Here is a 101,674-nt window from a genome sequence, read left to right as displayed (position 1 = left end):
CTCCTAGCGGGATGGGGGTCCAGTGAGAGCTGCTATGCGAGGATGGGCTTGTTCTTTCCTCTCTTTTTTTTTTTTATCAACAAAAAAAGAAGAAAAAAAAAGGAAAAAAAAAAAAGAGAGAGGAAGGTGAATCCAATTGAGTACATGGTAGCATACAAATCACAGAATTTCGGTGTGTACTCCGAAGGTTCCGTGAACGAAGCAATTACTAAAATTATATATTGTGCAGTGATTGCTTTCATTTTTTTGCTAGCAAGTACCTGCAGCACTGGGCCTATTCTTGGGGGACGAACTCGTCTGTCCTTCTCCTGCCGTACCATCAGAACTGACGGGACCGCCTAATTACCAGGTGGACCCACCTCTTACCAACCGTCCGGATTCTGCCACGCGTTCGATCCAGAATGCTCCGCATCCCTTGGACGAAATCAGCCGTATCTCCGGTTCATGAAACTTGGCGCGCGGCACGACAGGCTGTGGGGTCTCCGGTCACATGGGTTCCCGATGGGCTCCTCTCGAAATCACACACGTAAATCTGGTCCGTTCGCTTGCGTGTTGTCGCTTCTCTGCGGTGGTCCCTTTTTGTGGACCCCTCGGTGCCCCCTCGGTTCCAGCTGGGAGACGCGCTGCTTGTTCCATCAAAGCTTGGTTCTTCCGTCCGAGCTGTCCGATTGATGGACCATCGATGGTGGAATTTTAGCCGTCCATTTGTCCGGATTCTAAGGACCCATATTCTGAGCCGACGACTGCTTAGGACTGGACTTAAGTGAAAATACCCAATAGACTTCTGCCACGTAGGCAGTTTATTTTGTTGTGCATTGCATCACGTGCCAAGGACGCCGCTAAAGGGGAAGCCCATGACAGCGGGATCATGCTGTTAGATTTTTTGTATTTTTCATATAATCACGCTGTGAGATTTTGCACGATAACATGTGCTGCAAGAGAAACGGCACTGGAATAGTATTATTAGTTTTTGCTACTACAAGGAAACTAAAGACTACTGGATTTGTCTGTCGGATTTTTCTTTTAGAATAGTATTTTCGCGTTTATCTACTATAAGAAAATAAAGCATTATATATTATAGTTACAGATTATCATAATATTGTCCATCAATATTTGATAATTAATTAATTAATTATTTTTGTCAATAAAAGTAGTCAAAGAAAATAATGGATCTTTTCATTTCTCTCTAGGAGGGCCCTTTATAGATGATTTATTTATTACTGTATAAAAGTTTGTTTGAGTTTCTCTTGCAAAATATCTCTCATTATATTTAATGAGAACTATAGCAATGATCGTTGGTTCCATCTACCATGACAGTCATAGGTAGAGTAGGAAAGGATTAATTCTATCACCAGATTTTTTTTCATTCGGATAACATTCATTTAAAATCCCAAAATACTTCAGATATCGCTATGATTTTTTTCTAGCTCTTTTATTTTATTTTCACACAAGTGCCATTGGAATTAGAAACATCAGTTGCACATGTAAGAGAAGATTGCCTCATTTGCTTAAGATTTCTTGGAGATATAAATTTATGATCATAGCCATCTATTATGGAAAAATCTTCCATGTACTTATTAAGAAAATTCTAAGTGTTCATAAAGTGATAACAAAACAAAGATAAAAGTCATAACTAGTTACACAAGCATCTATGTTGTGCCCATGTGCATGATATTCATAGGAAAAACATTAACCGCTGGTCATTAGGAAAAAAGAAAGAGAGTCTCCACATCATTCTTACATGCACGGCATCTATGAAAAACATAGCTATAGAAGAAGTGGAGAGAAAACTAACATGAATGTCTTATCTTTTTAGAAATAATTCTATTCTATCGTTTTTACTGCACGTGTCAACATCTAGTAGACTAGTATAAAGTATAAAGTTTATATGCATTATCGTATTGCAATATCTCAATACTTATTTTAGTTACACTTCATTGTGACCAAGATCTAGTACAAAGTAAAAAGTTTATATGAATTACCGTATTGCAATATCTCAATAATTATTTTAATTGCACTTCATTGTGACCAAGATCTAGTATAGAGTAAAAAGTTTATATAAATTATGATATTACAATATCTTAATAGTTATTTTAGTTGCACTTTATTGTCACAGCTCATAATTATAATAACTTCATAATTTAAATTTTAAAATTATCACTCTTTTTAGGGCATGACTATTTGGAATATGGAACCATACTCCAAGTTCCCATTTGCTAATAATATTATTAGAATCATGGTTTTAGACTAAGCTAATACAGCTACTGCCATGTGGAGTATAGATACCAATCGAGCAGAGCATCACTCGTTTGACTGAGAAAGAGAAGATTCAAAGCCTATAAACAACGGGACTTATCTGACCAATCCTCTAAACGCCCGGAGAAGTTACCAGGAGAAAAGATACCCTCATCCAAGCGAATGTGTTAAAAAGTATACAAACCCAAATATAAATTGTCATCTAAGATGATGACCTAAATCTTAGCAAAAAAAAAAAAAAAAACCTAAATATTTTTAATTTAATAATAATATTGTTTTAAAAAGAGGTTTTTCCGTGATTTATGGGACTTGTTTCCCGATAGCTATAGAAGTCTTTTTGGGATCTCTGCTCCTTTTGGAGGCTCATAAAAAGGCAGCTCCTCGAAAGAAAGCAAGAAGACTTTAGGGGGGAAAAAAAAGGCAAGAAGAGGAAAAAAATCAAAAATAAATTAAAATCCATGATAAAACGTGATTTCCTCACATGCCGAAGGCCCCCAATGCGGCCAGCCGCTGTCATCATTCACGCGTCTTGACGCTCTCGCCTTGCTCTCCTAAACCAAGCCCAAAGCACTCGGAGATCTCTTGAATTTTCTCAGGTCTTTGAGGCTGCTTTTGCGAGCTGAGATCTCTCGTTTATCACTTTCGGTCCATTTTTTCACAAGGTTTGTGATCCTAGTCTCAGAACCAATGCTCTTGTAAGTTGTTTGAGCTTGCCTTGTGAGTGACTGCTTTTCTTAATCCTTCTCGGTTTAAATTCCAGAGTTTGTTATTCAAGTAGAAGGGAAGCTATGGTTGGACCTGTCATGGCTCTTGGTAGTGCGGGGTTGAAGGCCAATGCATATCTGGGTCAAGTGAAGAAAGGTGGCGTTGGCAGTGGAGAAAGTGGGATTTGGGGGGAAGAGTTGTGCAGCCGGTTAGCGACGAAGTGTGTGTGGAATAGGAGTTTGGAAGGTAGGCGAAAGGCAGGAGTTACATTCTCTATTCTCACTACAGATGTTAGCAAGGAAAGCATGGTAAGTCATCAAGTAAGCGATATTGATGATACCTTTAAATTTACTATAAATATATCCGATCCACCGTAAGGAATATTCTTCCAGTTTGCTAGGTTGTTGATCTCCCTTAATGCGATGGAAGTTTTCAAGTTTATATTGACTGAAGTGATTCTTCTCTGTTTTTTTTTTTTTTTTGTCTTTCCTTTTGATATGTTTGATCTGTTTCTGCTTTTGATTTATGAATGGTATTGCTTGCAAGTTCAGGTCTTTCAGACGCCGATGTTTGGGACTCAGAAGGCAGACCCCAAGAGTGTTGCTTCTATTATACTGGGAGGAGGTGCTGGGACGCAGCTATTCCCGCTCACTAGTACGAGAGCCACACCCGCTGTAAGAACATACATGCTTCTCTTCTTGAAGACTTATTTTAGTAATAAGCTTTTATGGTTGTAAATTTTTTATGGGCTCTAAGCTCCTAGAGGAAAAGCTACAGTTTGATGCTTGTCGTCTTTAACGTTTTACTTGATTGCAAGCCAAGTTGGCATGTATTTTCTATTTGGGATATATCTCTAACATTTGGTTCTTCTATGATCCATCAGGTGGATCTTGATTTCAGAAAGCATGATCTTGATTCATATTGAAATTTGAGATTAGGTTCATCCTAGAGTCTGGTGGAAGCTTGGAACCTAGCATGAACATTTCTATGAATGTCTGATGCAGAGTATAATGCTTGTTAGTGATGGTCCAAATGAGAATTTTGATTTATTTATCACTGTATCTTGATAAATATGTCCTCTCTGGTTTGATTCCGATGCGAGAAGTTTTTATCATGGTCATTTATGGTACAATATACCATGTGGGTCGGTCGAGTTTGATTTTCCCTGCATCAGCCAGCAAATTATCCTGAACTCATCTTACATAATGTGTTCTCTGTTTCTTTTTTTATTTTTTTTTAAGTATGGTTGTCTGTAGTCCCCTATATCCCACCTTTGTATATGGTCGACCTTTTGTATTCTTTGTCTCTAAATTCTTTGTGCACTATCATTTACATGTTTCTTTTTTGTAATTAACTTTTTCTATCACAAATCTAAGTAACATAGTTTTGTCTCTTTCTTTGATGTAGAATATTTTTTGTGTGTATTTCGTTCTCCATATTATTTTGTTAATTGATAAATAATACTTTCAAATTTTTGAGCAGAATGGGGACACAAGGTCACCACCATTTCATAGATAAAATGAAATAATGTGATAAATAATATTTTTAAAACACTTAATGTTCATATCTACTCTTTATGATCAGTAATTAGATCAATAAAAATCTATGGCAATTGCAAGTTTGTTGCTGATAAGCGATTAGGATAGTCATTTTCATATTTCCTAACATTTATTGAAGTGAAACATGATTCCTTTTTATGTTTTAGAATGAAATTGACAACATGATTTCACATCATATAGGTGCCTGTTGGAGGATGCTACAGGCTTATCGATATTCCAATGAGCAATTGCATCAACAGTGGCATAAACAAGATATTTATTACAACTCAGTTCAATTCAGCTTCTCTCAATCGGCACATTCATCGTACATATAATCTTGGGAGTGGCATCAACTTCGGTGATGGATTTATTGAGGTAAAGTTTCTTAACTATTAAGCTAATTCAAAGTTTCTATTTCATTCTAATGAATAATATCAAGCCCAATCAAGAAGATCATCAGATTAATTGTCTCATACCTCTTGATGGTAATGGTGAAGTAGCTAATAAAGAACTATATAGCTGGCTGTAAACCACTACATATCATTACCTAAACCTGCCCCAGAATAAGGATTCCAATTTTTGTTGTATTTATGATACATCGCTCTTATTGATGTATGGGAATTTTTTCACTTGATGTTTTAAAGCAACTCTGCTTCGATTGCCAATGAAAAGTTGATTTCGTTCCATAAGCAGGTTCTGGCAGCTACACAAACACCAGGAGAAGCTGGAATGAACTGGTTTCAGGGTACAGCAGATGCTGTTAGACAATTCATTTGGGTGTTTGAGGTTAGCAATTGTTGGACAAGGAAAAGACCCACTAAGCCATATGATGAGATTTCATGTTACATCTTAGTTTCCTTGTGCGTTCACAGGATAACAGGAATAAGAATATTGAGCACATTCTTATTTTGTCTGGAGATCACCTATATCGTATGGACTACATGGAGTTCATGCAGGTAAGCTGGAACATAGTCAATCAATTGCTTTTGTTGTTTTCATTGCCATGCTTGCTTACTTACATAGTTATATCGTACATCATATATGCAGAAGCATATTGATACAGGTGCTGATATTACAGTCTCATGTGTTCCTGTGGGTGACAGGTATGTTAGATGTGCATAATTATCTTGTATTTTCGACTTCATGGGCACTGGAGCCTATAGGTTGTAATTAACTCAGGGCAAAAATTTCAGACCATTTATGATAAAAAAAGAAGATGCACATAATTACTTTTTCTCAAAATGAAATGTTTGTAAAATTCTTGCATGTATTCTGTCTGCGATATATATTACTTAAATTTGATATGACTACGAGTTCCTGAAAAAACTCCAAAAGTGTATACTTTGTGCGTGTTCAGCTACAGTACATCCTTATGTCCCTCTAAAGTCTAAAACACTTTGCTTCTTTCATCCCTAGTCGTGAGTTACTTGTTATATTTCATAATCTAGTCATAAGATTCTCCAAAATATTGAAAATTAACCATATTTTCATTGAGTTCTTATTGAGAAAAATCTCATAACATTCTGGTGACTATATGAAAGAATATGGCATGACCAAGCAAATTATTAGTGAAAAAATAAGGTTAATGAATTAATCAGAAATATTATGAACTTTAGTAAATTCTGCCTTTCATTAAAGAAATTATTCTTTAACTAATCTCTTTTTTTCTCTGAACGTGAAACTTTAAATCTTTTCTGAATTTTTTGCTCGAGTTGCTGAAATAGTGTAATCTTGGCACCTTAATGACTATAATCACTTTCAGCTTAGTATAATCTCAACAAACAATGACAACATGCAAAAGTTGCTCTTAACGCCAGTAAGGGAGAATGATGTTTGAAATTAGGAGAGTATGTGGTTAGGTTTCTAAGGTGCAAAGGGTCTACATGCAGGGACTGTTGACCACATTAACATCACCTATTAGCTTCAGACTTCTGTCCCTTCTTTTTAACTATGTGCAGGTGATATGAGATTAATCGGTTCTTATTACCCATTTTACAGTTATGAGGACAAGCTAAAAATGACATATGGACATGCCAACATAGTATTTACATTCAGGATAATGCCACATAGTATTTACAACTATGTGTTTTATGGACTGCAGCAGTGTGAATACATCCATATGTCATTTTCAGTTCCTAACACAGTATAAATCTACTATAGATCAATTACACGAAACACAGTGCCTGTAATTAACAATAAATTACTAATTCTCCATAACTATTTAAGCAGACTCAATCATGAAGTCTCTATGTAAGATTCCTATGCATCATTGTTATTATAATTTTTCCTTAGCTTGTCGATCATCTTCTTATCATTATTTTTTTGCTTCTTGAAACTCAGAGATCTTTCCTTTGTCGCATCCTTTTTTTTTGGGAAATTTGGAACCGGCCAACAGTACTGGTCGGTACTGGCTCAAACCGGCCAATCATACCGGCTCGTATCGGTTCTAAATTTTTTTCGAGCTTTTGGATGCGTGAACCAGGCCAACCAGTGATACTGGTTTGGTACCGGTCTGTACCAGTACGAACCGGTACCGGTTCGGCGATCCTTGCTTCAGCCTCATCTTTATGTCAAAATTCTTTTCCTTTACACACACATGATTCCTTGAGCCATCTATGTTTGTGGTTAGTTTCATAATCATATAATTGTTTGTTTAAATCCTTAAGAAGCAGGGAGATTATTAAGGCCCCGTTTGGGGGAGCTGTTGGCAATAAAGCTTTTGGAAGTAGAGCTTTTATAAAAAGCTGTTTGCTGTTTGGTAACTACATTTCTAAAGTGTTGTGGCACTTTAACATGTGTTTGGTAAACAAACCGAGAAAATATATTTGTATGATAAAATTACCATAAAGGACATTGCATAGTATTATACAACAAATCATAATAAAATATAAAATATATTAATACATAAATATATGATATAGTATAATATTAATGCAATGTAATATAATGTTATTATAATATAATAATATAACATTGTATACTATAGCATAATAATTTAATATAATATTAAATTATTTAATATAACATATCAATGTGTTATGATATAATGTAATATAATATTATATTTATAGTATAATACAATAATAAAGGTATAAAATATTATAATTATTAGTGTACATTAATTTTTCATAATATAACATAATATTAAATTATTTAACATAACATATTAATGTATTATGATATAATATAATATAATATAATATTACATTTATAGTATAATACAATAGTAAAGGTATAAAATATTATAATTATTAGTGTAAATTAATTTTTCATAATATAACATAATACTAAATTATTTAACATAACATATTAATGTATTATGATATAATGAAATATAATATTATATTTATAGTATAATATAGTAATAAAAGTATAAAATATTAATAATACATTTTGGAAGGAATGGAGAAAGAAATTAAAATTTTTTTCTTCTAAAACATGATTCAAAAGTTGCGTACAAAAATAGGAAACAAGAATATCTTTTTTTGCACGGAAGGAAGTCTGATCAACGGCTAGGGTTCTTTGTTAGGGCTTCAAGCAGATTTTTAGGTATATAAAGGGACAAAGTATGTAATTGTTATATTTTGTTATGAGTATTTTGGTAAAAAAAATAGCTTTCTGACAAAGCTCAAAACAACTTTTTCGGAAAGCTCCAAAATTGAGCTTCTTCTAAAAAGTTGTTTGTACCTTTCTGAAAAAGCTAAAACAGTTTTCCGAAATTTTTACCGCCCTTTTTCATCCAAAAGTGCTTTTGGAGGGCTAGAAAGTGCTTTTTGGCCATTCAAAAGCTCCCCGAAACGGGGCCTAATTCCAAGTTACTTATTCAAACATTGTTCTCTTCACGTTGTACTAGATTATGTACATCTAGTCATCTTCTCTGTTCACTCCCAATTTTCTAATCCATCTCTTGAGCTAAAATGATATGGAAAGGATGGTCTCCGACACAAGCTCATTTTCTGTATGCTTGAATTCATTTGTTGCAACTGTGCCCTGTCTAATAATTTACAGAAATAAGTGGTGGTTTTCTGCTTTTTTTTATATATTTTTATACATGTATTTTTTTGTTTTCACTGACTTGATATATATTATCTGAAAGCCGTGCATCTGACTATGGATTGATGAAGATCGATAAGACAGGCCGCATTATCCAATTCTCTGAGAAACCCAAGGGTGCTGATTTGGAAGCTATGGTTAGAAAATATCCTCTCAATCCCCTCTTCTGTTGTGATTTAACTCTGATATATGGAATATAATCTCTGCTGCTACACTGTTCCCCTCTGTCATAAAGTGATGAACAATTCTAATTAGAAAGTCTGTTGGTGGTATGCAGAAAGTTGACACCACTTTTCTCAGACTATCCCATCAAGATGCTAAGAGATATCCCTATATTGCATCAATGGGAGTTTATGTCTTTCGACGAGATGTTCTTCTAAAGCTTCTAAGGTAATTTCACCCTTCTTGAGGAGACTGTTTTTTCAGTGTTCATTTTTGATACTTCTTATCATCTTTAGGTGGAGGTATCCAAAATCCAATGACTTTGGTTCAGAGATCCTTCCATCATCTGTGAAGGATTATAATGTTCAGGTGAGAGAGTACTTTAAGCCTGAATTTAGCTTATCTATTTGCTCCACCTCCTCTTCAGCTAGTGGATGAGTTATATCTGGTAATAAGCTCAAAGTGGGGTCTGAAGTGATATCCGAATGCAACTATAGGCCCACATATCTTGTTTCCTTATCATGCTATAAAAATTGATGAGTTATTGATGATTCCTGTCTTGGCAGGCATATTTATTCAACGACTACTGGGAGGATATTGGAACAATCAAGCCATTCTTCGATGCTAATTTGGCACTCACAGACCAGGTTACAATTGCTTATTGAGAAATAGTAGGAAGTAGGAACTAACATAGTATTTGTTGTTCGCAATTATGAGGTCATGTATTTAGCAAATTTTTATTAGCATCATTTTATAGTGTTACAAAAATCAAAATCATGTTCGAAATTAGAATGCGCATAATTTGCCATTATCATTAGAATTTCTTTATTCCTGAAAATATGAAATGGAAGTTGATTTCATGTCCATGTTTTTGTCTTTGTGCAGCCTCCAAAATTTCAGTTTTATGATCCAAAGACACCCTTCTTCACATCACCTCGATTTTTACCCCCAACCAAAATAGAAAAATGCAGGGTATATGGAAATAATTTATGAGATTCTCGTCTCTATTATAATCTTTTGTCATCTCATAGTGAAATCGACCATGCAGGTCTTGGATGCAATTATTTCACATGGATGCTTCTTGCGGGAATGTAGTGTTCAACATTCTATAGTAGGAGTGCGCTCACGTTTGGATTATGGTGCAGAATTGAAGGTATATAACTAAGATTTGACTTCATTATCAAGAGTTTAGTCCTTTCTATTTGAAAATCTTTTGAAGTTGTTAAGAATCAACTCAGAGCTCTAACCAAGTCTAACAAGGGAGTCTAAGTTTCCTGTAAAATTGTAAGATAAATGTTTGTGCTTGCACGCATGCGCAACCCTGTCCCTTTTATTTTGGACTAAGTTGTTCTTATTCGGAATATTGTTCTGGTAAATGTAAGTATTAGTGAAAGTAAGCCATCTAAAACCTCTATTTATTTTAAAGATTGGCAGTATTAGAAAGATTAACAGGGTTAAATGTTACATATATAAAATTTCCATAGATTCCAGGAAAACTACTGAGATGAAGTGTTTCCAAATAAAGACATTGCTTTTACTTCATGAGCAAGGGATATCTTAGGATTTAGAATAAAGGAGCTCCTCCCCCTTGATATATATCCCACATGTTTATCAAAGGCAGCAAGCTTCCACGCCTGCTTGGAAGGTAAGAAAACCTTACTTTAATGCCTTTCCACTTGAAGGGGCGAAATACTTTCTTCCAATTTTCTCTCAGCCCACCCATGCTTTTTCCTCTTCACCATCACAGAAAAAGCTATATTCTCTTGCTACATGGGCTTCTATTCTTTTGTTTCTCATTTTGCATGCCCATACCATCCCATTGGTCTTGATGACTTTATTCTAGCTTTCCTCATCTTCCGGCAAATGTTGGTTAAATTGCTTTTGCTTATTTCTAACCCATCTTTATTTGCTTTGCATCCTTATTTATTTGAATGTACAATCCAACCTTTACAATGTTTCCAATATTACTTATCCCTTCTACCTTTTCTCTCAGTCTCACCTCATTGATCACTCCAGAAATACATTTCTTTTGATCCGTCCTGCTCCAATGATCTGTTCCTTGGCGGTTTTCATTAGTATATAAGAGAACAATTATAACAACACTAGGGTATCTCTTGTCCTTAGACTTGGTTTAAAGTCTCCTACTGTGTTTTTTTACCCTAAAGTGGTGTTTTTTATACTTGGCTTGGCTTCCACATTTCTAAATCATGATTTTATTAGTAAGACTTTAGTCCATACTTTTTTTCATTAATTTAGTTTAAACTTGTATCATCCATAGATAGCTCACTACAAGAGGCATCGAACACACTCACAAACAACTTGCAACATGACAAATTTTCTCTTGAAACTTCAAATGTCTTGCAGATGCTCCAGAGTTCCAGTAAAAAACTGAAGCTATCATGTTTTTATTGCCTGTGTAATGGGTATCTGATCTGAAGACACTAACTAAGAATTAAATAATGTACATCTATTGAAAATTACAATGTCATTGTTCTTTTTATCAGGTAATATTGCTCGTGAATACTAATTATAATGCCAGAAACATCATGAGTGCTAATGTTAGAAAAAATTGACAGCAAAAAAGATTGAAGGATAGGCTAACATTTCAAAACCATTGGGAGACTTTCAGATCTTGTACCGGAACTTGGCTAATGTTGATTTTTTCACTCTCTCCTGAGCATCTCAGGATACTGTGATGATGGGCGCTGACAACTATGAAACTGAAGCTGAAATTGCTTCTCTACTGGCAGAGGGTAAGGTTCCAATTGGTGTGGGACGAAATACCAAAATCAGGTGAGACTTAGATCGGTACCTTCTATGAATATATGCAAGCTTAACTTAAAAGTTTGTATGCTGGAAGCTCTAAGGGTTTTCTCTATTATTCCAGTAATTGCATCATCGACATGAATGTCAGGATTGGAAAAAATATCGTCATTGCAAACAAAGATGTATGTGCTACTTTTCATATTTGTTCATCCTTGCCAGAAATTTTGGTATCTATGTTGACTTGCAGACTGTGCCCTTTCTTCATAACAGGGTGTTCAGGAAGCTGATAGGCCGCATGAAGGGTTCTATATAAGATCTGGGATCACAATAATCCTGAAGAATGCAACCATCAAAGACGGAACAATCATATAAAGCACCCTTTTGCCGGATGCTTCGTATTGGGTGTATTTTGAGGCCATGGAGCCCGATGAGCTAGGAAGAAGGATGGATGAGCTAGGGCATAACCTTATGCTGTAAAGATCAAGTATGTAAGCTGGTGTTTAGTTCTTTATGGTTTATATCTTGCTAATAATAAGATTCAGAAGGCTTCCTGCAACCTCCAGACCTCCAGACGACAAGCAACAGGGTGGCAGCTGCATCCTTGTATTTAAGTTCATTCATGTTTCAGAGTGCTGCTAGTATCAATAAATCAAGAGGCATGTTGCTTCTTTTTCTTATGTAAATAAATTTAGCTGTGGTGAGTCTTCAAGTCTTTTGTAATATGAACGTTATCCCATAATGGAACTCTAGTTGTTTGCTCTTATGGAGGTATGATGCATGGATGGCGAAGCAGAAATCTTTCATTCTTGCTATAACCTTCTCGCAAGGAGCACAGAACTGTTATTATTGAATTAATGTGGTTCAGAGATAACACTTCTTCACCACTATGCTGCATCAGAATCTTCATCGGTTGATTAAGAAAGAATGCAGAGAATTTTGATGAAGCTGTATCAATTAATTACCACAAGCTTGATTTGGTGATGTTCAAGCATTCGGTATCAATAAACATTGTATTTGTTTATATACAGGATACCAAGCAGTAATAATTCTTTTGCTCTTTCAATTATTGCATGGAAGAACATGCATAAGATTCATGGTCAAGGTAATTTATTTATATCAATATCAGTAACAGTTAATGTTTGATTTCATGCTGGACAAGACAGTTTAAAGGACAAATGCTTAGTTAACTTGTATCGTCCGAATGCCTGCACATCTTCTCCGCCTTCCAAATAAAATCAGCAAAGCCATTCTCTTGGATGAAGGAAAATCATCTCAAGTGACAGCAAACTTCCTTAAGCTTTCGCTCATCTAGGTATCTTCATGTCAAGTATCTGCAGTTTTCATAACTACTATCATCTAGCTTAATTTCCTCCATTCTTTCCTTTGTTTGCATCGTGCTGCTGCTTCCTTCTCATAGCCTTTGCCTTCTCCAGTTGCTCGATGTCTCGCATTCTAGCGTACAGCTTCACCAAATAGTGAAGTCTACGGCAGTGGGCGGCGATCATTTTGGCTGTGGAAGGTGTTTCATTTAGAATAATTTCGTAACCATCTCTGAATGAGTCCATTCCTTCAGTCAGGAGCTGCCAGAAAAGGCCACCTGCAGTCGCACCCCCTGTTCTCGCTGACCAATAGATTTTAGAAAACACTGTATTAAACAATGCATCCCTCTGGGAGCTGCTGAAGCCAGGATCCTTCCAGGATTTTCCGAACTCGGTTAGGAGCAATGGCTTTCTGAGGATATTGCGTGCATCTTGGATGTGGGAGTCAAGCCATGTGTTCAGGAAAGCAAGTTGCGCTTGATCATTCGAATTAGACAACCTGCGTCCAATCAAGGAAGCGATAACATTGATTAATACTTTTGGGAAAGCAAGTTGCATTTGATCATTTGAATTGGACAACCTGCGCCCGATCAAGGAAACAAAAAAATGGATCAATACTTGGAACATTTGTGATGCGAAGCATGAGAAGTTGTGTAATAATGCAAAGCATTCTTAGGCGACTCCATGATTAGAAATGAGAAAACTAGTAATTATTTGGGTGCAAATCTGTGAATCCACTGTGTATGATTACCATTGGTCGGGATAGGAATGAACGGTGGCGAAATCGATGCCAGGAATCTGATTGTTGGATATGAAATCTGTTCCCACTTGAAAACCTGTATTGAATTGCTGCTGTTTTGATGATGCTCCATAAAATCCCTCGAGACCAACTTCCAGCAAGTGGTTACTGTCTGTGGACTTCACAAAGGCAGCCATCTCCATGATCCATGCCTGTATAATAAGAAGCAATGAAGATGGCTTGACAAGAACCCACAATAAGGAACGATAGCACAAATTATTCCCTACATCTAACTGCCCTTGGAAATACCAAAGTCTGCTGTCAGTAGATAATAACATAAATGTCAGATTGAGGTTTCAGCTCTGCACTTTAAAAGCACTCATATCCATGACCGACTACGATAGACATCGATCCCTGTGAATTCACCTCGGTAAAGACCCGCAGATAACTTGCCGGCTCTGAGGATATCTTCCTGAACCTAAATTATCTCTTCATTTTATTCTAAAGAATGGCCGGAATGTCACATCAGGAAACGGTATGAAGAATGCTTTTGAGAGGTTGATGAATAAGCCAGGCTTGTTTCTTGAGTTATCAAAGGAGGAAATTGCAAATAATACTCTAATTTCATCAGGAAACAAGGTAAGATTACCTCAAGAAAAAAGAATTTTTCTATGGAAATCCTGAAAATAATCGAAGTCACAGGAAAGGACAAAAAGAGTGAACCATAAAAGAACCTGAATGGTCCTTCCTGATGGATCTGATTGGCATCTTGGCTCATTCATAAGCTCCCATGCAAAGATTGTTGGGTCATTCTTGTAAGCAACTCCAGTAATGGTGTTAACTCTTGTGAGCACAGTCTTCACAATAAGAAAATAAAAAGAAAATAAAAGTCAGAACAGTGGTGATCAACCTTTAAAATTAAAAGAAAAGGAAAAAAAAAAGATATCATTATAAAATGGTAAAGGAAATGATAATCAGTTGCCTAAAGTTCTTTAAGAATATATAGGTGGTTAAAGTCCAAAACCTTCAAGATAATTATTAGAAAGCAACAGATTTCATCCAATAAGAAGCCTATTGCAGAGGCAAGAAAAGAGCTATTAATACAAAATATTCATTCACAAACAACCGCAAGTAGCATTGAGCCAAATAAAGAATTAAATGAGATATTTCACTAATATACGTCAACGAAAATAAAAAACATAAAAGAGGAGAAGAACATGAAACATCATTTTCTTGGATAGACTACCAGGGAATTTACTAGTTCAGACTTCAAATATTCTGTCATTCAGACAAAAATGAAAGCCCAAACTTTCATAGGATAAGATTATAAGGACATTTGTTAGGCATTCATATCCATGATTAATCTTTAAGACAAGGTGGGGGAATATTACTGCAGAGATTTTTGTTTGCTCTAGTATTAATATTCTGGGATTTTTCATGTAAATCGTTAGTCTTCACCCAAGTATGCGTGGAGAATCAATGGTTTCCAATAGTTAAATTTATACGACTATCTGACAACATTTGCTCCCTAAATCATCATTCAAAAACTCAGTCTAGGTCAAATATCTCGTTCCCACAACAAAAAAAAGGGGAGAAACAAGTCAGTAAATAAAAACAAATTATATACTGTCCTAAAATAAACAGATCATCATCAAATTGCATATAAATATCCTCCTTTTTTTTAACTTTTCTTCATGGACTCGTTGCTCATTCAACAAAATTTTTTGTAAACGTTGCTACAGAGAGAACACCCACCACAACAAAAAATAAGCCAGAAGTTTAGAAAGGAAAAAGGAAAAAAAATGGAGGAATCATATGTTACACTTCCACCTTCTTCCTACCTTGACATGATTTTTGTAGAATCCTTTAACCGTAGGGTTGGTGAAGAACCCATCATCAGATGCAATGTTCTGACCTTGATTCCTGGCCCATTGCACATACTGCTTCTTCCCTCCAAAGCTGTCGTAGTTGTTCACCAAGCTCAATATTAGCCGGATCTTGTACTTTCTGGCCTCAGATACAACAAAATCCAACCCCTAGGCATAACAAATGGATAAATAAATTCATATAAATATATAAAAAATTATAAAAACTCGAGGAAAAAATTTAGGAGATCAAGAAAAGAAAGCAAAAAAAAAAAAAAAGGGTGGGGGAATGGATTTGTGAGACCTTGAACATTTGCTCATTGTAAGAACCAGGGGAGTACTGCAACGCTGTGCTCCCCCCATCATTGAAGGCCCAAGTTCTAGCCACAGAGAGCCCATGGCTGGAGGCTTCTCTGAAGGCATTGGAGACCTTGTACCTCTGAGAAGGATCCGAGGCTACGTAGGTGAGCCAGTAGGCATTGAACCCATTGGCGAAGAATGGGTTCCCATGCAGAACAAAATGCAGCCCCTTTGTCCTTACGAAACCCCCCTTGGCCTCGACATGACGCTGTGGACTCAGCAACAAGACCAAAAGCAGCGCTGAAAGGCTCAGTTTCTTCATCTTTTTCCTCTCTTTGAGATGGGTTTCTGAGAAGGAATGCAGGAGAAGGAAGCCTTGTAGGATTTAATGGCGTGTCTTCCCTTCCGCCTCTGGTGTACAGAGATTCCAAGGATGAGCTTATATAGGCCTGCGAGATGATGCTTGTGACCTACCGGTGGACCTGCTCTCGAAATAAGAAACAGGAGCAAGCATGTGATGACGACATAAAATTCTTCTGGCTCTCCCTCCATGTGGAAGGAATTGTTGCTTTTTATCGATATGGGGAAAGTTGAGAAGGTATTGTTTGGTGTTTGTTGTCATGGTATTAATCTAAATATAGTTTAATGGTTGTTAATGGTTATGTTCAGTAAGATTTACTGGGTCAGCTAATCAGCATGAGCCAAACAAAATTATCAATCAAATTCCTGTAATCAAGGGATCACTATTTGGGGGGCTAATGTGGGTGATCATATGTATATATGTGTACACACACATATGTGTATATATATATACACACATATCTATATATATACACACACATATACATATACATATATACATATATGGGTGTAATGAGCCAATTAGGGTAGTAGTAATTTTTGTCAAAGGTGCATGTTTGAGGAATAAAGCCAATTCTAATATTGATCAATCATAAACCTTTCTTTTTTAATGGAAAACATGTCGATGAAGCTAATGTAGAAGCTTCCATTGGATGTTAATGGTTTTGGATCTTTTGGTCACAAGATCACCATCAAAATCTAAATCAACCGGGATTCTCTTACGTGCGTGTGAGGCCCAATAGTCCCACATCGGAAAGACTCGTTCCAGAGCCTGGGCATATGAGGCGGGTGTCTCCAAATCCTGCAGACGCGTTTTGGGTGGAAAACAAAACCGGGGAGGGGTGAAGGACGCTTGCGTGAAGCCCCAGAACCGGACAATATCTGGCAGGGGAGCCCCGTGTTCCCCCCTCATATGGCCCCCACGTGGGCACTAGGTGCCTCACATGCCTCGCAGAGGCGGGGGCGTGACATTTGGTATCAGAGCCGAGGACGGCTCTTGTCCGATGGTGGGAAGGGTGTGAGGCTCAATAGTCCCACATCGGAAAGACTCGTTCCAGAGCCTTGTCTATCAGAAGATAAACACTCATCAAATAATGCACGTTGTATATGACATGGTATGCATTTGTAGACTTTCTTATTTGATGCCTATCCATCTGTTAATGGTAGCTATTCATGGTTGTGCAACACTTTGCGGTGATGCATGCATGCCATAGAGGATCTGTGCTCGATCTAAATAATGCTTGTATGTGAATGATGCTTAGTTTTCCTCTCCATGCGATATCTACGAGTTCTGGACGAGTACTTTTTTTTGACCCATTTTTTGTGATTTTTTTTTTTGGCGCTACAAAGCCTTGGCAATGTTGACTGTGTGTATTTCTTCAAAATCTCTTTTTGAGCAATATGGTCTGTTTAAAAAAGCATCCATCAAAGGAGAGACAGGATCCGCTAGTTGTTTGTTTTGGTTGATCAACGAGACAAGCTAGAATTGATGGGTCTAAGAATAAATAAACGTATGACCGCAAGAGAGATGATTTCTTGCCTCCTAGTGATAGAAACATTTTATTACGCAGGAACCACTTTTTTAAAGCTTAAGTGCGGCACTCTGCTTTCCTGGATTTCTCGATGAAATCAGATGCTCATGCTCTTTTCGTGTGAGAAAAGAGTACCTTATGCTGTGAATGACCACACTTTATTGGTACAGGTAATATTGCTGTAGCTGGGCACAGATGGGTGTAGATTTTAAATCCAATAAAATATAGGTTTTTACGCAGAAAAATTCTCAACACACAAAGAGACAAACTTGATTGCTATATTAATAAGAGGGAATGATGGAGGACTATGGCCAAATGCATGAATCAAACAACATTATAATAGTTCTTAGGGCACTGACATGCTCTTGTAGTACATTAGATTTGAAAACTTTTGACAAGCTCCTACCACTCCCTCATTCTACTTCGCAAATGGATCACAACTATGGAAATCACACGTTTCAATGGTTTCATGCAACCGAGTATTTTACCCAAGTTCCATTTGAGAAGTAGGTTTGATTGGTTCAACCATAATAGTCTTGGCTTTTGAAAAAACAATAAAAAGAACTTCAAAGTATATGTAGAGATGAAATATATATTAAAGAGCTTTTATTTTTTTGTCTTTTAAGAAAGGGGAAGATACACCAACTGTAATATAATTAAGGCAATCAAGAATATTTTTTTTGGTGCAAGCAATCAAGAATAATTGTTTGCTAAGCAGAACAGTAGAATCAAAAAAAGATGTTGCAATTAACGAAGGATGAACGAAAAGGGATCAATATTTGCCATAGACATTGAAACGGGTTTCTTTTCGTCCCTTCCTAACCAATTTCGTTTCATCTAAAATAGCAAGGGGATGACTTGCCCAACATATTTTGTTCAAAGGAAATTCAAATCATGAAGCTGGAAATTAAAGCAACAAATAAAGGAATCACTTAAAAGTTGAGAATAATCTCTAAACAAAATGTAAAAATTAATAAGATAAAGCAAGCTGCCATACCCGTACATGAGAGTCCACATAATGGTGAAATAACTAACCGTGACAAATGGCATCATGATCCATAATCTATTGATATTTTATAGTTTAGTTCCAGAATGCTTGAATAGTTTGTTTGTGGAGCCAATTGTTCATGAATGATTCTGCAAATTGCATGATCAACTTGCTTGAATTCAGTTAGATGATGTCCCCAAGATTCATGATTTGAAACCTGGTAGTGAAATCTCGACCATTTTTTTCCTAATTCTTTCCCTCAAGGAAAGATATGCTTATCAACTCAAGCCATGTATCTATGCTATGGTCCACTTAATTCGAGCATAGTTGGTTGGATTGGATTTTTCTAAATGCCAACCGGCTCTACAAATGGGTCAAGTGGGTTTTGGACCCAAACCTGGCTCTGCTAGACTCGCTAGTTTGCCCTTAGGTCTAATTTTTGCTATTAGGTGCTAGAGGAGCTGTTATTATAATGGGACCGTGGAATATTTTATGACCAAAATACCCTGAATTAGTGAAGAAAATATCCTTTGTATTCAAATTTAATGACATTTCAACCGACATTAACTAGGTTTCTTTAGTGAAATTATATTCTACACCTAGTGCACCGGCTCATCATTACACCAGATCAATTCATTTCCGACATATGGACTACCTCATTCCAAAACCCTAGCCTCTTGCCCTCCAGCCCTAACTCCCCGCCCCCCTGCCTCGTGGTCTCTGCCATAGCTATCGTGCGCCATCTCGTCACCTCCAACCCCTTGAGGGTGACATGGCCACCAATGGATCCAACTCCATTATCCGCTTCATTCATGTGAACCTCTTAAAGAACCATTGCTAGCCCTAAGCTATCTCCAAGCGCACCGGCCATCAGACCTTCGGGGTAGCATTGTTGGCAAGTGCCCTTCTCATCTCCAGTTTTGTCCAACTATACCTTTCTCTATTCCTCCACCTACTCCTTCTCACATTCAACAGAGCTTGTGGTGGCGCTCCTCCACTACACCACCACCAACATCATACCCTAGTATTCTTGTGCTGAGATCTGCATCTCCTTCAGCATCCTCTATGGCTGTCCCCTGCAACTTTCCCATTTTCGGCCTCATGCATGACTCCCTCATGTGGTCTACCCTCAATGTTGGTGGCACCATCGTCTCTCTCAAAGAAGGCCATGCATGGTTTTGATCCATCACCGAGGACTCCCCTGCTCTTCGCGCCCACATCGTTTGCTACCACACATGCCTCGTTGATGCTAATGATCTCCTCAAATCCTATCGATTCGAGCCCTACCACCTCCCACCGGCGGCAATGCCTCGCAAGACCAACCGTCGCTGCCTTTTAGTGGCAACGCGGGATGCAGGTGACAAAACCAAGAGGGGGGCGGAGTAGGAATAGCAATGGATTGGGTATAGGTTGGGTCGGTCAATACCCATACCCCTTCCGCAGTTAAGAACCTTGAACCCATACCCACCCCATACTCGTCTCAAGTTAGATTGAGTACTGTGGTCGTACCAGGTATTGAAAAAAAAATTCTAATTTTCAATCGGTGGGAACTTTCCATATTGCTCATAAATTTTTCTTTTTTAAAAAATATAAAAATCTTATTTTTATAAAATATTTTTTTATTCTTTTTATTTGAAAACTCTAACTAAATAATTTATTATTACTATTATTATTATTGTTATTTGCCGCACTTTTTTTTATTTCCATAAATCAGAGGAGTTCCTGTTGGGGTGACTTACAAATACGGAAGGGGTGAACTGTTTGTGGTACATAAGTTCGACGCAGCATGATATGTAAAAAAGGCCGGTAAAAAAATAGCCCGGGACTCCACTCTTTTACCTGCCACGTGGCAACATGGGCGGCCTCCTCCCCGCGCTGGGCCTTTGGGGAGCACGTGATGTGTCGGCCAACGATAGCAACAATCAAACTAAATGGGTCGGTGGGAATTAAGGCTGCAAATGGGTCGGGTCGACCCGTGACCCGACCCGACCCGACCCACGTAGACCCGACCCGATCCGAATTTTAGGACCCGCGGGTCCGGGTCGGGTCCTAAAATTGGACCCGAATCATTTTCTGGGTCGGGTCTGGGTTTACCAAACGGACCCGACCCGACCCGAATGGACCCGAAGAGAGAGAGAGGAAAAGCAAAAGAAAGTCTTTTCTTTTTTTTTTTCCTTTTTTTTTGGCGTGGGTTGTGGTATTGTTGGTCAGTGTGGGAGGATAGCAAGTTAGCAACAAGCATAGGTTCACAGAATCCAAAGGAACGTCGGCCCGTCAGGATTCTCTCTCGATCTATTACACTGTTGAGACCTCTGGTGTCTCGGTAGCTGCCTTTTTTTTTTTTTCCTTCTGTTTTTTGGTTTTTGTTTCTTTTAACTTTTGAAGGGAGAGAGTGAGGGAACACTGCAACTGAATATGGGTCATGTGCCAGTTTTCTGTAATGGAATTGGATTTTGGAAGAAGGTCTGGGATTTTTTTTGTCCTCGTGAGAGGGGAGCTGGGAGACACCGAGTTCCGTCCAAATCAGTCATATAGATAAAAAATAGTGTGATATGAAATTTGGCTTGTAGACCGACTTAGTTAGTAAGTCATGGGTCATCTATTCTGACTGGAGCTCAATTGCAAAGTCTTTCAAGTCATGGGTCACCCAGCACCTCATAATTATGATATGACCAAATTAGATTTGCCCAAATTTTTTCCCAAAAGCATAAAAAAATTGGACCCGATCGGATCCGGACCCGACCCGAATCAGACCCGGACCCGACCCGAACCCGACTCGGACCCGACCCGACCCAACCCGATCTTCAACCGGGTCGGGTCCGGGTCCAAAATTGGGACCCGAACAAAAAACCGGGTCGGATCGGGGTCACCTAGGACCCGACCCGACCCGACCCATTTGCACCCCTAGTGGGAATCGTCGCGGTGCGACCTTTCCAACAGCCTGGTGACCACGAAGGATTGGGCACGAAAGTGGTGGCGTTAAATTCGGGGCGTCTGAGAGAGAGGGTGGAGCAGCTCACGGCGTCCGTCCAACTAAAGTGGGCATGCCAATCGCCATCACTAACTTTGGCAGTTCCCAACCCGTAACTCTGCACCTGCAAAAGTATTCGACATCTAATAATTTTGTCTACAACTCTTTTATGTTACATATATCAATTTTTTCCTGAGCGACAGGGGGCACTATCCTCCGAACTAAATTCATGACTCTTATGGTTCCGGTAGATGCTGCTTAAACACATCAAATTAATCATGGACCAGTATGTGTTGGAAGTCTTCTTCCTTCTAATAGTTTGTAATGTTAAGAGAAATTTTAGTCTCACATTCCTTGTGTAGAATTTTTTATATAGCTTTATAAATATTCATATCCTACATATGTTCAAGTAACGTTTTGATAGAAATTTGTGGAGAAAAAACCAATATTATATTAATCAAAGATTGACATTTGGCATTAGCACATGCACATGTAAAATTCAAATCGGCTATAAATTTATTTATTTAATTATTTTTATTAGACTAATACAGTTTTGTACAATATAACTGTCAAAGGCAGTTTTTATCCGTTTTATACAAAAAAAAATAAAAAAATCTGCATAAGCAGTTATGTTTTGAACGGACATTGTTCCAATAGTTATGTTGGTCCAAGATTTAGTTAAGGGTTATAAATAGCCAATGTCCTTCACAGATTAAAGGTAACTTCTTTTTCTAAACTTTTCATTCAATTGTTCTCGAAAATTCTAGTTTTGCTGGCTAGGATTCTATTTCGGTTTTATTGTATCCTGAAACGAATTTGCTGGATCACCAACAATAATATAGTGGGGGCAAAATTCGCTTAAGGACAGTGTTAATTCACGCTTGCTCTATCTATAAAGAGCAAGGGTAGGATGATTATGCTATAAATGAAACATATATATATACACACATACATACATATACACACATATATACATATACATACATACATACATATATACATACATATATATATATACACACACACACACACACATACATACATATAAATAATCTTATAAATAAGCCAAAGAAACTTGAGTGGCGGCGAAGTGGAGCAATTGGGCCGGGCCCATGATGAGCTTTAAGCAAGAGGGTCCTCCAGACATTAGAAGCCACACTCACCTAGGAGTAGGTATGTTTCATCATAAGAAGTTCTCAGGAGAAATCTCCTCTAATAATTTGATCTTGAAACTGTCGAAAATCAAGTGCATAACTTTTAATGCAACTTTCATTGTTCAATATCATGCATCAGGTGGTACGAAAGCAATTATACAGTCACTGAATTATAGATGTAGCTTTCAGAATTCATTTTCTTGAAGTCCTTGCGAACTCCTTTTTCATGAGATCGAACTACTTATCACTATAGCAAAATTGAAATAGAAGGTTGGTAGGATAGCACTTGTACTGGCAGTTTCTCAATACAGTGCGTGCATTAGTTGGAGTTTCCTCTATATTAAAGAAGCCACACCTACCTATGAGTAGGCACATTTCATCATGAGCAGTTCTACCTAGGAATAAGTCCCATCTAATAATTTGATCTCAAACTTGTAAAGGATAAAGAGAGTAAGCATATTTCATCTTGAGAAGTTCTATCTAGGATTAATTCCCATCTAATAATTTGGTCTGAAACTTGTAGAGAATGAAGAGCATGAACTTTAATTTAACCTTCCCCTCAAATCCTTGCAGACTTTGTTGATGAGATATATAGCTTAGAGAAAGCAGAGAACAAGTAATGGAAGTACTAACATGAAAATTCCTTTGTTAATCATTTTTACTAAATTAACATATGCTTCCTCGGTTCAAAAATCCATCACTGAATTTGATTAGTGTCCGAAGTATAATGGGGATTTATGTACAAATCTGGCACCCATAGATTGCAGTTAGAAAGAAACAAGAAAAAATTGGCTTACCTTTTCTTTATTTCTGAAGGACTTGTTAACTCTTTGTTTACACACCACTAGCATGCATTATCCAAGATTTCAAGCCTAACAATTTGCAAACAAAGTATTCAAATATTCAAAAAAAAGAATGTTTTCTATAGCGATGATGAAAAATACTTTGTATAATGAAGAACTAGGGATAGTTATAATTTACGTGTTTTCTCTTTTGCGTCGTAAAAATATTTTATATTATAATATCAATGGCTAAGAGTTAAAAAATAAAAATATATGCATCACAACTCGTATTGATATTATTGATCAACCTAATAATATTTTTAGTTCCAGCATTCCTAATATTCATTAGCTACAAACAACACACAAAAATATAAGTTTAAGACCGACCTATCAGAAGGGTAGTGCAAATCTTCACCAGTGTTCTGTGTGAAAAATAAGTTTAAGAACATTAATTATAAATCTTTTCAACCCCCCCCAAGGATGACCCTAGCGCCACTCTTCTTCCGATGCACTTAAACACATCACATGCATTCTCATTTAATTCCCATGGTATCAATTAAAGACTGACCTCGTCGATAGGGAACCCGAGCCAGAGCCCAAGGTAAGATTGAGTTGAGGCCAGTGCAAGAACCTCTATTGCAAGGATAGTGTTAATACGATCCTAACAAAATGGCTGTAAGATATGCACGGCAATACTGTATTACATCATATATATACGATTTTGTTCGGAAGTTGTGTCGCATGTCTATCGAATTCTAGGCATTGTATGATTGTATCCTACTACTCCCAAACGCCATCCAAACCTGCTTGAAATTGTCTAACTAAAACAATCAAAAGCACGTCAGAGAACAGGACTTTATTTAGCATAAACACGGCTTGAAATTGACCCCACTGCTTCTATTATAATACCTCTGGAGGATTCTTCAAGTGCAAACTTTTAGCTCACTAGCCGAAGTCATTTCCGGCATTTTCGAGCCTAATTTCTCTTGGCATGGGAAGTGATTTCAGACCATTCCGAGACAGAAACTTCTTTAGGACTTGGGTTGTCTTTAACCCAAAGCCAATCAAAGCCCAAACCGAAGTGGGCCTAACATGGACCGCACAAGCAGTGAACTAGAGACGGACCAAATCGCCTTGTAGCGACTGACGCAGGTCACCGTTGAATCGGCTTCCTAAGATACGGTCTGTCATAGCACACGTGGGGAAAGATCTGCATGCCTCTACTTCTCCTGGCGTTTTACATGTGGCACGTGTCATGGGCAGTTGGAGCGCCACCTGCTTGGAAGAATTGAAGAGCCAAGAAGGGTGTAGAGAGAGAGAGAGAGAGAGAGGAAGCTAAGAGAGGGGTGAATGGACCTGAGGAAGGTGGAGGAGAACGAGGGAGTCGTCACCTCAACCTTGGGAGGAGATGGCGGCAAGTGCGAAGTTGATTCGAGCCGCGCACTCCAGTCTTTTCTGGATCACATTCCCATCGATACAATCCCTGGCATCCGTAACTCGTCTCCTGGTACGTATTCTTTCGGTCCTTCTTCAATATGAGAGGAAGCTTGTTTGCCAATATATGGTTTTTCTTAGGATGGAGGAATGCTAGCTCCTTTTCTCATATTAAGAATGCGATAGGTGTTCATGCTGTTGGTTGCTGATGTTAGCTGACTACTAAGCAGGGATGGGGAAGGAAAAAAAAACATGAAAGGGCTGATGTTACATAAGACAACATGAAAAAAAGGGACTCGAGAGATGAAATGAATCTAGTATGGCTGGTGTTGTTCATGATTTTACTAGAAAGTTGACAGTTTTAAATTTTATTTTCGAAGTAATATTCGGATACTGCCACACCAACATCGGCTTCTTAATGAAATTTGTTTGCTCATTTGTCTGTTTGTTAATTCTTATTCATACAGAACTTGAAACTCTGCTTCAGCTCTGTGGTCGTACAAGGTCGAGAATGTGAGGCCTGACTTCAGACTAATAATAAAATCGAAAGTCCAAATGCGAACAAGTCTTTTAGAATATAGAATGTGATCTTTTAGTTTTATTGCCGTACTTTAAGTTTTGCCCGTCTGTATTGGCTAAGCTTTGCAGATCAACATATGTTTCATTGAGGTTTGAGATTATTTTTCAGGTGACTCTTAAAAGATGCCAACTTTCTAAAATGATTTTGACATTCTAGTCATTATCATGCAAGTTAATTAAATGCCATTGATCTAGCTGAGCAAGGCTTGTTGGCTATTGGAATTTAAGCTCATTTTACTGACTAGTATTCGTCTGAAATCCTCTTACACCTGACAGAATTTTGGTTCGGAACTGCATTCGTCTGACGCACAAATTTCGTACTGGATTCAACTTAAAATGCAACCACATGCCAACGTCGTCATAAAAAAAAAAAAGATCGTTAAATAAATTGCTGGTCTCCTACCAGCATGATGGCCTGTTTTCCGTTATAGCAATGCCTCAATGATGTGGCTTATTTTCTCTTTTGCTAAGAAAAAGAGATGTTTTTATTTTTTAAGTGCCCTTTTCAAATATATGACTTTAGATAGGAAATAATTATGCTGTAGATTTAGAAATCGAACTTAGATGGAGTTACATGATTTGGTCTGTTCTTATTTATGTAGTTCTGCTTGAATGGACTTTTTTGTATTGTAAGTTGAAATTGTTCGGGGGAATCATTCAATGTGTCATCAATTCTGTACAGTTCTGGAGATAAAATCTGACGACTGTGTACAAGATGCAATCAGTTTGTTGTATGATAAAAATGTATCTGGTGCACCGATTGTGGGTAATGTGAATTCTGATTTAAAGGAATTTGTTGATCGGGATATAGGCTTCATTGAATTTTCAAGCATGGTCTTGTGGTGCCTCGAGGTAAATGATCTTCACTTCATTTCTTTCATGTGCAAGTATTATGACTAAGAACAAGTCATTATGGTACTTTTCTCAAAGGAAAAATTGATGTTTCAGATGTTGTTGTTGTTGTTTTTTTCCTCTTTATTTGGTTCAGATGCAGCTTCATTCAATTATAAGCTCATAAATAACTTCAAATATTTTGAGTCATGCTGAGTTTTCCTCTTCATGGTCATACTCAAGTGCCTTTTGACATCATGGTTTGTGTTTATCGACTTTAATCAAGGATCAATGTATTTTATCCAGTTTCATGATACTTTGTTTATTCTTCACTAGGAATTTGACAAAGTGAAAGTTGAATCGAAAAACAACTACCTGGGGTTTCTCTCGGTGCTAGAACAAACATCTAAAATTGGACGAACCAAGGTAAGCCTTGCGAAATTCTTGACATTTATTGACTTAATCCTATGACTTCCTGACATCTTAGTTCCACAAGTCCAAGCAAACGTTAGATTGCTCTAATGCACGAAATGATCCTGCTGAAATCAGAAGCCTTGATTTTATGCACACATATAGTTCCCTGAGTCTACAATGTCACTTACATAATTTTAATCCACTGGACTCACCACAGTGTGCTTGCATGTTGACTCAATCTCGATAAACATGGCATAGCAACATGATAGTGTTTGTTCCATAAATAATAACACTAACATTCTTCTTTGGAACGATATTAGCTATACTACTAGACGTTGAGCGAGTTGCTTGAGCATAATGCTTTTTCTTTAAAGACAATGCACTCTCTTGTTCATCCATGTTTACTAAATTCAGGACTATCTTAAACAGATAGGGGAGCTAGCAAAATCATTCTTATGGGAACCCTTCTTCCCTGTTCAAGCAGCTGACTCACTTTTTCATGTGCTGATGCTCTTCTCGAAACACCACAGATTGAAAGTAGTACCAGTTGTTGAGTCATCCAATTCTTGTGTCATTGGTTTCATTACTCAGGTAACTATATCTATATATCTAATTTACTCTAATACATGTTCTCAAACAGGGATAGTTATTTGTGATATATTTGTTTTGGAAAAAGCATAAGATGCTTTTGTTGTCTTAGAGTGCAGTGGTTCAGCTGCTCCTCCAGTCTAGTGGACTAGAATGGTTCGACCAAATTGCAGAGAAGGCCCTCAGGGAATTTGGGTAAGTCAGAAGAAGTGAAATAAAACTTCTTCTTTTTTTCTTTTTTCATATAAACATAATGAAAAAGGAGGAGAGCAAATATGTTTGAAGTGGAAAGCATGGGCTTATTTGTGCAAAGACAAAAAAGATGTGTTGAAAAGTATTCGATCACTCACTGACACTTAAGAATGGCATCTGCCATCTATACTGGGATCAAATATGTTAAATTGTCCAAAGCTATAAAGTCTGTAATTTAGACATTAATATGATCGATCTACCTGACTGCAATGAGGAAAGAAGCAGAGCCTAGAAAGCTAAAATGTTAGGATAAATTGGATGCGAGGTTATATTAGGTATATGATCAACTATAAACCAAATCAAGTTGTATTTTAGAAAAGGTCTGCTAAACTAATTTATATATGTTCTGCGTAGGTTCATGAATGCTGGTGGGTTTGTTCATGTATTCGCTGATCAAAGCTTGGCAGATGCATTGCACGTACTGTGGGAGAAACAAATTGATAGAGTTGCAGTGGTCGAACGGAAAACTGCAACCCTGATGGGGTGTGTGAGGTGCAGTGAGGTTTATCTTCTTCTGGAGGATGAGTCCATATTCAACAGCAGGAAGTAAGTTTTTGATCACCATCTTTGTTAACTGTGGCAGTAACACTGTTTGTAAGGATGGGGCAACAACCTGAAGGTGGCTTCCTTCAGAAGAAAAATAAAAATAAATGCACAGAAAAAAACAAGAAAAAAAAATAAAGGTGAAGATATAACCATCCTGGAACCACCAATACTGTTTGATTTAATGAGTTTAATTTATTTTGTTGCTTAATCCAACATCGAAGTAACAACTGTGACTTGATTGATTGAATATCTGAGCTTTAGTTCAGTTTATGTTTCATGATAATATTTTTGCTTAAAGAAATTGTTGCTAGGATTATAAATATCCCATGCAGCATTACAGTTTCGAAATCATTGTTTTTGCTGATTAAAAGAGGATTCATGCTATCGATCATTTAGCTTGGATGGTTTTCTTATTTGAATTTCTTTTTTCCTGGAAGAACGGTAAAAAAATGACCTTTCTGAGTTTCAACCGATGATCGCGTCCTTGTGTGGGAGCTAAGAAGAGGTTTGAACTTGCACACCAAGTCCCAGTGGCTTTTGTTATGAGCAATGGCTGCGCATAAGGTCAGACGTTTCAATATACAATGGTCATCTGATGTCAACAAAGCTCCATAAACTACTTCTCTACAAGGTGCCGTCGTCACTTAACATAGACATTATGAACAGTCACTGAAGCTTATTACTTGTTATAATCTTGAACATAAATTATAATAGCCTTCACACATATTGAAAAATTATCAATGAACAAAGTTGCTCTTGTTAGCCTGTTGTCAATGAACAACCTTGCTCTCATCGCTTATTGTTAACAGCTTTCATAAATACGAGAGCTGATGGGAAACACTTGCAATTTCAGGTGCCTCACCATTGACGAATTCATCAAAAAATCCAACGCTGTCAGAAGCGATCCGGGCACCAATTCATCAGCAGAGAAAGCACGTGCTTCTATTGGGGCTCTCTGCCTAAAGAATGAGTTCCTTCCTCAAATGGGCACCCCGACAACCAACCGGAAGACTGATACCCTCAAACAAGCCATGGAGAATCTGGTGGCATCCGGGAGTGATTGCACTTTCTTAGTCAATCAATCAGGACAGCTCGAGGGTGTCGTCACGCTCGGAGATATCATCTCGGAGTTCTCTCCACCCTGCATGGATTCAAGAATTGATGGGGGTGGATTCTTCAAGTCAGCTCTAGAGCAGGCCGGGTGCCATGTGGAGGACGGAATGATGATCCGAAAACATTAAAGTCTTGGTCTCGCTCTCTCGTATTTACAGAAATTCTGATGCCGATTTCAGCAATGGATGTAAGAAGTTGCTGTAATTGTAACTAGCAACCTTGCCTATCATGAATCAGCGTGTCACATGATTTGCCTCTGTGTCCGTAATTTCTTTCTCGGTAGCATCGTGGACTTTCATTGATGCCTCTGAAAGATTTCCCCGTTTCCTTTTGCTAGGAGTAGTCTGAAGGGAATCTCCCTGTTTTGCGTGAAAAGATTAAGATGAATGGATTGTGTAGATTAATTATCCGGCCTTCGTTGCTGGAATTTTTGCATTGTCCTGGAAGCCAAGTACTGTGTAAATGAGGCCATGCAATTCAGTAAAGGTGGAACATGCAGTTTAACTTGCCACTGTGCCACTGCTGCACTGCACAGTCTCATGATCGAGCGAAGTCTCCACACTGTATGAGACTCCCGTAGAAGCAGAATGTCCAAGTTGGAAGGCTGATGGCTAATTTCCCAGGTAACCCAAGGGAAGTAGTAGCGGACTAGCGGTAATAGCTGATGGCAGCCGAGAGAACCGAAGCAAGTTGGCACACTGATTTATTAACTGTTTCCTGAACGCTTCTGACTTCTATTAGATATGCCTCTGTTCATTTTTGCCACATCCAATATATTCATCTGGCAAATGCTTTTATCTATGAAGTCCATTACTGTTACCCGCAATGTGGTTGTCTCTGAAGATTCTTTGTTGTGTTGTTGGTTTCGGCCATCAATGTGGTAGTGCTGGGGTTAATCTTGCCTTCCTTGGTCGTGGATTGAACAACATAAGGTTTGATTTCCTTGCTCGATATGCAGAAACTTTGAAGACTTTCAAGAGAGAGATTCTTCGTGGTCCAGCCTGCTAGCTGAAAAGGCTCTACTTCCACATGTCACAAGGTAATTGGTGCCCTATACAACCCCGCTGTGTATTGCACCAAACCCATGAATCATAAAACTCTCCATCATAAGACTCTTTTCACAAGCTACCAGCCTTGGAAAGGAATCAGCAACACAAGCAAAACCACCTAACAACATCCATTGAGGCAAAACATGCTGAAAATAATATAAAGGACAATGATGGAAAATAGACACTCCTTTGTTTCTCAACGTCAACAAACCATGTCAAGGTTCACATTTCAATGACGGTGTCTGGTCAAAACTTTCAAAGACAGTTAACAAAGAAAAGCTGATAACATGATCGGCTGTACCTGCAAGCTTCAAAATTCGAGCATAACTTGTGCATACCATGCCAAATATTTGCTCTGTAAATCAAGCGAAACATAAAACGCGTCATTCTCCAGGTAAGGGGAAAGAAATAATTCAAAAAATATCATCACCGCTCATATTATAGAGGCGAACTAGCAGTGTGCACACTATACCTCAAGATTTTCATGCAATTACATTTGAAACTCGGTTTCTGGAGCCTGCAAATCACTTTGAGGGGCAGAAAACAAAAAACTTCTGACCATGAGCTTAGAGATTCAACTCCAATGGTCCTTAAGTGATTTGTAAATAAAATTGGATTGATGGAAATGTGTCCTAAGTTCCAAGGAGAACTATAGACTGGGAGCAACGGGATTATGAGTACAATTCCAAAATAGAGAGAAATTTACTAGGAGCAACTCGATTGATGGACATGTGGCCTAAGTTCCAAAGAGAACAGTAGACTAGGAGCAACTGGATTATGAGTACAATTCCAGAATAGAGCGAAATTTACTAGGCATTTGCATTGCTATTCTAAGTTCCACTGGAACCATGATCTAAACAACTGCAGATCATAACTGGTGCTGGTGTAACAGCTCCGAGAAAGCTTTACAAAACTTTTATTTAACTTTCAAAATTTTTTTAGGATCTAATTATGTAAGTACAAGTACGTAGATATACATACATATGCATGAACACATGCATGCATATGTCGATACATACATACGCATGCACATACATATGTAGATACAAACCTACATGCACACATACATATATGCATACATACATACATATATACATAAATACGTACATACATATGTACATATGTACATACACATGAATAGACATACACACAGACATTCATACATATCTACATAAGTACATATGCATAGAGATGCCTAACTAGCAAAGATTTACAAAAGTTGAACTGAAATAATTAGGATTTTGATGCTATTGTTGACCAAGAACCATTATCATCTTTGGCGACTTGCAGCTCTCATTTAGATGAATTAGGGTTTTGCAAACTATATAAAGGATAAAAGCTCTAGCAATATGAATATATACCACAGAATCAAAGTTTATAAAAGCAATTTAAATCCTAGAAAATTTAAGAGAGCCTGTGACCTATGAAACCAAGGATGACAAAAGAATATGTTAAAAACAGACTATGGAATTCAGTTTCCTTGATGGCAACTATGGAAAAAAAAAGAAGGTGGAGACATGACCCTTAATGATAATATGTATAAATTCAAAAAACTGGGCAAGAAACTTACTGGTGCAATGCTGAATCTTGCCAACCTCCCAACCTCAGTTAATTTTAGCACCTTTCATTCACCAAAACAGCATCTACACCAGGTTTATTAGACATGTCCATCACTTTCTGCACCTTCTGGGCTGCAGCAGACAGGAAGCATAGGTTGAGTTTAATCATCATTACCCGATAAAAAGTCATGTGCTCTTCAGAATCCTTCCATTCTCCATACTACAGAAGACCCCCTTTTCTGAAATTCACATGGCCGAAAATTGTTCATTGCTTTCCCCATCAATGCCATAGCTGCAATGCTTGGTAATTGCTTCCCATCAAAATTTTCAGGTACAACTTTCGAGTTTTCTGGTTCACATGGCACTGGTGTTGCTAGTTTTGCTTGAACAGGTGCTGCTTGAGAACTATTACGACACCATCTTCGAATCCAGAAACGTATATCTTTTACTGATGCTCCATAGGAATGCACAACATTATGTGGTGACAGCATGGTCTTATCAAGCTTCTGCTGTTCTTCAAGACATTTTGTCAAAGCAGAGCTTGGTTTGCTACAATTAACTACTCTATCGAACAAGGTTCTGATTTCTCTACTTGACTGACAATCCCTAATTTTGAATCTCTTAGCACCAAGGGCAAGAGAGTCTGAAGGGTTCTGTCTAAGACGTTTAAACCATCTACTGCTTGCATCTGCACGTACTGAACTTTCCAGTAGAGTGCTGGTATTTGAATTATTTGGCTTCCCAACATGAGAAAGAATGTGATCTGCATCCATGCTCTCTGTTCTAGATGTGTTCATTTCCCTGTTAGTCATACCGGCTGCTCTCTCTGAAGAAGTGGGATGCTCAACATTCATATAACGTAACTTGGTTTCTGCATCTCCGTTTACAGCTTGTTTGGTTGGTGAAGCTGCTGTTGACTCACATTTTGACAGTTTAGGGCACACAACACCCTGTGGAATCTATAGTTTAATAACAATAATCTGATAATCATCTTAATGGTATGCTGATTAATCATAATATGCATGTAAACATCAAGGCACCACATAAGACAATAGGGCTACACAAACGGTTGCAACCTTTCTGCATAAAACTGCATATTAGGAAGGTCTAGTGCAGTTAAAGATGCAGATATTTGCAGTGTACAATGAATCTCATGTATAAGAGCATCAGCCACATCAGGAAAACAATGGCTGAGTTTTAGTCTTAAGATGACATAAGTGGAATTGTAATAGTTATTAGTAACACCAATCTAGAAAAATATCTGGGGAATGAAATCCACATCTACATGGTGCCACAGGTGGAGGCAAGAAGAACAGAAAATAACAAATCTTGGATGACTCTCTCATCTATGAGATCACCTTCCTCCTTTCTCTACATCTTTTCTCCCATTTACCCGCTCTCTCTCAATTTGATAAAGTCATATGTGCTATAAACATCTATGTGCTAAATGATATCAGAAACACGTCAGTAAATGACCAAAGATGTATGACGCAAAGGATAGATGTAGTACAATATGGAAAAATTATCTAAAGGTCCTTAAGAAAACAACAAATTGCCATTGTTAGTAAAGCCAAGCTAACCTGTTAAGAGTTGAATCTCCTAGTCCAGAGATATAAGCAGTGACATCAAGACATCCCCAAACAATACAAGACCATCCCACATCTATTAACCATATGCTGACTTGTTAAAATGTCAGGATTTTCTGCATGATTTCTTGCACCCACTCTACCAACACCCACTCCAGTGACATACCATCTTCATTAATCCATTCAAAAACCATCTCTTGCTTTTGTTCCTTTTTACAAAATTACTTTTGATATGCAACTCATAAACAAGAGAAACCAGTCAATCTTTATTACTTCAGATCTTTAATAACATCAGATGCATGAGCAACTGCATACCAAAGTTGTGGGGTCATATTGTGGTGAAGCTAAGAATTGCAGGTTGTCGGATCAACCCAGAGATGTATTTTCCTTGGATGAAAGACTAAGGTTCATTTGGATTAATATGAGCTAAAGAATACGAGGTGTAGGTGTTCGAGTATCATCTTAACTCTGCATAAACCTTGCATATTACCTTTCTCTTGCATTGTCAGTGACATGATTACAAACTTGTCAATAATATTACACGACCTCTATACATGAGTTCTATGCAAAATATCTATGTATGCATGTGCATATGGACAGTCCATGCACAAAAAACATGTATGGAAAGATGCATGGGTGATGGATGGATACACACGAGAACGAGAGAAAGAAAGAGAGATGCGCAGACACAGAGAGGGAGAGAAAGAAGGAAGGAGAATCCTGCTAATAGGATTTAAGTGCAATCGAAAAAGTGAAAAAACATTGGAGTTGAAAATCTGTACTTTTAGAATGGTCTACACTCTACAACATACAAATACCTAAAAAAGTAAAATAAAATCATTTGAACATATGATACAGTATTTGATTTTACTTGTAATTTAGAGCATTCAAATCCACTAAATTTTGGTTAGAACATGTTTCGAGATCTGTGGATGATGATGCAGTAGATGGATGTTCAGTTTTATAGGCTTCCATATATGCTTGCTCACTAGTCTATCTTTTTGGTCATTTTTGGTCCAACTGATGCATAACTGAGTGATAGACTAAATGTATGCATTCTGTTTGAGGCATTTAGATGTTACCCTTATGTTTGGATCTATGACTTAAATAAAGCAATCAGTAGGTTTTTTTGCTACACAATTCAAACAAGCTCAAGAAAATGCAGTTGCATAATTCCACAGCTTAGGAGTCTAAATAATTCTATCTATGGATATTTCAGCGACCTAAAAAAAAAATGTAAATATGCTTAAGCTCCTGCATGAGGACATGTTGATTGCCTATACCTCTTGCACTCTGGAATAAGTTTCACCTGCAAAACATGAAGAAGAATGATCAGTTAAAAAGTATAGGAAATCTGTATATAAGTGCTCCTAAAAGTAAGGTCTAGACTAATGCGGTGCTATAACATTTTCCTCCCAGTGATGCAGTTAGATTGGCAGATACTTTTTCTAAGCAAGAGAAAGTTGAAGCACCTAAGTTCACTATAGGTTAATCATACAAAAGCTGTGATTAGCTTTGTACCTGCTGGAGAGCTTGGTACATGAAGAATACCAACAAGCATTGTATCAGTCTTATATGATGGTTCATCTTGTGTTTCCAGAGTATCCATGCCATTGCCATCTTCTCTATCTCCAATGTTGCTTGAGTTTACCAGAGGCTGCAGATCATCATATTGCATGCCAATGTACTGTGAAACAGTAGGTAATGTTAGCATTTCGAAGAAGGGAGATCCTTTGACTTTGGCATAATCCATTGACTTTTCAGTCATTAGCTTTTCATGAGACAACTCCGTGCCCATCTTCTTTGTGATTAACAAATTCTCCACTTGATCAGAAAGTTTCTGACATTCTCCTATTCTTTTGTTTGCAGTATTCAAAGTGGTCTGCACTCTCGGTGTTCCCACATCAAGAACGGAGCAGTTGGGCATTTGACATGATGAATGACGAAGATATCCAATATCATCTAATCTGTTTAACCCTAGAAAGCTTTTCTGACTAGGTAACAATCCACTACCAGAAACATTAAGTAGCTCTTCATTATTATGTTCACTAGTTAGTAATCGAAGAGGAAAATCACCAGGAGAAGAGTCTCTAGGCATTTGCATGGACCCACTGCTCACCCTCGACCGTGACCTCTTAAAATCACGAGCAATTATTTTGTCATCGCCTTTCATTTCTGACATCATGAATGCAGCATTGTTGGAGATATTACGAAACATATGTTCCAAACTAGTGACAGTAGCGTTTAGAGAATGTTCCTTAAACTCATGCTCTGAGCTCAAAGGATCACTTTCTCCTTTAGTGGAATTACAAGGCCTCATATCTGATCCAAAGAATTTTAATCTTTCAATTGCTGAGTGCGAGATAGATCCTGTAAAATCATCTTGACAATGTAAGAAGCCTTTCATAGATTTACAAGAATCAATCTCTTGGTTTTTTTGTGTCATCATTTCCACTTTAAGCTGCTGCTCTTCTGATGCAAATTCTATTACATGGGGAGCCAATTTAGTTTCATTCAGTAGTATTTGAGGCTCAGATAATCTACCAGCCACAGCACCATGTACTGACCTTTTTTTTGGATTTAAGATGCTCTCTATTTTGCAGTTGATGTCAAACTTGGGAAAGCTGTTCAATTCTGAGCAACCATTTTCTGAATTCATGATACCATAAGTATTGAACTTTTCCCATTCTATAGAAGAGTCTGGAAACTTATGAACAGATAATGTATCTGATACTGCTGCTCTAGCATCAAGTAACTTCATTTTTTTCTGAACCACAGAATTGTTAATTATCTTACACTGTCGATTTTCAGCTCTCACAGATTCAGTTGACTGGTGAACATCTAAAACCACATTTAATTCATTAGGATCGGCTCTATGCACACTTTTGTTTGCAGAGGTTTTTCCTTGATTCATACCTCTGCTTAATATTTTGGTGGCCTCTATAGATTTTGTAGTTTCAACTGGCAAGTGCCCCTGCTCTTTTACAATATTTTCTTGGTATCTTGCATCAGCAACCGTACAACATTTAGAACTAGTTGAACTGCTGCTTACTTGCAACCAGTGTGCCATCCATTGTGACTGGTATTGATAACAAGATTTTCTAACATTCACATTACTCAAAAGAAGTTGTATATCTTCTTTGTTATCACATCTTTGTACAACAGGTTCTAACATGATATCCTTTTTGAAGAGTCAAATCTCCTGAGCTAAACTAATTGAAATTTGTGAAGCCACTCCAGAGTTGACACATTGATTTCCAAGTGTTCTGAAGTAGTTTTTAGATTCATTCAAGAGAAGCCTGCAAGAAAAGAAAGACTCAGCAACTGTTGAAGTCCAAAGAAAAGATAGCTTTGTCAGAGCAACGACAAATACAAAAGCAACACTAAATGCTCAGAATACTCAATAAAAGGAGAAAGAACCTGTGCAAGGCGGGGCAGGGGGATGAGAATAAAGTGAATCAGTTAATGCACATCGCTCATCACTTTTCAGACCAAGGTATTCAGAAAAGCTGCATCCAGCTGTCTCGTAATTGAGCCTGTCCTGATTGTTGATAATGCCCATGGAATGCCGTACCGGCCCGTACCGGCCGGTACGGGCCGGTACGTACCGGTCCTAGACCGGTACCGGAACCACAAGAAAACCGGAGAAGAAAACCGGTATCTCCGGTTTTCTTGTGCGAACCGGCCGGTACGGAGCCCGTACCGGTCGGTACCAGCCGGTACCGCTTGGTACCGGCCTCGTACCGGGGCCGGTTCGCACCGGTACGAATTTTTTTTTTTTTTAATGAACCACAGCACGAGGCGCTGTGGTTTTTGGCTCGCGGTACCGGCCGGTACGTACCGGACCGGACCGGTACCGTACCGGTCCGGCCCGCCACCGGTACGCCGACCGGTACCGGTACGGCGGACCTTGATAATGCCCCTTGTAAGTTGTGTTACAAATATGCCATCTATGGCAGAAATATACAAGGAAAAAAAATGCAAATGCAAACCATAGCTTTATCAGTTCCTCAGTGCAGTCTATTTGAGAGAAGAACTTGTCCTTGAGATAATTATGTTGATTATTTTTAAGACCCTTGGCTAGCTGCAATTTGCACTGAATTAACATGTCCACAACCTTCCCCCTCAATCACTTCACGAACAAACTGAGTCAATTTTCACATGCTTGTCCCAGTTGTCATATCAGAGCTTAGCAGAAATTACCTAAGGTGCTCTTGGTGCAACAATAGACAAATGATCTTGCTAATCTACTAGGGTGAAAATCTCAAGGATTTAAATGCTGCCAATTTGGTAAGGATTCTAACAGAAAATGATGCTACTATGGATACAGGACATCAGTTCTCTATTGAATTGGTTTGTGGCAGTTGTGTACCGAAAGTTTGTACCAGCTGCGGCGGTTGCATACAAGTTGCTTTTTGTTCTTTTTGACACTAAACATCTTGGTCCATCACAATTGTATCAGCACCATACCATTTCAGGACAAAACTGGTACTGGACTTGGTGCTGGTATTTAAACCCTTGAATAAAATGGTGTTTAGAATATAAGATGTTCTTCCAGAATATTCGACAACTCTCAGTGTTCATCTTTAGTACTAAACATCGTAATTGTCTGTTCTTGTTTTTTTTTTTTTTTTTTTTTAAATGAGGTTATTTTCAGTAGCATGAGGCTTCTACTTGGGGTGGCATACCTGCTTCAGAAACTTGTCCCTAAACCTGCTTCCAAAACCAGTCATGCACCCACTTCCACTTCCACACAAGAGAGGCCCTTAGTTTCAGAATAAAGAAACCGCATAAGGGGAAACTGTTCTTTCAAATCCACCCAAGAGAGCCTTTATTAGCAAGTCCAAAAGTCATACAGATCATTAAAGAAGACGTTGCTCATTATTCAAAACAGAAAGCAAAATCCAACACCGAAGATCGTTTAAATCAGGCACCTTCATCAAATTTTACTCTTTCTCCTATGTTTTCAACTTTAAACAAGAGATATTATTTTTCCTTCAAACAATATTAAAACTACGAACAAATCGATTCGCCTCCCTTCCAACTCAGCAAAAAATAACTTCTTTTTTTATTATTTTTGAGGAGACAAAACCAGCAAAAGATATCAAGAAAGGAATTAGTAAAACAGATCTCTCATTCATTCACTTAAAAAAAAAATCCCCCTCACTTCCAGCTCAGCAAAAAAATCTTCTTTTTTCCTTTTCTTGACGAGACAAACCAGCAAAAAATATCAAGAAAGGAATTAGTAAAACGGATCTCTCGTTTCATTCACTTCAGTAACGAGCCAAGAAGAGATTTTCTACGGAACGATAATCCAAAATCCAATCAAGAATCAATCTTTCGAGCACTAATCTCATCAAGATCGAGCAAAAACCAAATCCAAATAATATTTCAAAAAAAACTAATCAAAAAGAAAGAAATCAAACCAGAACTCTCCAGCTACCACCGCCGTTCACCCTCCTCTCCCACTCCACACCCGAAGACGAGATCCAACTCCACCGCCAAGAGAGAGTCTCCACACTTCATCCATCCCAGAGAGAATACGGGCAGGACGGGGCCATTCGGAGGCCAGGGGTTTTGCGGGGCTAAATTTTTTGGGTTGGTTTTAAGGAGAGAAAAAAAAAAGAGATGGGCTTTGGATATAAGAAGCGAAGGGCCACGCCGCTGCACCACAGCCACGTAATCAGGAGGGGTGCCGACGTAGGCGACCCACCAGATTATTTTATTATTATATCTTTGAAGAATTTTTCTTGGTCGGGGATTGGGGAATAAAGTAATAAAAGAAGGTTTCCACCAATGAAATGATAAAAGAAGGACCACAAAATGGCTTCCACTTGTTTGTGGTCTTCCTATTAACGGACGATAACGGGTTAGGACAGTTATAACGGTCATAGGCAGGCGCCGTTACAGCAATAAAGGACTGTTATTTGGATGTCATTTTGATAAACTTAATTGTTTGAGGTTGTTAACTGGTTGATAATGGTATGATGGCTTATAACATCATAATAATGTTAACATGAACTTATATACTGAAGTAATTTATATGGATAAGGGAACAACTCCATGATAGCATTGTAGTTTGGCAGCTTGGTGTTTCCATAGACAAAACTTAAGTGGGATTTGTGATAAGAGATCGTAGGGGCAAAGACACTACAACTTGCTCAACATAACTTTATATTCCTTTTGTAGAAGATATTTGCTTGGGGTGATTTGGCGGCGGTCATCAAATAATTATGGAGACCACCATTCTTTGATGCTTGATATGTGGTATATTACTTCTCAAAATGTTTTTCACACTACCAATCGGGCCACAAAGTATAGGCCTAATAATTATGGAGACATTATTTGGATGGGTGCTGGCCCTATCTTGATTCATGGTTTTATTTTGGCTAATGGTTGTCAGTTGTTATATATAGAGTCATGGACTAATATGAGCAATTAATTATATAAAAAAGAAAACTTTTCTTTTTGTATGTACATGAATTGAGAGGAGTTGAAGGCAATTGTGATTTAGTAAGAGGGGGGGGGGGGGGGGGGGGGGGGGGAGAAAAAAAAAAAAAAAAAAGGAGGTTCACAGAGAAATCAGAGTAAGTAGTTCCCAGTAGTAGGATAGAGGATTGAGTTCGAAGACAAAATGGATGTGGAATTAAAAAAACCTATTCTACTCTACGTCTCAAATTTCTTAATGCTCCATTCATCAATCTTTTCCTATCATTGACTGCATTTCCACAACTTTCCCTGTCTAATATATGTTTCTATGCTCACATCTCGCATTCAAATAGATGTCAATTGAGCATATTCTCTTTCTCGATGTTTACACATCATATCACAACAAAGGCTCCTCTTTCATTCCTAGGATGCTCCGATTGCATCACACAAGCTGATCCCCACGTCAAAAAATAGTTGCAATGTACAAGATCATGTATAATTTGGGTTACAACCTTTTACTACGGTGTAATTTGACGGGGCCTAAAAGTGCTTTTCCAGAAAGCTTCATAATAGAGCTTCTTTTAGAAAATTATTTTTAGCTTTCTACAAAAGCTAAAACAGCCTCTCGAAATTTTTACCAAACGTCCATATTTCATCTAAAAATATTTTTGGAGGGTCAGAAGGTGCTTTTTAGCCTTCTAAAAACTCTTTCAAACGGAACCTAGCCCTACTCAACTCCGGAATTACATAAACAACTCAAATAGCGGCAATTAGTTGGTGTTGCATCAACATCATTCGACTTTTGTTACTCAACAAACTGTTGGCTTTCCTATGCTGCACCTTATCTTAATGAAAATTGTAAACCAGAATCTTGCTCGCTATGAAAGGTGTAGACCTTTAAAGGATCACAAGTTTGTCCTGTTTGTCCGTTAGATTCCTCCTGCTCCTCCTGAAATGGTGTTGCCATCATGTGGTAACGCAAGCAAGAATCCTTCCGACGTGTTGAGTGTTCCTGGAGGCTGTTGTTTCTAAGGAAATTATTTTTCCAATCACCGTTTACTCGATAAAAAATATTATTTTCTAAACTATACCATCTCTTGTAATAAAAAAATCAAATAATTGAATTTAAAAACATTTAATTAAGTACAAGTAAAAAATAGCGGTCATGATTTGTCTTGTAATGGACCATTACAATACTAAATAATGCATTATAATGATGGACCATTATAATAACAAATGATGCATCATGATATTTTATTTTATTTTTATTTTGTTGAATACATTGTTTCGTAGAATATAACTTCCAAAGCAATGTCTAGTAAACTTTATATCACTGATCATTTCATTGGGTTATACATTGATGGACATTAAAATCGGAGAAGTGCTTTGATTGCAAGGAAGCTATAAATAGAAAAGAGAAGAAGATGATGAGGCTAAGTATAGGAACATTTAATGTAGTAATCATACCTAAAACGTGCTTCTCTTGTCTCCCTATAGGGAGCAAAACATTACGGATGCAAATGGGCCAGTCCACACCCTGTAGTTAATTTTAGACAGTCTTGGGTTGGTCCATTGAAGCATATGTCTTCATTAAACCAGGCCCAGCCCATTGAACTAACCCTCGAAAAGAATTTGCTTAGTCGAATAGAAGGTTTAAGCCCAGCCCAAGAATTGAGCATAACGGATTAATGGTTTGTTTAGTATAAATTTTAGCATAACGAATTAATGGGTTTGTTTAGACTTTACGGATTAAAAAAACAAAAAAGAACAAATCTTTTTTCTAACCATTTCAATAAGAAAACTTTTCTCTAACAGAAGTCAATACACCTGTAATTAAGCACAGGAGCATATGACAAGAAGAGATGATCAATGATAGATGTCGAGCCATGTAAGAGTTTTCTGGAAACCGAAATGAGAAATGAGTGCAAATGTACTTAAAAAAAAAAGAAGAAAAATTTGCATTTTTCATTCCCATTCAATTGAGAAAAAGGATATATGGTCTCATTATTTCTTCCCCTCACATGACATGAAGGGAAAAAGCCATTCCATTTAGATATTTGGACGTGATTTTTTTTTTTTTTTCATGCATATCTCCTGCTTAAATTTCCTTCTTTGTTTGAGTTCTTTCGATGCATTCTCCTGCTCAAATTTCTTTTTTTCATTAAAACGTTGTAAAACTAAAACTATTTTTAATTGAATGTAATCTACTATCTACTAAGATACATAGCCACCGCACAAAACCTCATATCTGGAAAAATATGTTTTAAATACGTGAAAAATAATCACCCCTTCTTCCTAGTTTTTCTTAAAAAATATATTAAAAATATATGCATTTGGAGAAAGAATACACAAATAGTAGACTGTGGGGGCTTTCCTTCTCCGGCACAATTCAGAAATTTTGTTTATGGACTTGACTCAACAAATCTTTATTTATTTATTTTATTGAAGATCTCTAAGAACATGGGAAAAAGAGGAAGTCAACTAGGATTGAGATTTTTAATATTTTGTTGAAATTTTTTAAGATATATTCCTTGTTTCCATTATCAAATATATATATATATATATATATATGAATACTTTTTTAATTTTATACAAATATTTCTTGTTCTCAGGGTTATACAAATTTTTGTCAATAATCATTCCTACTCTCGATTTGGATGTAACTAGTTGGTGGCCTCACATACGTTCACAAGCTGTGGCTGAATTGCTGCATGACCAGCAATGCACCACCACATCAACATGTATATTTTGGCACACCAAATAAGTATATCAACATTTTAAAATTGAGATAAAAAGAATTGGCAATTAGCATATCAGTTGTTGTATTTGGTTCGAGACCAGAATTAGAATCAGAATGAATTGGATTGAAAATTAGAATGACTATATTCTCTGATGTATTAGTTCGTGTTAGAATTTGAATATTAGGAAAGAGTCTGAATAAAAGTCACACAATTCTATTTTCATTCTAAAGTCTAACTTCTTCCGAATAATGTGCTCTAAATTTCTTTTGAGAGAATCATCATATTTTAACCATGATACTTGCGTATTGATTGTCCAAAAAATCTAATGACAATCCTTGCAAAAAAAAAAAGTTTCAATGGTGACTAGATGGTGGCCGAAGATGATAATGAACGGTGATGGCTGATGGTGAGGGTATACAGAAGCTTTAATCAATCATAGTGCTAGCGTGACATGAATATGGTGGTGATCACCCAATAGGAGGTTGTTTGATCATTGCTGCAAATGAAACTCTTTAGTATAAATTTGTCAAATCCATTTGTTAAAAACATGAAACAGGGACTATTTTCAAATATTTTAGCACTTGTCTGTCTGGCTGCTTCTCTATTTTTCTTCCCTTGGATTCTATTCCAGTATAGCATGGTCATTGTTAATTCTAGTGCGGTGCCAACTTTGTTATTTCAACAGTTTGATATCCATGTTTCAATATCGACATGCATATTCTTTTCAACTAGTTGCCTTATTGAAACATTCTCATGTCTAATAGAGAATGTTTCAATGTTTCGGAAAAGAACAAGACCAACCACCCCTCCACACAAGGTTTTCTTGTCTGCCCTTCTGTCTCGCAAATCATCAAAATTTAAACATCTTGAAGAGTTTTTCTATCGAATATTTTGGGCTTTACATCTCGAGCCATGGTTTTATAGACCGATCTAGTGAGCGTAGCTACAGTATAGGAAGAAGAGCTGGAGCAACACCTTAGTTTCTCAACTCGATTCCGAGAACTCCCCATGGATCTTATCATTCTCGGATGAATTGGGAACCAAGTCCATGAGGTATTGCTTTGTAACTTGCCTCATCCATCAAAGGCGGTTACAAATATTAAGATGAGTGATAAATCTCTATTATGTAGAAACTTATTCCTTATCATAACCATCATTAATCATATCCTATTACCATACATGAGGCTCTTAGCTTAAACACAAAATCTCGATTAAAATGAATAAATTAAAGAAAACTCGATGTTGTGTTAGCATCCGGATGGGCTTAAATTGGATCAAGTTCAATATAAAGCCGACAACATGGGAGCTATTAAGAAATTAAATCCCTCTAATATTCACCTTATCTATTTAAAATTGCAAGTTGTCCTGTTTCTTTTGTATGGTTTTTTCTCATTAACAAACAAATTTAAATGGAAAAAATATTCCATCCAGGCACAACATCTCCACTAAATTTCTCATGCACATATGGGATTTCTAGCTAGCCATAGTGCAACATTTCATGAATAAAATTTTTAATTAAATTGAAAAACGTCATTAACCACAAAACTATTTTCTTTCCTGCGTTGGTTTATGGTACCTGATCACAAGAGCAAAATATTCATGACAAAAGATTGTTTTTTTTTTTCATCAAACAAGCAACTAATGATACAAGAACTTTTCTCCTCGAACTTTATAGGTAGAAAACATGAAGTGGTACCAAACAAGAAAGATAAGAAGACAAAAAGACTACTTAAAATAGATCGAGGGCCCGCCTGAGTTGGGATCCCACGTCCCAGCCTCCCTCATGTATTCCAAATACCTCAAGAACTCGGGCTTCGTCACAGCATCCTTAGACGGCGCTTCAAGAAGTTTGATCACAGGGTGAGCTTTTATGTCCTTGTGGCTTGATGTCTTCGTTTTGGTCGTGGCGGCCTTCGCTTTGCTCTTCTCGCCGAAGTTGAAGGAGAACTGCTGGGAGAGGAGTCGGCGGTACCCTCGACGGTTCTTCTGATGGCCCGAAGCTTCAGACATTGCTGTGGAGGAAGAGAAGGTAAGGGGAGTGGGTTGGCGTGCTTAGTCTTCTGTGGGTTGTGAAAATGGTGAAGAATGCAAGTACATGTTGTTGAAGAGTTTGGAATTTGTAGGCTTGGATTTTGTGGAAATGGTCAAGTTTTGATGGGATTGATTAATCCAGCCAGCATCATTTTAACTATATATATATCCTCAAGAGATGTATTTGGCTTGGTTAGCCTCCGTTGACATTGTCTCATCGTTGTGAGCACGCTTTGACGAAAGTAACGTATATTATAAAGAAAGTACGTTGCTAAGCTATATTTGAATGCCGAGTTACGACTCCTGCAAGTTGGCTGGGAAAAAAAAGAACGAGCATACGTTATACCATATTTAGTCGCATTGGTCCCTTTCTCCTTGGCTTGAATGTAAGCAATATAGCACATACAAGGGGCATGGATCCTCCGCAGTACACGGATGACACCGCAGAGTATTGCAAGACTATAGATGGCCATCATAAAAAATGGATATCCATCAAATAAGACAATCTACAAGTGCATACCATATCATACACAATATATATTATTTGATGGTCATTCATATCAGGATGATAGTTATCTAAAGATGTACCGTGTTTTGCAGTGCAGCATGCATGCGCACCGCAGAGGATCCTAGTATGTTTATGAAAAAATATAGAACTTCATCGTTTTCTATAGTATTGTGTAAAGGGAAATGTGCCTATGCTTCCCTGGCTCTGCATCTGCTTCAGATCTATCCCTCCCCTTTTCTGCTCCCAACTTAAGTTTTATGTCTTTTTCTAATTAGTACTTGTATTTCCTTTTACATACATACGTATATGTAACATAATATATATATATATATCATAAGTATGACACATAATGTGAGAGGTTTTTGAGAGTGCAGGAGGACTCAGTGGTGCGACCATGGCTTTGTAAGCTGATTGTAGGTAAGTATTGGAGGATCTATTCAGCTACCGGCGGACTTTTATCAAGGGCATTATTGTTGCCGTCCTGTTCATTTTATTATTGCATATGCTGTATAATTATCAGTGGATTAATTGAAAAGAGTAGAAACCTTATCCAGTGGACATAGAAAATTTTGTCAAACCATGCATAATTGGTTGTGATGTGTCATTTTGATTTTCTTTTATTTTTTAATCATTATCTCTGCTGCTGCCGGGTCATAACAATGAGTTCCAAGAAATTCGTATATATTTTGATGTTTTTGGCTCATAAGCTTACATTGCTGAGCTTGTAACAACACTATTAGTCAGTTTGAGAATACAAAATTAGAAACAAAGTTCATAAGATAGAAATCACTCAGCTACCGCCCACTTTGCCTAATTCAACGAATCTTTTGTATACTAAATAAATTTGATCAGTAGTTTAAGCAAGGGTCGAGTTACCAGCAATCCGCTTTGGTCCGTTGAGTCCAACATGTTCAAAAATAATCAAGCTATAGGTATTACAAAATAGAACTTTTTTCCCCATCTTTTTGGAACTATATTTTGATGGCGAGCAAAATTAATCTTTTATAAAACTGATGAAAAAATAATCCATGTCAAGCATGGGGAAAAATACCTACTAAAATTAAAAGACAAAACTAATTCCTCCTGTGCTTTTCCTTTTTAAGCTTATGTTCAATTTGAGAGAGTAAACACCCTTAAACTGTGTTTTACTTATAAGTATCTGACAAGATATATAGGAGTAGGCTTTTTGGAGTCTTGACAAATATAGTGTGAGAACTTGAAAAAGATCAAAATGAGGTTAGAATTGACAATCCTGGTTACAAGGAGTCCTAGTCAAACAAAGCTGACTATCTATTTATCTATCTATCTGTCTGTCTGTCTATTCATCTACCTATCTACATGGCAGGCAGAAGTTTTAATAGTTGATAGCTTGGCCATCAAATTGGATGACTTGTACCGAAATGGGTGCTTAATATTGATTTAACCTAGCTAAGATAGAATGCTTGATAATATCAAAGGGAGTTAATTTGAAATACCCCAAGTCATCAGTAGGCATATACCAATTGAGATATCAAAATATTTAAAAGTATATGAATATAAATTAATAAACTATATTTAAGCTGATATTTTTATTTTTAGTAATTGATTAATATCAATATATTGATAATGCATCAGTTTATATCTCATAGCATATTGCTTTATATGTATAAACAAAAAAATAATGATCAACACAAATGCTAACAAAAATTGCTCACGTGCATGCATAGGTCCTTTGAGTTAAACGGGGGATCACACTAGTGGGTACTTGCCCTGCCTCTTGGGATGGCTTTTAACGTTAGGGGGGGTGTGAGGGGGAGCAAAAAAAAGGTCCATGAACGGCCATTGAGAGAAAAAGTGTGGAGAGAAATAAAATGAAACAAAACAAAACAGAGAATGATGGTTAAGTGGTCTTTGATTTTGTCACACGGCTGTGGTAGCAGACCAGCGATCATGATTTGATGAATCTCTAGTTGCTAGGCAAAGGGGCAGGCCCCGTTCATGAATTTTTCTTTTTTAAATGGAAATAAAGAAAGAAATCGAAGTAAACCTTTACAATGTTAGTATTTCAAACTGCAAGTTAGTCTTCACTATGAACATTGGACCATTGTTAGTCTCTCTCTATCTCTCTTTCTTCTTCTTCTCCTTCTTCTTTTTCTTCTTCTTTTGTGCTAAGGCGGGTGGATCATATCAGACGAATACAGATGCACTCAGTAAAATTAAAAAACAAAATACCTCGGAGTGCGAAGAGCAACTTCCCATCTTCAGCCCATAGGATACTATCCTATGTGATTGGTTTACATAAGCAGCCACCCAGTCCGCAGCCTCATTAGCTTCACGAAAAACCTGCTTGGCCTGTAAGATCTCTCCATCCCTCACCATTATTCAGATATCTCGAAATAAAGGGTGGATGCAACTGTTACCCATATTAAGTATTTCAGAATACAAATTAATCTTTACGATATATTATTGCTCATATATTTCTCTTCGAGCACTTGGAAGCAAATGGAAGATGCATTTGTTCTTCTCATCATGCTATCACTGAAAGAGCGATGTCCTCGGCACAACATGCCCCAAAAGTAGGTGTTCTTTTCCTTTCGCTTGTTTATGAGATGCTGCTGTCCTAACAGAATAGCAGGCGAATCCACTGATGTCACTCTAAAAGACCACTAGAGTATTGTGTCTATGATTATTAAAAATTTTCTCCTCCAGGAAAGAGATTTGTAGGACTAACATAAGAAATTATTCTTGTAGGTTTAAAGGGATCGATGATGGAACTGGACGGTTGCGCTTCTCCTCGGAGAAACTCATGGACCTTGGCTTCAAGTTCCGGTACTCCTTGGAGGGCATGTTTGATGCTGCCCTCGAAAAAAAGAAGCCACATTGTGGCAATGGGGCTGGAGAACATGCGGCCATGGATGCCAAGAGAGTGAATGGATTTGATGATCCGAAAGCCCTGGTAGCTTAGAATGAAGATCATATGGTGTAGTTGTATGCAGCAAATATAGTTTATTGCGAGTGTTTAATGGAGCATTTTCTAATCATTTTTGTCGTGCCTTTTTTTTTTGGATTTTTGGCATGAATATCCTACTAAATATCGAATTTTGCATACCCTACTAAATATCGAATTTTGTATGAATACTCTTTATATCTTCGTTAAACACTTATTTTGCTATTCTACTCTTTTTTATGCTTATTTTTGCATACGTACTCATACCATCTAACACGATTAAAAAATTAACGATTTCAAATTAAAATGACTAAAATCTCTTTAATGGATCGATGTGCAAAAAATATATATTTATGTGACGATCGCTAGAAAATAAAAAAAAAATTCAAAAATAATTTTATTTTTAATTAAAATAAATATGGTTTTTATCAACGATGTTAGAAAAATCATTATATTAGGAGCATTTGCGCAAAAACAGTGCTTTATAAGGGTACAAAAATAAATATAAATTTTAAGAAGATATTCATGTAAATTTGAATTTTTAGAAGGGTGTTCATGCAAAAAAATTTTTTTTTTTTTTTATAGAACTTTTTATCCCCCTATGAAATGGCTGGTTTCAATCAATAAAAAAAAAACAATGAAATGGCTGGTGAATATTTCTATTAGTCAAAAAGATAACTGAAAAAAGAAAAAAGAAAAGGAAAATTGTGTCATACGTCCTACTCCTTTATGCAGTTTTAAGTTTTAGTGCCATCTTCCGAGATAGCATCAGTCTCACAGCTAAGGCGACCAGTAACAATAAAGAGGGGAAGAAACAAAACAAAAGAATTCGAATAATTTCATATAAAATGTTCCTAGAAGTGCTCTTCTCTCTCTGTGCGTGTATGTCTTTTGTGTACCAAAATACCTTATCTGACCGTCCACACTCCACACACTCCTCCCACACAAAACCAAAAAGGAAAAAAGGAAAAAAAATGCGGTGCATAAAGTACTGTCACTAACATATGTTAGCCTTTCTCCTCTTCTTAGGGTTTGACTGAGGTCCCAAGGGTGAAAATTGCAAGTATACTACATAGACCAAGACAACCCTCCTGTCTCAGTTAAAGAGATGAGAGATTGATCACTACAAAAGCATACCCTAGTGAGATTTTTTAGTGACTAAGAATGCAGCATGATGTTAAAGGTTCAATGTCCCAATGCAACAACCTTAACAAGGTTTAGCAGAATGATAACCGATCCCCCACCATTTTCTGAATCGGTAGTTAATTTTACCATTTATAACTAGTCGTTAGGCAACCCAAATCAATTATTTTAAATGTCACTTAAGCTCCCATTTCAGTTGTTTTCCAGCAGGCTAAGAATTTCACATGCATGTGCAAAATGCCACATGCTGCATTTGTTTGAGTCATTATCATATAAAAATCACACAACCTGTCATCTGGGAAAAAGAGGTAGGTAGAAATTATTGGCCAACTGAGAAATAATACACTTCTTGCACCATGGATTTCATTGCTCTGGAAACGCCTTTTGCTATCTGTTATATCTGGTTGGAGCAGGACTTAAATTCTAATATAAATTTCTTGAAACTACACATATAAATGCAAAAGAATGATTATAATTTAGCAATGTTATCAAACTTGTTGGACCAAAATTACATTGCCTCTTACTCTACGTCACCTAGAGCTTGAACTATGAACAATATATAGTACCTATTCCATCTGCTATCGCTCTTCTGAGTTGAATCTATTCCAAGCTTCCTGCATAACTCTCAAAGTAGTGTAAATATGAGAGAATATGATGGTGATATGATATCATGCATGTAAAACTTTTCTATAGCTATGTAGAGCTTTATCTGCATATAAACTTTATAAAATGTAGAATAGATGTTGCAGTATATGCTTTCAACTTGGGCACAGAACCAAAACAGCATAAAGATAAGAAGGTTTCAATTTGTACGAGCAAGACTCCTTACCAACCATTATTTATTTGCACATATAAGCTATAATAATATAATCAAGTAAACTCATTAAGCAAATGAACATAAACAAGAGAAGAAAGCGAAGCAATCCTCTGCATAGCTACAAAAGGGCTCATTTTCCAATGAAGAACCACACCTAGTGGCATATGTAGAGACAACCAACCTATACACCGACATAGAATCATTTTCATTCTCATAGAATAAATGGAAGCATATGTGGTGTCACAATGCACCAATTCATTATATACAAGGCTTGGGTTGGCATTATTAATCATATTTTGTGACTGATTCTTATACAAGGCCATACTTGACAATACAAGTACTGACCAGCAAAATCACGCGCAAACTTCAACTTTTAATGATGCACAAATAGACGACTATAGAAGCCTAATCTGCCGATCCACCGAAACCACTTAGTGCAATATGGTTGGAGAGAATAACATAGAAGCTATACCCTAAATAGAGTGTGAACCTTACATGAACTGTAACGACCATAATTTAACAAAGGCTGTGCTTAAAAATTCTTTTGGATGCACATCCACCCCAGAAATGTCATAGTGTTTAGTGACATGACCTGAATCCAGTGCTCTCTTTCCTGTGAGTATTTCACATCCCAAAATGAGCTGCTAGTTTTCCTGAATATAAAACTGAAACTGTACAACTCAGAAGAGAACCTATGGGAGCACAATTTGCAGAATCATGCAGTCTTGTAAATTGTGCAACCAAAGACGTACTTCTGGAACCAGAATAACAACTTAAAAGATGAAAGTCCAAGATTGCAGCCAGGGTAAGATGGCAAGTCTGTTTTCCTCTTCACTGTTGACTTTCATATGCTACAGAAGGTGGTTCTACCTAATTGCCCTGCACCTTCATTCTATCGATATGATTTCCACAGTTTCCTATATAAATTAACTAATCACGAATCTAGCTAATTATACAATGTCCTGAGATAGTCAGTTCTTTCTAACTCTTCCAGTTAGAAGGATGTCCCTGTAGGCTGGCCAAAAGATAAAACTGCACCATGTCTGCATAAGGTTGCTCTAATTAATATACAAGATAATGGATCTCTCAGATACGCAAATATAATGTCCTCCATTTCTTTTGATACGTAGGAGCAGGAAGGGAAGATGCAGAGCTCCACCTATTCTTTTTTGGGTAATAATATATGGTAGTCTCTCTATATTCTCGTCTACCTTTCATCTCTGTCTCCATAAGTCTACATGATACTCTTGCCTGCTTGGATTCCAGTTACTAAATTTAAGCTTCTGTTAGCTGGAACATTTGATCCTTTCCCGCAATACTCCTATTGAAATCCCTTAAATCTTCTGAATATTTCTCATTCCTAATTTTAAAGTCCGCTAAGAATCCGTCTATTTCTCCACTTCTATTGCAAAACACTAATGGAAACTCAATTTGCTTCATTTTGCAGAAAGAGATGAAATCGCAACTCAGCTACCTCAAAGAGGACTTCTATTTATCACTTCTGAACTCCTTATCTTTGTTCTGGTTGGTTTTCGACAAGTTTTCAACATGTTACAGAATAATGAGACGCTGAGTTAACTTGTTTCTTATTCAGACATATATTGCTTGCTTTTGTTTTGTCAATTTCCTTGAAAGATGATTGAAGGCCTATTAGTAGTATTCCTGAAGAAGAAGATGATGACGAAGAAGAAGAATTTAAAGTAGCTTGTCTCAACCAAGTTCAAGTTTGTAGACTCATTTTTTCCTGTCTCTTTTTCCTTTGTTTTGATTATATCGTTATTCTTTAATAATATAACATATGAAAGTATAGCCAAGATTCAAGTTCTGATGAACTACTAACCTAATTTCTGGTTTTTATTTATCAATTTAATTAACTGAGCATTTTTTTACAATTACTTTAATCAGGCATTTTCTTCACTTCCATATTCTAAAATATTTTATAAAATTGCTGTACAAGTTTTAGTCCACTTGTATCGATATAATGCCTGATGTCTATAAAGCTCAACTCTGTCATCAAATCTTTTATGCATCATCATCTAGCCAGCAACCATTAACAGGGTATTTTGTAGAGAAGACATACAAACTCCTAATATAAAGGCAATTGTCACAATTCAAAACAATTGAGTTTATAAATGTAAAATGACATCTTAACATCTTTTATGCTTCAATGCATATTCTCTTAAATGCAGATTTCTTGTACCAGCATCCAGCTTCATAATTGCCCCAAACAAGTCAGAAACTAACTGTGATTACTCAAAGAAATCATGAATAATAGTAATACTTTTCTGCAAATATCATAAACATGGGTAAAGAATCTTACTACTAGATGAAAAAAGTTTTTAAATTACATAATCAGGAAAAGACAAGCCTAATCAGAAACATACCTTAAGGAGGTCAAAAACCTTCTCACAAATGTACTTCTGTTGAGTGCTAGCACCCCTCTGCTGCAATTTATCTGGATGAACGCAAAGGGTAGCTTTCCTGTAAGCTTTCTTTACAGCAGGAGCTGTAATAACATCTGTCAATGGAATTGGCTGCCAGCCACTCTCAGGCCCAAGGATCTGCCAATTAAAATATCAAGTGAAAACATTGCCACAGTACATGCTTATCAAAGTCTTGTTAGCTGCTAATGCAGACTGAAATTCACAAACAAGTGAAAGGTTGTGCGGAAATTTTGTTGTCATAACAGAACTTGGTAGGAGTCGAAAACTTTTTACGAAAATAAATAATGCTACCATGAAGACTTGAACAAAATAAAAGACTCCCCAGGAATCACGTAATCTTCCTATTATATCAGAAAAAATCCAGATAAGCACCTACTGAATAGAAGCTCTACAGAAGCAGATTAGGGCAAGAATTCTCTTTCAGGCATGGTATATTTCATGCATATGTTAGTGAAAGTACTAATCTATGTTAGTAAAATTACTAACTGCAAGATTATATATAGAAGACTATTTAATACATCCACTTTCCAAAACTCCAAACCAACATCATTCACTTTCCAGAACTCCAAACCAACATCCTTTCACTTCCAGGCCGAGCTCATTCATCGTTAGTTTCATTCACCCACTAAATGTTGTATACATGGTTTCGTATACTTGCAGCTTTCAGCTTACACATTCTTTTTATAAGAGAAATGCAGGACTATATTGGCCCATTTTCTTTTAACTTCAATACATGAAATATCCATAACATAGAGTTGTGCAACACTGAAGGTGGACCTCAAATATTTAACTGCATTAAAGTTGCATGAACGAATTTGATGTCAAAAAAGAGTTTTAGTTAAGGATAAAATAAATAATTCTTCAAACCTGTCTAAAGATATAATGGAATCTGAATGAACTTGTACCGTGCCAGCAGCGGTCTATAAATTTAAGCGATAATATACTTAAATATGGCAATGTTTTACACTTTAATTTTTTACTAGTAGATAAGCATGAAGATTAGACCTAAACTTCTTTTGGCACATAAGAGGTTACAACCTTTTCTTAGCTCTGCTCCTCAGGAAAATCCAACTGTTAAGAATTTCAGTGTAGGCACTTGGTTCCTCATTCTAGTGAAAAAGTAGTTTAACCATTCATCCTAAAAATTTTCAAGCTAAGAAAGCAGCTGGCATAGCGAAAAAGTTACGTGATGCTTCCATATATATGGAAAAAAAAAATCAAAGACAAAAAAATGCTTACATATTGCAGTGTTGACAACAAAGCCCGCAAATTTCCTTCTTTTCCATTTGACCATCTCTTGACTTCAGCGTCCAGATACTCTGCTAACCTCTGCAACCACAGTTCACACAAGGATGGTCACTGAAAGAAGTGCAATATACTGCTAGTCCTAAAATACCTTCATGAATTAAGTCATTACATTTCTTTCTGCCTGCTCTCTTTGTGCCAGAAGGTCACGCCTATTCTTTTCTGCAAGAGCTTTTGCCTGAAAATAGCAATGCAAATAATTAAGGAAAGTCATAGGCAATCAAAACTAAAACAAAAAATTGACCAATAGCATAGAAAAGCATGAAAATTTTAGAAATTCACATACTGCACGTTCAACTGTCCGTTGATGCCTCTCAAGTCTTGCTTTATATCTTAAATTTGATTCACCCTCATCTGTTTCAAAATTAATTATTAGAAAACGATAGTGTAATTAAATCGAGGAGAAGAGACATGGAAATGCATCATCACGGCAAAATGGTATAAATAGATGGCACTGGGAAATATCAAAAAGAAGTGTTTATCACCTTGACTGTTAAAATCTGAATATATTTGGCAACTGCCAGAAGAACTTCTACTTTGAAAATATGCAACATCCTGCATGTCCTGCCATGGTACATCAATCAGTTAACCAATGCCATACAGTTTAAGAACAGCTAAACTGAAAATATGAAGCCAGAATTAGAGAGGTACTATATATTATAATTCTACTTGTGCACAAGCCAGGTTTTAGCCTCATTCCACTATCTACCTTATCTCTGGTCTTAAAATCATCCTCTGCCACATTATCTTTCCTCATCTTGTCCCTAGAAGTAGCATTAGATCTCTCCATGCGTTCTCTTGCTTCTGAAGCAGCTTTTTCAGCAAGTGCTCTTTCTACAGCACGATCCCGAGCTTCTGCAGTTGCTCGCTCCACTGCAGCACGCTCCACCCTCAATCTAGCTTCTCTCAAAGCTTTCTCAGCTAGTGATCTTTCCTGAGCTTCAAGAGAAGCCTTCTCTGCTTTCTCTCGGGCCTCTGCTAGTGCTCGTTGTCTAGCTTCAGCAATGACCCTCTCCACTGCCATCCTTTCTGCCCTTTCCCGGGCTTCAGCAAATGCCCTCTTATGTGCTTCACGGGTAGCTCTTTCAACAGCAAATCTGTCCTTTTCTCTTTCTTTCTCCCTCTCTTTCTCTTCCTCGAAGTTTCTTGCCTCCTCTTTCACTTGATCTGTTTCTCTTTCTATTCTTCTTTCATTTTTCCTTTCTTCTCTTCTATGAAAATTGTTAGCAGTTTTATCAGATCTATCAGAAGCCAAAGCACTACTCGCCATACCATCTTTAGCTGAATTTGGTATTTCACCTTTCTTAGCCAACAAGCAATCTTGTTGAGTATCTTCCATAACTCTGTCTACAGACCTCTTGAAGATCCCTCGAATTCCATTCAATTTTTTAACTTCTTCAATAATATCAGATGCCACATGAACTTCTTTAACATCCTTACTTCTCCTCTCTCCATGGTCACTTACAAATACAGTCTGCTCATTTCCCAGCTGAAGCAGCACTTGATCTCCCTCTTGTTTCTTGTCATTTTGCACAAATTCCAGTTGAGCATCTGCCATTTTCGTTTCATTGCAATCTTGCCAGCATGGCTCTTTTGCCGATCCTGTTTTCTTCTCTTGTTCTTCATGCCCCATGGCCCCTGTTGCTGTTTTCTGTTCCTTCAAATCCCCTTCCAGCTTATCAGCTTCTGGATCCACTTTGAGCTTTAACTCATCTTTCACCCGCAAACATGCCTCTTGAGTCACATTTACTTTTTTACTTTTTTCCAGCTCATGCAGCACCCAGGTGTCTTCTGATCTATGTTTGTTTTCTGCATAACAGCATTCAACATTTCCTTTTATTCTTTCCTTTCCAGAATCTTCACACTTACTAGCTGCCTGAGCTGCTTCCAGTTTCTCCCCTCCTTCCCACATGTATGATCCATGAGGGACGTTAATTTCCTTCTCGATTTCAGCCTGAATACCTGTTCTGCTGTCCACATGCAAATTATCTTCATGCTCAGAAGGTACACAAGTTACGTCAGTTGTACTTAATTTCTCCTCATTGTTTTCACCTTCACAAGCCTCTTTAGCAGCTTCCAACTTTCTTTCTTCATTTCCACTGGCATAATTCCCCTCAAACTTACAAGCATCATCCAAAGGTTTCAATGTCTTTTCACTCTCTTCACATGCACGAGCCTCGTCACTAGTAAATCGTTTCTTTATCTCTTCTTCATGAACACTGGCCTCTTGAACCTTCCTTGGGTTTTCATTTTCCTCTTTATCAGGATCCTGATCCTCTTCTAGCATAATTGTTCTCTCTTCATGCACACAAGGAATCATATCTGGCACCTCCTTGATTTCTTCCTCCCTGCAAGCTACATTACTATCTTTCAATTTCATAGTATTTTCTGTCCTTTCACTATTTCCAGCATCTTCTCTCAACTGCCCGTTTCCTTTACACTCATAAGCCCATCTGGCATCTTTATTCACATTTTCTGTGTCTTCACTAATCATTGTGGTTTTGTTTGTATTCTTCGCAATAATATTCTGAGCAAAGACCTCTCTGACCATTTTATCATTCTTCTCATCATTTATCAGTTCATTGAATTCTTTATCTGTTTTCCACTTTCCAGAATTCTTTTCCAACTTATGGGACACTTCAGAAAATTTAAAACTATTCCCTTGCATTGACCGTTGATCCTCTTCAGCTGATAGTACATGCCTTCCTTTCTCTTCATAATCCAGAGTTTTCTTGGTTGCACTTATGACTTCAGGTCTGTCCTCTGAAGAAATGTCATCAGTCTTTTTATCCTCCTTTACCAATGTTTTCTGAGTTCGCACTTGATTGAAGCTTTCTACTTCTTGGGCAGCATGGTCCACCTTCCTTCCCTTACATTTTACAACATCATAATGACCCAACTTGCGGCTTTGAAGATTATCACATTTCCTCTCCATCGACTCCTTTGCACTTTTTAATCTACCTTGAGCTAGTTCCATTGCTTCTTTCATAGCAGTGGCAGAAGCTGCAGCAGCTGAACTAGCATCCACATCCACATCAAAAAAAGGTGAGCTTCCCTTCACAGACTCCTGATGTGCATGGTTTTTGGAAGAGGCCACACAATATCGAGTTTGATGACTTGCAATGGGTTTACGTAGTTTTACATCATCTAGATCAGTTCCAGCATTTGCATATGTCTTCATTGAGGAAAGCCCCTGCTTATTAAATAACTTAGGTGGTCGCCTTGATGGTGGTGGGACTTGCAAGGGTTCTGTCTGAAGACTAATATCAGATATGGTTAAATACATAGCATCTGCAGAAGAAACATCTACCGTGCTTGTTGATTGATTGCTAGAAGAGCATGAATGGTGCTTCGCTTTTACATGATCATTTTGCGAGGCAGAAAATTTAGTTGCATACAATTTCTGATCTGCTTTCAAGTCACTTCCTGTACTCTTTGTACTGTCAGCAGACGAGGTTGGCAGAACTTTTTTTCCTTGATCCAGATCAGCTAGCTCACCATTGACCATGTCAGGAGGATTGTTGCTTACATTATTCTGCAGGGGGTTGCAACCATCAATCACAACGGCAAATCCAGGAACAGCATGAAGTTGAGTTACATGTGTTCTCCCGCTTATTGCACTTTCTATGTTTCCTTGGCTTGTCTTGTTATATGACATGTTCAACTGTTTTAAGCCATGATCTGGATGGTTAGAGTTAGATGAGAATCGATCCTCTTCTGCGCATGCCATATTATCTCCTTTAGGATGTTTTGGAGGAAATTCAGATACTTCTGTCCCCCGTGGACCAGATCCAGTTCTTCTTTGTTCTCTATTAAATGGAAAACAGGCAGAAGAAGCAAAATGATCAGATTTATAGAAAATTCACGCAAAACAAAGATGCTGCCATACCGGTAGAAGTAAAAAACTGCAAAAAACTACAACCATGGTAACTAAATGACTGAATTAAATGTTTTACATGTACTCAACAATGGTTTCCTAGTTCAAATATCAGATAAAGTTCTAAAGTGCAATAGTTTCAATCATGCAAGTTTAAAATCATCAGATCCAAAATGGAAGCACAGGACTTCTATTTTCACCAATCTATATGAACTATGTTGGTACCGGACTTCTTTTTTTGATTTTCTAAAAACAGCTATTTATGCTGTCCATGATTGTGGTAAGCACTTTCTAGTTACAATATATTCAGGAGTATTCTTTAATGTTTTCCAAGAATGTAAAGGGAGGAGTTTTATATGTTTCAGAAAAGAAAAACTGCAAAAAACTACATCCATGATAGCTAAACGACTCAATTAAATCTCTTACATGTACTGAACAACAGTTTCCTAGTTCCAATAGCAGATAAACTGCAAGTTTAAAATCATCAGAAAGATAATGGAAGTACAGAACTTCTATTTTTACCAATCTATAAGAGCTATTAGAGGACTTCTTTTTTGGATATTCTAAAAGCAGTTATATATGCTGTCCATGAATGCGATAAGCATTTTCTAGTTACATTATATTTGGGAGTATTCTTTAATGTTTTCCAAGAATACACAGGGAGGAGTTTTATATGTTTCAGAAAAGATATCTAATGCAAATTTCTCTTATAGTGCATATGGAAATTATCAAGATACAGAGCATATCCCCAATTGTTGTCGCTACCTCACTAAATTTTGCACTGATCAACCATAGTACTCTATGGCTGCATCCAACAGCTTCTGACCTAGAAGCAAAAAAATTAGTTGAGCAATTTTTGAAGAGAAATCTCAGATTTAAAAATTTTAAAATGGATTAGAATGTAAATGATGAATGTTGGGCAAGACAAAATCAATAATTGTGTTCAAACAACAAATTAGTGTAAGAAAATACTGGCAACATGGCCTTCTTTTCCAGGGTGACCAAAGTGTTAAAAAAGTGCAAACATTTTTTTACTTTTAATTTTTTTTATATAACTCAAAGTTAACTTAATTTGAATAGTAGACATCAGATTCTGAAGTAAATGTTATTAATGAAGATGGACATAGATTTAAGACACGAGGAACCAACATTTAGTTGGTCTTGGAAGGATCTTAAAGAAAGACAAGTCAAAAATCTTGTTTGCTAGAAATTTCTGTTTTCCTAAGATCTTCATCCAAGCAAATTATGGATGTCAGAACAAGACGAAAGAGGGGCATAATAAGGTGCCATATGATTGCAGTACAATGAATAATGGGCTCAATCAGATTTTGGGGTGTCTCCATGAGGGTTTAAAGGTATCATACCAAGGTAAAAAAGAAAGGAGATGAAATGGAAAATAAAGGGTTTAAGGGAACTTGCAAGAAGGATTCGAAAAGTTGGTTTAAATTTCGATTTCAGCCTTTAGTACAAAAATGGATGCTGGTGCAGAAGAAGATTAGGTGCAGGGAAGTTAATCTTTTAAATTATTTTTTTTAACAAATAATTGGATTTAGAGATGAGTTTCCAAGGTGTCGCACCCCAAGCATAAGATTCCTGACACTTAAGTGTCATGCAGGCTACATGAATTCCAATTTGTTAGCTCCAGCAGTTTTGATGGTTTAGGCCATATTTCAACAGTTACAGTTGACATTGTAAAATACCCAAAATCTATCAATTAAAATAAGGAATTATCAAGAAACAATTAAATAAAATAGGTCAAGAAAATAAAGTGGAAATCTTTTTGATGCATGAACGTAGTGTGATGTCTCATTTTGCCGGTTTTGCATGGCTATAGTAAAATACGTATAAGTTACTATTATCCCTCTATTCTTCACTCATTATTATCTGGCTGCCTAACCTCCTCCTCCTCTCTCATCTTCTCCTTATTCCCCTTTTCCTACTCCTCTACTCTTCCCTTTCCTCTACTCCTTCCTCCTCTTTTAGACCACCACAAGGCAATGTGCCAAACTTTGCTGTTCTGCTCAACCTCTATTAACTTACCCCACCCCACCACCTAGGACCATGACTATGGCTGTCCCAAACCAGAACCTTTATTTCCCACACCTTTGATATTATTTTTTAGGATAGGCTCTAGCTTAGATATCATAGTTCAGGCCAAGCTTGATTCTTACTGGAGACTATCCATCTAAGCTCGAGCCAGACCCAAGTTACGGGAGCTAGGCCCTTGGTAGTAGGAAACTTCCACTTATTGTGCTGCACCTACTTCAGAAACTCTCCAGAAACTATATACTGCAGGCTTTCTATGTCTTTTTTTCTTTAATTTTTTGAAGCGATCTATTTCCCTACACCTGAATTCTCTTATGCACCCACCACCAAATATGGTAACTAAGGTATCATACCCTACAAGTGAAAGAAAAGGAGTACAATTTGAAGGACTAGGCAATGTAAGAAGAGAGAGAAAAAGATTTTAGCAGCAAATTAGAGAAGTCCGGTTTCATCTTTGTTTTGTTGAAGATAATGAACTCGTATACCTCTTGGAAGAAAATCAACCAAAAGTGGCTAATGTAACATAGCTATGAGATAATGCATGCCAACTAGACCATCACCCTGAAATATTTTAATGGCTATTTGACATATATACTTGGTAAAATCCATATGCAAAACGAAGTCTGCACATACGGTAAGCTAATCTGGGGGGCCAAAAAAAAAGCTGTAAATCCTATAAGGGAAGGGGCGCAAGGATGATGCCTGCTGTAAGATAGAAAAGAAAAACTAAGGAGAAAAGGGAGGGGAAGAAGAAAGTAGCTGGAGGTTCAAGTGTCGGAAAAGAAAAAATTTGAATATACATATAAACTAATTCTACCATTTTAGAGGGTGGGTAAAAATATTCCATTAAGTCAATCATTATATTCCTCCTATCTGGTATCAGTTATATCAATTCTATTTTCTATTTTCTATTTAGGTGCTATCTTAGGCTAAGCGCTCTGAGATGGAAAGCTTTTTCAACTCCCTTCCCACACTCCATCTAAGCAGTCTTTTGTCTCCTCTCTTTTAGCCCTTTAGAATTGTCTGCAACATTCATATCCATACCTGACATAGCAAAACAAATTATATTTGTCGAGAAATCCAAAATGATATGGAGATGACTAAATTCATTGTACTAAACAAACTTGTACTTTCCTTTGAACAGGACAAATAGGACTATCACATTTAACATATAATTAAAGATGATACCAAAAGTTCATGTCCTGTTCCACAATTTACTTTGTATACAAGATGCCAGTTTGCTTCGCTGCTCTACTTGTCAAAAATCCTTAATCCCCAATAAATCCAATGATTCTTCACCGCACAAAGCTAGTTATCATAACAAATCATGGAACAGCGACCCCATCCAATTAGATGTTCTCAAATGAAATGACACGAGGAGCATCTCATGAAGAGGGATTGAGGGAACAAATAATAAAACAGAATCTTCCATGGTAACCTGCTCTATCTTTGCTTTTCTAAGCCAAGCAATATAGAAGTGGCCAGATACAACATAAAGAAGCAGAACTCATGCTTTATTTACCTGCATGAAACGAACAGCTAGCTCCATATAAATCCCCCAGTTGCCTAAATGTCATAAGACCATTTAGATGCAAAAGAACAAACTTCTCTCTAAGGCAGCTAGGTTCACCAAGAAATTGGGCATGAGCCCTCCCAACAACCTAAGTTAATTATACACTTTAAACAATTGATTCAACTAAAAGCACAAACGTACAAATTTTTTATTTCTATAGAAGATGACTTACTTAACCATGAATTTAAAGTCTACAAATATTCAAATAAAAAGAAGATTAAAAAGAAAAAAAACTTTCCGCGAAAATATCAAGAAATCAACAAGAAAGGCCAGACCTCTCATTTGAACAAGAAACCTCCTCCTTTTTGGGCTCCGCGAACAATTCCTGATAGGGAACCCAAAACTCCCCACCATCGAACCCTCCAAAAATCTTGGCATAATCAAAACCGGACCTCCGCGCGTCGACCAGAAAATCGTCGAGGCCATCCATGGCCGGCGGGAGGTCGAGCACGGGGATGGAGCACAGGCCGGCGAGGCCGCCGAAGATCTCGGAGTAGTCGTCTAGTCGGGAGGCGAACGGCACTGCGTACCGCGGCGGCCCGCCGAACACATCGTCGTAGGCCGATTTCGCCACCGCGGCCGCCTTCTTGGAGGCTGCCGTGCCGCCGGGGCGGGAGGCCAGCAGCTCCTCCATCCGAGAAAGAATGAGAGAGCTCCGCTTCGGATTTGGGGGGTTTATTCCCTCTCTCGCTTGCTTCTATCTTCTTTAGTGATGCGAAGAGAGAGAAAGGGGAGATTGGAGACGATCTTCGGCTGTGCGGGTAGAAGCATTGCCTCTCGAGCAGTCAGCGGGCGCCAGCTTTTTTTTGTCCTTTTTCTTTTTGCCTTTCCGGACGATTTTTCTTGGGGGTTTAAGACGGACATGCATACCTCGAATCGGCAACTCGTTGATTTATTGTGGAAAGGGGTTTAAAAGAAAAGTGGAGCCCGGAGAATGAATGGATGGTGTAGCCCCCTGCCGTTTTTCCAAATGACTGAAAGGTCCTTCAGGCCCCCTGGCCAACTTGGCTCAAGACAAGCATCATCGTGGTAAAGTCCATATCTCGACCCAGATGTCAAAAATTGTTTTCATAGTTATTGATCAATAAAATCAAGAAAATTGTGGTTGAAAACTTTTAGCAAACTAATTTTAAACATCTGATATGATAATATATTGTATGAAGCTGGCTTTTAGGTATTTTGTAGATTTGTTCTATGTGCTTTTATGGGGACTAAGAACCACATGCAATTAAGTGTTAGCTCTAATATATATGCACTGATTAGCTCTTTCATGGTCATTTTCCATAATGAATCATGATCCTCGTTCTGTCATACATGCCATTTGTAAAACCCTTTTTTTGTGCTTAAATGTTTGCCCACATTTTTTTGTGACGTCCCTTCCATGGATGAAAGAGAGAGCTTGTAAATTTTGTGTATTTAAAGAGAAAGGGCCCAAAATGAAAGGGAAATAAAGGAGGACTATAATTGATATGATCTTCTATATTATCTATTTAAAATTAGTCTAGCATCTCACCTGATATATCATTCCAATATTTCCTCTAATACATGGGTCATATTTCGGAGAGCACATAGTGCATTGCAACATCTCTTAAATGCTTGATGTAAGCATAAAACAGTCATATGACGCATAATTTATCAAGACATGAATAACATCTTTTTTCTTGCACATAAATTTCCACCATGACAAATGCATGAATTTCATAATCACTTCAAGTATATGATATCATTAAAATTTTTATTTAGGGGGCACTAGCATTGAGCATGTCCAATGCACATGAGGAAAGGATGAATAATTTCTTCCTACATTTTCCTAATATAACATTACTGTTAGATTTTTCTTAAATAAGAGATTGTATTGACACTTCAAGATTCCCCTTAATTTTTTTTAAAAAAAAGAGTATTGAGATTTCTATTTTTACTACTGAAATAGTTAAGTAATGAATCAAGTGAAGTGTTAATTTCTGTTCTTGCTGCGTGTGTGAGAGGGAGAAAATTTACAAGGGTATCCAACTTCCATAGAGAGGCAAAGGTATCAGAGACCTTCAAATGCTTCTAAGTTGAATAGCAACACTTTATTAGTAATATTGGCAAGGGTTTTGCATATGTCAGGGTGTATAGGTTGTATCTTTTATCTTTTTTCACAACGTCAACCATTGGATCGCATCTTGCATAGATCTCAAAATGATTATCATATGATCCAACTGTTGATGTCATGATAGAAGGCAAATCATTTTTTCACTTTCGCGCAAAGACACAACCCGAACCTATGTCGTGGCTAATTATTTCTTACTACAGCAAGAGCAAACTGATCCATGTTCTACGCCACCGAGAATTACCAACCTCGACATCACATACTTCAAGATTTCGCAGTCGGTATGATTCATGACAAACAAAAACAAGAAAAATAAGGCCATAACTTGGACATAAGCCAAGGTGTCGAAGATTGACAAGAAAAATTTTGCAGTATCTAGATATCTGGTCGGTGCCAACCCTCCGGGTGTAAATCTTTGTGTCTATGGAGTAAGCCTATGATGGATGTGTTGGACCAAACCATGCCGTTCCTTTGAATAAAAATAACAAGAAGGGATGGTGGGATTGCTTTGTGATGGCAACTCTTTGTCATTTTCGGAGGTGCTCGTTCCAGTCTTAAGGAATGGTTGCAGGCCACCGATGTTTGTGGGAAGTTAGGTGGTTCTGAGATGGAGATTTCAAAGAAGTTTGGTAACGTGAGACTTGATTCTTAAGAGAAGTTTCGATGACATGTTCGCCAGCACTAAGGTAGTCATGTAACTTCTATTCCTTTGCTCATGTTACCAAATGCCCTGCATTTGCTCCTTTTTTCCGAGAGTAGCTCTGTATTTGTTCTTTTATAAGCCACGAGCACTACAGTTCACTACATGCATGATTCCGTAACGCCATCTATTCTCTTTATAAGCTCGAAATTTTATCAGGTCAGGTTGGAATTAATTGATGCAAAGGCAGGCCGACTTGTGTTGATTTAGATAGTATATGTGGCTACGAGAAATAATAAACAGAGGTAGGCTCATGCAAAAAGCTTCTTTGGAAAATTTAGGCTAGCATCTGAAATAGTTTTGCGCGTAGGACCCTGCAATCCATGCAACATGTGTTGCTGCAAAACTGTAGCTTTGTTTTCGTTTTATTTTGTTTTGTTTTGTTTTTGTTTTTTTTTTTTGTTGGCTTTTTTGGTAGGTATATCATACAATACAGGGATGAAGATACACAATAAAATCAAAAAACAAAAGATCGTGTAGTGCCGAAGCAACTCCCCTTCTCCGACCCACAAGGTGCTCGCAGCATGACTGGCCACATAAGTAGCTACTTAATCTGTAACCCCGTTGGCCTCTCTAAAGACATGTTTGGCCTGAAAGGCCCTACCATCCCTCACCATTATCTAGATGTTTCGAAGTAAAGGGTGGTCCAAGTTAACACCCCTCGGACCACTTTGGATTTAATTGATCACCGTGGCCGAGTCATCCTCCAGAATGACTGAGCTGGCATGTAGTATTTGCCGCGCATGTCGAAAACTTGCCCAAGCAGACCTCAGCCTGCACTGGAGACTGAAATGTCAAATAACTGACAGCCACCTGCTGCCACCGTCCAAAAATTCGGATTCTTGATGACAAAACGCGCACCTCCCCTCGTGCCTCCGTCCGAAATATAGATCCATCGAAGTTGACCTTGAAAAAGCTCAGGGGTGGAGGCTTTCAGCTGAAAAATATCATACGAGATGCTATCTGAGCAGAATAGAAACTCAGATATTCTGAGCTGTAAAAAAAAAAAAAAAAAAAAAAAAACTATAGCTTGTTAGCCCATCATCTCTGCTTCGCATGTGAGAGATTGGATGCAGAGACGAGTCAAATAGGTAAAAAAAGAGAATAGAAATAGTAATTTCAATTCTCTTATGTATAAGTGATGGTAGACTCATATCCCACGCATTCACTTTATAATAGTAAACAAAGGTACGAGGACTCAGCACCCTCTAAACCAGGGCTAATCTTGGTTATTTTATATTATTCGTCCCAGTTCATGGTAGGCATCGTTCCATGCTCCAAGTCACCCACGTTCTCTATCACTTTCATATTTAAAGATCACGTACAAAACATCATCAATTTCCTGGCTGCATCAATGTTTACTTTAATCAATATTTAAAGGACAATGACAGGTTCTGTCCTCGACTAATTTTTTTTTTAATGGGATTGCCTCGACCATGGATCCAGCTAAGATCCAAAGACAAACACCCGGTCCTTTTGTGCCTTGGGGGGGCCAACATCTCTAAACCCAAAATATTGAAGCACCCTATCTCAACTAGCCGTTGGAAAGCCACTTCGAAGGACGGATCCCTGGGTCCCAGTGCTGGCCGCAACTCGGCATCACATGTGCCGAAGGCAGCACTCACTTAGGATGATCAAACACTATCGGACTGACACCTCATGCATGCACACAATCAACATCAGTGGATGAAGCATGGGAGGTTGGGCAGTACCTGTCATTGAGTGCGGTGACCTGTGGAACGCCTCGGAAGTTGAGCTATTAGAAGTAGAGCTGCTGTTTGCTGTTTGGTAACTATATTTTTAAAGTGCGGTGGCACTTTAACATATATTTGGTAAACAAATTGAGAAACTACTTTTATATAACAAAATTACCATAAAGGATATTGCATAGTATTATACAATAGAGCATAACAAAACATAACATATATTAATATATAATATACGATATAGTATAATATTACTATAATATAAATATTATTATTATAATATTTTAATATGACATTGCATAGCATAGCATAATGGTAATATAATTATTAGAGTAAATTAATTTTCTATAATATAATATAATATTAAATTATTTAACATAGCATATTAATATATTATGATATAATGTAATATATATTATATTTATAGTATAATATAATAATAAAGATATAAAATATTATAATTATTAGTATTAATTAATTTCTCATAATATAACATAATATTAAATTATTTAAAATAACATATTAATGTATTATGATATAAATATTTATTCATTGAAATATATTTATTTATGCATTTATTTATTTATTCTTTTCTTTTCTTTTATTTCTTTTCTTCTCTTTTTTTTTTTCCTTTTCTTCTTTTTTTTTTCTTTTTCTTTTCTTTTTCTCTTCTCTTCTTCTCCTTCCTTCCTCTCTCTTCCTCTTCGTTCTTCTCCTCCCGCGTGGTCAGCAGTGCCGGAAGGGGGCCAGGCCGCGGCGGCCGCGGGAGGGGGCCATGGCTGGCGGCGCATGCGGCAGTCTCGGCGGCCGCGGTTGGCCCCCTGGGAAGGGTTCTCCTCTCACGTGGCCGACGACGCTGGAGGGGGTGCGGCACTGCGGCGGCGGGGGAGAGGGAGGGGGTGTCGCGGCGGGGGAGAGGGAGAAGGAGGGAGGGGCTGCGGCGGCGAGGGAAAGGGAGGGGCTGCGGCGGGGGGAGAGGAACAGGCGGTAAGATGAGATTTTGGGGAGAAAATTTATTTTTAAAATAGAGGTATTTTGGTCAAAAATAGAGCTTCCCGATAAAGCTGAAAACAACATTTTGGAAAGCTCCAAATTGGAGCTTCTCCTAAAAGCTGTTTTCAGCTTCCCGCAAAAGCTGAAACAGCTTTCCGAATATTTTACCAAACACCATTTTTTATCTAAAAGTATTTTTGGAGGGCCAGAAAGTTCTTTTTGGCCCTCCAAAAGCTCCCCAAACAGGGCCTTAATGGGACCACATTTGTTCAGGAAATGATTCAAGCTCTGGAGGGACATTATGCTTGTATTTTTGCCTGTGAGTGGAGTTGGTGATGAACATACGAGCAATGGGGGCCACAAACAAGCCATATGTGATGGCCCCACGACCATGGTGTGGTTTGCATGTAGCATTCTTGGTGTTGACCAATTGGGTGCATGATGAGAGCTCTTTAGGACATATTCTATGTCTCGCTAACCTCATGACAAGAAATTAAAAAAAAAAAAAAAAACTTTGATGATGAAGATGGTGGTGGAATATGATAGTTTGTTGGGCATGCAAAAGGAATGAAAGAAAGGAGCTTGGGTAGTTGGGCTACATCATGAAGCCTCCTGCAAATTTAGCTTGCAATATACCTTAATTTTTTTCTTTTTTCTGGGGAAAAATACCAAGGACCTGTAATGAACATTGCAAGCTGAATTCGCAGCAAGATATTATGTGGTGTGGAAATTAAAGAAAAAAAAAAGGAGGGGGGAGGGGGGAGGAAATTTAAGAAAAAATTTGATCAGAAATTCAATTTAGATGAGGAGGATCTACCCAAGCTGGCAAATAGTTCTAGCTTTGCTGCTTGTACTTTTTTTTTTTGATACTTCGATCTACAACTACTACCACGTAAGTAGGAAAGCTTGCTCTTTTAGATTAATCATTATGGTTATTCCAGAATGAGATTTTGTTTTTATTTTTTTACTTGAATTCGGAATTTGGGATAAGGCATTCAAACAATTGCCCTCATGAAAAGTATGATGATTTAAACTTGGTGAGAAGGCATTTAGACATTTTTTTATTATAAAGAATCAATTTATATTATTTAATTTGATAATTAGGATGATATAAAAGTAGGAATTCATTTATTGAATTTAACATTGCTTTCTTTTAGGCTTACAAGCTATTCTAGCTGTAAGGTATTTATATATGATAACTGAGGCATATTATGTGCACAAAACAAGAAATCTTTTATTGATTTCCAAGACTGCTTTTAGTTAAATGCATGTATCGACTAGAAAATTGCACAGCTTCATATTAGCTGATATGGGCCTATAAGAAAGACAACCAAGTGTCCATATCAACATTTTTTTAAAAGTTATGTAAGATAAAATTTGCCATAAAAAGAATTAATCGAATTGGTTTGAGCGTGTCCAATGAAAATTTAGTAAGGCTCGATTGAGTAGATTAGCTTTGGACCGTTGCCAAAAATTTAGGCAAGAAGGGAAAGTCCTAAGTGATAGAAAATGCAAGCAAAAAAATGAAAATTAACAGAGGGGAAAGCTTGTAGTGACAGGAGGTGTAATAATTAACAAAATTTCTCTATATCAAAGTAAAATTTTGATTTATAAATTATTGTCATAAGTGGTCAAGACGGAGATAAATCGAGAACTTAGCTTATCTTGGCCAATATAGTAAATGATGAAATTTGGAGAGAACCATGATTTTTCTAGATCCTGGGTGATATTTTGGGACCAAATATCGAAATATTAGCCAATACAGTAGATTAAAATTACATTTAAAAATTAATTTCAAGATTTTTAATTAAAAATAAATGTTTTAAAAATAAATAGATTGAAAATGAGAGCTATAATATATCATATCAGCTGATATCCTGGATTTTATCATTTAACGTTGATTGAGGAAAGGAATGAGAATTTTATATATATTGCCTCGAGGGTTCCCATTATTAATACAAACCAAGATCTCGGCCATCTCAATGGAGATAAAAACTTTGCTCTCTACGCAAAGAAAAAGGATTTGTAGGTGGATTAAGGTAATTTTGGGACACTTAAGGGCACAGATAGCTGCCAATTCCAAATTGATGTGATCAAACTAGGTAAGGCTGGCAAACCAGAACTAACCACAGCCATCTATCTTCATATGCCAAATACTAGATAACATGTAAGTGATTTTAAAATGTCTTGTATTACCAGCAGTAGCAGATGCTTAACTTTTAATTAATACAGACAATTTTTTAGCAAATCTGTAATGGAAATCACTGGCATAAAGAATTATCAAACACACTGAAAAGATTGGAGCAATTCTCCACGATTATGGTGCATGTCATAGTATTATAGGATGAGCAGATGGTACTACAGTGTATGAAATCAAACATGGTGAGCGGAACGAAACAAGGCTTAGGCCTTTTAGAAGGTCAACAATCATAGTTAGGAAAAATATGCCCTTGATACGCTATAGTGGATAAATATACTTGGGTTGTACATGGGTGATGCCAATTTGAACCAAGGCCTGCCAAACTCTGGTTGAGATCTTGAGCCCCTAGGCCTAAGCCCTCTCCTTCTTCCATGATGAGATGTTCAAGGTTTTGCTGCTAAATTGGCATTGATAATTGTGATTAAGCCTCAAGCAACAAGAAGGTTAAAAGTTTCGGCTGCACATCTACCTACTTTTCTTTCTGTTCTAAACCCTAACAGCAATCCTGTATATTCTCTTCTTCTTCTTCCCTATCAGCTTTCTTACTGTAAATAATTCAGTTTCAATAAATTTTGGGTGGCTAAGCCTCCCTTTTCATCACAAAAAAAAAAAAAAACATAACTGTGATTATTCCTCATGGTTTGACAGCTAATTTATGTGAAGTCATTTCTTGACTAGAAGTTTTATCAACTGCATATTCAAATTCTAAGGAGCTCAAGATCATCTGAAAGTTTTATATTAAAGGCTCTATGTTAAGCTATAAACAATTAATGATGAGTCGTTTGATCTTAGATTTTGAAGTCACTTAGCATCTCTTTCTAGAGTCATGACATGATTGCACATCATCGAAAGTGATAAATCAAAACACCTAGCTCTACTTCTCCAGAATCTTTCTTTAGGCGGCCCTGGAAAAAAATTCTACTGAAAGGTCCTTAAGAGTATATCAAACATTCTGAATCATAAGGGAGGAGTTGAATATTTGCAAACAAATTTGTCAGTTTAAATGTCCACTTGTCCAGTTGTCCTACAGAAAAGTCTAAATAGTCATTTCGTGTTCGATAGGCCAAAACATTTTAGCCAATTAATGGTTTTGCTTTTAATGATTGACGCTGAAACATGCCAAAACGAGATAGATTTGATTGACCAATCTGTGAGAGGAAAGGAGGAGAGATGGAGAGATGATCTCGGCAGATGGAGCATAACTGTATAACTTTTTAATTTATGTTCAATCCAAGCAAACTGGACACGAAGTTATCATACAATAGGTAATGGAAATAATTTAATTACTTCAGAACTAAATTCTAAGTTAGGATCCACATGAAGAACTGGAGACTCCGATTCGAAAAGTTGTTGTTCATAAATCAAGATTTGTTTGCTTCTTCTCATTGTTTCTTCAAGATATATGAGCTTTGTATCAACCATCTTCAACCCAACAAACAAAATAAAATAAAATAAAAATAAAAAATCAGGCTCACTTTAATAGACTAGCTTTTTAGCTTCAAGAAACAGATGGGTGATGCTTAGCGAACCAAGAGATATACGGGGCAAAAAAAAAAAGCAATCTGAATTAAATCAATGAATTGAATCTTACCAATTTACAAGAACTGCTATTAATGTTCATCTCTTATATAAAAAAAAATATCAATCTTTACACCAGATCCATACCAGTAAAGGTCGCACGTTCGTCACCCAAACATGCCCAAGAACAGTCAACACACTCTCTTTCTTTCTTTCAATCTCTCTTTCCCTCTCTCTCTAGTTTTCCCAAGGCCAAGGGGCGGTCGCAACGCTTTCAAAGGTAAAGCAGTACTCGCGCAGGGCCTTCCTCCCCCTCTCCTCCTCATCCTCCAGCTCTGCCATCAGCTGCCGGAGCCGATTCCTCTGCCCGGTCGACTCCGCCGCCATCTCCTCCTCCCGGAGTTGCCGCCTCCGTCTCCACCGCTTGGCCGCCTGGTCCAGCTCCTCGTCCCACCCGTCCAAGATGGAACGGAGCTGGTCCAGCTTCTCCTTGTACTCGCCCACCTCGAACCCCTCCTGCTCCGCCGCCTCCACCTTGGCAGCCAGGTGGTCAAGTCTCGTCCGTGCGTACGGCCTCTTCTCAAGCGACAGGAACCGGATTTCCTCGGCCGCGAGCTTGAGAGAACGGTGCACGGCGAGCCTGATCTTCTCGTGCATCGATGAGCGGCTTGAGACCTCCATATTGCTCTCCATATTCTGTTCCTGGAAATCCTGGAGGTTAGAGATTTAAAGGAAACGCTTCCCACGGAAGGAATGCCAAATGACAATCACTACCACTGCAAATTGACTCCCGTTTAAAGATTAAGGCCGAGCGTTAAAGCAAAAAGAAAAAATATCATAAAATTAAATAGAAGGAGGGAAGATGAAATCCATTGAGAGCACCCACGGATAAAAAGTCTATAAGTCTAAAAATAATCAATAAACGAAAATTTTGTTTTCTAGAAAAAGAAAAAAAACAAGCCCCTTTTCTTGATACTATCTCAGTCCTCCCATCCTGCAATTATGCAAGTGAAGCAGGAAAAGAAGGGGATGAAAGAGAGGAGGTGCTCAGAGTCTTGGTTTGAATGGATTCGAGGTTGTCCTCATAGCATCGTTATAGATCGGATTAACGAGAAAACCATCACTGCTACCTCCTCTCTTCTTCTATTCCCCATCCATTGTGCCTCAAGAAAAAGAAGCTATTTGGCAATGAAAACAAGCAAAATCGACACAGAGAGAGAGAGAGAGAGAGAGAGCTCTTCCCCTCTAAACCCCCGATGGATGGCGTCCAACGGGCGCCGAAAAACCCTAAGCTGGATTGGGCATGAGGACGAGCGAGGGGCCTTTTAACCTGGGGATTTTTAGGGCTTCCTGGGCCAATTACCGAACTGCCCGTCATTATGACATGTCAAATTTTGAATATTTTTCCAAAAAAATTACGAATTAGTTGCATAGTGACATCGTTTTCTTTCAATATTTTATTTCAAACTTTTTTTTTTTCTATATTATTATTATTATTATTATTATTAAAATTAAAAAATTAGGCCGACTCTAAAACTTGAAACCTGAAAGTTTTAATAAATTTGATTTAGGTCCTAGCCAAGATCGGCAAGGGTTCTAGGTAGCAAACTTTATGAAATGGACTAATAGAAACCTAATAACTCTCCAATCATAACAAACGCTAGATTTGAATCCAAAAATCTTAAATATGCTTGGATGGTGGATTTAGGGGTGACAATGGGATGGATCGTGTTTGGGTTGGTTTAGAAAAATTGCCAATTGGATCGTTACATTGGCTTGGCCCAAACCTAATTATTATAGTTGGATTCTTGTCGGTTGGCTAGATGGGTCATAGATTACCACTCCTATATAAAATTTAATACTTTTCCAAAAAAACAAATTGACTATAAAAATTTGAACTTTTACAGTTGAATTGAAAATCTATGGAATACAACATGAAAGGCTGCATTATTTTTTTTTCAATTCTTGCAACATTCTCACCTCAGCTGGCACAAGCCAGTTAAACGTTAAGCAATAATTGTGAACTGTCTGCCATTCCAGTTACATAGTTGGCATGAAATCGCATTAAGGGTTCTGTATTTCGTTGGTCATGCTTGTGTAAGCTTTATGGTTAGTAGTAATTTCAAATCTCTTAGAGCCAGTATAGAACCCCCATAATGAGATAATATACAAATATAAAATCTTGCGAAACAATTTGTAGGAGGATAAGATTGTTCTTCTAGGCTCCATTTGGTTCGGGATTATTGTGGAATAAGAGGTATAATAGGCCCCTTATTTGCCAAACAATTACCTGCACATCTGGACCAATCCAGGTTAAGCTATTGCTATCAATTCTTCCAATGAACCAACTTTAGCCAGGATAAGATTATTAGTTCGAAGGAAGGGTACAGTAATTCTATTCCAGTTCATTAATTTTACTCTGTTATTGCTTAAATTCATTCTAAGATGCAGCTGGATGCAGATTGGAAATTTTGGAAATTTATGAGAGGATTAACATATCCTATCACTGCAAATTCTGTCCATGTTCTCAGTTTATGTTCAGAAGTTTCCTATCTCTATAGAAGATATCTCAAAAACTATTGCTCTATAACATCATAGAAATATCTGTATCAAAGTGAAGGAAATGAACAACTTTGACAAGAGCTATGAAAGTATGACTCAACAGCCTTGGGTAAGTGATTTCCATCTACAAAGATTTTCTACACCCTCCTTGCAAACTAGTAAATCTTAAATCTGCTACCTTATCATCCACTGCTGCTAAAGGGATCTCCCACCCTTTGTTGTTGAGTACCAAAGAGAACCTTTGAGACAACTAGTTCCCACTAGCTTTATGATTGGAACCTAAAACCCCCTTTCATCCTATGAACTTCTGTTTCATTCCAAGAAAAGCCAGTATGTACTTCCATATAGTTCACTGCTGGCATTTAGATTATAATCAAGAGTTACCAATAAAACTAATTATAGCAATGCTATTATAAAAATAAACACTAACAATGGTATCTTATTCAGCTCAGTTTCAGGGGGTTATTGAGTTGGTGTCCCTAAAGTCTATCTATTTTTTGTCTTTCTTTTTGGTAGCCATCTCTTACGGTCATTAATGGAGCTGTCTCTGAAAGTTTTTCTCTGAACCTCTGAATCTTATATGATGGCAGAGATTTCACCTACAAGACCTCTTATTTTTCTGTTCTTTCCTCCTTTTTCCCTTTTTTCTTGATGAAAAGGTAGGGTAAAGCTCAGTTTCAAGTACAGGCCATAAGGTCTATCACTGGAGTCATCTTATCTCCTACCAATATTTGCTTATGGTGCAATGAAGCTTGTTTGCAGATATTCTATGCCTCATGTCTTGATAGACATAGATGTGTAATTATAGTGGTTCCGAAAGGAATATTCTTGCATTTCTTATGCTTGTCAATATTGATCATTGAATGAATATGGTCCTTATCTCTATTGCAACCACCCTACTGGAGAACCCCTTCAAGTACCAAGCATTAGCAATAGGATCTCAATTCCAAGCTAGAGAAAGTTAATTGAGAAATTTGTCAGGTACACTAGTGAAGAACTGATCAATGATGCCTTTGTCGCTACTCAAAGAGACATTACAAGCCAAGAAGTTAGCCAACTGATGGCTGAAATTGAAGGCATTTCATGTGATCCATCCGCAAAATATTCAAGAGAAGATTGATCGATCTGCTGGAGGTTTCTCATCACAAAATTCATTCCAGTTTTTTTCCTTTTTTTTTTTTGAATTGATTTAGGCAAGACTTTTGGCCAAGGAGTTTTACCACCTTGATCTTCTTGTCCTAATGCTGTGCTCTGAATTGCCTCTTCTTTATTTTTTTGAGGTGGTACGGAGCCCCTTGACGCCGATTAACATCAAGATTTGTTTGCATCTTTTCATTACAAGATATATGAGCTTCGTCTCAACCATCCTCTCCCCAAAAAACAAAACAAAATAAAATAAAATTAAAAAATCAGGCTCACTTTTATAGACTGGCTTTTTAGCTTCAAGAAACAGATGTGTGATGCTTAGCGAACCAAGAGATACATGGGGCAAAAAAAAAAAAAAAAACTTGTCTAAAACAATCTGAATTAAATTTTACCAATTTACAAGATCTGCTATTAATTAAAAAAAAATATCAATCTTTACACCACATCCATAGCAGTAAAGGACGCGCTACTCACCCAAACAGGCTCAAGAACAGTCAAGACATACTCTGTTTCGCTCCCTCCTCTTCCTCTCTCTAGTTTTCCCAAGGCCAGGGGGCGGTCGCAACGCTTTCAAAGGTAGAGCAGCACTCGCGCAGGGCCTTCCTCTCCCTCTCCTCCTCATCGTCCTGCTCTGCCATCTGCTGCTGGAGACGCTTCCTCTGCCCGGTCGACCGTGCCGCCATCTCCTCCTCCCGGAGTTGCCGCCTCCGTCTCCACCGCTTGGCCGCCTGGCCCAGCCCCTCGTCCCACCCGTCCAAGATGGAACGGAGCCGGGCCAGCTTCTCCTTGTACTCCCCCACCTCGAACCCCTGCTGCTCCGCCGCCTCCACCTTGGCAGCCAGCGACAAGATTCTCGTCCGTGCGTACGGGCTCTTTTCCAGCGACAAGAACCTGATTTCCTCGGCCGCGAGCTTGAGAGAACGGTGCACGGCGAACCCGATCTTCTTGTGGAAGGGCGAGCGGCTTGAGACCTCCATATTGCTCTCCATATTTTGTTCCTGGAAATCTTGGAGGTTCGAGATTTAAAGGAAACGCTTCTCAATTCCTACTATGATTTGGAATTGTCCCGCGATTCAGAATTCTTGTGAAGTTGGAAACTTTTCCTGTTCCTAGTAGGATAACGAATTATCATGGATTTTTTTGAAAAATAAGAGGGGATATATATATATATATATATATTCAAAAAGCTCCCAATCCAACAACTCTTACATGCGTGTTACTGGGTGAGACCTTTAAAAAATAAAGTAATTATAGGCTTCCTCCACTCAATACAGGATTTTGTTATATTAATTATGCTTGAAACACCTTTCCCCTGCCACCCATCTATTGTAATTCATCATGCGTGTCATCGGGCTTCAGCATATGTAGTCGGACTCAAGAGTCTTAATGTCACGCCCGCGATCCAGCATATGAGTTGTCGCACCCCAAATTCCGCGCATGATATGGCCGTGCTATTATAAGATATTGCCCATAATAACTGTGAGGACCCGAAAAAAAAAAAATCCGTTAGGTTGATGGGCCGGCCTTGGGCACGATCGTGCAAGAGGGAGCGTCAGAGGATGACTCGCTGGGGGAGATAAATCACCGGAGAGGGGACGGTTCCGAGAGCTGGCCTGCCGTGGAGGATGTCTTAAAGCCTTTCTTCCCTTCAGCGAAGATCTCCCCCACAAATTTGGTGAAGATGCCTTGGATCCATGGGTTTTGATCCGAGTTTGTTCATGGATCTCTCCTTCGATTTCTCGCCGGAAAGGTTGCCAGAGCACCCCATCGGACTGAGGTAATCATGACTCGTCCCCTTGTGCTTCATTTTCTAGATTAAGGGCTGTGTTGGCTGGGTTTTGGCCGATTAAATCGTCAGAGAAGGATCCGAAACAGGGTACCCCTGTTTTGGCTCCTCTCTTCCGGATCTTGCCACCACCGGCCGTCGGGTTGGCTGGGATCCATGCCATTTAGGGGTGAATCGGGACTGCGTGAGGGATTTCTGGGTTTAGTTGATAATGGGGAGAGGTGGATCCGAGGTTTTCTTCCTCGTGATCCCATCCTCTTCTTTTTTTCCTCTCGTCGGTTGGCCACCGGCGGCGACGACTGAGTCGTGGGCCACTGTGGTTGCCGTCGGGTGGGGGCCGAGCCACCATCATGGTGGCCTTCTGTTGATGATGGTGGAGGAGGGGGAGTCCTTCCGGTTCTTGGGGGAAGAAGAAGAAGAGACCTCTTCTACCCTCCCTCTCTTGGCCACCACTATTGCCGGTGACTGCGACAGTGGCGGCCTGCGATGGTTCGGCCAGTGGTGGCCGAGATGTTGTCGGGTTGGGAAGGAGAGGGCACAGCCACCATGGCTGCTGCCCTTGGACCAAAGAAAATTGAGGGAGGGAGATGTACTCCCATCCATGGAGAGAGAAGGGTCGTTTACCCCTTCTCTTAGTCTCTTCACCGAGATCGGCCATCGTCGTCGGCATGGCAGCGGCCATGGCTGGCGATGATATAGGCCAGTGGTGAAAGGGTGGGGGGCCGGGCCACCCCGACTGCCCCTAGATCTGGAGGGATTGAGATGTTTGGGGACCTGGTAATGGGCCCCATAGTAGATGTGATTTATGGTTTAAAATATTTAAATATTACATAATTTAGTTTGTGATTTGTAATTGATGTTGTAGGGGGAGAGTCAGCGGTGCCAGGAGGTTTTGATCAGGGGACTCAACACCCTAGCTCGTAGGTTGTGATTTGGATCCGTGTTTGAGTCAGTCTTCAAATTGCAGTAAGAATCCTTACATCTGAACACCTCTATTTATGCATATATTTGATTTATCGTTGGATTTATTTTATAAGTATGTTGTTATTAGTTTTATGAGCTGGTATGACATATATGAGGTGTGCATCTTGGTTGCTATGGACATATTGAAATAATTAAATTGAGAGGAATAATCATATTTTTGAGAATACATGAAAATATGTGATGTGATTGAAATTTGATTAAACATATAAAATTAGACATGTAAAAATGGGTTGGACTAGCCTCGTCATGAGATAGCCTCTACGTTATGCGTAGGATAGCTGCTACGAGCTGATGCGTGGGATAGCCTCCACGGGCTTACGCATGGAATAGCCTCTACGAGCTTATGCGTAGGATAGCCTCCACAAGCTTATGCGTAGGACAGCCTCCATGCGTGGGATAGCTGCTACGAGCTTATGTGTGGGATTTGTACAGTCTTAGACTGGGTCATGATCTTAGTTAGTCCAAAGCCAGAGGTGAAAAACTTTGAAACTTGGGAATCATATTAATACGAAAGTGGATACATAATGTGTAAAAAGTTATTTATGTATATGTACTGGTTTATATATACTTGTTGTTTATTGAGCTTTTCAAATGATGACATAACACTTATTTGTTACTTGGATTATTTTCTTATTATTACTGGTGTGGCTGTTGGGATTCTTACTGGGCTGGAAAAGCTCATACTACACTTACTTTTTTTTTCAGAGGCACTGGATTTGTAGAATCCGTTGGGAAGGACGAGAAGTGAGATCGATCTGGGGTCAGACTACTAGATAGCTAGAAGTTAATTTATCTTTTGCTTATGGACATTTGAAATTATGTAATCAATCGGTATATTTTTAGTTGGTTTGATTTAATTACATTAATCATTAATTTTTGGCATTTTTGTGAATATTGTATTTTTTAGGCCTTACATGATCTCTAGGGTTTTACTTTAGGAATTATGTGGCCGTGTCACGTGGTTGACTCGAGTAGTGGGTTCGGGGCGCGACAATAACACAAAGCTCATGATAATAATATTCTTTCATATTGCATGATAAAATTTATTCAATTTTATTTGCTAATCAAAAAGAAAGAAGTACAGAGCATCTAAAATCTAACATCATATCCAATCCATCATTAGCTACACTACTAATTTTTTTTTCAATATTGTCAAGCTTGCTGGTGCGACCTCCAAACTAATTTTCGTCCCTACTGATCTTATTTGCCTGGGGAGAAAAAAAATAAAACAAAGGTATATGAGCAATACAACTCAGTAAGTAAATCTTATACTATCTTATTGGATCAAGCATAAATTTTTCCATATCAATGCATCATTAATTTAAAAAAAAATAAATAGATATTATAAAATAAAATATTTCATAGTAGAGTATATTAAAAGAAGTCATAAAGCTAATCATGCATGCATAAATCCGTCATAAAACATAGTTTCCGGTGTATATTATAAAATCATAAATTATTTATTATTGATCAAATTATTGCTCCCAGACTAAATGCTAAGATCATTATTATACCCGTGACAGGGTCGTAATCGACGAACACCAACTATTACCCGTTGGCAGGGTTGTATGCGAGCTACTATTACCCATTGGCAGGGTCGTATGCCAATTATTATTACCTATTGGACAGGGTCGTATACTAACTACTATTATCCGCCGGCAGGCACAAATTCTGGCAGGCACAAGTTCGGACAGCCATGAGCTCAATCGAAAGAAAGGAGGAAGGAAGATAGTGGAAAAAAGGAGGATGGAGAAAGAGGTGGTGGAAGCCCAGTGGAGTCAGAGGTTTTTATAACGCCCTCTGGAATGGATAGGGATGTTGAACGACCGTACCAGCCATACCAGTCGGCTATTGGACGATTGCAACTGCCTCTAACGGCCGCAACCTCCCCTGACCCGTCTCTGTGGTGCTCGTTCCGAATCTCGGCGGCGGATCGTGCCCCTGCCCTGACCAGTCTCTTGACTTTGGTCCAGGTCAGGCCAGCTGGCCTGGTTCTTACACTTGATATGCCATCTTAGTTCCTTTATCAAATTGGGACTTGAGTTGGCATTCCTTGTTCAAAGCTCAATTAACAAAATCAAGCAATAGCAATTTGATGGACACATCACCAGCCCAAACATTTTCTCAGAATCCACAGGACTTGCTATTTCCAAGACGAAAGGATATCCGTTCTGTTTGGAAGGTGAAAGCCATGAGGCCCCATGAGGGAGAGCTCCTGTTTAACGAAGCGAAGGCTCCTATTATGATCTTTGGTTGCCTTGTGTGTTTTACCCAAGTGGAGATTTATATTTTACTTATTAGTTATTTTGTACTATAATAAATTCATGTGATGAAAATAGTTTCTCGTATTAATTTTGGGATAACATATTTTAATTATTCTTTGACACCACCCTAAAGCAACAAAAGCTCGAAAAATTCAAGAGCTTCAAAAAATGGTATACGGACAAACCATCTAACCATTTCATTTTTTACATTCATGCTATATGCCTCCAAATCCGTGCGGACAAAATTTCCATCTTCAATACATTGTTGCCTCAGCGTTTTCTTTGCAAAAGAATTTTCAGATCGCACAGAAAACACAATCTCCTGATTCTCTTGATTCTGGGAACGCAGTTCTTAACAACAATCACCTGCCCCATACAGAGAAGAATTAGCATAGGTTTGACATCAGAAATCCAAATAATCCAAGAGAAAAAGACTATTTAACGATCTAATATTGAAGTAGAAGAAGAAGAAGAAGGAGAAAGAAGAAGTTGACCTGCCAGGATGGAAGTTTAATGAGACCTTGAAAGTCTCATTTCCTTCAAAAATCTGGAACCCTGGAGCAGAAATCTTGGAATGAAGCAACTTCATGACTTCGTCTTTTCTTTGTCGATTCCAACAGAGTTTGTTTAGCGGGTGTTTCAAACTTTATCTTGTTCCAGAAATTTTTCGCTACAGAGTACAGATTAAGATGTCAGATCCTTGGACTTCAGCCTCGACGCATATGCAGGCACATATCAGCTCTTGTCAGCGTAGGCCTTCATCAAGCACCAGGAAGCACAATTAAGCCACATATTACTAGTGGATACAGCTTTTACTTCCAAATGCTATGAGTTGCAGGTTTTAAGAAGAGGGAACTCTGATCTTCCCATGCCTTTTCTATTTTTAAGTTACCATATACATCTGGTTTAAGCCATCTTACTCCAGCTCCATTGGTCCGAAAGCTCTTTGAGAGCGTCTCTGTTGATCCTTGATGCATATGACGACTGTGGTACATAAACCAGATGTATAGGCACTTTGTTATCGTATTATCTAATTAAGAAGAGATTCTTGACTGATCTCTAGACTCATAATTTCAAAGTGCCAATTTCATGCTCGTTTTCATAAATGTGCAACCATTCACATTCGGATAGCATGTTGTTATTTGCGGTCCTGCCAATTATACTTCCAGCCTAATAGTCAAGAACAAAAGAATTCTTTAAAAAGATATAATATATATATATTGGTTGACATTAGCCTCCCTTGATTCCTTGGCAGGGCATCTTATTCTCCCAGAAAGGCTGCTTCTGTGGAGCCTCTTGAGAAATCTTAAATTACATCAAACAGACCAAATCAATGATTATGTTAAAACTCATCATCCACAAACCTCCTGCAACTTTTGCAGGAAGGACATCACAAAACCCACAAGCAAACACCTCATCCTCCAGTTCACTAGCATGGTGGCAGATCCTTTGGAGGAGGTAAGATGGATTGTTCTGGCCCATTTCCATTTTCCACAACAAATGCCATCTTAAGCCCCCAGCTGGTGTGGAGCTCTAGATGACAGTGCATGAACCAAACACCTGAAACAGTAAGGGAGAATTACACGATAGTTCACTTCAGAGAGCTAAGGTCGACATAAACTAGTTTAAGAGAAGATGCATGCAAATAACTCGCAATATTGACCTGGATTATCGGCTCTAAACCGGATTGCAGTCCAACCTCCTGTAGGAACACCAACTGTGTTTCTTTCTGGTGGATCGACCAGGTTATATTTAGCTGGATCTTTCTTCGGGTCGAAGTTTCCGATCCCCCTCCCGACAACAAAGAAGTTGTAACCATGGAGATGGAAAGGATGAGATTCTGCTGCCAGGAGATTTGTGTCTTGCAGCACCAATTCGACCGTTGTGTTGTAAGGAATCCTGCTCAGCCTGGTGCCCAGGGATGTGCCGAGGTTTGCTGTGAGGGGCGCACCGGTGTAGTTGAACGTGGTCGCGGGCTTATCAGGGAAGTCCAGCCTGAACACCCCCTTGACGTTGAAGTAATGTGCTTGAAGTAACCCAATTTTGGGCATCACAAAGGTAATGTTGTTCAAGGATGCAGTGAGTCGAGTTCCATTCAAGCAAGTCGGGCATGAGTCGACGCCCAGGCTAGCTGTGTAGAAGAGATGCCTGTCGACGCTGCGAGGCACATTAGCAGGAAACTGGGGAGAATTTAGGCTTCTGAGCTTGTTGAGGAAGTCGTGAACAAATTCAGTATCATTTGGTGCAGGCAGTTGAGGCAGGATGGGGATGATGGTTGTTGGGATGCCTTTGTATTGTAAAATAGCCGTTGCAGTTTTGTTATCTACAGCAATTGGGGCATCCATGAAGGGTCTTGCGGCCATGAAGTATCTACCAGGGGCTTTGTCAGCCTTGACGAGGACATTAGTGGTTTGGCCGGGTGCAATTTGTATGGCTTCAGTGGTGAAGGGCTTGCAGTAGACTCCATCAATCTCGACCACGGTCATGTCATGACTGGCGACCGCAAAGAAGAGATCGTCGTTGAGGGCAGCGTTGACAATTCTAAGGAGGTAGGTCTTGCCCCATTCAACTTCCATTGCAAATGTATCTGAAACAAGAGTAGGAAGAAGAAATGAAATGCTATCAACATCTCCTCCTGAGTAAATATGCTTCACAATCCTGCCATGTGTTTTTCAGGAAAACGGTGCCATGTCTCGTTAAACCATTCTACTTCTACCTTTTGTATTTCACCAGGATTATATAAGAAATAATATACAAAATCATACTGTATGTCATCGAAACAGGACGGGAATATAATGAGTGCAAGGCCATTGAGCTAATGAAACTGGTCCATATGATCTTACGTTTCTCTGAGCATGGGAAGAGAGGTCCTGGCTTCCCATTGATCGTATGGGCATCCGACATATTTGGTGGCAACCCAAGCATGCTGCCTTGCTTCTCAACCTCTTCAACATCTGCATGCCACCATTCTCCTGCAGACCAATATCAGAGTTAGCTCCATATATAAAGAAAGACACCGAGCTCACTAGCTAGCTAGGCTGCAAGATCTAAGCTGAAGTCACCTAAAACCAGTTCAGTTTCTGCATGAGGTTGTGGGAATGGGTATGGAACTCCTTCCTTCGGCATGATCACGATGGCACCATGGATGGTGGCCCGCAGCCATAAGATATGAGCATGCCACCACAGCGTTCCTCTCTGTCCGGTAACATTGAAATCGTAGGTGTAGCTCCTTCCACTCTGAATCGGGCATTGAGTAATGTATGCCGGACCATCAGCCCATCCATTTCGGAACTGCTTCACTCCATGCCTACATTGACACTCCTCTTTAATTAACCTTCTAATCATTGTCATCTAGAGTACAAAGGCATCAGAGTATCGATCTAAAGAGATCCTACCAGTGTATGGATATGTTATATTGCGCATAGTTTGTAACGTTGATGATGACTCTATCTCCTTCACGGGCATAGACAGTCGGCCCAGGGAACCTCCCATTAACCGTGACAATTGGCTTAGCATGGCACAATCTGCTCACATTCTTGAGTACAACCTGAGGCCCGAAGAGAATATGAGAGGAAAAAGATGGAAGTTTTAGGGAGTTGGCTAGTATAATTAGAGGAAGTACTCACGTCAAACTGATAGTTTTTTATGGCAGCCTCGGTAGGTATTGACATGAAAATGAGAAACACCGCGAGCAAAAGAAGGGATCCGTAGAAGGAGAAGGCCATCTTTCTCGATTGAAAAACGACTTGTACTTGAATGGTGGTGAGACGTGGGTTGATTGGCTCTTATATATGTGGAAGGGGCTCAGGGCGATATCAGTTTGTTAAGAGAGAAGGGTGTTGGTGAGCCAAATTTATGCGAGGAGATCCCCTGGGTTGTATACTGATGCTTGGAAGCAAATGGTGATGGAGACTATGAAGGAGGGAAATGGCAGGAGTCTAGGCTTGAGAGGTATGTTCGGCCAAGAACCCAACAGAATGAAACTTTACCTTTAAGACAAAGGAATTGTTGGTCTCTGATTTTGTTTTAAGAGAGAGAGAGAGAGAGATGAGCAGTGGAGATAGGAATGTACTTTTTCAGATATGTTTGAGTTACTTTGAAGAGCAGTTCAGATTATAGTAGTCTATTTCAGATTTAGTCAGTTGAGGTGTCACTATAGTGGATTTGTTTATTTTCATCACAGTTTTGTGAAGTCAGGAAAATTTGTACGGATATGATAGCCTTCTACGAGAGGGAAGGATGCGTACGCCTGATAAGCAAGTGAAGTCTAGGTAGGTTAATTAGTTCTGTGATTGTCGAGTTAAATACGAATATTAATCTTGACCGGATCATCATCATCTTTTCAACATCATTGTCCATCATAATCCAAAATTCAACGTCTATGCCAATCCATATTTCAATGCAATTTTGACCTTCACCTTGATCTAATTCTCTGTGCAAAATTTTGACCATCACTTGCACCCACCTGATTCTAATCTCCATTTTGATATTGACTTTACCTTGGACTTCAAGCCATCTCCAATTTTACCCCTATAGTGACTTCAATTTCAATTTCGGTGTTATTCTCAATTCCACTTCCGTCCATGCTTGATTGTTTTAACAGAAGGTTAGAAAACCCATGGATAGGACTAGTTCCTAACTTTCTGAAAGTGGTATTGATTTCTTTTGCAATACTCATCCAAAAAGTCGGAGACAATATGCAAGCATGGACTTTGTTTTTCTTTATTGGAATTCAAAATTGAAATAGAATATGGTTTATTGGAATTCAAAATTGAAATAGAATATGGTGTAGGGAAAGGAGTTACAAATGAGGAAAGAGAAATAGTGCAAGGCCTTGTAAAGGATCGAAGAAGCCGACGTCTTCCTTTTCAAGAAAATCCTTGCATTTCTTTCAGATGCGCCGCATGGCTGCAATGGCTGATTCGGTCGTTACTTTTTCTGTGATTTTCCTACAATTTCCGCTCCTCCAGGAGGTCCAGAAACAATTAAGATTAGAAGGCAGACCTCTGAGACCAAGGCAAGAAACAATAGGCAACCAGATCGCTCGGGACAAAGACTTCCCTCTTGTGGAAGGCTTAGATGTGTTGTCTTCCCTCTCGCATGCATATGAGAAAGCCTTCGATTGTATGCAGGCAACAGATCATTTACAGCCCAAGTTGTAGAAAGTTCTAAGAACATGGAATATTTTGGCAGGCTAATAAATAAATAAATAAATTTTAAAAACATGACAGATTTTGATAGGCTGAAAAACATTATATTAAGCACTGAATATGTGATTTCATTGGTCTTAAATGACTTCTCTAGAGATGGCAGTACCTATGTTGGGAAACTGAGGCAAGTGTTCTCGTTGATTCCGCCATGAGTTGCTTCTGCATCTTCCTTGCCAACTTATAATGATCTTTTGGAATTCTAATCAGGTCAAATTTTTATGGCACCAAGTTCACTGTTTAGTACATCTAGCCTCCTGGTGATGCTACGGTTAGATTGAATAGTTCTCCGAGTCGAAGGATCCATTTGAAACAGGTCCCTCCAAGAGTTGCTGCTGGTAATTATAACGTTGCTATCATCTCTTATGAGCACAATGTCTTTTGAACCAGGGGGCCAAGGAGAATGCATGTCATGATGCATTCAATTCCAGCCTTGGCAATACAAGAAGGGGGAGATGCACCAGGTTTTTCTCGCAGGGAAAGAGCAAGTGATACTTCAGTTTCAGAAACTAGGAAGCGGCATCTTCACGATGGATTATTGGGTACCCACTCTCTGCATTCCAGGCATTTGCTATCTGTTTGAGCAACTTCGACGCAAAACCTGCAAGTGAATGAATAATGGAGACATGTTGAAGCCTCCTAGATTATTTTCTACTCAAAATATGATGCTGTAAATATATTTATTTATGGACAGCTTTTGGCTCATCAGCCTTGAACGCTATTGAGATAGTTGTACATGTGCTGCTTGTATCTGGGGGATCAAAGTTGAACATGGGAGGTTACTTAGATTGCTCTTGCATGTGGATACCATGCTTTGCGATGTTGTTACTGATTATGTAGAGATTAAGTGCAATCAAGTCTATTTCAGAAAGGAAATCAGACATAACTTTCTTCTTCTTAAATTGAGAGTGCTTACAATGTTTAGAAACTACAGACACATTCATATTATTACAGTCATCAAACATAATTTTATCCCGGATGGAAGGAAACATTGCTGAAACAGACTAAAAACTGATCATTTTAGCCAGCAGTTCTCGAGAAAAAAAAAAAGAGGATTGCTGCTGTAGTAGCTGCAGCCCATGTCATTGTTGTTTTGCGCAACTGCGAATGCTGGTTTCACGCTCTACTTGTACCTTCCTCCGCTTGCCTTGCCCTTGCATTGCTGTTAGGTGTGGAAGTGGCATCAGTATCAGCCTTTCCCTTCTTTTTCTCCTCGCAGCAAAAACGGCATCCATGCCGCTGTGGCTTCTGGGAGTTCTCCGGATCGCTCTCGCTGGATTCCATAAAGAGTCCTCGAAGGCACCGTCTCCTGACTCTGGGCTCGTGGGACGGTCTCTGGTCTGGGGTTACGCGAGGGGCAGTCTTCTCTGGTTTAAGTGGCTCTGTTTGTCCCCTTGGGCTTGCGGCCTCCACCTTCTTGCTTGATAGGTTCAGGTGAACCCCAGGGTCTCTTGCGTTGCAGGAACTACGGTGCAGGGCCGAGTTGTTGATGCTTTGCGCATTGCTATTTACGTTGGCAGTAATTGCTGGGTCTTCGGTACATCTATGTTTCCACCTCTCTTCAGCATTATTCCAGCTTGCCTCAATATTGCCCCTCGGAACTTGGGTGTCGGAGCCTATAACCATGGAAGCTCCGTTGTTTTCACCAGCTAAGGTTATCATACTCACTGGTTGTCCATTCCCTATCCTCTCTAAGTGCCCAACGTCCAGCTTCAGGACCAGTCTAGAAAGGCCCTCCTTGGTCTCCTTTTCAAACGGAGCTCGCTCACCATCGGAGAATGAAGCCCATGGCATGGTGGAGATGGCAATCTTACTCTCTTTTCCGCTGGAACCATTTTGTGCTGTCTCCTTTCTGGCTACGTTATCTTGCTTCTTAGAATGCTCAGGTTTTGAGATTCTAAGTTCCGCTCTGATTTCGCCGGCTTTCAGAGGAGTACTGGATGGCTTGGCTTCGTTTCTTTTCTTCAGCTCGTCCCTTGCTTCAGTTTGGGGTTTCTGGGGCTGTATTTCTGGCTGTGTTTTGGACTCGTCTTCGTTAAATCCTTCGATAATTTTATCTGGTTCTTGATTTTTGCTCGGATTTATCTCATGGTTCCCTTCTGCTTTTGCTTTAGGCTGCTCTTTTGAATCCGGTTTAGAATTTTCTCCCGACTCGAGGAGTTGGCCACCCTGCTTGTCTAGTTTTCGTTGAGAACTAACAGGCTTTGGTTTGGACTCTAGATCTTGTGCTGGCTGAATATCTGTCGGCTTCGAAGCTGGTTGGATTGGATTCATTTCTTGTGTCTGAGAAAGAGTTTGTAGCTGCAATTGTGCAGGTGACTTGGGTCGTACTAAATTCGGAGATTCATGTGGCTGGTTTGATGGTGAAGTACTTCGAATTGGCGATTTAGGTGGTGAGGAGGGAGGCAGAGGTTGAGATAGGAGCTGAGTTTCCACCTGAGTTGCTACTGGTTGTGCCTGAGAAGCACCTTGGGCTGGTGATGGAGGTCTAGAAGTCCTTTGAATTCCAAGTTGTTGTTTTGGCCGTAATTGAGTTGGCCGTGAGGGCTGAGACGCTTTCCTGGCTGTCGTCGGGGACTGAACCCGGTCGAGATTGAGATGATTTTTGCGGTAGCGATGGAGGCTGAGAAACTCCTACGTCTGGAGTTGCCGATCCTGGTGGGGACTTTGGTTGGGTCCGAGACGGGAGGAGTTGAGGTTTAAGTGGAAGCGGTGGAATAGATGCTGGAGTTTGGAGCAGGGGCTGCTGCCGAGTTGGGATTGGAGGACGCGGAGGGGTTAGGGATGGCTTGGCCCGGCGGAAATGGCTGTGGCCGGTTGGGTCTCTCTGCCATGCCTTCTTTGTTGGAAAGAAAAACAAGATTCTGATGAACAGCCAACGCATGGAGGTTCGCAGATTTCGTACATAATTATAGACAAAGTGACTTAATCGCAGACCCTTCGGTGTGGATTTGCATCTGATCCTTAATACAGGTATGGTTCATAAGTTTGGTATATTTCGGTAGCTTCTTAAGGGCAGACCTCTTGCCCTAGCAAGTTGCATTCTTGTTGGAGCTGCCTTGGTCATCAGGCAATGATTCGCTATATATATATATATATATATCATAGTTGCCAAGGAGGTGTATGAATGAAGGAAACGTAGAAGTTGGAGATGTGAATCTATGGTTAGAAAAGGATGTATGCAGTCTAAGGAAACAAGAAGCATGCAAGAGAATTTGCAGGACAAGCAAGTTCCACTTGTTTAATATTTCTAGCTCACAAGAAGCATGCTGTCTTAATCTGAGTGCTGCATACTTTTGTGTTTTAAATATACTATGAACCAAGCTTCTAATGTCTATCATCGTCCAAGGACATTATCATAGATATACTTCTTTTTGCTAAGTTCTTTCGGGTTGTCTTCATGAAACCTAAGAGGTTAGCTCATGGACCAGAACTACTGGGGACTTAAGGTGAAATAAATTTATCTAATAATTTCGTCCTACAATGAATTAAATCCACCTAAGATTATTTTACCCTAGGTTCATAATGGATTGGATCCATCTAATATTTTTTCCATGATCGTAAACTGAACATGTGTATTAATAATGTAAGCTGAGAAACCTTCACTTCTTAGACCTTATTACATGTCGCAAATCTCTTCTTAAGTTTGTGCCATGTCAGTTTATACCAACTTCAACTGATGTTGCAGTCAAATTAAGACAGATTTCTAATTAGTTATAATCATTTTTCAACATAATTTTCCCCCCACAACTAGGAGCAAAGAAACCAGCCGCACAAACAATATTTATTGATATTTCGACCTAAAACTACAATGCGCAGCTACACATGAGAGGAATGGCCAGTGTGACTGGCTAGAAAAGAGGGAGATTGAAATGGAACAAGCAACTTGGAAAAGGAATTTACACTAAAAAAGGTGACAGATGTCTGACACCACAATTCACCAGAACTACTTTTTTTTTTTTTATGGCAGAATTCAAATCTTTAGAGTTGTATATAGCATAGATAATTAGATATAGATGTCTTAGCGAATGAACAATTGTATTCAAATCCCTCTATAGACTCTTGATGTAAGAAAATATATGCATATCTACCAAAAGCGCACTAGTGGATTCAAATGATAAACGATCTTATCATATATAACAGGATAATGATCATATATAAAATATTTCTTCCCCTCGACAGCCCCTCGACAGCAAAATTCAAGGTTGCATGTCCCATATGCCCATTGCTTTTATGGGGGATTATGGGTTTAAATTTCTTGGTAAAATGCATGACATGAAATAGTTTGAGCAAGACAGGACAGAGGATAAATGCTACGAGAGCTTGAGCCCAGATAAAACTAAACAAGAATGGTGTTACACATTACACAATTGGAAAAATGTCTATCGCCAATGTATAATTATCAAATAAAAATTCTGCAGATGATTTTTTTTTAACAAAAGAAAATTTTGCTTAATCCAAGAAAAATTTTTCATATCGCCAGATCAGGTTTTGCAAATCCCATAGCACGGCTAAGGAAAGAATGCCCCTCCACGCCGATTAACATCAAGATTTGTTTGCATCTTTTCATTACAAGATATATGAGCTTTGTCTCAACCATCCTCTCCCCAAAAAACAAGACAAAATAAAATAAAATTAAAAAATCAGGCTCACTTTTATAGACTGGCTTTTTAGCTTCAAGAAACAGATGTGTGATGCTTAGCGAACCAAGAGATACATGGGGGGGGAAAAAAAAAAAAAACTTGTCTAAAATAATCTGAATTAAATTTTACCAATTTACAAGATCTGCTATTAATTAAAAAAAATTATCAATCTTTACATCACATCCATAGCAGCAAAGGTCGCGCTCCTCACCCAAACAGGCTCAAGAACAGTCAAGGCATACTCTGTTTCGCTCGCTCCTTCTCTTCCTCTCTCTAGTTTTCCCAAGGCCAGGGGGCGGTCGCAACGCTTTCAAAGGTAGAGCAGCACTCGCGCAGGGCCTTCCTCTCCCTCTCCTCCTCATCGTCCTGCTCTGCCATCTGCTGCTGGAGACGCTTCCTCTGCCCGGTCGACCGTGCCGCCATCTCCTCCTCCCGGAGTTGCCGCCTCCGTCTCCACCGCTTGGCCGCCTGGCCCAGCTCCTCGTCCCACCCGTCCAAGATGGAACGGAGCCGGGCCAGCTTCTCCTTGTACTCCCCCACCTCGAACCCCTGCTGCTCCGCCGCCTCCACCTTGGCAGCCAGCGACAAGAGTCTCGTCCGTGCGTACGGGCTCTTCTCCAGCGACAAGAACCGGATTTTCTCGGCCGCGAGCTTGAGAGAGCGGTGCACGGCGAACCCGATCTTCTTGTGGAAGGGCGAGCGGCTTGAGACCTCCATATTGCTCTCCATATTTTGTTCCTGGAAATCTTGGAGGTTCGAGATTTAAAGGAAACGCTTCCCAGTTCCTACTATGATTTGGAATTGTCCCGCGATTCAGAATTCTTGTGGAAGTTGGAAACTTTTCCTGTTCCTAGTAGGATAACGAATTATCATGGATTTTTTTGAAAAATAAGAGGGAATATATATATATATATATATATATATATATATATATATATATATATATATATATATATATATATATATATATATATATATATATATATATATATGCGTGTTTGGAAAATCCGAGACTAAAAGATTATCATAATTAACCAAAAAATCGTATATTCAAAAGCTCATAATCCAACGACTCTTATATGCATGTTACTTAGTGAGAGCTTTAAAAAAATAAACTAATTATAGGCTTCCTCCACCCAATACAGGATTTTAGTATATTAATTATGCTTGAACACCTTTTCCCCTGCCATCCATCTATTGTAATTCATCAGACCTAAGCTTCGGCTTATGAAGTAGGTAGGACTCAGTCTTAATATTCCATTTGTCAATTCTTTTATCAAATTAGGTTTTTTTTTTTTTTTTTGCTAGACCAAAAGGGGAGGGGGGAAGGAAGGGACAAGCCCACCCCCGCGTAGTATCCCCCACTGGGCCCCCGCCCCGCTAGGAGAATGTTCGATGCGGATAGAAATGGCCATGTATTGGGCACCTCGACCGGTTTTACTCGTACCCTCCCCATCCATGGGCCCGGCTCAGTTACCCCTCTAGGCTTTGGCTTGAGTCTCACGTGTGAGTACGTCACACCTGGCACCACCCGACTACTAGAGGTCCAAGAAGCGTTCCTATGCCTCATGTCCAAGCAGTAGCCAAAGCCACATTTTTATCAATGCCGCAGCGACTCGAACTTGGGACTATGAGGATAGAAATTACGTCCAGTACCACTAGGCTACCACCTTGGTGGCTTTAAATTAGGACTTGACATAGCATTCTTTGTTCCCAAGTAAATTACACTGGCTTAGTCCTGTAGGACCGAGCGCTTACCATTACACCAAAAGCAATTGCTGTTAGTGAATGCGCTACTCTAATACCTCAACCATCCAGGGGCCCTTATAGCGCAAAGCGCCTCGAGTCGACGCCACTGACACCCAACCGGCCTCTGCCACGTATGACCCACCTGCCAGAAACACCAGGCATCCACGCTGGCAGGCAGCAGGACTGACTCGGTTCTTCAGGCCTCCGCCAACAAGTCCAAACCTAATTATTATAGTTGGATTCTCATCGGTTGGCTAGATGGGTTATAGATTACCACTCCTACATAAAATTTAATACTTTTCCAAAAAAAAAAATTGACCATAAAAAATTGAACTATTACCATTTGAATTGAAAATCTATGTAATTCAACGTGAAAGGCTGCATTATTTTTTTTTTCAATTCTTGCATTTGTTTTTGGTTTCATCTGAGAGCTTCATGTGCAACATTCTCACCTCAACTGGCACAAGCCAGTTAAACGTTAAGCAATGATTGCGAACTGTCTGCCATTCCAAGTTACATAGTTGGCATGAAATGGCACTAAGAGGCGTGTATTTCATTGGTTATGCTTGTGTAAGCTTCATGGTAAGTAGTAATTTCAAATCTCTTAGAGCCAGTATAGAACCTGTCTCCACCAGATCAGCTTGTCCCCCATAATGAGATAATATACAAATATAAAATCTTGCAAACAATTTGTAGGAGGATAAGAGTGACCTTCTGGGCTCCATTTGGTCGGCATTATGGTGGAATAAGAGGTATAATAGGCCCGTTATTTGCCAAACAATTATTTGCACATCTGGAGCAATCCAGGTTAAGCTATTGCTATCAATTCTTCCAATCAACCAACGTTAACCAGGATAAGATTATTAGTTTGAAGGGAGGGTACAGTAATTCTATTCCAGTTCATTAATTTTACTCTATTATTGCTTAAATTCATTCTAAGATGCAGCTGAATGCAGATTGGAAAATTCATGAGACATTATATGATGGAAAAAATACGAGTCAGAGGTGAAAAACTGTGAACTAAAAAAGTGTCGGAAAAGGCTTTTTTTTTTTTGTAGCGTAGGAAAATCCTTGTGGCTAAAATATTGTTTCTAAGTGTCTTTATTTTCGGATGCACTCAAACTCCATTTTGTATAGATTGAAACTCAAATTTTCATTCCGCATACAAAGAGGTAGATTATTGATGATACATAACTAATGCGCTATTAATGGAGTCATGGTTCTGGGAAATTTCAGCCAAGAAATGTAGCATTTAATCATGAGTTTCTTCAGCGGACAATCAATCCAGAAAACTATTGATGATTCCACTTCTAAAACAGCTTTAATCTTGACTTCACACCTTCAATTTCTGTTAATCCAAAAAGTTTGATTAACTAACCTTCCTACAAATGCACATATCTTCTGATTATTCAGTTGAATTTGATATGGCTGTGGATCTTATTTCACGCATTGGATATGCAAGGTGTTGCTCAAGCAATATGTTTCTCGCATTCTACAGCATATTGGCAAGAAGGACAAATTTTCCTGGTCTAACTTATTTAGGCTCTTTGAGGGTGCTACTTTTACTCCTACCTTACCTCATAGGGGATTGGAGAATGCAGCAATTGTAGAGCTCCTGAAAGCAAAGGGAGAAGATAAGGCAGGAGCGGGATGCCAGTGTCTTACCACAGACAGTCTGATACTGCAATGAATGCAGGAACTCATTCAATTTTGGTTGTGCAGAAGAACACAAGCTTAATTAACTGATTTGAATGCAATCACGGTCCAGATAACATTCACAACAGAAATTTATATTTGCATATGACACAACACAATATTGGAGCTTTGGTTGTTGTAAGCCATGGAAAGAAAAATTGCTTGCAGGAATAATAACTGAAAGAGGTAATCAACATTTACTTGTTCCACTATCCAAGAACATGAAGTTTAAACCTATTATGAGCAGGAAAACTTATTTCTGATTCGTCTCAAAGCTTTGGTAAACAAAATGAGTTTCAAAATATGAATCATATAATATAACAAATGCTTATAAAAGAATAAATATCCCATGGATGGACTTAATCCGACATAGGATAACCAATGTAGTCCTTGCAAGCATTTAGACGATCATTAGCCATAGAGGAACATGATTTTCTATGAGAAAGGAAACTACAGGTCTGACCACACACTCAATATTTTGGTTCCAATTGAATTTCCAATTCTGTGGCAGATTATCTCCAAAAGATCCTTGTGCAAGGAAGATCTTCCAACATCACAAGAGCTGAGAAATTATGACTGAAGACTTACACTCTTGCATAGGTTCCGTAACAGTCTGAGAATATTTATTATAATTCCTTCATCTTCTTCCATTTTTCTGAGCATGATCTACAGAACAAGTTCATAAAGGTGTCTTCTGAAACAAATATTCTCCAAGCAATGCAGTCAATGACAGTTATGCTATTATCAACCATTCCTTGAGAGTCCTCTTACCCAAATTTTGTCTGACAAATCATCAGAATAAGCAAATAATGAAGAAACCAATTTTAACGTTTGGTGCAGCCAGATAAACACATTCGACAAGTATCCGTGAAAGATTCAGAAGGTAGCTGGCATGATTTCCATTGTAGATTTTGTCCGAGCAGTAGAACAACAGCGTGAGGAAGTGAAGCATCTGAATGAATTTATGAGAAGGGATTACCATTGAATGTAAACAATCAATAGTTTAAGCAATATTATTTATTTGTGGATCTGTCTTGACGGTCAATAGATGGGTAGTTAAACACCTATTGCCAATTTGAAATAAAACACAAACAAACTCTCGGATCCCTGTTCTTCCATCAAATATTTTGGTTGATCCTGGATACTCGGGTTCTAATTAAAAAAACGTCCGCTAATGCTCATGGGATAAGATCTTTTTGAGACCAGGCTTGAAATTCCAATCGGTCCTCCCAAATTGTTCCAGCAACAGAACAAGTATTCCTACTCGTAATAATTGCATCAAGCCAAAAAAAAAAAATCGCTTATCTGTAACAATCATAGGCTCATAGGGTATGTGGAACATGGAACATCTGGAGCAGCCACATATACAAGGCTTTTGCATTCTGTCAAAGCTAACAGACTGCATAAAAATAAAAGCATACAGGTTTTAAGGCTGTTTCATAATATAACAACAATAGAGTCCATGTTACCAGCCATAAAATGATGCACAATTGGTAAACCAGTAAATATCCTACTCACTACACCAATGTATGTCAAATATAAACTTACTACAAGTCTTAGGAGAAAATGGTGGGTTGCACATTTTAAAGTTGTGGATTCCAAATGCTTTCCAAGATGTATGAATTTCTTCATGCTTGCTATTGCCACCATTTTTTGCCTGTTTAAAATATTGTCACCATTGATCCTATCTAAGAGTTGAATAGGTGATGAATTCCTTCGAAATAAAATGAAATGGTTGATGGGGAACAGGGTTCCTGCAAAAAAGCACAAGTAGAAAGGCCTTAGTAAGGGAACTTGTAAAATTACAGATAAGAAAATTTGATAATTCTGACGTACGGACGAGGCCCATATATTTTGATCTGGCGCACATGTGTGTCCCTCCCATTTAAGTGATTGGACAAAACCGCAAGTTGGAGCATGAAAGTGTGAATAAATGTCTCACTGCAAGATGAAGGTATTCTTAGAGTACTTTTAGCATATAGAAGAAAGTTTGTATCAGAATACTAATTTGATTGTCTTCCATCTCATGCCTTAGTATTGCTAATGGGGGTCCCATCATTAGGACATTTTTTTGACTAACAGAGGTAATACATCAGGTATTTAAGATGACAAACATGATGGTAAACCCTCCATTGTAGGAAAAATATTAGACTAAACATGAACAATGGTATTCTCAATAATCAAACTTTTAATTTCATGCTTTTGGAAAAATCTAGATCAAAAAAAAAAAAGAAATTTAAAAAGTGAAACAATAACACACAGAGGTACAAGTAAAGAAGAGCATTTTAAATTTGAAGCCTCTAATGTAATCCAAATTTTAATCAACCTAGCTTCAGCTGCAACATAACAACGCTGTGGCGTACAAATGGCTGTTAACACAATTTTTCATTCTATACTACATATTCAGATTTTAACACTAAATCTCCTAAGTACCAATCTGAGATCTCAACCACAATCATCACCAATGCATTCTACCAACAAATATGGGGTTCTCTACATAGCAAAACTCAAAGCCAAGAATTCTTGGCAACAGCAAAAAAGAAAATGTCTACAGTAATGAAAAGGTTTTCTAGGATGAGAAACCTAATCCCGAGGCAGAGAAACAAAATTATTTAAGTGAAGCACAGACTAAATTCCCATAAACCCAACTTGCTTTCTCAAACACTTAAAATAAAAGATAATGGAATTATATTTTCCCAGAAAAACCATTATATCCCCCACCAGTCTCCTCTGCAGAAATCACTTGAAAGGGGAACCAAATTTCAACTTAGTTAGAATACTTCAGTAGATTGAAAAGGGTTCCCAATTAGTTATATAATGATTCTAAAACAGTTGTTAATATATAGATATTCAGAATTTCTAAATAATGTTAAACCATGGAATGGCTGCCCAATTTCCTTTGCGAGTTAACAAAAGGGACATTTTTCTCTGAAAAGTGGTGAGGATTTCTTTTGAAATCCAACAAATGGCACCCTACAAATTTTGACAAGTACGGCCAACATTATAACATAAAATAATTTGAAATGCACGAAGAAGTGAAAGATGTTCCTAACAAGGATAAGGGTTGGATCTTGTGGAAAAATACCTCAGAAAGCTATAATCAAAGAGGAGAAAAAAGGGAAAAACATGTACCATCTAATGAAGAACATGATATTTCATAACAATAAATTATAATGGTAAACCTTGTTGGTTTATAGCTAAAAGGTCCCATAACACTTGAACTTCCACCTGGAAATCTTAAGCCATTAATATGGAGCCCACTATAAAAAAAAATAAAGACGAAGCAATTAACATTTTACAACACAAACAAAAATAACTAGAGAGAAGAAAACAGTTAGAGGTAAAATGCAGAGAAAAAAATTAGTATCTTCTTTTGAAAGAAAAAACAAAATTCTTCTTAAAACCGAGAGATAAGGCCCATTCTTCATGTTTATATTGCTAATAAAGCATAAAATTTGTATTATTAATTAAGAAGACAGTATTAAATAAAATTCTTCATAAGATCTATGATATCTACATAAGCACGGACCAAAAATTGAAAACAGGGCATAACAAAAGTGGAATCTGATGTGTTTCAGAAAAGAATCAAGAAGACATTACACAGCTTGGTGAAACTCCTGGTATGAAGAACATGAAAAAGGACATCAACACAGGTGCAGAATGTCAAAATTGTCAAAGTTATTCCTGCATATCATTATGATAAGCCTTCAATTACGTAATGGCTAAATGACACTTCTAAAACGAATTCCAAAGCATCCTCCCAACTACAATAGCAAAGATTATAATAGTGACTTCAAGCACAAGCACTAGCATATTAATTTGTTATTTAATTTATAGACCATATATGACATCGCATCATCAACATCTAAACATTTTAGTATCCACTGCAGAACACAGGACAGCATACTGAAAAACAACTTTAATGTGAGTTATGATAACTCAAATGTGATTCTCCAACCAAAATCCTAAAACTTATTGTAGCCAGATGGAAAGAAACATAACACTAAGCTCAGTGATGCCAAAACATCTGGCTCCAAATCATCGATAAATCATTAAACAGTACTGGAAAAAAATTAATGGTAAGTATAAAATGTAATGTTTCATCTACTTCAAGAGATGCAAAGAAAGTGGTTCTCAAACGTTACAAGAGCTAAAGTATAATGTACCATTTTTCATAACCCTTGAAGTAAATGTGGAAGTGACACATACCGAGGATCAGTTCCAGATAAAGGTATGTGAACCCAACCAACTGGCTTCACGAGCTCCACAGTTTTTATCTCCTGGAGCACAAAGAGCATGACATTCAAAGGGCATCAAGCCACATACTAAGAACAAAGAAAGAATCACTGACTGCTAGTTAAGTTCCAATTCTGTCCGGGCTAAAATTATCAGAAGACAAAGTGGGGTCATCAATAAAATTCTCTGTATATCCTATCAAACCTACTGACAGGTGAAAGGAAAAAGATTGAGAAGTAATTTTATTTAAATTTCTGGATCAAGAAGGACCACCTTCAGGTTGTGGAAACCATCGCCAGCACGAATAGAGATCTTGCTCGGCGTGTAGCTCTCATCAACATTGAAATCCACATAGAGAACCAGAAGCTGAACCAGATGTTAGGCATTCCATTCAGCACCAATTTAACAACAAACTTCGTGCACAAAAATTCGAAAAAAGGGTTTAAATCGACAAATAGAATAGCTAATAGGGAATCGAAATCATACTTGCAGCTTAACCTTCTTCTGGAACTGGATATTCACCAAATGGGGCTGAGCTCCATCCGATCTGAATCGAAATAACTCAACTTTCATCAATATTTCGACTAAGAAAAACCTTCTTTTTAGGGTTTCATCGATTTTTAGAGATAAATCTTTGGAAAAAGGGGGGCAAAGATTGAAACTTTGGAGGGAAGGGAGATGGATGGATTAACTGCCAGTAGGTGTCGAGGTTGTCGTCACGGAGGGCGAGGACGCCATTGCCGGGCTTGCAGGAGCTGACGCTCCAGGCGGCCTTCTTGGCCATTTCCCGGAGATCGTCGTCGACGTCCAGGTGCCGGCTCCCCGTTAGCTTCCCTGCCGTATCCTCCTCGCCGTCGGACTCCGTCGCCATTGCCGACCGCTACAAGCCCTCAAGATTTATTTTTACCTTTTTTTTCCGGTAAAGTTTAGATTTGATACCGGGTTGGGTCTTGTTGTCCGCATGATCCAAAGGGTGCCCATGTTTGTGATGGGTAGGGATCCAGCTTGATTCAAATCTGGGCCATTCGCTTATTTTTTTTTTATTCTAACTAGAGGGTTTATAAAACGAAAGAGAAAAAAAAAATAAAAATGGATGTTTCCACCGTCTAAGTCTCACCTTATATCATAAAAAAAAAAAAGTATTTATTTTTAGTTATAAGCCTCCTCCGTGAGGGTATAGATTGTTGCGACAAAGGTTTATATTGTAAATTATTAGAGCTTCCTAAAGGAGGAAGCATCATCCTATTTTCTGATGATCGTTAGTCATTAGGATTTGAAAAATGCACTTAAAGGAGACAGCTACAAATAAAAAAAAGTCTAATAATTTACAATTTCTTTCATGGTGGTAGAGGTAGACTTCACTTGGAAGGAAAAGCCTGAAGTCGTTTGAGAAAAGAACAAGAAGAATGAGGAAAAATAAAAAGAAAAAAAGAGGAAAAAGGAATGTGATAGGTTAACGAAATCCTAATTTATCAAATTACTCTAGATTGTCCAATCTCTCCAAGTCTAGAAGGTCTAGTAATAATAGAGAAGCTTAGTTACAAAAGAAGAATTTTAGTCCCATGAGATATGCTCCCATTAAATAGTAGATATTAGGTCTAATCAAGTTAATCAGATTGGCCAACTTTTGATACCTGTGCTTGACCTAATTGGACATGTGGGGTTTAACTTGGGATTTATGCTATAAACTAGATTTGCTTCAGTCGTCCCAGCCCTCTTCTTAGCAACTAAAAGTTCTGAGCTCGAATTTTGGATGGTGCATGGAGCAAGAGTTTGGCGTTGGCCTAAGACCCATAATTGACATGTCGATGAGCTCGAACTACTTGCTCTTATGGTTACATAAAATTAGCTTATCTTGATCCTGCTGATGATTCTGATTGAGACCTCAGTTACCTCTAATATTTTGATCTTGAAATCATATTGAGATTGCTTTCAGTTGCACAGAAACTTGTCTTTGTCTTAGCAAGCACGGTCTTCTGTTTCATTGAACAGATATAATTTAGAGTTGTTTGTCTTCTATTAATTCATTCTTACAGGTTTGCCAGACCACATATTCAGAAAAACAAATGGTTTACTTGGAAAAGAAAAGAGAAAAAGATTATGGACTATATTCCTTTTGAGTGTTGCATTATTTGTCTAATATGGATCTTAGACTTTAATTCTATTATTTCCAGATAGAAGCAAAAATGAGAGCTAATAAGTTTTTTCTTTTCTTTTTCGATAGAGAGAAAGAGAGAGTGTGATTGGACAATAATATTTTCCGGTCCCTCTTTTTTCTTTTTATTTTTTTCTGTTTCTTCGAGAAAGACGGAAAAAACCCTTGAACCTGAAATATAAGAACAGGCAATAAAATGAACTAATTAGTTGATTGCTGAAAGCGGTGATTGGTGCTATGCTATATTCCGATTCAAATAGTTAGTTATTTGATTATAGAGGTTACACTGTGACATGGATCCATGAATGTCTTAGGCGCCGTCGCAGGTGCACTCATGAATCTGCATAACTCTGGATGATCAATGGCTGTGTCAAGCCCACCTCATGCAACTGCTTGCTGCAAGTCATTGAATAGAAGATATGATGGGTCAACCAGCTCTCATGACATCCCAACTGGTGGACAAGTTATGTTACAAATTGGGTCAATCTGCAGTAGTATCATGAGAGCATTGTTATGGCCAATACCAGTGCCCGGACATCAAAAGTGGAAGGAGAAATGAAAAATAAACGGACGATGCACTCGTTCCAAGCGCAGATCCTAACTAAAATTTACCCAAAGAGTGGACCTCTGGATACAAATACTTTGGTGTTACAGACAAGTGCTAACTTCGCGGTGATTAATCATCTATTTTCATGAATAGTAGTAGGCATCCTCTTAAGTCATATCAAGGAAATCCATGGAAATATATAGCTACTATTAATTGGGTCGTCATCAAGTGGGATCCAATGCAATGATAAATGTCACTCTCGTCAAGGCAACCATCCTGGATGTGCAACCTACCAAGACCATTTGTTGGAGAACTCTATCTCGCTTCAACCATCCTAGGCGTACATATATAAGCGATCCGACCCCAATTTAAGCTATAGTGGCTTACGAATATTTTTATTTTTCAGCTTCTCTTTACATTCAGAGAAAAGAGAAGATTTATCGGGCATGATGGACACGAGGGGATTGAGACCATGCAATGACTACTACAGCTTCAACCAAAGACATGGTGCAGTAGGGAGGACAATGGGATAGGCTTGGAGGTCTGAAATTTTTATTCTCATCAACCTCTAGTTGTGAAGAAACCACTGCAATCCATTACTTCCAAATTCTCAATGCTACTTATCTCTAAGTTCGAGCATTGGTTTGGAAAATAACCAACCTGGCTCCCTGACAAGTACTACTATGTACTTTCTGCTTACATGGTTCCTCAAGGGAGTGACTGGCCTTTTAGAGCAGCATGAGAAACTAAATGCATGTCATACTTCATGTGTAGTTATTGACTTGCTCAGAAGCAAAAGAAACATTTTCAACAAGTTTACACCAAGTAAAAAAATGCAGCCTGGTATCTATCCCGAGGATTTTTATATCTTATCTGCACCCTAAAGCTTCAGAACCTTCATCATGGCAATTTGAGGATTGATTTAATTAATAGAGAGACCAAAGGGAATGTCTGCTCTTTTTCCAAAGGGCTTGCAGAGTATCCCTCCAAAGCGCCCTTTGTTCTAAAGATTTCCGTCAAAAGGTGGTTCTCATTTGTTTGGACCAGGTCTGGTGGCTCAAGTCCATCAATTCGTGCATGCAAGGTCCAAATACCACCATTTAAGCAAGTGATTTTAGACCACCTGAAACCATATGTTTATCTTATCCTGGCTCCTCTCTTCTATCCCTGCTTCTATCATAAAGTCATTTTAGGTGAGACGAATTGAATCTTGGTATTGGATGGTCTGCAGAAATTCCATTAGATAGATACGGAGACCGACCCGGATTCTTCCAACCTGTGTGAAGGGACCACAGAACTTGAAATCGTACCAATCCTGTAGTAATATAAAAGAAAGGAATCCACAGCCGTTGCTTTATGGAGATTGGCATGGGATAGAATATGAGACTTCTATTTCGTCTGGAGTCGATCTCAAAGGAAACTTTTTTTAGCAGCATAGATTCCCAGCACAATTGGCCTTTCTTTCCAAGGAGCACCTAGTTGGATGAGGGGCTGTTCTTTGAATGGATCTTAACCTTCCACACCTCTCAAGAAAGGAGAACCTTTTGATGTTGTGCTCCCAAGTCTTGGGGAGATTCTAGCTTAGCCGACTTCTGTTCTTGTCATTCAGTGATTATATTATGTGAGATCGACACATGATAGGTTTGAGCATTAAAGACCAAGGTCGTAGCAGGAGCAGCATACCTGTATCCCTTCATGCGGATGTCGCAAAATGATAAATACACTTAAAGTTATGGTAAATCATTTCAAAATGGAAGAATTAATGACTGATAATACCTATTGCTAATGATAATTATAGGACTAAATATAATTTACAGGAACTTGAAACTTACCCCATCAAGTAATCTCTACGTTGATTTTCATGCCCAATTAGGACCATCCTTGTTAACTTAGTCATAAATATCAAAAAGTACGAGCTGACGAAAAAATTATTATTCGAGCAAATAAAAAAGCTCTATTATTTAATTAGTCTGATAAGTTATTATATATTGTTGTTATTGCTATAATATTGGCGATGACTGCCTTGACAAGTCCAATATTATCGGCATGAATTTCACAATGAAAGGTAGTGTTGTAGGTCCATTACTTATCCTTCCTATACATTATCTTTTACTGTTAGTCCTTTAATTAGGTTAAACTTTAAACTCTATATATTTGAGTTTGATTTTTAATTAGAGTATGATATTTTAGTGAGAGAGAGTGTGTGTGAT

General features: G+C 38.3%; 8 protein-coding genes across 17 annotated transcripts; 2 read left to right on the top strand and 6 right to left on the bottom strand.

The window, feature by feature from the left end:
• Window positions 1-2,613: 2,613 nt before the first annotated feature.
• LOC103714983 (glucose-1-phosphate adenylyltransferase large subunit 1-like) lies at window positions 2,614-12,243 on the top strand. The gene is made up of 16 exons (XM_008802479.6): window positions 2,614-2,918; window positions 3,017-3,269; window positions 3,513-3,635; window positions 4,701-4,874; window positions 5,193-5,285; window positions 5,372-5,455; window positions 5,547-5,602; window positions 8,596-8,689; window positions 8,830-8,942; window positions 9,011-9,083; window positions 9,281-9,361; window positions 9,600-9,686; window positions 9,763-9,867; window positions 11,401-11,507; window positions 11,602-11,662; window positions 11,751-12,243. The coding sequence occupies exons 2-16, from the start codon at window positions 3,045-3,047 to the stop codon at window positions 11,850-11,852; spliced, it is 1,578 nt and encodes a 525-aa protein (XP_008800701.3). The 5' UTR covers window positions 2,614-2,918; window positions 3,017-3,044; the 3' UTR covers window positions 11,853-12,243.
• A 327-nt stretch (window positions 12,244-12,570) lies between these two features.
• Window positions 12,571-16,138, bottom strand: LOC103714984 (mannan endo-1,4-beta-mannosidase 1-like). Of its 2 annotated transcripts, none has more exons than XM_017844701.4 (5): window positions 15,708-16,138; window positions 15,380-15,574; window positions 14,273-14,395; window positions 13,551-13,750; window positions 12,571-13,379 (listed from the first exon to the last, which is right to left on the bottom strand). In XM_017844701.4, exons 1-5 carry the CDS (start codon window positions 16,023-16,025, stop codon window positions 12,842-12,844), a joined length of 1,374 nt encoding a protein of 457 aa, XP_017700190.3. In that variant the 5' UTR covers window positions 16,026-16,138; the 3' UTR covers window positions 12,571-12,841. The 2 variants fall into 2 exon arrangements, with proteins under 2 accessions (XP_017700190.3, XP_008800703.3); XM_008802481.4 differs by having other exon boundaries at window positions 12,571-13,298; window positions 15,708-16,136.
• An 8,667-nt stretch (window positions 16,139-24,805) lies between these two features.
• On the top strand, window positions 24,806-29,515 carry LOC103715018 (SNF1-related protein kinase regulatory subunit gamma-1-like). Of its 3 annotated transcripts, XR_015968926.2 has the most exons (8): window positions 24,806-24,997; window positions 26,186-26,355; window positions 26,671-26,760; window positions 27,178-27,339; window positions 27,449-27,531; window positions 27,943-28,134; window positions 28,572-28,765; window positions 28,988-29,120. XR_015968926.2 is itself a non-coding variant. In XM_088704668.2 (7 exons), exons 1-7 carry the CDS (start codon window positions 24,841-24,843, stop codon window positions 29,373-29,375), a joined length of 1,242 nt encoding a protein of 413 aa, XP_088560794.2. In that variant the 5' UTR covers window positions 24,806-24,840; the 3' UTR covers window positions 29,376-29,515. The 3 variants fall into 3 exon arrangements, 2 of the variants coding, with proteins under 2 accessions (XP_088560794.2, XP_088560795.2); XM_088704668.2 differs by lacking the exon at window positions 28,572-28,765 and having other exon boundaries at window positions 28,988-29,515; XM_088704669.2 differs by lacking the exons at window positions 26,186-26,355; window positions 28,572-28,765 and having other exon boundaries at window positions 24,824-24,997; window positions 28,988-29,515.
• Window positions 28,791-39,147, bottom strand: LOC103714986 (uncharacterized). 7 transcript variants are annotated; one of them, XR_015968923.2, is made up of 6 exons: window positions 38,868-39,057; window positions 34,963-36,740; window positions 34,725-34,750; window positions 31,867-32,805; window positions 30,598-30,651; window positions 28,791-30,414 (listed from the first exon to the last, which is right to left on the bottom strand). XR_015968923.2 is itself a non-coding variant. In XM_088704667.2 (4 exons), exons 2-4 carry the CDS (start codon window positions 36,614-36,616, stop codon window positions 32,053-32,055), a joined length of 2,433 nt encoding a protein of 810 aa, XP_088560793.2. In that variant the 5' UTR covers window positions 36,617-36,740; window positions 38,868-39,057; the 3' UTR covers window positions 30,428-32,052. The 7 variants fall into 7 exon arrangements, 1 of the variants encoding a protein (XP_088560793.2); XR_015968924.2 differs by lacking the exon at window positions 28,791-30,414 and having other exon boundaries at window positions 30,428-30,651; window positions 31,867-31,939; window positions 32,031-32,805; XR_016396520.1 differs by lacking the exon at window positions 28,791-30,414 and having other exon boundaries at window positions 30,428-30,651; window positions 38,868-39,147.
• A 10,438-nt stretch (window positions 39,148-49,585) lies between these two features.
• Window positions 49,586-62,167, bottom strand: LOC103714987 (uncharacterized). The gene is made up of 8 exons (XM_008802485.6): window positions 61,557-62,167; window positions 54,495-57,594; window positions 54,271-54,349; window positions 54,072-54,139; window positions 53,898-53,963; window positions 53,720-53,809; window positions 52,421-52,597; window positions 49,586-49,833 (listed from the first exon to the last, which is right to left on the bottom strand). Exons 1-8 carry the CDS (start codon window positions 61,913-61,915, stop codon window positions 49,798-49,800), a joined length of 3,975 nt encoding a protein of 1,324 aa, XP_008800707.3. The 5' UTR covers window positions 61,916-62,167; the 3' UTR covers window positions 49,586-49,797.
• An 18,257-nt stretch (window positions 62,168-80,424) lies between these two features.
• Window positions 80,425-83,076, bottom strand: LOC103715019 (laccase-11-like). Its single transcript, XM_017844694.5, has 6 exons — window positions 82,859-83,076; window positions 82,628-82,779; window positions 82,295-82,539; window positions 82,076-82,204; window positions 80,896-81,819; window positions 80,425-80,792 (listed from the first exon to the last, which is right to left on the bottom strand). The coding sequence occupies exons 1-6, from the start codon at window positions 82,955-82,957 to the stop codon at window positions 80,662-80,664; spliced, it is 1,680 nt and encodes a 559-aa protein (XP_017700183.4). The 5' UTR covers window positions 82,958-83,076; the 3' UTR covers window positions 80,425-80,661.
• A 2,230-nt stretch (window positions 83,077-85,306) lies between these two features.
• On the bottom strand, window positions 85,307-87,458 carry LOC108511571 (uncharacterized). The gene has a single exon (XM_039131564.3). The coding sequence runs from the start codon at window positions 86,711-86,713 to the stop codon at window positions 85,556-85,558; it is 1,158 nt and encodes a 385-aa protein (XP_038987492.3). The 5' UTR covers window positions 86,714-87,458; the 3' UTR covers window positions 85,307-85,555.
• Window positions 87,459-93,930: 6,472 nt separating this feature from the next.
• Window positions 93,931-97,742, bottom strand: APC10 (anaphase promoting complex 10). The gene is made up of 6 exons (XM_008802487.4): window positions 97,455-97,742; window positions 97,249-97,309; window positions 97,036-97,128; window positions 96,736-96,806; window positions 94,363-94,467; window positions 93,931-94,280 (listed from the first exon to the last, which is right to left on the bottom strand). The coding sequence occupies exons 1-6, from the start codon at window positions 97,631-97,633 to the stop codon at window positions 94,211-94,213; spliced, it is 579 nt and encodes a 192-aa protein (XP_008800709.3). The 5' UTR covers window positions 97,634-97,742; the 3' UTR covers window positions 93,931-94,210.
• Between the last annotated feature and the right edge of the window lie 3,932 nt (window positions 97,743-101,674).

Source organism: Phoenix dactylifera, chromosome 9 (assembly GCF_051530095.1).
Source record: "Phoenix dactylifera cultivar Ajwa chromosome 9, Ajwa_hap1_PhDact_Kaust_v1.1, whole genome shotgun sequence".
NCBI classification, from domain to species: Eukaryota; Viridiplantae; Streptophyta; class Magnoliopsida; order Arecales; family Arecaceae; genus Phoenix; species Phoenix dactylifera.
Note: the sequence above shows the minus strand (reverse complement) of the source record. Positions and strands in the feature narration are given on the sequence as shown.

Excerpts from the sequence above, each read along its gene's own strand:
- LOC103714983 (XM_008802479.6), top strand. The coding sequence starts at position 3,045 with ATGGTTGGACCTGTCATGGCTCTTGGTAGTGCGGGGTTGAAGGCCAAT. Across the intron at positions 4,875-5,192 it reads TCGGTGATGGATTTATTGAG|GTTCTGGCAGCTACACAAAC; the intron begins GTAAAGTTTCTT and ends TTCCATAAGCAG. Across the intron at positions 9,362-9,599 it reads ATTTGGCACTCACAGACCAG|CCTCCAAAATTTCAGTTTTA; the intron begins GTTACAATTGCT and ends GTCTTTGTGCAG.
- LOC103714984 (XM_017844701.4), bottom strand. The coding sequence starts at position 16,025 with ATGAAGAAACTGAGCCTTTCAGCGCTGCTTTTGGTCTTGTTGCTGAGT. Across the intron at positions 14,396-15,379 it reads TCTACAAAAATCATGTCAAG|ACTGTGCTCACAAGAGTTAA; the intron begins GTAGGAAGAAGG and ends CTTATTGTGAAG. Across the intron at positions 13,380-13,550 it reads CATTCCTATCCCGACCAATG|GTTGTCCAATTCAAATGATC; the intron begins GTAATCATACAC and ends GATCGGGCGCAG.
- LOC103715018 (XM_088704668.2), top strand. The coding sequence starts at position 24,841 with ATGGACCTGAGGAAGGTGGAGGAGAACGAGGGAGTCGTCACCTCAACC. Across the intron at positions 26,356-26,670 it reads TGGTCTTGTGGTGCCTCGAG|GAATTTGACAAAGTGAAAGT; the intron begins GTAAATGATCTT and ends ATTCTTCACTAG. Across the intron at positions 27,340-27,448 it reads TCATTGGTTTCATTACTCAG|AGTGCAGTGGTTCAGCTGCT; the intron begins GTAACTATATCT and ends TTGTTGTCTTAG.
- LOC103714986 (XM_088704667.2), bottom strand. The coding sequence starts at position 36,616 with ATGTTAGAACCTGTTGTACAAAGATGTGATAACAAAGAAGATATACAA. Across the intron at positions 34,751-34,962 it reads TGTACCAAGCTCTCCAGCAG|GTGAAACTTATTCCAGAGTG; the intron begins GTACAAAGCTAA and ends CATGTTTTGCAG. Across the intron at positions 32,806-34,724 it reads CTTATTCCAGAGTGCAAGAG|GGTGTTGTGTGCCCTAAACT; the intron begins GTATAGGCAATC and ends TAGATTCCACAG.
- LOC103714987 (XM_008802485.6), bottom strand. The coding sequence starts at position 61,915 with ATGGAGGAGCTGCTGGCCTCCCGCCCCGGCGGCACGGCAGCCTCCAAG. Across the intron at positions 57,595-61,556 it reads GTTTCTTGTTCAAATGAGAG|AGAACAAAGAAGAACTGGAT; the intron begins GTCTGGCCTTTC and ends TCCATTTAATAG. Across the intron at positions 53,810-53,897 it reads GAGAGCAGGCAGAAAGAAAT|AGGTTAGCAGAGTATCTGGA; the intron begins GTAATGACTTAA and ends CTGTGGTTGCAG.
- LOC103715019 (XM_017844694.5), bottom strand. The coding sequence starts at position 82,957 with ATGGCCTTCTCCTTCTACGGATCCCTTCTTTTGCTCGCGGTGTTTCTC. Across the intron at positions 82,780-82,858 it reads TAAAAAACTATCAGTTTGAC|GTTGTACTCAAGAATGTGAG; the intron begins GTGAGTACTTCC and ends TTCGGGCCTCAG. Across the intron at positions 80,793-80,895 it reads GTTTAGAGCCGATAATCCAG|GTGTTTGGTTCATGCACTGT; the intron begins GTCAATATTGCG and ends TTACTGTTTCAG.
- LOC108511571 (XM_039131564.3), bottom strand. The coding sequence starts at position 86,713 with ATGAATCCAATCCAACCAGCTTCGAAGCCGACAGATATTCAGCCAGCA.
- APC10 (XM_008802487.4), bottom strand. The coding sequence starts at position 97,633 with ATGGCGACGGAGTCCGACGGCGAGGAGGATACGGCAGGGAAGCTAACG. Across the intron at positions 97,310-97,454 it reads AACCTCGACACCTACTGGCA|ATCGGATGGAGCTCAGCCCC; the intron begins GTTAATCCATCC and ends ATTTCGATTCAG. Across the intron at positions 96,807-97,035 it reads ATGGTTTCCACAACCTGAAG|GAGATAAAAACTGTGGAGCT; the intron begins GTGGTCCTTCTT and ends TTTGTGCTCCAG.